The 144,179-nt window shown below is 44.2% G+C and overlaps 1 protein-coding gene across 3 annotated transcripts; it reads left to right on the top strand.

Moving 5' to 3' along the window:
• Window positions 1-44,843: 44,843 nt before the first annotated feature.
• On the top strand, window positions 44,844-133,289 carry LOC147444268 (glycosyltransferase BC10-like). Of its 3 annotated transcripts, XM_086526949.1 has the most exons (11): window positions 44,846-45,267; window positions 75,194-75,310; window positions 75,378-75,478; window positions 76,083-76,154; window positions 76,409-76,490; window positions 122,553-122,633; window positions 122,794-122,832; window positions 122,947-123,012; window positions 124,193-124,339; window positions 132,524-132,652; window positions 132,784-133,289. In XM_086526949.1, exons 1-11 carry the CDS (start codon window positions 45,034-45,036, stop codon window positions 132,796-132,798), a joined length of 1,083 nt encoding a protein of 360 aa, XP_086383075.1. In that variant the 5' UTR covers window positions 44,846-45,033; the 3' UTR covers window positions 132,799-133,289. The 3 variants fall into 3 exon arrangements, with proteins under 3 accessions (XP_086383077.1, XP_086383076.1, XP_086383075.1); XM_086526951.1 differs by lacking the exons at window positions 132,524-132,652; window positions 132,784-133,289 and adding an exon at window positions 132,186-132,514 and having other exon boundaries at window positions 44,844-45,267; XM_086526950.1 differs by lacking the exon at window positions 132,784-133,289 and having other exon boundaries at window positions 44,845-45,267; window positions 132,524-132,664.
• Window positions 133,290-144,179: the final 10,890 nt, after the last annotated feature.

Here is a 144,179-nt window from a genome sequence, read left to right as displayed (position 1 = left end):
TCTCCTCCGCAAGCCGTCTCGTGACTACATTAGCTCCACCATTTGTCCCGTAGACACAAAGCCACGAACAACGCAAAAAAGAAATCTCTCTCTCTCTCTCTGTCTCTCTCTCTCTCATACATTTATAGCTGTGAATAAAAATCTCGTACTCTCTTCTGCTCCCTACTCCACTTTCTCTCTCCACGTGGAAAGATGATAGAGAGAGACTTTTCTTTCTTTTCAAAAAGCGTATCTTCTTAGCTACCTTCTATTAAACCCCCAAAACCAAAATTGGCAGGGCCTACTAACATCTACTAACATAATATGGCGGAAGGGGGAGCCCTTTACACGTGTCGCAATCTGCAACTTGAAGGCTAAAGTACAAAACAAAAACAAGCCCCTTTGCACTCGATAAAGAGGGAAAGAGGGGGAGAGAGAGAGGCCGCCAAAAGCGGCCGGCCGTAGTAGTGATTATCTAAAGTGCTATGAACTCACAATCAATATGAGGCAAAAGAATATAGGATTCATTGACATACTCAATAGGATACAAGTCTCGCAACACACTAACGAAGACACTTCATTCCTTAATAGAAACCACCTACATTCTATTCACCATCCAACTTTAACATGACACCTTTTCTATGCAAACAAAGATAAAGACTTCCACAACCAACATATTCAACACAACAATTGGCATGCCAATATTTCTCTCTCTCAAAGCACGAGATACAAGGGCAGAAAGTTCTAGAAAAACCACTCAAGTAGGCGTCCCCAATTTTAGTTTGGGGTGAATCAAAGGGAATGTGAGTAGATGTTGTTGAGGCTTTGAGGGAAAAGAGGGGGGGGGGGCACGTGGTGGAGGGAGAGAGAGAGAGAGAGAGAGAGAAGAAGAAGAGAATTTTAACGTCGTGGGAAATATCTGACGAGGAGAGTTACTCAAGGCTTGTTATGAGAGAGAGAGAAAGACAGAGAGCTTGGCGGTGACAGTGGCGATGTAGATGAGGAGCGCAGGGAGTGGAGCACGATGGGGAGGAGTGAACGTGGGCGCGCACGTGTGTATGTGTATGTGTGAGAGAGAGACAAAGAGAGAGCTTGTTTGAGGGAGAGCGCCGCAAGGCGAGTGCAGGCCATTGCGTTCAAGCAGGAGATGTCGTCGCATGTGCAGAGCTGAAGGAAACTCGCGATGGAGCTGTTATTGATGGCTGCACAAGCAGCACGCAGAGGGCAACAACACGAAGAGTGCGCGGGAAGAGGGAGGAAAGATGGAAGAGAGAGGAGAGAGAGGGACGGGCACTGGGAGATTCCGCTTAATGAGGGCGTAGACCCAATACTGCCAACATATGCTAAATCATCGATAGGAAACATTGATATTCTAGATGGCTTGGTTAATGGTGCATTTTAAACAATCACGAGCACCTAGGCCTATACAAAAAAAAAACCATATGGATTCACTTTCAAACCCCTGAAGTAGACCAAAAAACTCGATATGAAAATCAACACCTCTACAAACCTTCAATACATAAAGACTATCTACAAAATAGCCCGTGAATTCCAAATAGGGAAAAATCTTAACACTATCACTCGAACACAATCTCCCATCCAACCTACAATGGCTAGAACTATACATCTTGCACAAGGCCTCACATTCGACACATTCGATTTCGACCTTGACAAAATTTAAATGCATGGCTTAAGATTAAGTTATAATACCTTAATGGCTTCGCACATACTGTGCCTTCAAGAAACAAAACTACACCCTACCTGTGAGGTCCCTACCCCTTTTTGAGAGGAGCGGAGTACCTTTGATAGGTCTCCAATCGTGAAAAAGAAAAACCAACGGACATTGCCTTAGCTACTACGTAGCCACGGCCATGAACCGTTGGTGAAGGATTGGTCCTATCTCGCTATGGCGGAGCCTGACCACCATAACCCTATCTAAAAACTATCTATAATCAATTATACCTAAAAGTATAAATCTTAGAGTGACCAATCTGTGCGCTTTTTTTCCCATGTTTCAGAAGCACAGCCGCCAAGGTTTGTCTCTTTTAAGATTTATGACTTTAAAAAATAATTTCTAGCGTTGGAAAGTTACCCGACTCATCGGGTCCACCCGTCCATAGAATGATACCGTCGGGGTATCATTCTCCCACTTTCCACACCACACTCACCCTTCTTTTGTTATCTAATTACTACCACACTGTTCAAACATACATGTTCCTTTACTTTATTAATGATACTGGTTCGTTAAAACAGCCCTTCAAACAGTATAACAAACAATAGTCAAACAAGAAGTCGTCCAATTTTAAACCAACAACCCTTGGATTAGGTTCACTCAAGAATCTCTACTGACGCTATTATGTCCGATCAGTATATACATTATTTATAAAAACCCTTGTCCTCATGAGCGTCCCATACCGCTCGACAAGTATTCGTTGTGCTAATCTGGACGTACTCCCATCACAGCAACAACAGTGCCAATCTGGGCGTCATCCTCACGCCACGGCAAAACAAAACCATAGTATCCAGCTGGGCTAATCTGGGTGTACTCCCACCACAGCATCAGCGGTGCCATCCTGGGTGTCATCTCACGCCTCGGCAACTGCCACATAATACCAGCGCTAATAAGTAGAGAGACTTGAGAGAAACCATACCGAAGGTTTTGGACAAACATTCTTTCCTATAGCAACCAGTTTAACCAGACAATCTTTCCTACTTGTCAAACATATGACGAGTTTCTTGGGGTTAAGCCCTGTGGTTTCGGTCCGTGTTTTCTTTTCATAAGGTAAATAATATATTCTTATGGTCTCGCATATGCAATGATGCATAACTTGAAACTGCAATACTAACCTGTACCATAGCTCCGATTGGTCCGATTGGTGGAGACATAGCATTTTCCGCAGTGATTCCACCGTTACTTGTACCAGCTTCATGATCATTAGCGCCTTGGGTTCGAGCACGCTTTGGAGCCATTTTTTTGTACTACACTTATATTATACACTTAGAACTTTAAATTGGTCAATTTTCCTAGTAATCTCCTTGTTTCCAAAGAGAGTCTGTAATTTGAACCCTCGCCAACTCGGATTCACACTTAGTGTTGTTGTTTTACATCAAATATTTGCTAATCGTAATTAATTAAAAATTAAATGTATAAACTATGAGTGAAAGTTTAGGAATGCATTACTTTTATGCTTCACATTTCTAATCCACTTCTAACTTCAATTTCTATACTTTAACTAAATCAAATTTTTAGTATTATTCAAAATTCTACTTAATTTAATTGACAATAAAATTGGTGAATGAGAATTTCATCATGTATAATAAGAATATGATGAGTTCTCTTATGTATTAACTTTCAATTAACAATGTATAAGTTAATAGTGAAGATGTTCTAACTAGAAAGAGTAGGTATACTTAGAGAGATTAGAGTAAGAGAAAACATACACACACATCTTTTCTAAAGTTAATTGAATCTTACTATCCATTAGAAAGATTAGAGTAAAAGAGAACACACACACATACTTTTCTAAAGCTAATTGAATCTCACCAATCTATTAGAGAGATTAGAGTAAAAGATAACACACACACACACACATATCCTTCTTAAAGCTAATTGAATCTTACTAATCTATTAGAAGATTAGAGTAATAGATAACACACACACACACACACATAACTAATTGAATCTTACTAATCTATTAGAAGATTAGAGTAATAGATAGCACACACACACACACACATAACTAATTGAATCTTACTAATCTATTAGAGAGATTAGAGTAATAGATAGCACACACACACACATAACTAATTGAATCTTACTAATCCATTAGAGATTAGAGTAAGAGATAGCACACATACACATAGCTAATCCAATCTTACTAATCTATTAAAGAGATTAGAGTAAGAGATAGCATACATACATCATTCCTAAAGTTAATTGAATGCTTAATTAATACGCACCTTATTAGTCCACTAGAGTTTTTGCTCTCTTAGTGGTTTGTGGACACCTTCTCTCTAAGAGAAGTGGCAGCACTTCGTGAGCACTATAGAGGCAATCTCTATGTCTAAAGTGTGAGCATGGATGCTCTATTTATAGCAAAAAAAAAAACGTTCAACCTTTTTTTCAAAAAAAAAATTAATTTTTTTAAAAAATAAAAAAATATTTTTTTTATTTTTTTCCAAAAATCATACCCGCATTTTTGGTACCCTTGTGGTACCCATGAGCTTGACCACTTTGTCATTATCATCAAAAGATAAAGCCACACAAGCCCCCACTCATTAAGATTAGTCAAGAGTAGCCTCTCCTTTTTCATGTGACAGTGTGTCCCACTTTGTCCCCTCCTATGTGATCCATGTGCCTTCATTTGTCATCCCTCTGTATTCTTTTGTTTTTATAATTATTTTATTTATTTTCTTAATGATAATTTACTTTACATTTTTAAGTTAAACTTTACAGTCTTATATTAACTTTACAGTAGTAAAAGAAAATTCTACAATCAGTAAATAAGTCTTGCAATAAGTTAGTTAGTGATTCATATAGCTAAACATGTCAGAATTTTGTAGCGTAAATTTTAATTTCTAGGTTTTCTCAACCTGCGATTCATAATTTGAACTCGAATATCTTAAATAAGGAGTGATGGTTCAAAAAAATACAAATGCGTAATAGAACTTGTGTGAAATTCAAAAGTAGAGACCTTACAATCTCCCCAACTTAGAATTTGAAATGTCCTCATCTCAAGAACAGTGAAGGATAATCCTTAAGAAGGGATGTCTCATCTTCGCAAGTAGCATTTTCTATAGGGAAATCCTTCCATAAGATAAGATGTTATATTCCTAAGCTTTCTCTCCCGAGTTTCTAGGATAGTATCAGGTTGGAGTTGTAGAACATCTTGAGCAGGTAAAATGATTTGCTCATCATCAAGGACATGGTCAGGGTTATATACATAAGGTTTTAACAGAGTTACATGAAATACATCATGCACTTTGAGATGAGAAGGGAGTTTTAGTCTATAAGATTGATCACTTACAACCTTGATTATTTCGTAAGGTCCACAATATCGGTAGCTAAGCTTCTTATACCTTCTGAGGGATAGATTGCTCTTTTTGGGTTTTACTCGTAAGAAAACTTTGTCACCTTCTTTGAAAATCCGATCAGATCTTTTTAAGTCGGCGTACTTCTTTTGTCGATCTTGAGCCGCTTGAATATCCCTTCGAATAGCTTTGGTTTGAGCTTCCATTTCTTCAAGCATTTTCTTTGAGGCTTCTACCCTTATAGTGGGGTCAGAAAAGTTAAGAGGTGATAAACATTCTTGACCATAAAGAGCATTAAGGTGTCATTCCAATACTTCTATGAGTAGAGGAATTGTATGCATACTCTACCAAGGGTAGGTATTGAATCCACTTGCTAGTTTCATTCCCGAAATCGCGTCCGCGCGCGCGCACTTTCAAGAGTGCAAACAGAGTTTCGACTTCGGCATCGGCAAATTCAGCTTTTTGAGAGCGTTTCCAGCAGGTGCTCTAGCGTTTTACCCCCCTTTCGAAGCCATTCGAGCCATCAGCAACCTCATTCGAGCTACGGTTGAGGAGCTGCATTTTTCAGCCCTCTTTTGGCAGTTTATGCTGCGTTTTTGGGTCGAAACGGAGGTTTTTGGCATAGCTTTCACACCCGGACTCAGATCTACATGATCCAGGAGTCTAGGTCAGGGTTTTGGTACGCTCCGGACACGATGGTGATGTCTATTTGCTGAAATTCTGATTTGAATTACAGCAGGTATGGCAGCAGGTTTATTTGTGCACTTTCGGGTCCCAAAAACACTGTTTTTGGTATATCTCACACACACGGAGTATTTACTGCAGCAACCAGCAAATTCATAGGTGTACACAGGTTTTTAGATATGCATTTGTCCAGAGAGCCACTCATGCGAGAGTGAGCTATGTTTCCATGGTCTTGGCGGTTTATGTATGCCATATATGGATTTGTGTATTTGTTTGTGGCTGAGATTATTTGAGATTTGGCTCAATTTATAGAAGAAACTCTCTTGGATTTTATCCAGGTTCTCGCCATAGCTTCTACGTATCCGTAGGTTGCTCTTTGACAGTTTAGTGGTTGAGTTTACTCCCACTTTGACAGGTGATTTTCAGTCATCATTTGGTTGGAGTTTGGAGTCACTTGTGTATGCCCTTGTGTGTCGTATTTCGCATTGCGCATAGCGACAGAGCTTACAAAGTTTTGCGAAATGTTGCTATAGTTATCTGGCAGACATTTGGTCATCGATTGAAAGGCATTTTGGCAGCAATCATCACTCACATGTATGTCATTTGAGGTGCCGTTGAGTGGTACTCCGGCAAGAGCAGGTATGCTCATATGTATGACTTTGTGAGGTGATTCCGGTCGAGTTTATTCTCGGATTGGCCATTGTGGCATATATTATTGTCTCTTTGAGGTTTACTGTTGAGATTTTGCTCCAGCTACAAAGGAGACTCTGCCAAAATTTTGTCAGATATTTATACGCGATTGAGTCATATTGACTTGTGATTTTGTGCAAGGTTTTGCACGGTTATTGGTGCAACTTTGCATCAGGTTTTGAGCCATATTTGCAGACTTTTGTTGATGCGATTCGAGACAGTTTAGGGCTGATTTGGTTGACATTTGCTACTCATTGTTGGTTGCTCTTTTGCGAGCATTATGGCTGATTTTTCATTTGACTTCCAGCGTTATGGTCTGACACAGTTTGATGGTGCAGATTTTGTTGCTTGGAAGGAGCATATGCTTGTTGCATTGGCGGATTTGGGGCAGGATAAACCCTTGTGTGGTTTATCGGCGAAGCCCAAGTCTATGCGTGATGATGATTGGCAGGATCTTGATGAGTTAGCAATGTCTATGATTCGTTTGCATCTGGTTGAGTCTGTTGACTGGCAGGTCTCGAGGGAGACTACAACTCATGCTTTATGGCAGAGTTTACATGCTATGTACGCGACATCCATGTCTACAGGGGAGTCTAGTCCCACTTCTATGTCATGGGAGAGATTGGTCCCACACGCAAGTCTCGACGCCATAGAGACTTGACATGTTGGCATTGTGGACATAGAGGGCACATTAGGCGTCGATGTTTCAGGCGTTTGAGACAACGGAGGCGACAGATGCGTGATGCAAATTTGGGCATGACAGATGCTAGTGAGATCAGTACGGTGGTTACTGAGTATGCTTGTGACGGCGATGTCACATTTACATCTAGCTTGTCTTCAGACAATCTTATGTCTACGGATTGCATATCGGATTGCACATTGTCTTCACATTGGTTACTAGATTCAGATGCTACTTTCCATGTCACGTCGCATCGTGAGTGGTTTAGCACGTTTTCTAGTGGGAGACTTGGTTGTGTGCACATGGCTGATGGTTTTTTGTATGACATTGAGGGTGTAGGAGACGTATGTTTGTCCTTGCCCAGTGGTATGAGATTTACCCTGCGTCATGTGCGTTATGTGCCAGATCTGAGACGGGATTTGATCTCAGTCAGACAGTTACGAGATAGTGGATGTCGGGTATCGTTGCTTGAGCGATCTTTTGCGTTGCATTTGGGTTCGCTAGTGATTGCGAGAGGTGCCAGGAGTGGTACAGGTTACCCATTTCATGTGGATCACGCGAGAGACGGTGTTGTCTCTGTGATCACGCAGCCAGATAGAGAGCGAGAGAGCAGGCGAGTCTCTTTTGCTTGTGGGTTGCAGGATGCTTTGCATGGAGTGCAGAGTAGTGAGCTCGTTGTGCACACAGTTGGGGCACGACTTGAGCAGTCACACAGAGAGGTGACAGAGTCAGACATGCATGCTTTGCTAGTGACTGAGCAAAGCAGAGAGTCAGTTGTGCGAGATACTTCTATGCAGGATAGACAGGTGAGCGGTCTTGCTCTAGTGAGTCACGATAGGAGGACGTTGTGCAAGAGTCTATGCATACGGAGTTAGAGCATGAGAGCTCTAGTGAGTCACAGCAGATTGAGTGGTCATGTTTGCAGTGGATGATTGCAAAGGAGGCTGAGACGTCATCGATTATGCAATCATTCCTTTCTATGCTCGACAGTGAGCATGGGGATATAGTTGTGCAGGATATGTCTTCCAGCAGACACCTAGAGCAGCTGGTTTTCTCTGAGGTTGCACGACAGGTTGATGCATCTTTTGTGGACAGTCAGGAGATGCATGTGGCTGACACGCCTTGTCAGTCAGAGATGCCTATTGCCAGGGCTATATATGTTGATGCATGCTCCGTAGAGCTAGAAAGGTCCGCTAGCATTGCATCGGCATTCGGTGGTCTCATGTATGAGATGTTGATCTTGAGACCGGATATCGCAGCTGCAGTGGGAGCATTTGCAGTTGGGGTTGTCAGTCGTTTGTTGACTGATGATGGCATAGTGCACGAGGGAGATATGCAAGTATTGCGTACATACTTGCAATACGTGTGTGGTACGTCTGGTGGTGTATGGACTTACATGGGAGCAGGACAGCCAGATGCACACAATCACAGCCAGCCAGTGGGCATCGGTTGAGAGCAGTTTTCTCTCGCCTTTCGTAGTCTTTAGACTAGGTTCTCTTGCTTAAAGGCACAGTCGCCTTTAAGTGGGAGGTTGTTGGGGTATAGGCGCCTGTGCCTTGCCCGGCCGCCCAGAGTCTGGGCGCCCACTGACTTGTATACCTTATACATAGCATAAGTGTATAGGGGGCTGCTCACTCTTTGGAGTCTCCCCACCCATATCTATGTCGTGTGTCTCCTTCTCTCTCTCACTCTCCGTCTGTGGTGCTCCCCGATCCCCTTCATCCCCCCCCCCCCCCCCCCCTTGCCACTCCTCGACCACAGAGCCCCATACATGAAGCTACCACAAACAACCCACCTTCAGCTACATTAGCAAACCCTCATGAAACTTCACCTTATTTAGTTCATCAATGGGTATTTTCATTTCATAGCCTTAGGTGACTTTATTTATCTGTACTAATAGATAAAGGGGGAGGGAATTCCGATTCCCCCCCTGACACGCATCAACAGGAGATCAATCCAACAGTGTCGCCTGTAAGTTCGGAAAACACAGTGACGTAGAGAGAGAGAGAGAGAGAGAGGCGACGAAGCCACCGGTTACACTAGTATCCTATAGAATGTCAATGTGAACAACCTTCACTTTGATTTTGATTGTTTATAACAAGCCTTAGAGAAAAAGAGAGCTAGGCATACATTTGATATTTTATTATTTTCAATTTTGATTAGACCTATCATTTGACATGAAGCATTGAAATTTTCTTTTGTATTTGGCCTGGGTTGTGAGCTTGTCTTTTTGGCTTTCTAAAAGAAAACCTTAGTATTATGTTGGGTTAAGGAGACTTTCATAGTTTTCAGTGCATGATGGAGACTTACCTTTCATTTCACATCGTGACATGTCTTTACTTTTCATGTATTCTATTGTTTTAGAATGCTAAAGTGAAGCTTCACCTTGCATAATTTTAGTAAGTTCTACACACACACATACACTTTTCTTTTTTTTTGCATTCTATTGTTTTAGAATGCTAAAGTGAAGCTTCACCTTGCATAATTATAATAAATTCTATACACATATATTAATTAGTTCTTTTTATTTCACCTTTCATTTCACAACTTCGCATGGCTTTACATTTCTTGCATTTTATAGCTTGATTCCAGACAGCGTTACCATTCGAGAAAGTCTCTTTTATTAAGAGACTACTGATCGAGTTTTCTCCTCACAAAGAAGAAAACCTGAACTAGCAAAAATTTTGAGATTTGCAAAACTTTTGGAGGACTTTCTCATGTATTTCATCGGTGTTTCTTCCGTTTACCATGGTTTGCAGCTAGCTAGTTTCGATTTTCAATCAGCTCAAGACTAAGCTGAGGCAATCCTTTGCCAAACATTGATACCAATTTAATTCAATCTAACAATGTTATCACTTTCTTATTGTTTTTGAAAGTCGTCGTGACCCTTTCACTTGTTGGCTTTCTCAAAGAAACCTTTAGTGTTGTGTTGGGTTATGGAGACTTTCATAGTTTTCAGTGCATGATGGAGATTTACCTTTCATTTCACATCCTGACATTTTCTTGCATTGTATTGTTTTAGAATGCTAAAGTGAAGCTTCACCTTGCATAATTTTAGTAAATTTTACACACACCTTTTTTTTCTTTTGCATTCTATTGTTTTAGAATGCTAAAGTGAAGCTTCACTTTGCATAATTATAATAAATTCTATACACATACACACACATATATTACTTAGTTCTTTTTATTTCACCTTTCATTTCACAACTTCACATGGCTTTACATTTCTTGCATTTTATAGCTTGATTCCAGTCAGTGTTAACGGTTGAGAAAGTCTCTTTTATTAAGCGGTTGCTGATCTAGTTTTCTCCTCACAAAGAAGAAAACCGAAACCAGCAAAAATTTTGAGATTTACAAAATTTTTGGACGACTTTCTCACATATTTCATCGGTGTTTCTTCCATTTACCATGGTTTGCAGCTAGCTAGTCTCGATTTTCAATCGGCTCAAGACTTAGCTAAGGCAATCCTTTTCCAAACATCGATACCAGTTTAATTCAACCTAACAATTTTATCACTTCCTTATTGTTTTTGAAAGCCGTCGTGACCCTTTCACTTGTTCTTATTGTCAAGATGTTGCCTTCTAGGCTTTTGCCCTTTCAAGAGGCCAGCCATCAACTTCCAAGAGTCACAAGAAGTTTTGGACAAATTCTACAATAATTCCAATTTCCCACATTTTGACTTACCTCAGCATCATGAATTTTTGTGAGGGAGGCACCGCATACCTAGCTAGGTACGACTGGGGACAGGGGACCACCAGCCCCCGTGGCCGTGGCCGTGGTCCCCTGTCCCCAATCATATCTAGCTAGGTATGCGGTGCCTCTCGAGCAGAAGCTCATGATGTTATGCACTGTATGAAAAACATTGAAAAAGACTCCGTTTTCCTACATGAGAATATTTCTAAGTCTTGTTGTGAGTCTTCCCGCTACCATATCAAAAAAAAAAGGTATTCTTGCTCATTATCCAATCTCTACAATTACCTTGAGAGAGAGAGAGAGAGAGAGAGAGAGAGAGAGAGAGAGAGAGAGAGAGAGTTAATGCACTCCTCAAAGCAAACTATAGAGGCATAAAGAAAAACTGATGCTCTTTATTCCTCCACTTCTGTTGTTAGCCTAGCTTCATGTGCATGAAATGCATGCCCTTTCCTCACCTGCCCTTCTCTACACAAGAAGTCTTTCATTTTCATGTGCATAGAATGCATGCCCTTTTCTCACCTGCCCTTCTCTACACAAGAAGTCTTTCATTTTCATGTGCATGGAATGCATGCCCTTTGGTCACCCGCCCTTCTCTACACAAGAAGTCCTTCATTTTCATGTGCATGGAATGCATGCCCTTTTCTCACCACACCCAACATAGTCTCCAAGGGTTTCTCATGTCATGCCAGCATTGTAGTGTTGCAAAAGAGTTGGATGTTTCTAAGGTTTTCCCTTAGGATGATATAAACAGATTAGAGGATCTTCCTAAGTAATAAGTATTAGAAAAGAAGCATCATGTGTAACTGAGGGCCAAAAGGTTTTCTTTGCAGACTTGCATGTTGTGACCTTTGGAACCAATGAAAGGCTTTCTATTTGCAAGCATGGAAATATTTTGGGCTTTGTGGAGTGATAAGTCACCATTTCATATTCTTTATTTTAAATGCTTAAGAAACCTGCACATGGAAGATATTTGAGGTAGATTGTCTATATTTGAAGCTTTTACCCCAAATTTTGTAGTCTTATCTTTTAAATTGAAATTAAGAGGTTAATTTTTTAATTTGTAGGAACATTACAATAAACCAAGCATTGATAGGATTACACACATGGGTTGAAAATGAATACTTTATCATCAATACATGGAGGATACATTTACTCCATATTGTGTCATTCAGAGCTTGTCACTTGCTCCACATTTCATATATGATGGCCATACATACTATCCAATTATACCCTTAGCACGTGCATTTATCAAAGATGTCAGGGGATTTTGTGTTCGCTCATAGGTAAGCAGGGAAGTTTGAGGTCAATTTTTTGCCTTTTAGCATCTAGAGAGAGAGAGAGAGAGAGAGAGAGAGAGAGAGAGAGCTTTCAACCAATGGGAGGAAAGATTTTGTTTACGAAATATTTGGAATAATTCCATTTAAACATTAGTTTTAAATTTAGAAAATGGAAAAACTCTTTGAGTAAGTGTCACTTTCCACTCGTTGAAGTGCTATTTGTACAAGAAAGCTATCTTTTTAACCTTTCCTTTTATCTTTTTTTAAAACCTTTTCATTTACCTCTTATTCTTCATTACAGGATGTCCTTCTAAAAGAAATGACACATGGAACTAGCATTCATAATTTGGATTTCCCTCTCGAAGTCTACACCTCCTTTTGCACCTCCTTAAGGTTTCCCTCCTTTTGGACAGAAGACATGGCTTCCCGATCCAAAAGACCAAGCACGTCCATTGATTCAATAGTCACCTACAACATATTCAACAAATGAAATCAATGGATTCCAATAATTATAACCAAAGGTAGCTAGATTCCTATGCAACATAGTAGAAGGAAGAAACCATCCTCCAAGAATTTGTTCTTGCCTTGCTGGAAGGGAAGAGTGAAAGATTTTAGACAAGAAAGTAGCAAGAAGAGAATTTATGAAATTCTATTACAGCATGTGTGCATGCACAAAGAGATGTATGTGGATCCAGAGAATTGCAATCTTCCTCTGCATAGACCAAATTATAAGTGCAACTATCTTTGAATGTTATTGATTATAACTATTGCTTGCACAAAAAAATGTTATTGAGTATAACTATTGCTTGCACAGACTTATATCCCTCCAATATTGAGGAGTGGCAACCTGTGGAGTGTGCCATTGACGTCTTGGATGTCTTTCATGGGTCTATTGGTGAAGAGATTTACAAAGGGAAAACCAAGGGATCCCTTGCTAAAAATGGTGTGTTCTTTTAATGATCATTCTTATATTCAAAAGATAACGGGGAATGGGGGTTTTCATTGAAAGTAGATAATTTTGGATTCAACAGTGGAGATTGGCCACTTCCAAGCTCCATGACAAGTGAGAGCTGTAGGTGGAAAATCTTCAATGAAATCTAGAGATGCTTGAAGCCGAATATCACAAGTAAACAATGCAAAATAACACTTTTCATACCAATAAATATATTTGTGAGCTTTTTCTCAATTATTGAAGTCAGAGATTCCGGAACATTGTTCTCAATCAAATGCTTAGGCAATGGAAAAGCTCTCCAATTTTTGGATAAGGGATGGAACACAAAAATAGTCAACGGAGTCATATGCAATGTCCAACTCGACTCCGTTACTTGCAAATATATGATCTCTATTGAGAATTTTATCTTGATCTTCTTTTATACCAAATGGCATTATGTTGGCGGGAAACTCTTTCCCTTGATCAAGACATGGAGAGTTTTGGTGACAATCGAGTCCAAGGTATAGAAATCTGGCTCAATGATGACAACTTGCCAATTCTAAAAATAAGGTCATTGTGCACACTTCAACAAGTGAGGATAGACCTACAAAATGAAGACATCGAACTACCTACCTCATTTATCTTTCAACTAGATGGAAGAAAGGCATATAAATGTTACTTGTTTTGCATAATTGCTTAAAACTAGGTATACTCATTATTTTTCCTGATCATTGTAGGTCCCAAGAAGGAACAAGAAGAAAGTCACTTGCAAAGATGTGCTAGATGGTGCTTGATTTTGATACCATGTTGAATTTGAGATTCTCTCCACATAGCCATATTGTAAATTTTGTATCTTTGACTATGAATGAAATATGAAGTTTTGCCACTCTTGGATTCTTGTGCCTTGAAATTTTGTGCCTCAAAAGATGGAATGAATTTCTAATTTTGTAGCATTGTTCTTGAATATGATTGATAAAACCTCCAAGTCATTTATGAGGATGTTGGCTTGGGTTTCTATTACATGCAAGTAGATGTCCATTGGTGTATTGATTTTGATACCTAATATGCAAAGGCCATAGAATTTGTAAATTGCCTATAATAAGATATGGAGTTTTAACTTGAAATGCTTGTCCTTTGAAATTATGTGTCTCAAACTTGAAGATATATTTAATTGGAATGAATTTTTAATTCTGCCCCTCAAAATAATTGTTGGCATTCAAGAACTGTTGCTGAATATGATTGATCAAAAAACAGTATTGGCACTATTTCCTTGCATTTTGTGCCACGTTAAGAAACTTGTAGAGGTTTTTTTTTATAAATGGACAATACCATATCTCCAAGCGCATGTGCGGTGATAAACCTTTGAAGAAGGGAGAAAAGAAACAAGAAGAAAAGAAGAAAGTTTTACCATATATGTGGTAGTGATATGTGTGAAGACGCTTAGGATCACTGGGGCATTTTTCCCCTCACTAGGAAGTTTTTCCCCCGTGCATTGTATATACGCCCATCATTCTAGGGCTAACTAATCTTTCTATTGTGTACTAAGCAATAATCTTTCTATTGTGTACTAAGCAATATACTCTCTGTTGTGTGCCTTGAGCTCCATCATCTTCTCCAAGTTGTGTGTGCATCCCTCCAACCCTAATTCCAACAATCGGTGCAGAGCAGGCTGCATCCTCTTGTGCATAGTCATTAGTGTCGCTAACACTTTCCTGCTCACCTTTTCCAATTTGGGTGAGCGTCACTTGGTCAATTAATACTTTGGGACAGCTCGTAGAATTGGTTTGCTCAAAATTTTTATCCGAGCTCATTTTGGCCTCCATTTTCACTACAAGTAGTACTGTGCAAGCTTTTTGGTCCTTTTGTGCAAAGTTTTTGTTAGTGCATTTTTTTGCAAAATAGGTCCCTTACAGTCTTCTTTGGCTCATGCTATATAGCACGTGTCAGTTTTTCTTTGTTTTCCTCTTTTTGGGAAGTCTTTACCTCAAGTGCAGTCACTCGCCATGGCTGACAAAAACATAGATGTTTTTAAGATGACCACTACTAAGGATAAAATGGATGGGGAGAACTACCCAATGTGGACTTACATCATGACACATGTTCTTGTGTCAAAGGCCCTTTGTAATGTTGTATAGGGCATTGATGTATGCCCGCCTTCTGTGGATACAGAATCTGTTGAGGATGTTGCATGTTTGTTGTTGCTGCTAGAGTTGTTTTGTCTATGGATGAGTAGGCTCATTGGGATGTTAGAAATTTGCATGCTCATGAATTTATTGCATTATCTATGAAGCACACAATTACTCATCACATTCGCTCAACAAAACAAACTTGGGATTCTTTGGTTGATCTTTATGCAAGTCGCAATGAGGCTAAAATTACATTGCTGTGTAGAGAGTTGGAGTCAAAGATTATGAAAGAGGAGGATGACATTAAAAAAAATCTTACTAGTATCATGGCTATTACTGAGAAACTCATTTTTGCAGGCAAAGTCATTTCTGACAATTCACTTGTGCAAACTGTTCTCAATGCATTGCCAAATTCTTACTAGACTTTTTCTAGTACTTGGAGACTTATGACCCAATGTAACCCTCAAGCTATCAAGTTTGATGTAATATACACATTGTTATTGCAAGAACCAATTTCAAGAAATAACATGGCTAAATAGCATGCAATCGAATAGGTCTTTGTTGCTACTTGTCGGCCGGCTACCAAGCCTCACCATATCGATGCTAGCAAAGCGAGAACCACAGACATAAAATGTAAATCCGTGGGACGTGGTTGACTCGAGTAGTGCATGGAGGCTACAACAGATAGCTAATCTCTCAAAAGACCCCAACTCCTATGTGCTCTTGCCTAAATCAATCTCAGTAGATGTGTGTCAAACATCAAAAGCAACTTTCCTTATCGTAAGCTTTACCCAATGATTTTGTATAGCTACGATGCTCTGAATGCAGTCAAACTTTCTATCTAGAATGTGCAAAGTATCCTCAATATCCTCATATGCTCAAATGTCATTTTTGACACTCGAACAAAATCGTGCCTAAGATAAAAAACCTATTTTTGGTAACACTCTATAGCTTCCTTAGGACGTGCTCTATCTATCCCTATGGTTAAAAATCATTTCAGATGCATCTATTGTGCGTAGGGAATGAAAATAGCTCGTAGATGGTCATGTCTAAAAGCGCAACCTCATCGGGAGAAACTTATGTAAAAAGAGAGAGCTTTCACCTACAAGCACATTGGTATGCTCAGATTCACAATGCAACACCACACGAGGGAGAGACGAGCAATCGAAAGAAACATAGAACACATAGGACTCACCCAAAACTTAGGTTCAAATTTACAAAAGTTGGCTTTTATACCTTAGCCAACATATAAATAATGGATTCCTAGCTATTTGGGCTCAGTAACAAGGCTTAGGAACTGAATTTAGTTACAAATTTTGAAGCCCTCGACCCCTTTACACTTGATAATACAATGGATTTGGACTTTTACGGGATTTCTCATTAATACATGAAGTTGCAATACAATCAATGAGGATAAAAATAAGAAGGATGTCCTTTTATTAGCTAAACAACTAACATTCCCCCCTCCTTCTACTTAGGGTGCTAAGGTGGTTGGGCTTTCTGGCTTCAGACCTCTTTGCATGACGTTCGAGGACTTGTTGATACTTCAGGCAAAGCTCTTTATCTTTGGTGGACATGAATTGCATGGTAATTTTGTTCCTCTGTTCCACTTGTGAATAGCTTACAACCCTTGTTCGGAGAATAATGACGATTGGGCCAAGAATCTTTAATCTATAAGTGAAAAATCTTGTATGGAATGCCTCTTCAAAGATCTGCATATAGTAGGATGGCAAGAACATCACTCAAGCATAAAGGCCATGGAGCACTTCCTTTGAAGGTTGGCCTGATAGATCATAGCACAATCCTTGTTACCTTCGAGGAAGGACATCCATCCTGCATCTATTAGCTTCGCTGAATGGAAAGTCTGGAGATAGATAAGGAGCATCTTGGAGATCTTGACCAGCATGATGCATGCCAAATTTAGTGTTCCATGGAACAACTAAATTGTGGATCAGAGATTGTCCACCATATAATCTTCAGTAGGGATGCCATTTAGTGGTGGTGGAAACCTTGGATGATTTAGCTAGGTTGGACGCTTCTGCTGAATGATGAGGTGCTATTGCCAACTATAGACTCTTGGTACCGGACACTCCACATGATCTTGCTTTACACTTGGATGTGCATTTGCATACAGGATGAGATACTTGGGGAGTCGGTTTAACCAAATCTCTCGCCATTTTGGATGTACCATTGCAAGGTTAGCCTCAATGTCCTTCCTTGGTTTGTAGCACTTCAAACTTGGTAAGTGGGAAGGGGAGATCTTGCTAATGCCATGCTTCATTGATATTGGTTGGTGTGAGAAGATTGACATTGATTGAATGCAAGATGCGCTCTTCCCACTGCATCGCCTCTTTCCATATGTGTTATGTCTCCTCTTCCACTTGCTTCTTTAGTGTAGCTTATTCCTCTGCAGTAAGGCTTTTGAGTTGAGTCAAGGGTCCAAATTCCTCTTGGGGAATCACTAGCTCTAGGAGATTGCCTTCTTGAGTGGTCTCTGCTTCAAACTCAATGAATTGCAAGGCATCTGTATCTTCCATTGCCGTGTCTGTTTTCTTGTTTGCTGAAGTGAATGCATGTGACCTAGCTGCCTCATGAGCTTTGCTAAATTCTTCTTTGACTTGTGCACTCTCTTTTTGATATTCTTCCACTCGTTGCATAAATCCAAGGGAAATTTCTCAGCGTTGCATCTGCTCGAGCCTTATCTCCATCTCAAGGTCTTTTACCTTCTTCTCTAGAGCATTATAGGCCTCATCCGTACCTTGTAGTGTGGCCATGGTGGGGTTATCTTTGAGCTCATTAAGTAGTGTGTTCTGCTCTTGGAAACGAGATTCTGATTGTGCTAGTTTAGTATTGGAAATGTTTAACTGGATATGCAACCTTTAAACTGTTGAGGTTGAGTCTTGTAAACAATTGTTGCCTTCTAAAGTTGTAGCTCTTACTGTTGGTTCTTTGCTTTTAGGGCTTCCAAGTATGCTTTAGACTTTCAGTTAGTTCTTCCATTTGGTTATTTTTTCTTTTCCATGGCTTCTTTGTATGCTTCATTAAAAGAGTTTTCCATGTCAAGCCTTTCATTTGAGTACTCCAATCGCTGCTGATAAAAGTTGTGAAGTTGCTGATGGCAAGCATAAGCCTGTTCTTTCATTCGATCCAGTGGTTTCATGGCATACTCGTGGCGTACTCATCAATGTCATCTAAACTTATTAACTTTTTGGAATGGCTCACTTTAGGCTGATCCAATTGTGTATCCTGAGCCTCTGTTGGGAGTGCTTCATCTAGCTTATCAACTTGTTCTTATGTAGGATGCTCAAGAGGTTCTGTCTATGCTTCTAAATTCTCTACATTTGGAGCACTTTTATCTTGTTGGGGTTGCTCACTTGGTGGAGTAGAGTGTGGAGCTTCTTCAATGTGTACTAGTTCCTGTTCTGGTGGTTCCTCTTTGGGTGGTGTTGACTCTTCTTCTTGTGCCTTTGCCTGTTCTCTTTGTCTCTCTTCTCTTTGATAGACGTATTCCAATATGTCCATAGGATCATCATGCAAATTACTTTGAGGGATTTATAGTAGTTGATGCAAAGCTTCTTATCCACTTTTACTAGAAACTGCAAGTCAACGAGGGTGTTAGCTCTATGGTGGTGTAGCCAACAAAACTTGCACAAAGATTTTATGCCACTCGACCAAAGATTCTTGATTTGAAAGTGAAGAACCCCGTGTAAAAGGCCTCCTCAAATGTCTGCATGTAATAGGATGGCATAAACATCAGCCTAGCAAAGATACCATATAAAACTTCATCAAGAGGTTGACCTGACCAGTCATAGCTAGGCCCCTAGTTACCTTCAAGGAAAGCCATCCATGGAGCATCAATATTCTTTGCTTGGTGGAATGTCTATAAACATGTGAGGATCATCTTGGAAATCTTTATGAACATGATGCAGGCAATATCGGGAATCTTATTGAAGATGTCAATAGACTCTGTCAGAGTATTCATCATATAATCTTCATTAGCTTTGCCTTTGGGTGGACTCAAACTGGCGTAGTTGAGCCATGTAGGGTCTTTCTTAATCATTTGGCGGCTTCCCCAACTTTAGACTGTGGGCACTGGGCAGAAAGTAGGGTCTCTTCAAATTTCTTGAGGATCTTGGGTACATAGTATGAGATATCTTTGATGCTTCTTTAGCCAAAATTTTCTCAAGCATGCTAGGTGTGGATTTGCATTGTCCATAGCCTGATCTTTAACTAGTCTTTTCTTGACTTTAAGTATCTCATACTTGAATAGAGGATATGGAAGTGATTGTTGATGCCATGTGTTGATGATTTGTTGGGAAGTCAGCTGGGCAATATTGGCAGTCTATTATTTTGTGTTCCCAAGCCAGTGCTTCCTTCCATATATCCTTTGTTTCTTACTCAATGTTGACCTTCAAAGATTTTTTTGATTTGGTAGTGAAGTTGTCTAGGGATCCTTGCTCACCTTCAAGTTTGGTTGGAGTTGATTCTAGGAATGTAGTCATGGAATCAATCTCCTCTTCACAATATAGGAGTTGCAGAGCTTCTGTCTCTATTGGAACTGACTCAAGAACATCCTCTTGTTGTAGTTTTTTTTTGCCCTTTAACTACTCTTGATCGGCCATCAAAGCCGCTTGCAAATCAGAAATCCGCTTTTGATATGTATCTTCTTTGTGCATGAAAGAGAGTGATAAATCTCATCTTTGCATTTGTTCCAACTTTAGCTTGGTTTTTCTAGGTCCTTACTTCTCTTTTCCATGTCCTGATAAGCTAAAGTTGACCCCTGGAGGGTGAGGAGTGTGGGGTTGGACTACAATTTCTTGAGCAACTCACTTTGATCCTTATGTCCTGCCTCTGATTGTGCCACCTAGAGATTAACCACTTCAAGTTGTGTTTGTAGCCACCGAGCATGTGCATTAGTGTCAAGTACCATGGAGTTAAGTAGTCAAAGTTTCTTTTCATGGCTTTCACTTGCAGTGGTCAACTGCTCCACCAATGTTGTCATCTCCTTGAGTTCAACCAATTGTTTTGTGTTAGCTTCTTGTAGGCTGGAGATTTTTTGCTTGTGAATTCTTGCAAAGATAGCTATACTCCTCCACAAAGACATCAACAACATATATTTTGGCGGTGAAATATAGATTGGCTGCCTCTGCTTGCTTGATTCTGTTCTCTCTGTGTTCCATGCAATCTTCATCTTTTCCACAATTGCAAAAATGACACTAGATGATAAGCGTGCTTATTATCTCTAGAGTCAAAATATGCGAATCTTGTCACCATCAGGTTTAGCATGTCATTAAAAACCCACACATCAATTTGGGCACCAACATTGAGTCATTTTCAGAAGCCTTCTAGCCAAAAAATGACCCTAACCTAGCATTCATGCATCCAAATTTCCCAAAATCCAAATCCTACATATTTTCAATGCCTATAACACATATGCATAACCAAAGGTCAAATATGGAGCCAAAATGAAGCCCTAGATAATAAGTGTGCTTATTATCTCATATGTAATTTTTTGTCAAATTGTGTTTTCAATCATTGCATCTTATTTTTATGAGTTAATGTATTGATTAATTGGCTTCTTATTTGAATTTGATATGTTGTAGCTCATTTGGAGCTCCATAAGAAAATTTCAGCTTTGAAATGTACCTAATGACAGGTTATGGTGTACTGGCTCTAGGTTCAATGCAAAACCTACCAGCAACTCCAAAGAAGAAGACTCAAAAGCAAAAGATTCTAGAACTGCCTGAGTATTAGCTTGGGGCTCCATAAGAAAATTTCAGCTTTGAAATGTACCTAATGACAGGGTATGGTGTATTGGCTCCAGGTTCAAAGAAAAACCTACCAACAACTCCAACAAAGAAGGCTCAAAAGCAAAAGCTTCTAGAACTACCTGAGTATTATCTTGAAGAGGAGTCCATCTAAAAGGCAAAGAAGACAATTTTTGGGAAAATACTCCTAGAAAGACACCATGTTGCTATATTTCACGGCTAATTCAGGAGTGCAGATAGCCAGCCGGTGGAGTTGCAGATGCTGCCTAAAGAGATTTATGATGTGGCACAAACCCAAGAACTTCAAGAATTCTACCACAAACTTAGCCTACTACTTTTTACTTGATGGAGCCTTGCAGAGTGGACCTACAAAGGGCTTATGAGATATTGAGCAGGATCCAAGAGGATGGGAGTTTAAGGATCTCAGATTCAATCTACCAAGCCATTAAAGTTAACCGAAGGAAAATCAATGAGGTCAAAGGAGAAGAAGTGGAAGGTTATCTTTATTCACGAAAACTTTGTCTACTACCTTCTAGGACATGATCCACAAGCGTGAAAAAGAGCCCACTTGAATTTCTCACCAACATTTCTATTTCACCTAAAATATACCACCCCGATACACATGCCCCAACCATGTCATGGCCTCAGCCTTTCCTATAGCTCTGAAGACTAAAATACCCATGCCAATAGATCATATGTCCTATGTGCTAAATACCCTCAAGAGCACAAAGAAACCCACAACAGAATTAGCTACTTGGGAGCTCTGGAGGTTTTAACCAGAATAGCATATTATGCAATGGGTATGATTGATAACTTGCCATCGGCCCCGCATCAAAATACTTGTCTCATGGCGGGCATAAAAAGTGAGGAGCAGGGAGAAGAAGAGGAGAAGGTAGTACCTCTTATCAAAAGGTCCAAAAGAAATATTGTTCAACAAACTGCAAAAAAATGATGAAGAGAGCGACGAAAGACCAATGGAGGAACCAAAGGACCAAACCTCTGCAAAAAGTGCTCTCAAGACATGGATTTTGAAGAAGAAAAGTGAAGAGAAGCAAAAGGTAGAAGAGAGACCAATCAAAAGAGCCCAAGCACCCCCACCAATCATAATTGAAGAACCTACACAAAGGATAGCTCAGCTCCAACAAGAGAAGGAAGCATGTGAAAGAGAAAGGGCACTCAAAGGAAATTTTGAAGAGTATGGGTAGCCTAACCCTTGCAAGTTATGAACAAAGAACCCATTGTATATAGAAGAATTGGACTCTTTGGCTTACTTGGAGTAGATCTATGGGCAAGAGGAGCAAGAAAGGAAAAAAGAGGAAACAAAAAAAGGAACTGACAAACACGAGGAGGTGGGCACATCTGGGGAGGCAGAAGCTCCTCAAACCTCTCACAAGCCGCTCTCTCCCATCCATGAGGAAACACTAGAGGCTATGCCTAAAGCAGTATCATTAAGACCTCAAATTGAAGCCACCAGGGCAGAGGACTCTCAACAAGAAGATAAGAAAGAAGAATCAGTGCCAATGGAGCAAAGCAATGTTAAAGCACAACCGAAACAAGAGACAAAAGCACTTAAAAAGGATGAAGCCCGATCGGATGATCAATAAGACCACAATTAGCAAGAAGATGACCAAGAAGATCAACGTTATTGACTCCACAATGAGACACACCAGTTGAAATTGAACAACAAGAGGAACAATAGGTTGACCATCATGTCCTCTAGCCCTGAATGTGGTTTTGCAAATTTTTGGGTTTGAAGTTGTACCCTTCAGCTAAATTTTGGAAACTGGAAGCTTAAATGCATTTTTTGATGGTGAGAACAATGTGGAAGTGACTTTTGTGATGTGAGGGGTTTTAGGGATGTAAGGCAACATGTAGAAGGGGTTTGTGATGAAAAGTGTAAAATGAGATGCAATCTAGGCCTGGATTTTGAACCAAATTGATTTATAGTGGTACAGACTTGTCCTATAGGCCTAACTAGTAACTCTTAGTCCTTCTTTGAACTTGTTTTGATCCCTTGGGGTGATTCTCTCCACTTGGTCCTCCAACTTTGGTGGTTCTATCCCCAACACCTGGTAGTGATCCTTTTCTCGACTCTAGGTCTACAAACATGTTTCATAGGTTGTATGGATCGACCTTGTCAATTTTTATCCTATTCAAAGTAGATTTGTGGCCATGGATAAAAAATGATGCTTTGTAGCCCTACAAGTCAATTTCTTGTTGGCATAGGCCCCAAATTTCTTTTTTTCTTGATTCTATGGGAGAGCCTTCTATGAAGTCAAAACATGATTTTGACACATGGCCAAATTTGAGCTTGTTATCTATAGACCTCCCTAGCCCCTGATGAAATGGTCATTTGAGCTTGTGCAAAGGTTCTATATGTCCATGCTATGGCTCCCTTTACGTTTGGTTGGATTTGGTGCACTGGGTCAGTTGTTACATTCAATTTTGCTTTCGTTCTCTCCCGAGAAAATTCTACTAGCCTAGGGTTTTTATGGAGTACCTCGACCCTGAAAGTATAATCAAAACTGCTGAGTAGTAGGTTAGAAACTACCCCTCATGTATCATGTGGGACAGTGTATTGTAGCGGTCCCTAGAGATTGTAGAAAGCGTGTGCAAAGTGGCCTCTGAAAGCTCTCTCCAGAGGAAGGAAGTATGAATAAGATTATTTCTGGCCAACTAGGACTACACATACTTGGGCTTCCTATCTCATTTTTTTAAAAAGCCTTGAGTTATTCCCACTAGATCGTGAAATATACTTCCGTTTCAAAAAATTCTCCATTTGGACTTTGATTGCCCAGCTTTTTGAAAACAAATCATGCTTCGTGGACCCAATTTAGGCCTCCCATCACCGCTGCCAGAATTGGAAAATTTGACATGCTTGTTTGTCTTCCTCGTGATCAACAAGGTATCTTTCATTTCTCCATCTAAACCTGTTTACCACTTTTTTTTATCCTTTTTATTAGAAAAATCAAAAGAAAATTATAAGGCTAGTCTAAAAAATAGAAAACCAATCCAATTTTTTTCTAAACACAGAAGCACTATGCTTGGCCATATTTTTGTGGATTTCTCCATTTTGATCATTGTTTGCTGAAAACACACAAAAAGAGTAAAAATTGCAATAATTTTAGCTTTTTTGATCAACTTCACACTATTTACACACACCTAGGGGTTATAATAGTACACTATCCCCATTCTCCTTACTTATAAGGGCATTCCTTGTGGAGTTAGCAAAAATATCACACGTTAACATACGATTACTTCAAACATTGCGCTTTTTCTAGCTAATTTCATCCTTTTGGGTCCGCGTTCAGAATGCCTCCTCCCTATTAAGTGGATTCCTCCAAGATGACAGTGTGTTTCTTGAGTAATATGGTGCATGGGTAGAGAAGTTATGCTTATGCATAGCTATGGTTGGATCTACCATGCTGGTGAGGTTGAAGCTTCCAAACTGGTTCTCTCTCTTGAAGAGTATATCTTGAAGCAATTGTGCTCATTCTTTGATAGCCTTGGAGAACAACCTACCGTTTCTACTTGATCATTTTGTAGAGGTGTTGGTTATTGTTTTTGTGATTGTTGAAGATTTGGCACCTAATGATAAGTCAGTTTGCTTGGTTTCGATGGCATATGTTGAGCCTTTGAGAGCCAATTATATATTAGTTTGATTGGTTGTTGTGCTTCAAGCTTCTTCTTTGGCATCCACACCCACTTGGTTTTTGGTGCGAAGATTCTTTCTTGCTTGGTTGGGGTTGTGAGCTAGTCGTGGTGATTTCTTGTACTTGTTTGTTTGTTGCTTGGGCACCCAAATCTGTTTAGGATTTTCCTGTAGTTTCACTTTTGCTACCCATTATTTCCTGGTTCCTTGCATGTTGTTTCTATGATGATAGATCTTGTGGTGAGTCGGTGATATAGGTGTTGAACTTAAGCTGCCTTTTGTCGACTTTGAAGCTTGTAGATCTGCTTTCAATTCTTCCTTGCTATAAGCAAATGGTACCCTCAAATGTTGACCTTTGAGTGTCAACTCAAGAACTTGGTTATCCCAATCCTAGACAGCTTTGTATGTATGTATCCACGGAATTCCCAACACCATATCTTCATTCATATGCTTATCTGGAATGCTAATAAACGTGTGTGGGCACAAAAATCCATGCACAAATATATTCAAGTTGATCATTCCCAATGTTGGAGTGAACTCTTTATGGCATGCCTTGACCTTAGCTTTATAGTACTCCAAGAGTTGGGTAGTCTCCTTCTTGTAGGTTGAATAACTTACCGTGTTTATCCTAGAACATGTATTTGTGAGTGCTTTGACTTTGACTCCTTCTTGTGGTCCCCTTATTGTAGGTTGAATAACTTACTGTGTTAATCCTGGCACCTGTATTAGTGAGTGCTTTGATTTTGAATCCTTCTTTCAACATTCCTATTATCCTTATATCTAGTCCATCTATCAATTCATCATCTCTCTCTACTTCATCTTCTACTAAAGCCTGAGTGAAATGTAGAGTTTGCACTTGAAGCATATTGATTTTGACAACTTCAAGGGTTGGTCGCATTGTTGCTTTCCTCTTGAAATTGAATACATGCCTCCTTTTGATCTTATTCTATGACCTATTGTTCCAATCCATCTAGCCATTCATCATCTCTCTCTACTTCATCTTCTACTAAAGCCTGAGGGAAATGTAGAGTTTGCACTTGAAGCATATTGATTAGCACAACTTTAGGGGTTGTTCGCATTGCTGATTCCTCTTGAAAATTTGAATGTGTGCCACCTCATCTAGAGCTTCTTCTATGACCTGTTGTTGTTTGATCTTGTGTTATTTTGCTACTCATCTAAGGTGGTCAACTTAACTACCTTGCTTGGTGAAACAACCTTGATTACAATAGGGCCGCATCCCTTCTTCTTGAAAATAGGGATGTTGCTTTACCGAGTAGATTAATACAAGGTCTCCTTGATTGAATATTTTTGTTAATAGATATGATCCAAAGAATTCTTTTTGAAATTTTTTTTAGCATAGATGTGTGTGATAGTCTTTGTTCATGTGATTGCAGATTGTAATGAGTTGGGATTTTAGAGCTATTAGACACTTTAGCGACACGATTGGCAGTAAAACCTCCATTGGTAGGATAGCATCAAGTCCATAGATCAAATTAATGGAGTGAAATTCAGAGCAATTTTGAATGAAACCATATAAGCCCATAGAGCTAAATGGAGATTCATCTCTCAGTTTGTTCTTCCCAAGCTCACAATCGTAGTTAGCACCAAACTTATGATTTTATTCATATGCTCTACTTGGCCATTTGCTTGAGGATGATAGGGTGAAAATTTGTTATGGACAACCATAAACTCATTAGGCAAATTCTCAATCACCTCATTAGAAAATGTGTCCCTCGATCACTCACGAGCTCAATAGGAAGTCCTTATCGTGTGAATATGTACAAGAATGCAGCCATGGTTCATGCATCATTCTTTCTATTGGCTCTACCTCAACCTACTTGGTTAGGTAATTGGTGGCTACAATAATACATTGTGCCTGGTTTTTGTAAGCAGGTGGTTGTATTGGACCAACAAAGTCTATACCCCACTTAGCAAATGCTCTTGCTCCCATTATTGGTTGCAAAGGCATGCTATCCATTCTAGTTGGCTTTAGAGTCCAATCTTGCAAAAAATTCCCTTGCATTGGCAAAAGAGTTTGCCACCATATGCCAACCATCAGTATTGCTCTAGCCGTAGTTTTGTGAGAGAAGTGACCCCTTGCCTATCCTATGTGTGCTTGTTCCAAGATCAAAATATACTCATCTTCATTGGCACATAGTTGAAGCTATTGGTTTTTTCCTCATCTATATAGCTATTAGCCGATCATGATATGATTTTTTGTCTCTGTTTTGATTTCTTTCTGTCTTTGCTTGCTCATGTCTTCATGAAATCTTCTATTTGTTAAATACTCCACCAGAATATCTACTTCACTTAGGTGGAACGAATACCTGGAACAAAGTTTCATGTGGAATTGCAACTCTCTCCTTGCATTGGGAATAGTTGTTCACTTAGGCATGAACATCTCTCTTCATATTTGACCAATAGACCCCTAACCATGTAAGGTATCTCAAGGTTTGGTCTTCTACAAAATGGATTCCCAACACTGCTGTGTGAGCTTGATTCAAGTAGTCAGCTAGCTCTTTTGGACTTATGTACAAAAGTAGAGGCCCATTGTTGTCTTTCCAATACAGCCCCTCAACCAACAACTAATGCATAGCCAATTGCTTGATCAAGTGTGGGTATGATTGGAAGTGGAATATGTGAGTCTACTTAAGCTATAATCATCAAAGGGACAAGATCTTTTGACCACCTCAGAATCATATCAATAGAGAACAAATAGGCATCCGGAAAATCATTATCAGCTCCTTTTAAAGGTTCTCTTGAAGTGATTCTTGATAGGTGATATGTCCTTTGATGTGTAGTGCCCTTCTTCACTACCATCGTAAAATCAAACTTCAGCAGGATGATAAATCACCTTACAATCATAGTAGTGTTACATGGTTTGTTGACTAGATATAGTAGAGCTTGGTGGTCCACCAAGAAGACACATTTATTATCTAATAAGTAATGTTTGAATTTATTTACCCCATAGACCATGCCAAGCCCTTCCCTTTCCATCATGGTATAATTATGTTTTTCTATGTTCAATTTTTTGCTTGCATAAGAGATAGAAAAATCCATTGTTACCTCTCCCAACTGAGCTAATGTGCTACCAATAGCAAAGTTTGAAGCATCAACATGCACATGCAAAATTTTATTCCAATTTGAAGTCTTCAAAATTGGTTATGAAGATAAACCTTGTTTAAGCTTTTGAAATGACTCTCCACAATCATCGGTCCATACGAATTGGGTGATAAGGCTATGAATGGGTTTAGCAATGATTGTATACATGTAGATAAACCTATAATAATACCCACAATGTCCCATGAATACCTGAACTTTGCTATTAACATTCGTGGGTCTAGGAATTTCAGCAATTACTGCCACCTTTTCCATATTACTTGCAAAGCCCTTTTGTAGACTATATGTCCGAGAATCTTACCCTGTCTAACCATGAACACACATTTTCAAGATTTAGACAAATTTTATATAGATGGAATTTCTTAAAGGCACACTTAAGGTGCTCAAAATGTTCTTCTCTTTTGAATGAACAAACACAAATATTGTCCATGTAAACTTATAAGAAGTTTCTTAGATATTCTTTGAGGTGCTCGAAATGGTCTTCTCTTTTGAATGAACAAACACAAATATTGTCCATGTAAACTTATAAGAAGTTTCTTAGATATTCTTTGAATGGATGGCTCAATAGACTTTCGAATGTTTTTTGTGCATTGGTCAGCCCAAAATACATGTTTTTGGTGCATTGATCAGCCCAAAATACATGTCTCTACAAGTGAATACTCTCCATTCCATGGCAAAAGCCATTTTGTGTTGATCCTTAGGATTGATGGTTAATTGATTGTAACCAAAGAACCCATCCAAGAAGTTGTAGGCTTCTTTTCTAGCTACTCTTTCTAAAATATGATCAGTGATGGAAAGAGGATAGTTATCTTATACGGTTGTAGCATTCACCTTCTTGAGGTTGAGACACGCTTTGAGTTTCCCATTTTTCTTTATGCCACTACAATTGGCAACACCTAGTCAGTGTGTTCAATAGATGAACTTATCTTCCTTGAGCTTTTCTATCTCCTCCTTGATCTTTTTGGCAAATGTCTTATTATAGGTATAGGATCTCTATCTGAATGGTTTGACATCATCTCGCATAAAAATAGTGTACTTACATATTTCAGGATCTACTCCCTTGAGATCTTTGTATGACCATGCAAAGACGTTCCTATACTCCTTCAACGTTTTGATGAGGATTTCTTCCTCTTTTTGAGACAATCTGTAGCTACGTAAGTTGGTTTTGGCTCTTCCTCAGGACCTAGTAGGTCAATCTTCTTGGCTTTCTCAGGGCCTTTGTAGGATTTTCTCAGTTCCTTAGGTTGTCTCATAATTTGTTCCACAATGATCCTTCGATTATGCAGAGTATGCTTTTTGCAATGTAATGGAACACTGATAGCCCCTTGTTTGTCGCTACTATCAGACTCTATTTTAGTGGTCCATACCTCTTTCAAGGTTCTCCTCAACTCTTTGTACTTAGCTTTTTTCTCCGTTTTTGTCATTAAGGGTTCTTTTTCTCTTGTTATGCTAATTTTTTGCAGTTTTAATTTCATTTTGGGTATTTGTTTTACATTCTTTTCCTTTTTTAAGATGGGGTATTTGCCAGCAATCTTATCCTTGATACACCCTTCAACATCAACCCCACCATCAAAAATTGTGTTTTATCTTCTATTGTTGGCATATTTTGGTTCTTTCTCAATTTATTCTCTCATTTCTTGTGATATCTATGTTGTCGTCTTTATGTTAATTAGAGAATTCAAAACTTTTTTTTCCTCCTCTATACAACAATAGCTTTGCTTTGATGTGTTCCTTTTTCAACTCATATTCCTCTATGGTCAGAGTTTCCTCCTCTAACTCATCTGTAGCATCACAGTAGTGATCAGAAAAAATTTGTTGCTCATTGATTAGTACAATAGTTACCATCTAAATGGAAACAATGTCATCACAAAATAAGGTTGGCATGTACTCATTGATCCATACATCCATGGTAGACGATATATGAGATCCACTCAAATGGCTCGAGCAAATGTTGAAGAAAGGATTTTGGTATGTAATCGGCATCATTTACATCTCGATCCAAGATGCAATCCTCCCATCGTAAGCTACCATTTTCTCTTTTGTGGACTTGCATGCTTTGAAGGAGCACATGAGGAACGTAGAGCATGACCATGTATTGAAAGAGGAGAAATTTGACACCATGAGCCGAGATATATGCGACATGAAAAATGTATGCACAAACAAGTCTTGGGTTGATGTATGTGGTAACAATGTGGTTCCTAATTTCTCACTCATGCAAGCTATGGCTCAAACAAAGAATGTTGGGAATGTGGATGTGGAGGAGTTGAGGAACGAGAGAGACGTTCCAAGAACATTGTTATTCGTGAAATTCTTGAAGAGAAGTTAGAGACTCCTCCTTCTCTTGCCATTGTTATCAAAGATTTCTTCAAAACCCACTTTGTCATGTCTGGAGTTATGGTCTATGGAGCACATAGAGTAGGTAAGCAAGGAGCTCCTTGCTCGGGAGAATGGCCAATTGTATGCACCATGCCGGATGAAACCAAATGAAAGATTATCCTTGACAATAGTTGGATCTATTTGAGGAATACAAAATGTTTTGTATGTGAAGATCGCACTATTAAGCAACAAAATATGCATCGCAAGGCATATGAGGAAAAGAATAAGAAAAACAAGGAGATATCTCACGAAGAAAATGTGCCCGAGGAGGAGACAAGTCCCTCGAGAAAATAGGGATGTGCGACCTATGAGGCCGAGCTACAATTGGAAATATGGTTTTGGGATTGCAATGGATACCCATGGAATGAGGAGGTTGGCATTGATGAACTAACACAAGCAAAGCTCTCACAAAAACATTGCAACATGATACTCAACAATTCGATATGCCATACATTTCAAGGGATTTGGAGAAATTTCACTTGTATGATCGTACTTCAATGGATGAGAAAGAGCCAGATCACTATGGAAAGTTACTTGTATACATGTGTAATAGCACGGGTATGCTCATTGTCGATGGTGTATCTTTGTGGAGTGGAACCAATGGATTTACATGTAGAAAACATAACGGGGATAGTGTGATTGACTATATGCTACTATCCAAAGAAACCATGTATCACATAAAGAGTTTTATGTTTGGCCAATGGACCCTTGAATCAGACCATCGGACCTTATGTATTGACCTTGCATGTGGAGAAGCAACTAAGCATGATAATCTAAGACAAAGGAAAGAGAAGTTATCACTATGTATGGATTTCAAACGGGCACCAATGTACATTGAAATGGTTGTGCAAAAGTAATGGATCACAAAGCTTCAATATGACGCACCATTGGAAACTAAATGGGAAGCTTTCAAGAAAGTTATTTGCTCTTGTGTCGAAGAATGCTTTGCCATAAAGCATCTCCATGGTATCAACAAAGATAGATCACACAAAAGATGGTTTGATAAGAATGTAAAAATGCTTGAAAGTCTTTGATTTAGCTTGATGCAACTATGGACAAAGACAACTATCAAAGTCATTTGCATACATACAAGGCATCGATTCAAAAGAAGAGAAGAAGATGAGAAGTAAAGCAATAACTTTCTCAAGTCCAAGAAAAGGCACGTGCATGTGGAAGATTTTTGAGAAACTTGAGGGGCAAGCAAGTTGACAATTTTGGTAACTTGAGTCTTGTGGATATGTACACACATTGTAGGCAATTATATGAGAAACCAAATGTTGAAAAGGATGCCATTTTATGGTTCACTCCCATGTATGTCCTTTTTTTTTACTATTGAGCATGTATGCGATGGGCTTAAAAAATTGGCCACTTGCAAAGCGGGAGATCTTCAAGGTATCAAGCCGAAGATGATCAAATGGATGGGAGATTTTACCCATGAGTAGATGTGTGATATGTTCAACCTTGCACTTCAACATGGTTTGCCTTATGATTGGAGTACTGATTGGATTAAGCATTTGCATGAAGGAGGGGATGTAAAAAATGTAAACAACTACTGGACTATAATGATTGGCTCTCTTAGTTAAAAGTTGTTTGGGTGCATAATGGAGATTAAATTGAGTGATTGGGCTGAAGAGAATGACAAGCGTGCAAAAGGACAAGCGGGTTTTCATTGATGCCATAGCATCATTGATCATCTTGTCACTCTTCATGTTCTCATGGAGGAAAGTTGGTTGAAAGGCAAGAAATTGTATTGTTCTTTTGTGGACTTTAAGAAAGCCTTTGATATGATTTCATGTAACAATTTGTGGACAAAGATGGAAGAACTCCAAGTACCAAGTGAGTTTATGCTTACGGTTTCTCGAATCTATGAGAAGGTGATGTGTCGATTGCACATGAGAAGAGGAATTTCAAAAAAAATTGTAAGCACTATTGGGTTAAACAAGGATGTCCGTTGTCACCAAGTCTCTTTGGTCTATGCATTGATAAATTGGAACAAATGGTACTTGACTTTATGCAAGAAGAAGTCATTGAAGAGGTCATTATTTGTTGCAATATGGTAAGCATGCTTTTGTTGTATGCGGATGATGTAGTATTCTAGCACACACTTTAGAACATGCACAAAAGCTTATGGTTGTCCTTGAGAACTTTTGCTCGGATAGTGGGTTAATTGTGAATGAATCCAAACATAGGTTATGCTTGTGAAAACCAACCTTAAGAAGAAGCCATGCATTGTGTACAACAATGAGACACTTGAAGTTTTAGAGAGCTTTAAGTACCTTGGCCTTGAGGTTCCATCCAATAACAAGTGGCATGAATGTGATATGCGTCATTTAGAAGCAGGAAAAAGGGCATATTATGCATTTGACAACATGTGTAATGCGGGAAACATCAAGTGTTGGGTTCTCAAGAAGTATCTTTTTGATGCATTGGTGACACCGGTTCTTCTTTATGGAGTGGAAGTGTGGGGTAGGAGCATCTCAAAGTCTACTTGGAAAGACTTTGAGAATGTCCAAAAGCATTTTCTTACAAACTTGCTTCAAGTTCAACACAAACACCATATATGCTCCTACTTCTTGAGTCGATATCTCTTCCAATTGAGGTTATCGGCATGGAAAGGGTTGTGGAGTACATGATAAAGATGCGTCAAAACCCCTCACATCGACTTTCTACAATTGCATGGGAAGCAAGCAAAAAAGTTCAAAAGACGCATAAAAGCAAGATCTTGAGCACGGGATGGATGCAAGACATAAAGAAGTGGTTTGGGAGATGGGATGCATTACACTTGCTACATGATGCTTCAATTGACTCCCAAGTAAATGAAGCTTTTCTACAACGCCAATGTATTACGGATTGGGAGAAATTTGGTGGGTCACGCTTCATACATTACACCACTCATATTGCCCACAACTACAAAACCATGTTCTTCACTAAAAGAAAAAACCATACTCACACTTATAGGCTTGAGCCTATTCCCTTGTCGTCGGCGATACGCACTATCGTAGCCATTCGGCTTAGCTCCCATTCCCTTCGATGTGAGACAGGGCATTGGGGCAATGGAGAAGAGTCAAATGGACTATGCACACTATGCTCACTGCAAGTTCAAGAGTGAGTATCATACACTACTAGAGTGCTCAGCTTTTGGTCACATCCGAACTTGCTTCTCTCACATTTTCAGCCATGACTTAGACCTACACACTTTCCTCTCCGAGCACAGTGTGGGCTCTCCATTGTGACTCTCATCACCACAATTTTGGAGCATCGAGAGTCACTCATTAGCCGTACACATACTACATCACATGTAACTTTGGTCCCATAGGTCATATTTGACCTCCAAGGACGATAATAAAATCTCTCTCTCTCTCTCTCTCTCTCTCTCTCTCTCTCTCTCTCTCAAACACACACACTCATATAATACATATATACATACACACACACACACACACATATATATATAGATATATAAATACACACACACACACACACACACATATATATATACATATATACATATACATATATAGATACATATATACATATATATATATATATATATATATATATATATATATATATATATATATATATATATGTGTGTGTGTGTGTGTGTGTGTGCGTGCATGTATGTATGTATTTATATATACATACATAGACACATGCACACACACATGTCTCTCTCTCTCTCTCTCTCTCTCTCTCTCTCTCTCTCTCTCTCTCTCTCTCAACTCACTACTTGGCAGACTAGTTTTGTGGTTTCTCATATTAGCATACAAGTAGGAGAGATTATAGCTTTCAACGTGATGGCCCCTCGCTTAATATGTTAAATCATGGAACAATAGAGAGATCTATTCACTTTTGTGGGTGTGACCTTCGTTGCATGTGTGCGTGTGTGAATAAGCTCTACCTATGGGAGGCTTAAGTAGACATAGCCATTGCGTGAACTTCCTCTTACATGTGTAAAGCATAGCATTTTGACTAATGCTGAGCAGCCACATGCATGCCTAAGCTTGGTGTATGCTAAAGTGTCAAAAGATTTCCACCTTCTATATACCTATATATAGGTACATTACATATCTCTTTGCTTAATAATCTGGTCTATATTTACAACCATATGCTCTTCCCATATTGTTGGTGCATTGATCATGGATTAAGTATAAATCTAAGTCCAATTTAATAATGCTTAAACTATGCATAGATCTTTCACCGATCCACGATAAGCATCATCAACTGGTATCAAGGCTCGTGGTGTAGATTAGTATCTCCTGATCTAAGTAAGTTTCATGCACAATTCCTCTATGCTAGATCAAAATTGGTGCTCTCTCTATTGGCCATTGTGGTTGTTAATCAATTTATCTTGCAATGCATTTAGGATTTGGCACTAATCAATAGTCTAAGTCCTCACTTTTGAAGCCAATTTGGTGATGGGATATGTACTAGTTGATGCCACTACCCAACGGCTAAGAACATGAATTTTTGTGATAAGCGTCTCTTCCATTGTAAATTAGTCCGATTTCTAATTTTTGTGAAACCCCGCTTGACTGTTTCTCTAAACTCAAAATTCTATTCCAATTGCATGGTTCTATGTACTCACAACCATTTGTGTAGGTTTTCATTCCAATCATTAACCTTTGATTTTTTTAATAAACAAAGCCTCTTAATCACTTTCATAAATCAGTGTGTGTGGCTTCATGCTTTTCAATACTTCTGTCACTTCTTTAAGGTCCAAGGATGGTAACAAATCTGTGTCAACGAAGATGCTATCCTCGTGGACATGCTCTTCTACTGAGACTGGACTGGAGAAATTATAGTAGTGCCGTTGGCAAAAAATGGTGCTCTTTCCATGGTTTGATGAGCCATTATGAGATCTCTTAATTTAATAACATTCTCATTTAATGCAGCTATTTGGTGCTCAATGCATCTATATGTGCTTCTACAGCCTTCAACACTTTATGTTTGACCAAATCATAATCTACATATTAAGCATATCCTCATCTATATCTGTCATGTGGACATCACACGTAAGATTCACACAGTCAGAGCCATAAAATTAACTATGAGATATCTTAATTTAATAACATTCTCATTTAAAGTAGCTATTTTGTTCTCAATACATCTATGTGTGCTTCTACGGCCTTCAACACTTTATGTTTGACCAAATCATAATCTACATATTAACCGTATTCTCATCTATATCCATCATGTGGACATTACATGTAGGATTTACACGGTTAGAGCCATGCTCGAAGTCAAAGTCATGGGTATCTAGCATATCTAAATCCATGGTGTAGCACTTGTTGTGGAAAGAAAAGAATTGCCTCAACTTTGTAATCCAAGAACTAGCATAGATGCCCTCAATTTGCTTGCAAGGAGGTATTGTCTTCTATTGTGTCAAATATATGAAATTTGTTTTTGAAACATGACGCACCTTGTTGATTGTAGAAGCTTGGTGGAATGTGAACTATGCAAGCATGAGCATGTATCTTGTTGATTGCGGAAGCTGGGTGGAATGTGAGCTATGCAGGCATGTGCATGCAAGTAATAACGTGAAGGAATCAAAATGAAAATCTCAATTACAAGCAGAAAAAAACTTGGTTGAAGATGATCACATTGATCACCTTGCTATATACTCCGAACATGTTGTAATTTGTTTCTATAGATCCTCACTTTTGAAAATCTTGTGCCAAACGCAACCTCAAAAACTTGTCAAAGCACAACCTTGCCAAACTGATGCCTTCTTGAGCTCCCCTTAGTGGGAGTGGCCCCTTAGGGTAAAGGGTACCCAATTTTGAAAACAAACGTGAATTTGCATTTGGCAACAATAGTGGTGGCCACTTGCACACACACACACACACACACACACACACACACACACACACAGATGTGTGCCTCCTCGCGAGTAGCTCCAATGGAACTGGGTCTAAAATGTCTTCTCCTCTCTCCTCAAGGCACCCCCATAGAGCTGAAGAATGCCATCTTTTGTTCAGGTCAATTAGCTCCATTTTTCTTATGAATCTTGCAAATGCTCTCCTTGAAACGAGAGAGAGAGAGAGAGAGAGAGAGAGAGAGAGAGAGAGAGAGAGAGAGAGAGAGAGAGAGAGAGAGAGAGAGAGAGAGAGAGAGAGAGAGAGAGCCATCTTAGCTTTGCATGCATGCAAAGCTGTGCTCGCCTTTCCCCTCCCTTTGTTGTGAAATCACTGAGAGGCATGAGGTAATTAAGGGTGAGCACTCTTCCCATCCAGCCCCCTACTTATACTTAAATAGAGGCCTGCATGCCACTAGTTAGTAGGACTACCCTTGTCCACATAGCAAGTAGAGAAGAAATTAGGACCCGTCATCTCTCTCACACATACACACAGACAAAAATAGCCTGAGAAAGCACACACACACACACACAGAGAGAGAGAGAGAGAGAGAGAGAGAGAGAGAGAGAGAGAGAGAGAGAGAGAGAGAGAGAGAGAGAGAGAGAGAGAGAGAGAGAGAGAGAGAGACCTCTTAGCTTTGCATGCATGCGAAGCTGTGCTCGCCTTTCCCCTCCCTTTGTTGTGAAATCACTGAGAGGCATGAGGTAATTAAGGGTGAGCACTCTTCCCATCCAACCCCCTACTTATACTTAAATAGAGGCCCGCATGCCACTAGTTAGTAGGACTACCCTTGTCCACATAGCAAGTAGAGAAGAAATTAGGACCCGTCATCTCTCTCTCACACACACACAGACAAAAATAGCTTGAGAAAGCAGAGAGAGAGAGAGAGAGAGAGAGAGAGAGAGAGAGAGAGAGAGAGAGAGAGAGAGAGAGAGAGAGAGAGAGAGAGAGAGAGAGATCTTAGCTTTGCATGCATGCGAAGCTGTGCCCTCCTTTCCCTTCCCTTTGTTGTGATATCACTGAGAGGCATGAGGTAACTAAGGGTGAGCACTCCTCCTATCCAACCCCCTACTTATACTTAAATAGGGGCATGCCTGCCATTGGTTAGTAGGACTACCCTTGTCCACATAGCAAGTAGAGAAGAGATTAGGACCGGTCATCTCAGACACACACACACACACACACACACATAACCTGGAGAGCCTCATGGAAATGGGCATCGGGGCCGGATATCATACATGGGCCTAAGCTCTGGCAGCAGGTCAGTAATCTTGAAAGCCCAAAGAAAGAAAATGAGCGCAGTGCTAGCACTTTTTACTTCGTTAGCATAGTGGGCAAAATCACAAATCTAAAAGTATGTTCATCCACGTGGCTGATTCCCGAGCTTTTTTTAACGCAGGCAAAAAAAAGCTCTCCCACAATAACGTTGCCCTCGTGCAGCCTCCGATCAACCTCCCACCCCCGTTCCTGCAAACCTCAGCCCTCCACCTTTTCTGCACGCAGTGTGCCCTAGGGGCTGACCAATACCATCCACACTGGGCACAAAGCATGTTCGTCCACATGGCTGATTCCCAAGCTTTTTTTAACACAGGCAAAAAAAATCTCTCCCAAAATAACGTTGCCCTCGTGCAGCTTCCGATCAACCTCCCGCCCCCGTTCCTGCACACCTCAGCCCTCCACCTTTTCTGCACGCAGTGTGCCTTGGGGGCTGACCAACACCATGCACGCTGGGCAGAAAGAAGCCATGCGCGCATTTGTTTTGTCTGCCAATCTGGTTGGTTCTCATGCCCTTTGCTGGTGCAGATTGGAGCCTACTGCTGCAGAGTGCCGCACTTCCCGTCCAAGATGTCATCTCTCTCTCTCTCTCTCTCTCTCTCTCTCTCTCTCTCTCTCTCTCTCTCTCTCTCTCTCTCTCTCCATATGCAATCACCTATGTAGGCATCTTGAAGGCATGCGGCTCTGTCGCGCTTTATTAATTGTCGCAGGGAGAATCCAGATGGGAAGTGAAGGCCTCTCTCTAGATGCAATCACCTATACAGGCATAGATGCAATCACCTATCCAAGCATCACATGTCACAAGCTTTTTTAATTTCACGTCGATCGCAAGCGTTGACGAATTTCAAAACTATCATGCTCCCTGTTAGGTGTTATGTTTGGAATGTCATGGTCGATATGTATGCTAATTTGTGGTGCGGATGAGAAAGCACAAAAAGTGCTTGAGGAGCTTCTTGTCTCAAATGTCTCCTCTTGGAATTGTCTTGGAATGTCCCTCTCAGTTGCAATTGTCCGGTGTTCTATTCAGAATGTCAGTAGATGTGAAGCGAGGGCCTCTCTCCGGACATGCACAAAGAGTAGAGCTGGAGTGTGGACTCTTGGAATGCACTGATTAAAGCAGGGCAAAAAGCACGCTGCCGAGAGTGTGGACTCTTGGAATGCATTGATCGCAAGATTTTCCCAATAGGGACAAGGGCAAAAAGCTGTAGTCTGTTTTTAGCAGATGCAAAGTGAGGGCCTCTCTCCAAATGTAATCACCTATGTAGGCATCTTGAAGGCATGCGGCTCTGTGGCGCTTTTTTAATTGTCGCAGGTAGAATCCATATGGGAAATGAAGGCCTCTCTCTAGATGCAATCACCTACATAGGCATAGATGCAATCACCTATCCAAGCATCACATGTCACAAGCTTTTTTAATTGCACGTCGATCGCAAGCATTGAAGAATTTCAAAACTATCCTGCTCCATGTTAGGTGTTATGTTCGGAATGTCATGGTTGATATGTATGCTAACTGTGGTGCGCATGAGATAGCCCAAGACAATTTGGAAAAAGACTCTGTGCTTGGAACTGCTTTGGTCGACATGCCTGTCGCATTTGGTGCAGTCGCGAAAGCCCGACACATTCTTGGTGAGCTTCCTCCAGGATCGGGATCGGATGCGGTCTCTTGGTATGCACTTATTGTTGCAGGACATGTGCCAAATGGGGTGTATTCATGGGAGAGCCTATGCAATCACCTATGCATGCATCTTGAAGGCATGTGGCACAAGATGTTGATATGGACACAAAAAGATGTTATGTTGATATGGACACAAAAATCAATTATGTTGTTTGCAGAGTCTGTTGGAAAAAGTTGTCATGCTTGGCACTATCTTGGTTGATATGTATGTCAAATTTTGTACGCTTGAGAAAGATGGCGTGCTTGGCATTGTCGTGGTCGATATGTATGCCAAATGTGGTGCACGTCAAAAAGCACAAAAAGTGCTTGAGGAGCTTCTTGTCTGGAATTTCACCTCTCGGAATGCACTGATTGGGGATGTGCACAACAATAGTAGCGCCAAAGTCCGGAGTGTGGACTCTTGGAATGTAGTGATTTCAGGATGCTCTAGATTGTTCTCAGCAGATGCAATCACCTGCGCATGCATCTTGAAGGCATGTGGCCCTACACACAACAAGAGCAGGGCTAGAAAGATTTCGTGCTTGGTACTACCTTGGTCAATATGTATGCCCAATGTGGTGCACTTGAGAAAGCACAAAAAACTTCTTGAGGAGCTTCCTGTCTCAAATGTCACCTCTTGGAATGCATTGAATGTGGGATGTGCATAAGAAGAGCAGAGCCATAAAGCTCTAGGCTGTTTTCAGCGCATGCAAATGCTTGGAATGCACTGGTCGTGGGATACACACTACAGAAGCAGGGCGAGAAAGCTTGTTCTTGAGAGTGTGGACTCTTGGAATGCACTGATCGCAAGATTTTCCCAATAGGGACAAGGGCAAAAAGCTCTAGTTTGTTTTCAGCAGATGCGAAGCAAGGGCCTCTCTCCAGATGCAATCACCTATGTAGGCATCTTGAAGGCATGCGGCTCTGTCGCACTTTATTAATTGTCGCAGGCAGAATGCAGATGGGAAGTGAAGGCCTCTCTCTAGATGCAATCACCTATGCAGGCATAGATGCAATCACCTATCCGAGCATCACATGTCACAAGCTTTTTTAATTGCACGTCGATCGCAAGCGTTGATGAATTTCAAAACTATCATGCTCCCTGTTAGGTGTTATGTTCAGAATGTCATGGTCGATATGTATGCTAACTATGGTGCGGATGAGAAAGCACAAAAAGTGCTTGAGGAGCTTCTTGTCTCGAATGTCTCCTCCTGGAATCGTCTTGGAATGTCCCTCTCGACTGCAATTGTCCGGTGTTCTATTCGGAATGCCAGTAGATGTGAAACGAGGGCCTCTCTTCGGACACACACAACAGGGAGCAGGGCCGGAGCGTGGACTCTTGGAATGCACTGATTGTAGTAGGGAAAAAAGCACGTTGTCGAGAGTGTGGACTCTTGGAATGCATTGATCGCAAGATTTTCCCAATAGGGAAAAGGGCAAAAAGTTGTAGTCTGTTTTCAGCAGATGCGAAGCGAGGGCCTCTCTCCAAATGTAATCACCTATGTAGGCATCTTGAAGGCATGTGGCTCTGTCGCGCTTTTTTAATTGTCGCAGAATCCAGATGGGAAGTGAAGGCCTCTCTCTAGATGCAATCACCTACACAAGCATAGATGCAATCACCTATCCAAGCATCACATGTCACAAGCTTTTTTAATTGCACGTTGATCGCAAGTATTGACGAATTTCAAAACTATCATGCTCCCTGTTAGGTGTTATGTTCGGAATGTCATGATCGATATGTATGCTAGCTGTGGTGCACATGCGAAAGCACAAAAAGTGCTTGAGGAGCTTCCTATCTCGAATGTCTCCTCTTGGAATCTTGGAATGTCCCTCTCAGTTGCAATTGTCCGGTGTTCTATTCTGAATGTCAATAGATGTGAAGCGAGGGCCTCTCTCCGGATGCAATCACCTACGCATGCATCTTGAAGGTGTGTAGCTCTACGCAAGAAAAGTGCTTCGCACTGTCTTGGTTGGCTCTATGCAAGATGTTGATATAGGCACAAAAACTCAGAAGTATATTATGAGTCAAAGGCTCTTGAAGAAAGATGTCGTGCTTGGTAGCATTGTCTTGGTCGATATGTATGTCAAATGTGGTACGCTTGAGAAAGCACAAAAAGTGCTTGAGGAGCTTCAGTCCATAATGTTGTCTCTTGGAATGCATCGATTGTGGGATACGCACTGATGCCCTAGGTTGTTTCTAGCGGATGCAAGGCTAGCTCTCCCTATATCCTCATGCAAAGATCACTTGGAACGGTGTCTCTTGGAATGCACTGGTCATGGGATACATACAACAGGAGCAAGGCCAAAAAGCTCTGGGATGTTTTTAGCTGATGCAAGGCAATTGTATTTCTCCAAATTCAGACACCTATACTTTCGTCTTGAAGGCATGTGGCTCTACGCAAGTGCTTGAGGAGCGTCTTGTCTGGAGTGTGGACTCTTGGAATGCACTGATTGTAAGATTTGTCCCACGGGGGCAGAGCCAGAAAGCTCTAGTTTGTTTTCAGCAGATGCGAAGCGAGGGCGTCTCTCCAGATGCAATCACCTACGCATGCACCTTGAAGGCATGTGGCTCTGCACAAGATGCTGATATGGGCACAAAAATTCACAATTGGTATTGTTAGTGAGAGGCTGTTGAAAAAAGATGTCGTGCTTTGTAGTGTCTTGTATGCCAAATGTGGTGCACTTGAGAAAGCACAAAAAGTGCTTGAGGAGCTTCCTGTCCAGTCTCGTGGAATGCACTGATTGTTGCAGGATGTGAGCAAGAAGAGTAGTGCCAAAAAGCTCTAGGCTATTTTCAGCGGATGCAAAGCATTGGAATGCATTGGCTGCGGGATACACACAATAGGAGCAGGGCCAGAAAGCTCTAGCTGTTTTCAAATTCCTATTGGGAGTGTGGGCTCTTGGAATGCATTGATTGCAGGATTTGCGACAGGAGAAAGATTTAGTTTGTTTTCAGCGGATGCAAAGCATTGGAATGCATTGATTGTAAGATTTTCCCCACAAGAGAAGGCTCTAGTCTGTTTTCAGCAGATGCAATCACCTATGCATGCATCTTGAAGGCATGTGGCTCTCTGCGAAATATTGATATGGGCACAAAAATTCACAATTATATTGTTAGTCAAGGCAGCTGAAAAGAAAAAATATGCCGTACTTGGCAATGCCGTGGTTGATATATATTCCAAATGTGATGCGCTTGAGAAAGCACAAAAGCGCTTGAGGAGCTTTTTGTCCGGAAACTTGCCTCTTGGAATGCATTGATTGCGCGATGTGCCGAACATCAGAGGAATAAGCAAGCTCTAGAATATTTTGAGGTGATGCAAAGTGAGCGTAAGTCTCTACATGAAACGAGCACATCTCTCTAGATTCAATCACCTAGGCTTGCATCTTGAAGGCATGTCGCTATTTGGAAGATGCAAAGATGGACAAAAGTCATGGGCTGTTTTGAACAGATGCAAAGGGAGGCCATCTCTCCACTCGATGAGCACTGCCTTGGTCAATATATATGCTAGATGCAGTACGCTTGAGAAAGCACAAGAAGTGCTTACGGATCTTCCTGTCCGGAATGTTGTCCCTTGGAATGCACCAAAATGTGGGATGTCCGCAATAAGAGCAGGGCCACAAAGCTGTATCAATGAGAAGATACCTGGTACGGCACCATTGGTGAAGGATGTTATGCTTGGCCATCCTTGGTTGATATGTGTGGTACTGTCACGAAAGCATAAAAAGATGAAAAGTTCTTGATTAGCATTCTCTTTGGAATGTCATCACCTGCAACGTATTGGGCGCTAATATGCCTGTCGCAAGAAATCTCTTGATTGTTTTTACGGAACCTCTTTCTCCAAATACATTCACCTATGCTTGCATCTTGAAGGCTTGTGGCCTTATGGAAGACTTTCACATGGGTATTAGAATTCACGATGTGATTGCTAGTCAGGGGTTGTTGTGAGTACTATGTCATGTTTAGCGGTGGTTTGATCAATATGTATAGCAAATTTGGTGTCCTCACAATATCACAAAAACTTCTTGAAGGACATCCTCCCTGGGATGTAGCAGGTTAAGCAAAAGATGTCCAACATTGTTGATGTAAGGAAGTGCATCAATGATAAACATTCAATCATCCGGTGAGTAAGCAATATCATTTTTTTATTCTTGACACTGAGAACGCAGTTAACGCACTGAAAATTGCCCGCTGTCGTGGGAATGGCATGTTCCCTCGTATTATAAAAATTGGGGAGGACTGTGCAAACTCCCCCATGCAAGGAGACTTGCATGTTTTCTTTTCTTTGAAACATAAAGATGAAACAACAAACAATTAATAACATTGACATCTTGTATGATTGCAAACATTGAGCTTGACAAGACTCTAACCCTCCTTGTGGTTTTTTGCGAGGTACCCCTCTGAAGCACTACGATCAGTATCCGATTTTTATGAGGTTCACCTCTGAACCACGACGATCAGTATCCCAAACACGCTTTCAGGTAAAAGAATCTAACATGCTTTGATGAAATCTCTCTCTCTCTCTCTCTCTCTCTCTCTCTCTCTCTCTATTTTCTCTAAAACATTGTAACACTCTTTGATCAAAATTTTCTCTCTTTAATTGCACTCACTTACGCTTCCACCTTGAAGGCTTGTGGCCTTATATGAGATCTTCAAACATAATTCATTTTCTCAATTTTTGAATAACAACATCTCGGCAACAAGCAATATTTGGAGCACAAGTCAAGTAAATGAATTGTGTCAATGAAGCATTGAGATGTTTTAGCAGAAGCGAAGGAAAGGCCTCCCTTCAAATGCAATCACCTATACAATTAGGGACTATTGTGGGGTTGTTGTTGCAGAAACATTTCGTGCTTGGCAATGTGGCAAGCTCGATGAGTCCAAAACACTACTTGACACACATGGACTATGGTGTTAGCAGGTTATGCACATGAAGGGCGAGATTGATTCATTCTAAATTGTCTTGAGTAGATGTAATGTGAGGGTGTTTCGCTAAATGCACTGACGTACGTTTGCACATTGAAAGCTTGTCCCACAAGCAAAGCTATTGATAGGGGTAAGTACAATCATGATGAGATTCTAAGGCAGGGGTTTTTGAAAAACCATATCATGTTGGGTGGGGTGGTGTGCTCCTGGACATGTAAATTTGAAACGTAGTCTCTTGGAACAGGTTGATTGTAGGATGCCTCTTATGGTTGTGGCAAGGAAACACTCTACTGCTTTTACTAGTGGATGCGAAAGGAAGAGCTCTCTTCAAATTCAAATCAGCTATGCTTACACCTTTTAACCTTGTGGCCTTACTTACGCAAGATGTCATCATGGGTGACAGAATTTACGACGAGATCCAGTCAAGGTCTGTTGGAGAAAGATGGCATGCTTAGTAGTGCTTTAGTTGATATGTATGCCAAATGTGGTGCCATCATGGAAACATGAAAAATTCTTGATTGGCATCCTCTCCGTATTGTCACTTGGAGCGTGTTGATGCGGGATATTGGATGCAAAGGGAAGGCTCCCTCAAGAAATCACTAAGCTTACGCAAGATCTTTAATTGGGGCTGAAAATCCACGATGAGATTGCTAGTCAAGGGCTATCAAAGAAACACGTTGTGCTTGGCAATGCAAATGTGGTGCGCTTATAAAAGCACATAAATTTCTTGATGAGCAAGGAAACTTTGTGTTGCTTTCATTGGTGGATGCGATAAAGGGAAGAGCTCTCTCCAAATGCAAATCACCTATGCTTGCACCTTTCAACCTTGTGACCTTAATTACACATGACATCAACATGGGTGAGAAAATTCATCGACGAGATCTCCAATCAAGGTCTATTGGAGAAAGATGGCAAGCTTGATAGTGCTTTAGTTTATATGTATGCCACATGTGGTGCCATCAGAGAATCATGAAAAAGACTTGATTGGCATCCTCTCGATAGTATCACTTAATTCGTGGAGCTGTCAAAATAGAACTATGTCAACTCAAGGTAATAGGATTTGTGGACCAACTCTCTCTAATTTTCTCGTCTAGGTTCTTGTTTTCTCTTACCCTTCAATTCAATACAAATGCGGCTAACGAAGCACTCTAGTTTGAGGACGGCTTCTCCACGAACAACAACTGCCACCCTCGAAAAAAAGAAAAACCCAGACAACGCGCCCAGACGTAGAAGCACACGGTACGACTTCCGGATTCGCTTCTCAACCAGTTTGTTAGGACAACTGGTATCATCGCCCAGTAACCTCAAGTGCTTCCATGACGACAAAGAAGAAGAGTATTGGGCATCACAGGTGGAGATGGAAATTAGGGATTAGCTTCACATCTTGCATCCTCTTGCTCATTGTTCTCAAGCTGCAGCAAAACTTCTCGATCTGGCCCTACCATGCTGCCTTCCCGCAAGCTCTTCCTTTGGTACCAAACAAAATTGCATTTCTCTTTCTCGCGCGGAATCGGATGCCTCTTGACATCGTGTGGGCTCCCTTCTTCCAGGTCTCTTTTGCTCATCATACTATTTGCCTGCATTGTTAAGTTAACCATTGTGCTTAGCTTGCTGAATCATTGATCAAGTTTGTCATCAATTGTGGGCTATTTTTCCCCTCTTGACACCTCCTCCAAATGCCTTATTTAGGACTCCTGTGGTTGATTTTGCCTTCTTAGCGTTCCCTCAGGATCTGTAACTAATGGCAACATGGCTCACACCCAACTCAAAGCTGTTGCTGATGGAAACCCCGCCAGACCTAGCTCTCTCGAGTTGCTTTCATTAATATACCACGTGAAACTAGTTGGAGGCTGGAGGATCTACGGCTCGCAACCTTGACTTTCGGATCATCCCTGCCTGGCAGAGCTTATAAAGGGCTCTATGACTCATTGCTTAGCTTTGCAAAGCCCGGAAATCTCACAAGGTAGATCTTAGAAGCTTCAAGACTGCTTGAATAGGTAGCCCTTCACCCAAACGCTTTACAGAGGCTTTCAAATCCCTACTGCTTAGTTTGACCAACCCAACCTTGCCCATAAGAGTTGATTAGGGCGAGTTAGCTTGCTCAATCTCACCATTGAACACCTAACACCTAAAGATGTCAGCAAAATATCTCTACGGAAGTATCAAGCACCGGATGATTGCAACTCTCCTCAACCACCCACATTTTTTCAATATGGTGTACGTAAGAGTCCTGTGATATAATGGAGAAAGCAACATCACAATGGTCTACTATTGCTTTTTTATCTTTTATAAGGGAGCACTGAGGTGCAGACACAATAATTCAAAGTTGTAAGCTCCTCATTCGATACAAGATGATACACAGATACAAGTGTTGAAATTAGGGTTGCAGGGATGCACACACAACTTGGAGAAGATGAAGAAGCTTAAGACACACAACAAAGAGTGTATTGTTTAGTGTGCAAATAGAAAGAAAAGTTAGTCCTAGAGTGATGGGCGTATATACAATGCACGGGGAAAAAACCTCCTAGTGAGGGAAAAAGTGCTAGACAGTTCTAAGTGTGTTCACACACATCACTAATCCACGAAGGAAAGCAAGCCCAAAGCTTTGCGGAACGCTTCGAACTTCTCATGAGGGAATGCCTTTGTGAATAGATATGTAAGGTTGTCCTGTGTCGGCACATAAGCCAAGCTGATCTCTCCTACTGAGAGTCTCTCCTTGACATAGTGATAATGCACCTCAATGTGCCTTGTGCAAGCATGGAAAAATGGGTTGCCACAATTGCCAATGCGCTTTGACTGTTATTGTAGATAATGTTGGCAGTGTCGTGTCCAACACCCAAATTAGCCATAAGACGTTGTCAGGAGTTTTTTGGAGCAAGAGATTGCGCATATGTACATACACATGCATGGTGCATCAAATAAAGAATTGCCCATTTTCCAGAGCCAGGTGGTTATGTGGGGCCCACATGTGTAGAGGTAGGACAGCATGTACATAGTGCATCTATTTTCACTATCACCAGTACCAGTGTGTTTTTTCTACAATAATGAGGAGTTGGTAGCGCGTAAAACTTCTCGAGGAAGCTATCCGGGGGCCGACGACATGCGTCAGATGGCATCTAGTGGCATCAGGAGGTCGAATGGGGCCAATACTTGCACGTGGAGAAGTACGGGCACAACGTGGATGTTTTCTTGTGATAATTATGCAGAAAGTTCATCATGAGGACCGTATTTTGGGGCCACTTCACGTGGTGGCGAGAGGCATTATTGAAAAAAGTTGAGTGCCAGGTGTGCGTATGGATGCAGCAGGGTGACTACTATGCACTGCGAGGTCAGTTTTGGCCTGTTCGGGGTCCGTTTGAGGTCATCTAAAAGGCCAAGGGTGCCAAAATAATAAAGCTAAGTGTGGGAACTGAAAAAACAGAGAGAAGACTAGAAAAAACGTGGAGAGAAGAGGAGGAACATCCGTAGGTGTGTTTTTGGGATTTTTGGAGCCTGTTTTGCCGTAAACTGCTCATCCGAGGTCGGATTTGAGCACTTTGACATTGTAGACTGGGGTTTTGGGCCGTTCCACACGCGATGACGCTGTCCATTTTGCCAAATTCTTCACTGTTTTTCTGCTGTTTTGACTGTGTAAGTTTCTCCTATGAGCGAAGCTTCTGCTCCAGTTTGTGATTGTATCTGGCTTATTTTACCCATATTGTGTGAGCTATTTGTCCCATTGGTGTTGGCCCAAGCTCAATTGTATCTAAACATCAGAAATTCTTCTCTTTTGAGCTGAGTTTTTTGAGTGTGTGTGTGTGTGTCTCTCTCTCTGTGTGGAGTGGGTAAACAGACAGTCTCTCTCCTCTCACTCCATCGGTGTGTTCCCTGTCTTAGTCAGGTGGCTGTGTAAGCCGAGTGGTGCCCCATAGTGTGTGTGTATCTTCCCAAGAGTGTGTCGGGTTGTTATAGAAGCGTTTTGTGTGTTTCCATCCCGCCTACATTCTTTTGGTGCCCCCATTGAGGATCTTCTTCGAGTACCTTCTGCTTCGAGCTTCAAGCTTCGAGATTCGGGATTACAGGTTGTAGACTATAGGTTACAGGTTACAGGGACAGGTACAGATACAGGTGATTCACATAGGTACAGGTAGCTGGAGTAGAGTGATACACTGACAATGGGAGTTACTTGCAGTTGTTGTGGATATACATCAGTTGGCGCCTGTTTGAGCGCATTGTCTGCTGGATTGTACATTACTTGTGGAAACTGCCATTGTACGTCTTTGTGGAGCCATACTTGGTTTTATTTGGCAGTCCCGTCCATTTCTGAGACTTGGTCTGGAAGATAGTCATTTCTGAGACTTGACTATACCCGATTTGCATAAGCCTTCGTGTAAGGGTCGATAGCGTTAGGTTTTATTGAGCTGGGGGATTCTCAAATGTGGAGATTCTTTCGGTGATACAGGTAGCTGGAGCACCCTTTTCGTGACCTCGCCATAGGCTATGTACTAGTGATTCCTATTTGATGCTCGGGTTCTATTGTTGGTAGTTTATGCATACATATATAGTCTATATTTTGGGTTCACACTGCTCTACTTCTGGGGAAACTTTGCCAAAAATTTTCCAAATTGTGATGGCTGGTTTTTTGGTCTTTTGAGCCATTTATGTTGTTATGTTGCTGAAATTTTGGCAAAATCAGAGGATAAGATAGGTGTGTTTTCTTGGGAGTTGCATGGTGTGGGGTAGGTCAAACTGCTAGAGTGAATGGCAAAGCCCCGCTTCGCATGACTCATCAACTCCTAAATAGAAGGTGACTTCTATTCCAAGCAGTGATCTCGGATCTCTGTAGGTAGACCCAAGGTAAACCACTCAATCTGTTCTCTGAACGAGATCTTCTTGAATGAAGAGGCGGGTAGAAAAGAGTTCCAGAATCTTTCACAATAAGAATTCACTGTATCGCTCTTGGTCATCCGGAGATGGTTCCAAGCAGCTCGTATATCTCGCTCAAACTCTTGAGTCAACGAAGAAGAAATAAAAAGCCTCTTGAATTTCAGCCATGTAACTGGCACAGTCTTGCTTAATAGAAGCGTGGACCACCAAGTGCGAGCATTCCCCTTAAAATAAGAGGCAGCTCTCCGAATCTTGGAGTGCTCTGAATAGCGTCCTCCCGCGAAAGCGATGTCAAACTGCTGTATAAAAGACAAAGCCTTCGAAGCATCTGAGTATCCTGAAAATGTATCAAACTTGATCGAGTGGCCACCTTCCTTAAACTCTCGGAATTTCTAGCTTTTATCTTTGAGAAAGTCATACTGGTTGGCTTTGTAAAAATTCTTCTTGTTGGCATAAAACTTTCCGTCATCGGAATCTGAGCTGTCTGTAGACAAGTCCTCAGTAGAAGTGTCAGTCTCGAGGCGAGATGTAGCCTTCTTTGCCTTTTTCTTGCCCTTTCCGAAGCTTTGTTTCTTGCTTCGCTTTTTACGTTTTCTGTCTTCTTCGCTCGAATCTGAAGAGCTAGAAGAACTGTAAGAAGAAGAAGAAGAAGAACTGGGTAAGCCTTCAAACTTGACGTGCTTCTTCAGTTTCTTTGCCTTGTCGAATGTCGACCGACGACCCAAATGTCCCGGGAAGTCAGTGCCTTTCTTCTGCTTTTTGCCGTGCGTTTTGTCCTTCTTTTGCACGTCGAAAAGCTGAGCAATCCGTGCATCAACCACGTTCTTCAGTTCCTTCTCCGTATATTTCTTGGAGGCAGAAGGTTTCTTGAGAGCGGGTTTCGGGAGTGGTGTTGTGGTTCTTTGCCACCCATCTGTACCTCTTCCAAAGAGGTCTGGTTCATATATTTTGCCATCTTCGGGTCCTTGGCAAAATTGAGCATCATCTTTGTTGCATCACCAATCAATTGACGACACTCCATCTCTCTTTGCTCCGCCTGAGTAGGCCAAGGCGGGCCATACTCTCTGCCGGAATCTTCGTTGTGATCCCAGCCCGCATCTCCAGATGCAGAGGGAGTCGACTGATCATTGCCTGAAGCCATAGGTGCCGCGGAAAAAAAAATTGGGGATCGGATTTCCCGTAGAAGAGAAATCGGCCGTGCTCTGATACCACTGTAACAGACTCGGACACTCCAAGTCAAATATCAATCACGACAGCACCAAATAACCACTTCAAAACAATTCACAGATCACAGTAGATTTGCACTGGCCTGGCAGAGTTCCGTGCCTAGAGATATTGGCCCCAAAGACTGGCGCCCCTTTCGGTATTTCTTTTTGTATTAATCAATCATCAAAGTACAAGAGAGCGGTTAGGGTTTCACTCTCAGACTCTGCGTCCAGATGCTCTGAGAAGTGAGGCCCTCACCACTAATTTAAAGATTACAAGGGATGCCCAAAAGCAGAGCCCCAAAAGCTTTTAAAATAAAAAGCATCAGTTCTCTCTCTCTTATAGAGTCTAAAAAAGCAAAATTCGCATCGCTCATCATTTTTCCAATTTTTTGTAAAAAAATTTATTTTATTTTATAAGCCTCCGCGATTTTCGGAAATTAGGGGTTCTGGCAGAAATTAGGGTTTGCAGGAATTTTAGGGTTTCTGGCAGAAATTAGGGTTTCTGTTGTCCGCCACGTCATCACTTTGTGACAGCTTCCTTAAAATCTTTATCAGAAAACTGTCCTTTGTACTTGTGCTGAAGAGAACATATCCACAACTAAATTGTGCAATCAATATCCAATACACAACATAACTCCAATACTCAAACGGAGAGTGAAGGAACCGGCTCGGGGAACTAGCCCGTGAAGAATGCTGGGGCTGATTTGTAACATGCCAAAAAATTGAGCAAAAAACTGCAAGGGAAAAACCTGCTATACTAGCCAACCCTGGCCAAATCTGCACACCTGAAGAAGGGCTGCCCCCAAGGTTGGAGCTCTCCAAAGGGATGTATGGAAGAAGCATCCAGTTGTTGCTGATCGCGGGAGTAGGAACTAGATGTCCCCACTAATTGCCGACACTACGTGCAAACCTGTCAACCAAAGGATCCCGACAAATCTACCGTCGATCATCAAGAAAAACTGCCCATAAAGGGTCATAAACCTGTCCCAAAACTGGTGTAGGCTAGCTGACAAGGATCGTAAAGTGTCCCACAATTGATACTGACAAGCTCACAAGAGGGCAAGGAAGTGACCAAACCTGTAGGGCCACACTACCACTGGGGAAAGGAGAACATATGGAGAAGGAAGGGTCCATACTCCAACATAACCTCCTCGTACTGTTGTCATTGTTGGCTAAGGGTTTGGCACCATATTCTCCACCGCTGAACCTCATCCAAGGAAGTCAGATGATGTCAGATGATCAAACAAGAAGTGGTTCTGGAGGTAGAAGTATCCTCCTCTGCCTGTCAAAGCCAATTCCAACACATGCAATGGAACATGTACGTGAACTGCTGCATACCGGATAAACAAAAATCTAATGAAGCCGGATCTGTAACTTCCATCCATAGATGGAAAATGAAAAATCATGGAACATCCTCTGCTTCAAGTCGAGAAGAAATCCCCCTCTTGTCATCCATAGTCCACAATTTGGAACAAGCGTGCAACTGAATCATCAACCTGCTACCTATCGGATAGGTAGCTTCGTCGACAATTCTAAGAAAGACGTGCATTTGCAAAAGGCAAAGCAAATCTGCCAGTCCATCTTCTTGAAGAAAACACAGCCATAGAAAGCTCCTCAAAAAGGGATGAAGAAGATCCTACTGCTGTCCAAACACTTCTCTCTGAAGAAGAAGCTGGAAATGAGTAGCTCCCTCTCTGGATCCACCAACCGCATGCTTGCTCTCCTTGCAGGAAAGCACGATAACATGACTCCATTTGGGATAACTAATGCAATCCAGCACTGCTACACATCTTGGAGTCTCCATCGGGTTCCCCTCGGTGACGAGAGGTCGGGGTAATCAAGGGTAATGGCGGAGAAGTCGTAGACGAAGATCCAACGCCTCCACATACCCAAAACTGCCCCAAACTTGGAGAAAACCAGAAAAAAACCAGCATGCTTCTTCTCTCTCAATCATGTCCAAGACCGCACCAGATCAGCCATATCCGAGCACTCAAATGGTCGTAACACCATAGAGCTCTAATACCATGTCAAAGGTGGTAGCGGAAGATGCAATGAGGACAAGACTTGGCTCGTGATCCGGTGGGTACCTCGACTCCAATCTAGAACACATGCAATGCCAAACACATGAACAAGGCACACCTGTGGAGAAGAGAGATCACATAGGTAGAATGAGAGGACATTTGAGAAAGAGAGAGAGAGAGAGAGATTTGGGAAAGGCTCTCCATGCTGATAACAATCTGCTCATACAAGTGACCAAGGGTGGTCCGGCATAGGACTGACATGCCAATGGATGGACCCGAGGACACACAGAACTGCGACTACTACTGACACTGCCAACTGCTCTTGCATGCGAGACCACTAACACGGCCATAGCATGGGCTGGGCTCTCCACCATTGATCTATCTCTTGGCAAAGGGAAGGACTCAGATGCCCACGGGATGGGCTGCCCTGAGATGATCACAAGGAGAAGAGGATCTTCTGCCCATGTCTTTCCTAACAAGGGATCGCCACCAAAAGGCTACTGTCATCATCTCTAAACATCTCTTGGGCTACCCACCAGAAACGCTGAGGGCTGCCAAGGAAAACACTGGTGTAAGCTGATGAAAACGCGGGGCTACCTGATGGTGAAAACGCTAGGCTGCCTCCTCCTCTGCGGGCTGTCGGCTGCACCAAAATGTTAGGTGCACCGGAATGAATGTTGAACTTTGCTCAAGATGAGTGCTCCGAACTGTGCTCAAGGTTCGTTTTGTTCTTATGGAAGGGAGAGCCTTTCGTTCTTAATGAGAGAGTGCAATGGACACAAACAAAGTGGTGAACACTATGAATGAAGGTACTGAGACTGAGAGATAGAGAGAGAAGAATACAACACCATAAGTTGTCAACCCCTCCTCCGAAGGCCCCACTCTCTATGGCGAGAGCGGTCTACTATTGGTTGCACAAACTGGTACAAAGTGAATGCATGTGACTGATGCAAGTCTAGGCTAGATCGATGACGGCGATGGGAATGGCGAGACCGATTTAAGGGCTGAAATCTGATGTTCTTGTACTGCTGTCCCAAAGCGTTGCTGGGTGAATTCTGCTACTGCTGAAAACGCTTATGTTAGGTGCAGCAAAATGATTGTTTGCGCTTTGCTCAAGATGAGTGCTCCGAACTGTGCTCAAGGTTCCTTTTGTTCTTATGTAAGGTAGAGCCTTCCGTTCTTAGTGAGAGAATGCTATGATCACAAACAAAGTGAATGGACACTGTGCGTGCAAGTGTATGAGACTAAGAGATAGAGAGAGAAGAGAGATACGACACCACAGACGTTGTAAAACCCTCCTCCGAAGGCCCCACTCTCGTCGGCGAGAGTGGTCTACTTATGATTGCACAATCTGGTACAAATGGAATGCATGGGACTGATGCAAGTCTAGGCTATGTCGACGATGACGACGGTGATGACGAAGTCGACCTACGGGCTGAAATCTGCAATCTTTCTATTGCTGTCCAAAAATGCTATGGGCTGAAATCTGCGACTAGTCCAAAAACGCTGATTTTGGGGCTGTTTTCAGTGGGTCTTTGACGCTGAAAATCTGCAGGTTTAGGGCTGAAAACTGAGGTTTCTCTAGGCTGAAAACTGATGGTCTTTCTGGGCTGAATCTACTACTTCTTTATGGCTGATCTTGCTGCTTCTTTAGGGGGTTGAATCCTCATGAAAACGCCAGGCTGCATCTGTCAAAAACGCTAGGCTGTTGGAAATCAAAAACGCTAGCTCGTCTGCTTTCCGGCGATGGATGATGATGCTGATGCAAGCGCTAGTGGCTGGGAGGTATGGCGATGATTGCTTATGCAAAAACGCCAAGGCTGAGGCTTGCTTTCCAAAAACGCTGGAATGAGGGAAAATCTGCTGCATGGAGGGAATCCACCAAGGCTTGCTCTTGCTGAGAAGTTGCTTGCTGAGCTTGGCTCTTGTTGCCTCTTCTGCAAATAGTGCTAGCTCTAGTTTGCTTATATACAAACTTAGCAAAATTGCCCTATCTACTTTTGTTGGAAAGTCACTTAAATTAATAAGTGAAAAATGCCAAAAATAGGTAAAATAGGCTAAATGCACTAGAAAATTCCCCTAACTGATTCTGATGGGAATGCTTATGATCATGCTGTGTGCAACCAGAGGATATGCATCTACACTAAGTGACTGGGCATGCACTGTCTACGAATAGACTCACAAAAGTGCCAGATTACTTCTAAATCTAGAAGGACTGGATTGACTGAACCTTGATCATGTTGTAGCTTGTCCACGGACACATAGGGTTGGATGTGTCATGTGACAGCTTATGGAAAACGCAGGTTTGCTGGTCCTTACTGCTGAAAATCTGCTGGTTCTTATTGTCATGCAAAAGGGGGCAACTTGTGGCGATGATACAGGGAATAGAAAACGCTAGGGCTGTGGGTCTTCGGCGATGATGCCTTGATGAAAAACGGCAGCCAAGGCAATGCGATGCTGATGAAAAATGCTAGGGGATCTGAGTTCTTGCTTGGAGGGGAAAACGCCACCAACGGAGGTTCTTGCTGAGAAGTTGCCTGTTGAGCGATGGTGCTCATGCTGCCTCTTCTGCCAATTAGTACTAGTCTAGGTTTGCTTATATACAAACTTACTCAATTTGCCCTACCTAAAAATCACTTAAAAATAATAAGTGAAAAATGTCAAAAATAGGGAAAATAGGCTAAATGCACTGGAAAATTCCCCTGAAGGATTCTGATGGGAATGCTTATGGTCATACTGAGTGCAACCAGAGGATATGCATCTATACTAAGTGCCTGGGCATGCACGGTCTGCGAACAGACTCACAAAAGTGCCAGAACACTTGCTAATCTAGACTGACTGGATTGATTGAACCCTTGTCGTGCTGTAGCTTGTCCACGGACACATAGGGTTGGATGTGTCATGTGACATCCCCTCCTTTTCGAAGTGAGGTACTGGTACCGAATTGTATGGCGTCGAGGGAGATCGCCAATGGCATCTGGAATCCTGGAAGGGACTCTTCGCCGGTCCACTCTGATGAGTGGGTGTGCGGTGCTTGAACTTCATAAAGGTCTGCAACGCTTGCTTCTTTGGGCCACGCCGAAAGCGACACAAAGTCTTCTGTGGCTCCTTCGATGCTTCAACTTCGTCGAGAGTCATCCTTCTTTCTTCTTCAAGAATCTCCATGGCTGACAATTCCTGAAACCACTTTTAACACAAAAACATGAACATACCCATTTCATGTAAAGTGACTGGAAAAAATCTTGTCTTCCTCAAAGACTGTGCATGCAATGTAGATGAACAAATAGACGGAGTGCCAAACCGTTCATCAAACACACGCAAACAATGGGGTTGAATCTTGACTTTTTGATCTAATTCAATCAACTGTGGCAATTCACAACGGAAATGTCCATGCTTGGTGCTCGTACTTTCATGTGCTCTTTCTACAACTGTGTCATGCCAAGGAAGAGACATGGAATGTGAATTCCTTGAATGCAAACATTTCATCTTTTCATAAATGATCCGCATACATCCGTGCTCATTCATGAGTGAATCGTGCTCAACGTACAATATGTCATGCCTAGGAAAAGGGATCACATAACGACGCTGACTAAAATACAGGAAACGATCATGAATGAAACACTCGAGCGTGGTGACTAATCATGTGAACACATAATACTTCCTGTGAGGGTTCTTGAGACATAGACTCGAGAGCCAAGATCGGTTCTTCCTGAGGGGGTTCTTTAGACCTAGACTCGAGAGCCAAGATCGATCCTTCGTGATTGATCGAATCTGCAACGAGGTTAGCTTCGCTAGAAAAAGCATCAACTAACTCATCATCCTTGTGAACAATCACGTCATCTTTATGCAAATCATCATGCTTGTGAGAAATCACATCTTGATCATGCAAATCATCATGCTCGTGAGAAATCACATCTTGATCATGCAAATCATCATGCTTGTCATTGTCATCCAAATCATCATGCAAATCATTGGCATTCAAATCATCATGCTTGGGAGAAGAAGAGACTGAGAGAGTCTCCGTCTCCTGAATCTCTTGCATCTGTGCCTGCACTTGAGAAAAGAGTTGCAAGAACTATTTCATGTGTTGGTCGCTCTTTTCTTTTCTTGCTTGGTTCTCGGGATCAAATTTGGCTTGACTTTCTTTTTCTTCCAAGTCGTACTTACGCTCTATGGCTGCCATTTCTTCTTCGTAGGCTGCTTCTCTTTCTGCTTTTCATGCTTCGCGGTCTAACTTCATGTCCATCACCATCTTGTCAAAAGCCTCCATAGGAGTTAGTGCAATCCTTGACGTAGATGGGGAAGGGGGAGGCTCGAAAAAACTTCCTGGTGGGGAAAATTCTTCTTCGTCTCTCTGATGCTCATCACCTCTAAGCGAAGTATCCATTCCGCTTCGAGTGATGACCATCCACTGAAGTCTTGGGTTCTTGTTGGTTCTTGTGGTCTTGGGTTCTTAAGTTCACGAGGAACTTGGGTTCTTGTGGGTCTTGAGTTCTTGAGTTTCTTGGGTTCTTGAGGTTCTTCTTTCGCTTGCAATCTGTGTTCTAGAAGGATCTTCTCCCCGAGTTCTGCTCTTTTCCGCGGGCGCACCCCTTGGCGGCCTTGCGCTCACACCAAGGTTGCTTTTTCCCACCTCACGTTGATTGGCTGGCCGCGAAGTGCACGGTCCACTCTCATTGAGTGAAAAGAGGCACAAGGGGAGGCTGGACAAGCCCTTCTTTCCTGGGATTCCTGTCACTCTACAAAAAAACGATTAGGAATTGACATGCCCAAGCGAACTTGGGTTCGTGCGACCTCAACAAGCAAAAAACAATTCTGTGGTTCTTTCCTTGAGTGATACAGAACACTGCCAAAGCTTTAATACCAATGTTTGGTGCAGAGGAATGAATGTTGAACTTTGCTCAAGATGAGTGCTCCGAACTGTGCTCAAGGTTCCTTTTGTTCTTATGGAAGGGAGAGCCTTCCGTTCTTAATGAGAGAGTGCAATGGACACAAACAAAGTGGTGAACACTCTGAATGAAGGTACTTAGACTGAGAGGTAGAGAGATAGAGAGAGAAGAATACGATACTAGTAAGTTGTCAAACCCTCCTTCGAAGGTCCCACTCTCTATGGCGAGAGCGGTCTACTATTGATTGCACAAATTGGTACAAAGTGAATGCATGTGACTGATGCAAGTTTAGGCTAGATCGATGACGATGACGGGAATGGCGAGACCGATCTAAGGGCTGAAATCTGATGTTCTTGTACTGTTGTCCAAAAACGTCGCTGGCTGAATTCTGCTACTGCTGAAAACGCTTATGGAAAACGCAGGTTTGCTGGTCCTTACTGCTGAAAATCTGCCGGTTTTTATTGCTGAAAATCGCCATGCAAAAGGGGGCAACCTGTGGCGATGATGCAGGGAATAGAAAACGCTAGGGCTGTGGGTCTTCGGTGATGATGTTGATAGCCGATTTTCGGAAATCAAAGAAGAAAAAGAAAAAAAATTATTTTCTCCTCTGCCGAAGCCTTGGCGACACCATCGGAAGGCTCGGCAATGCCCTGGTCCACCTCACGGCCCTAGCTCGTCCATACCCCAGCCTAGCAGGCCGCCATTTTCCCTATGCACCTCCCTCTTCCCCACTCTCCCTTCTCGGCACACTCTCTCTCCCTCATCCACTCCTCTCTCATCTCTTGCTAACACTCGCTCTCTCGCTCTCTTGTCGGCAGCCACATGGCGCATTGCTCGGCCATCCTCCCTCTCTATCTCCCTCGTTGCCTACAAGAAGCCGAAGTCTCTCTCTCTTCTTCACCATATCTCTCTCTCTCTCTCTCTCTCTCTCTCTCTCTCTCTCTTATCTACACACACACACAAACTCAGCCTTACCTTCCCATTCGCTACTCCCTCTCTCTCTCCCCCACCCCATTGACTCTCTCCCCTCCTCTCGTCCTTGAGATACCATGCAAAACAGAGGGATAATATTCTCTCTCTCTCTCTCTCTCACCCACACACCCCTCCCTTACCCCACTTCGTTGCAAACCCCCCCCCCCCCCCCCCCCCCCCCCCCCCCCCCTTCCCTCACTCTCTGTCGGCCGTAGGCTGGCCCACCATCTCATCTCTCTCTCACTCTCGCTCTTTCGCTCTCAGCCCGAAGGCGTAGATAAGAAACTCTCTCTCTCTCTCTTATCCACACACACACACCTCCACTCCCTCAGCTACTCCCCCCCTCGCCACCTCACACCATCCCCCCCTCTCTCTCTCTCTCTCTCTCTCTCTCTCGCGCTGTGCTCACAGAACATCTAGGCCTTCTACTGCGACCAAAGGATATTTGCAATGACCAGTGGGTAAGGACCACCTCTCAAACCTATATAAAGAGGTCTCCGCTTAGCACAAAGAGGCACAATACACCGGGGAGAGGAGACACCCAAGAGAGAACACCCGAGTGAAGGAGGGGCATACTAGCTCCATGCACTCTACATCGTAAGCACCACTAAGCACGTAGTGCACCCATGCTTGAGAGCTAATGGCATCATGCTTGGTTGCAAGCTTTGGGCACTTAGCATTGGCAACATCACCATTCTCCCCATGATTCACCAAACCACGTTGAGTTACTAATCAGGACCACTCTATGCACGTGAGTAGTCGCTACTCTCCCACCAAGCAACATGAGCACGCTTGGATTGAAGGTATCAACGCCATGCCACCTTGGTTCGCTCTCAATGTTGGTGATTGAGGTCGTCGATGGCTGCATCGTCTTGCTGTTCTCCCTCAACTAACCCTCCCGCTAACTCCAACCTCGCCGTGCACCATATGGCGCTCGTATCTCATGTTGCATCTCAAATGCCAAGAGCCAGGTTTTGTAGTCGTCAAGACCACCACTTGTAAGTATCTTCATCACCAATAAAGGGGTGTAATTTTGTCTTGATCTTTGGGGTCCATCCTCTATTCTGAATTCCCATGGTTACGGGATGTTTCGTCTCTTGTATATCACCCTACTCGTGCTCCATCATGTGCAATCTCTTCTGCCAGTTAGTGTGCCTTGTTACATCTCTCTCTCGTGCACATACTAATGACTTGTGATGAGGCATTTCTCTACATGTGAACGGTTGTTACACCACCATTTTGTGTTGACTTCCTAGAGAGCATTTCATGTTTGCTACCCTAGGTCATGTATGTTTGCGTCCTAGCCGCATTTATGCTAGGTGGTGCCCCTTCCTATCCATAGGATCACTCCTACCTCGACATGATGCTTGGGGATGTTAAGTCTATGTGTGGTGTAGAGGCCACCTCATATGGCATGTCATTTCCGGCCATCATTTTCTTGGCGCCCCCACCGAGGATCCGTTCATGAAACCCTCCAGTTTACAAGACTGAAACCCCTGAACTTTTGTGGATGGATGAATGGCTAGCAGGGTTCGTTAATTGGACGACAGAAGAAGAAGAGCTCCAAGCACAAACTAGACGAACTGCGCATCTCCATCAAAGCTCGAGTGCCAGGCGTAACGGTAATCGATTTGCAGTGGGAGAGTCAACCAACACGCCAAACTCAGTGGATATACATAGGCCGGGCGCCAAGAAGAAGGAGAAGGTCGAAACCATGTCCGCAACCCACAACCAACCCGCAACAACAAGATGGAAGGAGCTCTGCACAATAGAGAATCAACACTATTCTACTTCGAGAATCGGGTAACTCAAGTCACAGAGATAATTATCACAGTCAGTTTCCAAGTCGCGCATGATGCTGCAGGACAGATAATGGAAGCATTTGCTCACACTCTCACTAGAGAGACCAGGGATCTACAGAGTTTGTTTCAGGAAAGAACACCACCCTCTCCCACAAGCTTGGACAATGACTAAGCACCTCTAAGCTTCATATGAATCAGTACAACCTACCTCAAGACAGATCACACATACCAACACGTGTACGCTCAATTAAGGTAATACTGGACTTGAAGGCTCACTACCAGCACGTCATTGACACCATGCTGGGTGGGGAGCGGTTTTTTGAGGTTCTAGCATCAGATTATCCATTTGTCTTACCTTTGGTACAAGGCAATGTACCGTTTGAAGTTTTAATCTATATCCTAGTATAAGAGCGCATACACGCCTCCTTATAAAGAAGGGAAAAAAAAAAACTTTTTGCAAGCTAAGCAGGGTGTCTTTCTAGCTCTCTCTCAGTAATCATGGCAAGTGTAGCATTTCCAACATTTAAAGGAAAGAAGGGGGAGGATTTAGTAACAGACTTCCTAGATGACTTTGAAGTAGCATGTGTAGTGAGCAACAAAGATACAGATGAATCCCGGGTTAGAATCTTTAAACATCTCATGAAGCTAGAAGCTAGATCATGGTACAATGCACTTCCAGAAGCAACCAAGGATGACTGGGAGCCCTTAAAAACCGCTTTTAAGAGGCGCTTTGGGGGACGTACCACTTCAGAGAAGTTGTGGGACAAGTTGAGAGACTTGAAGCAGGAGGGTCTTTTAGAATATGCCACCTATGAGTCCAAATTTGTGGATTTGTGGGAACGGTGGGTTGAGTCACTGGCAAGGGGGCGGGCAAGCTGCACCCGATTTCCTAAAGAAAGAACGGTTCACGCATGGCTTATGGCCGCTTCTCAAGGAGAAGGTGAAGGGTAGATTCCCGGCTACGTACGAGTTAGCCGTTGAGATTGCTCGCCTTAAGGACAAGAAGCTGCGAATGGAAGCCAAAGAAACCGAGTCAACAGAAGCAGGAACATCGCGCCGACCAACTGTCACAAGCATGTGACTACTATCTATCCTTTTTGTTGATTTCTTTCTTATTATTTATTTATTTTCACTTTTTGGAAACGCCCCTCTAGAAATCTAACTGCCTTGCATTGCATAGCTAGTGTGGAACTGTTCAAAGGGAGTCCAGGCCTGAGGGCAAGAGAGCACTAAGGTTGGACAAGGACTATGGTTAGCCAAAGTGGGGTCATTGACTAACCAAAGTGGAATCCTTTTGCTACATAGGCTACATTTCAGTTCTTGGTGTGGTTGCAGTGTACAAAGAGGGTCAGATGACCTAGAAAGATATAATGGCAGCATCTCCTAAAATTTAGGGAACTGCTATTTTGGACTTGAAAATGTGTTCGCGTCATTAGCTCTGGAATGACAAGAGGAACATTTTATTGCTTTGCTGCCAAGTCAACTGACGCACCAGTTGAGATATTTTTAGCCAAGTTGGCCAAAATCGGAAACTGGGCGAGGTGTCACTCTGTGAGCACTTCTGCCACTTTGAGGGGAGTCTACAAGAGAAGGGGGCGCCATTTTCAGCTGTAGGTGGATTGCAATAGGTCAAGAGCTATGGAGTGCTTCCTTTCCCTCTTATTACATTGCGGCCAGGCGGTGCCCTGCCACGCACGCTACGCACTCTCTCTCTCTCCCCTATGAGCAGTATGTTATGCCCCTCTAGGGCTTTTCATTTGACCAATGTAGTTATGTGGGTTCATGCGCAATTGCCAAGGCAAGAGCCTCTTGCACAGGGATTAGCTAGCTAGCTGCTAATCCCCTGCAGGTACAGGTGAATGATTCGGAGAGGTTTCACGGGCGAAATCCCGTCCGATTCAAAGGGCAAGTAGCCCTACAGGTGTGGGAGCTCGAGGACTTGCTACGGATGCTACCGGCACGCAAAACGGAGCCCGAAACAAATTACAGCCTCTGTATTTTTTGTGCAGGTTTCGGGTTTCGGTCCTAAACGGAGGTTCCCCTAGGAGTTCGAGGGGGCGCAGGGATCCATTGCACATGGGCTGGCGCATTTTTCGGCAGAAAACAGAGAATTCAGTGTGCTGCAGATTCTCGTCAGGTTTTGCAAAGTGTCCGTATGCGTCGAGAAAGTAATCTAATGCGTGGGGATACTAACTGTGAAGGGTCCTAGTACAATTATGCTATCAAAATTGGGCCAGAACAGATGAAATACATGTGCAATCTAGCAACCTGTATCCCTTTCCCCTTTGTTGTGTCTTGAAAGTAATAGGCGAGATTAAATGGGAAAGAAAAATAAGGTTAAGTCTAAGGTCTACTGCCCTTTTTGGATTAAACAGGCCGGTTTCATGGTTCCATCGCCGGGACAATGGTGGACGACTTTATTGCTTCAAGGGCAAGTTCTGTCCACATGGATTTACTTCAAGCAGATTTTTGCATCAGCATGGTTATTTGATGACTTTGAGCAGATGTCATGACAGAATGGCACCAGAATGGCACCAGCTAATGCTGCAACTATCTCAGGAAGTTGGTAAACTTAGAAGTTTTGGAAAGCTCTACTTCCAGTAACTTCCTATAGGTTTGTGCATTGAACAAACAGATTGAAAACTGTTGTGTCTACCCAAAGGATTGAGAAAGTACTACACGAAGACCAAAGTCACTAGTTGACGCAGCTCATCGAGGTAGCAAACATTGCAATGGTTTGCTCAAAGGAAGAAGATTGTGAATTCAATACAGGCGTCAAGGAAGGATGAGCCAAGAAAAATTCAGCAAAGAAGTACAATGATGTTCCTAGAGCGACTCAGGAGCCAGCCAAAGCATGGAAAGCAAAGCCACGGCTGACCAGCAAAGGGACCAGCAAAGAAAATGAAAGAAAAGACCTTTTCCAAGAAGATCCAAAGGTCAGGTTCCTAAGGCAGAGAGTAGATGGCCACATTGCATTAGCCAATTGCCCCTCAAGAAAAGGCCAGCTGATGCTGAAGACAAGGGGACAGGAAAGGAAAGAGGCCCATGGCTGGTCTAGTGCCAGATATGGTGGGCGACAAGCCAAATTCAGATGCAACTGAGCTTTGCAGAGCATGGGGAAAGGTCAGGGATCAAACAGTGCTTATCTTCTTTGATCCAGGTACCAAAGCCAACTTCATTTCCCCAGAATTGGCTTTAAAGTTGGGAATCAGACCTGAAGAGATGGGGTATACAGCAGAGGCAGGTTTGGCATGTCCTGGCCATACAGAGGCTGTGACACCCATCATCGGAAAGTTGCGCCTACATATCTAGTCCTATGTAGATGTTGAAGAATTTTACATCATGCCACTGGATGGATGTGATGTGTTGCTAGGCATTCCTTGGTTGTTTCGTGTACAGGGAATCATGGATGCCTACAACAAAAAGATCACTGTACAGAGCTGGGGAAAGACTCACATTCTGGATGTAAAGCTTTAAGGGGAGTCTATTCCCACTGTATCAGCTTCTGCTATTACTTCTGTAATGAAAAAGCATCTTTCTGCGTACTTGGTTTTTGCACGTGAAGTGTCAGATTGTGATGAATCAAATTTATCTGTGTTAGATAAAGAAAGATCAATGTTTTTACAACAGTATAGCGACTGTTTTTCCGATTCATTACCGTCTCAATTACTGCCAGAGAGACCCGAGGACCATGCGATAAATTTGGTGCGAGGCAGTAGCCCACCAAATAGGCCTCCATACAGGGTTAGTGCGGCTCAACAGAAAGAGATAATGAGCCAAGTACATGAGTTGTTAGAAAAGGGGCTGATTCAGCCCAGTTCATCTCCATTCTGTTCTCCCGTGCTGTTGGTGCAGAAAAAGGATGGCTCATGGCGTATGTGCATCGACTACCGTGCACTGAACAAGAATACCATCAAGAATAGGTTCCCTATACCTAGAATTGATGATATTCTTGACAAATTAGGAGCAGCTATGTTTAGCAGGATAGATCTAAAGAGTGGGTACCATCAGATCCGTATTAGATCAGAGGATGTACACAAGACTGCTTTTAGAACGACGTTTGGCCTTTACGAATTTTTAGTGATGCCTTTTGGTCTCACAAATGCTCCTGCTACGTTCAATAGGATGATGGACATAATTTTCCGTCCACACTAGCAGTTTGTTGGGACATTCTTTGACGACATGATAGTCTACTCAAAGAATGAAGAGGAGCATAGGCATCACTTGGCCATTGTGTTCAAAGAGCTACGCAGCCATAGGTTTCTCATCAATGCAAAGAAAAGTGAATTTTTTCTGGAAGAGATTCACTTTCTGGGACACATTGTCTCAAAGGACGGTGTCAGAATGGATCCTGCTAAAGTTGAAGCGATCAAGTCATGGCCAGATTTGAAGACGGTGCACGATGTCCGAAGCTTTTTGGGACTATGCTCCTATTACAAAAGGTTTATCCGAAATTTCGCTGAGATTGCTTCACCTTTACATGCTCTTCAAAAGAAGACAATCACCTTCAGATAGACACAAAAAGAGATTTCAGCTTTGAATCTCTTAAAGGAAAAGATGACTTCAGATCCAGTCATTGTGTTGCTAGATCTTAAGAAGTGATTTGTGGTCCAGTGTGACGCCTGCGGTAGTAGCATTGGTGCAGTGCTAATGCAAGATGGCAGGGTAGTAGCCTATGAGAGTAGAATCTTGCAAGGGCCAGAAAAGACTATGCAAGTCTATGAAAAAGAAATGCAGGCCGTGATTCATGCGCTCTTAAGTTGGAAACACTACCTGCTAGGTGCAGATTTCGTTGTCCAAACGGATCATCAGACCTTGCGATACTTCTTGACACAGCCAAAGTTATCTGAGAAGCATATGCGATGGGCAAATATCTTGTCCATGTTCCATTTTCAGATTGTGCATGTGGAAGGCAAGAAGAACGTTGTGGTTGATGCCTTGTCAAGGAAGCCACAAATTTCAGCTGTGTCAATTCCTTATCATCATGAGCTTGATGATATGAGGGAACAGTATGCAAATGATGAAGATTTTGCAAGGGTTTTCGAGCAGCTAATGGATGGACAACGTCATGAACACTATCTTCTCAAAGATGGCTTTATGATGATGCATGGCAGATTGTGTGTCACAAAGCCATTGCGACGCAAAGTTATGGAAGAGAGTCATGTCCCACCGTATGCCGGGCATCGTGGTATCGATGCTACAGTTAAAGCGGTTGAGACATTCTTCTATTGGCCTACATTGAGAAGAGATGTGGATGCCTTTGTGCGAGAATGCCCAGAAGGTCAAGTTTGACAGGCAAAAGGCACCAGGGTTATTGCAACCACTGTCTATTCCAGATAAACCATGGGAAAGTATTGCTATGGATTTTATCTTTGATCTTCCGAGAACGCAGACAGGAAATGATGGTATTTGGACTATCATTTGCAGATTCAACAAGCAGGCTCATTTTATTCCTGTCAGGAAGAAGATAAAGCCAGATCAGATGGCACGCTTGTTTATTTTCAAGTATCATGGCATGCCACAGTCGATTGTTAGCGACCGTGATCCACGCATGACAAGTTTGTTCTGGAGAGGCTTGTTTGAGAATATGGGCACAACGCTCAAAATTCTGTTCGTCATTTCATCCTCAAACAGATGGGCAGTCAGAAGAGGCAAATTCTACTGTCCTAGATTTGTTGAAGTGCTATGTGTCAGAGCATAAAGGAAAGTGGGAGCAATATTTTCCATTGGTGGAGTATGCATACAATAATACAGTGCATTCATCAACTGGCAAGGCACCTTTTGAGATAGTTGAAGGTGGCAAGAAAGTTCCTCCCATACTGCATACAAAGGACAAGATATTTGAAGCAAATAAGTATGTTTAGGACATGGATGAATGTACAAGAAGGTCAAAGTGGCCTTAGAAAAGACTCAGGCAAAGCAAAAGAAAGCAACTGATTGTCACTGTCGTGAAGTGGTATTTTTACTTGGTTATTGGGTGCTTCTGCGCTTTGAAAAGGCAAGGTTAAAGAAGATGAAGGGCAAGGAAAGACTGTTTCCAAAGCTCAGCATGCGTTACTATGGGCCTTTTCAAGTATGCGACATAATCAGTGATGTTACATATAGGCTGAAATTGCCTGAGAGTTGGAAGATTCACAATGCGTTTCATGTGAGTCTTCTCAGACCCTATGTGGGTGATGTGCCAGAAGATATGCTAGCTAAAGATCAGCCGGAAGTTGAGGAACTTGACGAGATCTTATCCCGGAACAGATTTTGGCACATAAAGAAAGAAAAGTGAAAGGCAAGGTTGCTAGGCGTTACTTGGTGAAGTTCAGAAACTATCCACCAATGGATGCTAAGTGGATGGAAGAAGGTGAACTTGCAGAGGCACCAACTGTGTTATCACTTTACCTTGAAGCTTTCGATTTGCAACCTACCTTGACCCCTTGAGAGCTATACGGATTGTCAGTGTGACAATGGCTTCTGAAAGAAATGATGTACATGTTATTTAAAGTGAGCTCAAATGAAGTACATGTTACATGAATGCTAGAGCTGTACAGATTGTAAGTTTGGCAATTGCTCTTATGGAATGTACAAAAGTCTAGTTAGTGCTATAGAAGTGAGTATTTCTTGTCAGTTTGTCAAGGATACAGTAATTGCTTCTATTAAAGAGTACATGTGTAACTGCATTCTTCAACTGTCGGTTTGGGTATGCTCGAAAGTGTTACTGGATCCAACGTGTACTAAAAGACAGTGCCAAAATGCGTAGCTACCATTTTGTCATTGGAAAGTTATTGACTCAAAGCAATGGCAGAGTGCGAAGCTACCACTATGTCATTGGGACAGGGTTCACACGCAGGCAATGCATGTGTCAACGAGGTGTTGAATACACTAGGGTTGACAATGAGCATGTATGTGTCGTACATGTGTCGACAGGTGCGCGCACACCCGAGTGTTGACTGTGATATAGATGCAAACGAGGATGTTTGAGATTTCAAGAGGGGGGTATGTCACCAGCATGTGACTACTATCTATCCTTTTTGTTGATTTCTTTCTTATTATTTATTTATTTTCACTTTTAGGAAACGCCCCTCTAGAAATCTAACTGCCTTGCATTGCATAGCTAGTGTGGAACTGTTCAGAGGGAGTCCAGGCCTGAGGGCAAGAGAGCACTAAGGTTGGACAAGGACTATGGTTAGCCAAAGTGGGGTCATTGACTAGCCAAAGTGGAATCCTTTGCTACATAGGCTACACATTTCAGTTCTTGGTGTGGCTGTAGTGTACAAAGAGGGTCAGATGACCTAGAAAAATACAATGGTAACATCTCCTAAAATTTAGCGAACTGCTATTTTGGACCTGAAAATGTGTTCGCGTCATTAGCTCTGGAATGACAAGAGGAACATTTTATTGCTTTGCTGCCAAGTCAACTGACGCACCAATTGAGATATTTTTAGCCAAGTTTGCCAAAATCGGAAACTGGGCGAGGTGTCACTCTATGAGCACTTCTGCCACTTTGAGGGGAGTCTACAAGAGGAAGGGGGCACCATTTTCAGCTGTAGGTGGATTGCAACCTGTTGCAAGAGCTATGGAGTGCTTCCTTGCCCTCTTATGTACAGTCCGGTGCCAAGAGTGATGCCCTGCACGCTACGCACTGCTCTCTCTCTCCCCTATGAGCAGTATGTTATGCCCCTCTAGTGGGCTTTTCATTTGACCAATGTACAGTTATGTGGGTTCATGCGCGATTGCCAAGGCAAGAGCCTCTTGCACAGGTACTGGATTAGCTAGCGGCTAATCCCCTGCAGGTACATGTGAATTCGGAGAGGTTTCACGGGCGAAATCCCGTCGGATTCAAAGGGCAAGTAGCTCTACAGGTGCGGGAGCTCGAGGACTTGCTACGGATGTGACCGGCACGCGAAATGGAGCCCGAAACAGTGAATTACAGCCTGCTGTGTATTTTTGCAGGTTTAGGGTTTCGGTCCTAAATGGACCCTAATACCCCCAAGAGGTTCGAGGACGCGAGGGGACCGCTGTACAAGTGATGTGGTGCATTTTCGGGGCAGAAAACAGAGAATTCAACGTGCTGCAGATTCTCGCCAGGTTTTGCAAAGTGTGTGTATGCGTCAGGAAAGACATCTAATGCGTGGAGATACTGACTGTGAAGGGTCCTAGTACAGTTATGCTGCCGAAATCGGGCCAGAACAGATGAAATTCAGCCCAGATTGTGCGGGGCAGCTTGTAGGGAACCACAGCTTTTATTCCCTCTTTTAAAGAATAAAGAAATACCGAAAGGGGCGCCTATTTAGGGGCCAATTTGGTGTCGGTCTTCTCATACATGTGCAATCTAGCAACCTGTATCCCTTTCCCCTTTGTTGTGTCTTGAAAGTACAGGTAAAGTGGACGACAGATTAAATGGGTGAAAGCAAATAAAGTTTAAGTCTAAGGTCTACCGCCCTTTTTGGATTAAACAGGCCGGTTTCACCAACAACCACGACAACCACCATTCCACCACCACCACCGCCTCTTGGGGTAAGAGATGACCAACAAGATATGTTGGCCCATATTACTGACCAACTGCAGAATTTGTCTGTCCACTTAATACAACAAGGAAGGAGTCAAGAAAGAGATCAAGACCCAGGAAGAGCACGACGACAAAACAAGGAGTATCACTGCTACAACTACGGAGAAGATTGTCACGGTATGTACTGCTGTCCCAAACCACGACAAAACTATAACAGAGGAGGTAGGAGGAACCAACTGTCACCCCCTAGAGAAAGAACACCCCCACCCCGAGCACCAGTCCCACCAACACAAATTCTACGTCCACCCCAGACACCACCACAAGCATCCATCCCACCTCTTCCACGAACACCACCACCTGATCGCCCTGTAAACATCATAAGGCTAGAAGAGAGAGGAAAAGCCGTAGTAGTGGATCCACCCAGAGCAAAGGAGAGGGACAAGGGTAAGGAGAAGGTAACCTTTTTAAAACCACTTGAAGCCATGACTGTGAAAAGGGATAGGAGGGAGAAAGCTACACAATCAGATGATGAGAGAAGCATGAAAGGAGAGACTAGCAAGAGGCCATCCAGGCCACGACGGAAATTGGGCATCACCGACTTCCAGTTAGGGGAAAGTTCTAAGCCCTATGATCTAACATTGGATGTGGCAGAGCAAGGACCAAAGATTACATAGCCAGAGCTGCTACATCTCGCACCAAAAGTAAGGCGGCAATGGTCCAAAATGGTAAGTACAAAATGCTCCAAAGCAAAGGTAGCCGGAGCAATTTCGGGTTGCAACATGGACGACATCCTTCCAATTGTCGACGTCAACATAAAAGGAAAGAGGGTTGGAAACACCTACATTGATGGAGGTGCACAAATCTGTGTGATGAGCGAAGCTATGATGCTTCAGTTAGGGCTCGAGGTTGATAGGCCTTCTCCATGCAAGGCAAAGATGGCAAACAACGCAAAAGTAAAGTGTGTAGGTGTAGTAAGTGCCGTGAAGATAAAAGCTTTCAACACTGAGGTAGAGGTAGATGTTTTTGTAATGCCTACGAAGGGGGAGGGCTATCCACTAATCTTGGGAAGGCCATGGTTGATGGCCATGAAGGCAAAACAGGATTGGGGCATTGGCCTTCTACGCATGACCGGTAAGAAAGGGGAGACAATCTACTACGACATGAAGAATGACAAGCAGAAGCAAATGAATTTGGAAACATCGGCAGATGCCACTAGCGAGGCTTCCACTTCTGAGGAGGAGACCACATCCACCGACGAAAGTGACAGTTCCATCGATGTGATGGATATCATTATGAAGGCTTCACAAAGGGTAAGCACAACTGGTGATCCATCACCAGAAGGGCAACACAATGGAAAGGAGAGCAAATCACCTGGCCTAGGAGAAGGTTAAAGGGTATGTTGTCCACGGAATTAACACTCGAGGAGAAAGATAGTTTTTTGCAAATGTTGATGGGATTTCCTGACCTGTTCATTGACAACTATGAAAGAATCATAGGCATTACAGTGGTGGAACATCATATTAAGCTTAAGGAAGGGGTAAACCAGTTGTGCAAAAGCTACGACGACTGGGGGTCATACAAGAAAAGGCACTCTTGGCCGAGGTAAGGAAACTGCTAGAGGCAGGATTCATCTATCCTATAGAAAACTCAGAATGGGTGTCACCCGTAGTAGTGACGCCTAAAAAAAAAATGGTAAGTGGAGGGTCTGCGTTGACTACAAACCACTAAATGCAGCTACAAAGAGAGATCACTTTCCTCTCCCTTTCTTGGATGAAATTTTGAATGAAGTAGAAGGTTTTGAATGCTACATCGTGTGTGATGGTTATTCTGGATATTTTCAGATACGCATAGCCTTGGAAGATCAACTAAAAACCACTTTTATCACGCCATGGGGTTGTTTTGCATACAGAGTTATGCCATTTGGTCTCACAAATGCACCTGCGACATTCCAAAGATATGTCACATATGTTTTTCAACCGTTCTTTGGAACATCCATAAGAGTGTTCATTGATGATTTTTGTATATATAGCTCTCGCATTTCACACTTAGAAAAGGTAACTGAAGGTTTGGCAAGGTTGCAAAGCCTAGGCGGGCAATTAAATGTGGACAAATGCCACATTGGGGAAAGTAAAGTCATTCTACTAGGCCATGAAATTTCAGCAAAAGGTATCAACGCCGATCCAAGTAAAGTATCTGAACTCATAGCCCTACCTTCACCAACGACCGCACGTCAACTGGTCTCTTTTTACAAAAAGTGAGGTACTTGATAGATTCATACATCTACTATCACAACTTGTTCTACCACTGCAACAGCTCACTCAAAAATCAACTTTCACCTGGGACGAGGAAAGCGAACATCACTACAACAAGGTAAAGGAGGTCTTAGCCACCCTGCCAACTATCTCACCACCTAAATGGGATGAAAAATTCTATGTCACCTCAAGTGTGGGTAATGACTCATTGGGGGTTGTGCTACTCCAAAAGGATACGACATCTTTCATGAGGCCAATCTACTTCTCTAGTCAAATGATGACAACAGTAGAGAAAGGTTTCACCCATGTGGAACACTTAGTCCTAGCTCTTAGATTTGCAACTACAAAGTTTAGGTCATATTTGCTGCCTAAGCAATTTGTGATTCTAACCACGGATGAGATATTTCCCTATGTCGTACAACACATGGATGTGTCTGCTAGGATTACTAAATGGCTAGTTCGTCTGCAAGAATTTGACTACACGGTAAAGGTGGAAAGCAGGACAAGGGCAAGCTTGGGGAAACTCATGACCTACTAAGTCTTTGAAAGGAAGGAGAAGCAATCTAAAGGGGAAGAAGTTCGATTACTTCCAATACCACCGACGATAGAAGGAGCACACTCTCTCTACTTTGATGGAGCTTACAAGCGAGCATCCGACAAAGCAGTTGTTGCAGGCATAGTGGTCTTTGATGACAAAGGGGTAAAGGTATTTTCGCTGGGCCAATTGTTAGATTCACATTCTAACAATAAAGCTGAGTACGCAGCAGTAATCAAGGGTCTACAATGGTGCGTCTCGCAAGGGGTGCAACGCCTTAATGTATTTGGGGATGCTCTACTTCTGGTAAGGCAAGTAAATGGAGTATGGACATGCAAGAATCCTAGCTTGGGGACTCACTTAAGCGGTGTAAAAACCTTGTTGGATAAGTTTGAAGAAGTTCAAATACACCATATCCCAAGGACTCAAAACCATGAAGCAGATGCCCTAGCAAGTGAGAGACTGCAGGAAGTGGTGGTTGGGGCTATAAAGCTAAAGCTCCCTCTATTTCAAGGTAGTGATGCCTTACCTGATATCATGCATTTTTTGGAAACAGGGGAATGCCCGTCAGATTTAACAAAGGGACAGAAGCAATGGCTGACGCGGAAGGCCACGAGGTATCGGCTCATCAATGACAGTTTGTACTGTAGGGTAAGGACCAAATACTCAGGAAGGTCCCTCTCTCTCATTAAATCACGGGAGTAATGGCTAGCTGTCATGACGGGGTTTGTGGTGGTCACTTTGCCCTTGACATAATAAGTAGGAAAATCTTGCAAGCTGGCTTCATATGGCCTAGCCTCAACCGTGATGTACACCACTGGTGCAAAACGTGTAAGTTGTGTCAAAAGGCCGGCACTAGGTCACTTATGCATGAACCACAGACACCTATTCTTTCATATGGACCATTTGAAAAGTGGGGTATTGATGCCATAGGACCATTACCTAGGGTCAACTCAGGAAAATTCTACATCATCATGGGGGTCGACTACATGACTAGATGGATAGAAGCTACAGCCACTACTAGAATCACAGTGATAGAGGTAGCTAAGTTCATCTACGAGCACATATGCTGTAGGTTTGGCACCATTAGAGATCATCTCTGATAGAGAGCCAGGTTTCAGAGCAGACTTGGTAGGAGAATTAATGCACAAACTAGGCATTACAAAGAGGCACTCTTCACCATATTACCCTCAATGTAATGGCCTAGTTGAAAAGGTGAATGGAATGGTTTCTAAAATTATTACCAAGCAGGTAAACAATCATCCTGGAGACTGGGATAAGTACCTACTACCAGCTTTATGGGCCTACAGAACCTCATTCCGTACATCCTTGGGATTCACACTGTATCATCTCGTATTTGGTAAGGAAGCAATCTTGCCCATTGAAGTGCAACTACAAAGTCTCAGAGTAATGGCAAGCCAACTTCAACGGCCCAACATGCATTTGAGAGATCACATCATCGACTTGGAAAGACTACAACAGGATAGAGAAGAAGCAATAAATTATTATGCGGCACAAGCACAGCACAGACGGCTTAGCTTTAAGCAGCATCTTCGGCAAAAAAAATTGAAAAAAGGAATGTCGGTGCTCCGCTACGACAATCGCTTCGACACCGCTTCATCAGGAAAAAGGATGCCAATGGAAGCTACCAGCTTATGGAAGCTGATGGAAAACTTCATAAAACCAGGGTAAATGGTTGGCGGCTCAAACCTTATTTTCTTCTATTTGACCAGGCTCCACCTATCGACATTCCAGATGAGGGTGCACCATCAACCGCCACCTCCGACGACAATGATCAAGCAGATGAGTTAGAGACATGAATGCCTCTAACCAAAAGGGGAGAGCTAATGATAGCCGATTTTCGGAAATCAAAGAAGAAAAAGAAAAAAAATTATTTTCTCCTCTGCCTAAGCCTTAGCGACACTGTCGGAAGGCTCGGCAATGCCCCGGTCCACCTCACGGCCCTAGCTCGTCCATACCCAAGCCTAGCAGGCCGCCATTTTTCCTATGCACCTCCCTCTTCCCCTCTCCCCCTTCTCGGCACACACTCTGTCTCCCTCATCCACTCCTCTCTCTCATCTCTTGCTAACACTCGCTCTCTCGCTCTCTTGTCGGCAGCCACATGGCGCAGTGCTCGGCCATCCTCCCTCTCTATCTCCCTCGTTGCCTACAAGAAGCCGAAGTCTCTCTCTCTTCTTCACCATATCTCTCTTATCTACACACACACACACACACACACACACACACACACACACACACACACACACACACACACACACACACACACACACACACTCAGCCTTACCTTCCCATTCCCCTAGCCCGCTACTCCCTCTCCCTCTCCCCCACCCCATTGACTCTCTCCTCCTCTCGTCCTTGAGATACCATGCAAAACAGGGGGATAATATTCTCTCTCTCTCTCTCTCTCTCACCCACACACCCCTCCCTTATCCCACTTCGTTGCCAAACCCCCCCCCCCCCCCCCCCCCCCCCCCCCACCTTCCCTCGCTCTCTGTCGGCTGTAGGCTGGCCTGCCATCTCATCTCTCTCTCACTCTCGCTCTCAGCCCCACGGCGCAGATAAGAAACTCTCTCTCTCTCTCTTATCCACACACACACCCCCACTCCCTCACCTACTCCCCCCCTCGCCACCTCACCCCATCCCCCTCTCTCTCTCGCGCTGTGCTCATAGCCCGCAGACGGCCCAGCCATCTCTCTCTCTCTCTCTCTCTCTCTCTCTCTCTCTCTCTCTCTCTCAGCCCGAAGGCGCCGCATCTCTTGCGCTCTCTTTTCAAAACACACACACACACACACACACACACACACACTCCCTTTCCCACACACACAACGCCTCTCTCCATCTCTCTCCCCATCTCTCATCCTTGAGTTCCCTGCAGCAGTAAACCACCGAAAATAAAAAATATATATATTTATATATATATATATATATATATACATAATATATTGCCCCTCCCCCCGTTCCCACGCACATTGGCCGACACACATATACACACACACACTCACGCTCACTCACCTACACAGTACACGCACACATATACGCACACTCACAACACAAAGAAGGAAAAAAAACCCGAATGACATCGACATCGACAAAAGAAAGAAGGCGGTCCAGTCACGCGTCGCCAACACCAAAACAAGAAAAGGCGTCGAAGGCACGCCCCAACCAGCACCGAAAGGAGGTAACTCAAAAATCTCGGCTTCTCACGACAAAAACCGACTCCAGCAGCACTAAAACCTCACACCGACCACCCGAACCATCGACAAAACCCGTGTAAATACCCTAAAACCCCACTCTTCCCTAATAACCTAGCCATGGCTAGTGGATTGTAAAAAAACTCTCCCCAACCCCACTCTTTCTCTCTCTATCTCCTGATCCTATGGATTCCATGATGCGGATGATGTTGGAGATGATGTTGCGGCAAGATGAGGCATGACGACAAGAGCTTGTGGAAGCGACGAAGTGAGAGAAACGTCGATTGGCGGCCGAAGCCAAGGCTCGTAGACAGGTTCGTGAGGCAGATGCGGAGGCTAGACGGCAGGAGAGGGCAGTCATGCGTGACCTCATCACCTCTCTTGTGATTCGATCTGATTCCTCATCATCACAGAGGGATTATGACAAGCTTGCAAAGACCATCGTGCTGGCAACCAATGCTACACGAATCGTCAATGGACCAATTCGTGAGAAGGTTACGTTCATTAAGTATGATGGTAAGGTGGATGCGGTTGTCATCTATTCTAATTTACATCTTACTTTGCTGCTGTTAGAAAGTCTGATAATAACAAAGTGCTCTTGGCTTCCATGCATTTCACAGGTGATGCTATCACGTAGCACGATGAGTGGATGGAGAAAAAGGAGGATGTCCACAAGTAGGCCCATGCCGAGTCTCTCCTCATTCCCTCTCTGAAGCTTAGTTGGGAGGAGTTCGAGGAGCTAATCCTCTATGAAGGGGAACTCCGTCACTCTCGCGTCCCTTGTTGGTGTTCTTTAAAGATTTCAAGTTCGGGTTTGCAGCTTACACTATGATTCGAGTTTTCTATGGTTTCCTACTGCTTGTCGACTATCAGTGGCCTCTCATTTATGATGCCCGAGTACCAATTCCTCTGTTGTTAACTTTAATTGAAGTCACAGTGCCATAAGAGTCCTGATGGGTGGGCATAGCCATGTTTGTGAGAGAAAGAGGAGATATGTACTTGTATGTGTAGTTCTCAAGGAGGTGATTAGCTGATTTTTGGGGCCAATTAAGTGTACTTACACTTTCCTTTGCACATTTTTGTTTGTGTATCTAGTGCTTGGAGGGCTTTTATGAACACCGTATTTTAATAAGCTTGGATTTGGCTGAACCTTGGTAGCCGCATGGTCAATCCCATGAAGGGTGACAAATGGTTTTTGGATTTTTCTTTATCTATTTTGTAGGACGCAAAAGAAGATTTATTTTCAATCTACATTCACTCTAGACCCGGCTTTGTCTACAATAAAAGAACTACGGCCTGCCAATATTTTTTGGATCGCCAGCTGTCGAATAGTATTCAGGTGGCCAGATATCTTTCTATCGCCTTTTTAATTTTGTAGGGCATGCCTCACTGAAGTATATTTACAGGTCAATTGGGGAGAAGCAAGTATGGTAGAAGCAGAACGATTGCTTCTGCGTGAGGCTCTAAAAGACATTAGAAACGATCGGTTTCTTCTACTCTCTGACAGGTACTCACTGTTTTCTGTATGCAAAAAAACTAGACTGAGATAGACTCTGTAATATTGTATAGATAGTGATCCTAGTGTACAATGTTTACCCCACTAATTTTCTGTTTTACACAAGAATTATGCGGTTGATAAAATGGCTGCCCCATAGTTTTATTTGAAAGGTTGCTTGTGCATTGTTTTTTTTTTTGGGGGGGGGGGGGGGGTTCAGATTTGTGTCACATAGATGTAACAGATTCTTTGGATAGCCTGCAAGCACAAGTGTGCATACTGTGGGTATACCATGTGATATTTCATGTTCCTTGGAATGTAAATGCATTCATGGACTCTTTTGCAGTGATTTTTCTACTGTCATTCTCATTGATGTTATTTGGTCAATTTATGCATGATGAAGCTGTTATATTGTCTTGTGGATGACAACCGTGAGTCTATACCTTGCACTTTCCTTAAAAGGTGAATCTGGCTTGGATTCATCCAAGTATATATATGTTGGTCATTCAATTTTTCTTGAACATTAACTTCAACTAGTTCTGGTTATATGCCCATGTCAAAATATTGCAAATACTTCTTGGATCTGAGGACTGTCAGGGGTTGTTTGTGTTTACAGTTGTGTTCCTCTTTACAACTTCAGCTTCGTATACAGCTACATCATGACTACACGGAGGAGTTTTGTAGATAGGTACCAGTTCGGCTTGCTGCAAGTTTCTTCAGTCATTATCCTGCATATCATAATGATGGCTCACTTGTTGAAAGAACTTCCATTGTTGTGTTTTGAACTTCCAAGTAGAATACATTTGACATGTCTAACGTGATGAGTGAGACATTGTTCTGTTGAAAAGCACAACGCAGTGGGTTTAGCTGGAAGTTGAACTTGTGAGATTTTGCTCAACCATGGGACTTAGTTTCCTGAAAATTCTTTTCATAATGAATCAGTTTTTTGGATGCTAAGGAAAGACGTTACAACCCAAGAATGGCACCTTCGATTCAAAGAGCTGAGTGGAGGAAAGGATCGCAGGTCTAAATTTTTCTTCCAAGACCGTTTTTAACTTGGATAATTTAGTATTAAAGTCAAAGCAATTGTGGCTGTGTCAGTCATGTAACATAACCATGAAATTGATACTTCCTTCAAAGCTTGAAATACAAGCAATGATCTACGCACCAAAAAGTCTTGAGAAATTGCTTGTGTGTTTCATGCTGCCTTGGGTATCTTATTGGTGTTGCGTTAAGGGGGGAGTTCAAACTTTGGATATGATGGACCTGAATGCAGGTGAACCTTCTCCAGTGAAGCACTATGGTTAACCATTGAGATGGAAGTGAGGATTTAAACCTCAAGGTTATTGTCGCTTTACAGAAAGTACACCATCCAAGGTTTCAAAATAGTGTCTCAACAACTGGTGTGAGATACGATAGAGGCTGTGAAATGATATGATGGACAGTCATGGACCTAAGATGCTAACAAACTGCATTTTAGCTTTAGTCTTGTTGCAGCTGGTGTGGATTGAGAGCCATAGAAGTAAAATGATCTCTCCCATTCAATATAATATGCTGGAAAAAAGTTATCATTTTTCTCTGAGCAATGATGCCGTCTCAAGGCATTCCTCATGTCTTTCTTTGAGACTTTTGGACCAAGTTGCTAAGCATGAATCTGCACATCTCTACCATTTACTGCCTAATGATGATAACTGTAGCACTCTGGAGTTTGACCAAGTTATTGGAGAATATGCTTGTGAACCACTAGAATCTGCAACACCTAGATCACGTCCTTGTATTACGTCAGCACTACCCTAATGGAGTTAATGCTATATTATCTTGACGACTACCATGAATCTATAATGTGCACTACCTTTATTGGTGAGTGTAGCCTTTTCGTAGATTGATTTAGGTGAATATTGTATAGATGAAGTCTCAAAAACGCATCAAGAAGAGGGGTGGTGTACATGGGGTGTTAACAGTCACATTGATAAATGCAGAGGACATTGCACTCATATCTGAATCACCCTGGCTATTTGAATGCATGCAGGCCTTTTACATCAGGGGAGACAGAGAGGAGGTAGGAGCCAGTGTAGCTTGAGTTTTGATACACATATTGCTATATGCGGATGACATTTCACTCATATCAGACTCATTGGGCCATAGTTTTTTTGCCTAATCGTCAAACGACCAAAGTTATGGTTTTCAACATCTCAGCTGCGTGGGTGTGACATGCATGTCATGTCGCTTTCAATGGGAGCCAGTGGGTTGTAGCATAGTTACCCGGAACGGGAACGGGGAACGGGAACAGTAGGGTGCGGAACGGGACGGGAACGGGAGGGAGGCGAGGGGCCGGAACGGGAACGGGGCCGGAACGGTAGACCAAAGAAACTATATATATTATATGTATTATAGGCTCATATGTTAGTGAAAAACTATAAGCTAAGCTTTTGAATTCGACCATCCTAATTAGAGCCATATTTACACATGTTGTACTGCTTATGAACTTTTTAGGACTTAGGTAGGACAAACTTGGAAGACAAAATTCAAAAATAAATCATTTGAATGATTTATTAATAAACTTGACTTAGGCAAGTTTTTGGGTGAACCTGTCACAAACCTGCCATCCTAGGAATCCGATTGACATGGGGAATGGATTCCTCTAACCTAAAACTACATGCATGTCATGCTAGATGCCCACCGTAGTGTAACAACATCTGTCAAAATGCTTGTACAAACCATTTGTGTAAGAGGGTTCCAAAACTGGAAAACCTAATCTAATGGACTCGTTTGAACATGCAAGTCTTGCGAATAGGCTCACAAAATGGCCGGTACTAATCCTCCTAGGATTCTAGATGCTGCTGTCTAGAGATAGGTGCAAAATTGGCTCTAGAAGTCAATGAAGCATGTCCAGATGACACACAGAGCCATGTGCACATGACATCCCCTCCTGCTTAAGGTGAGGTACAGGTAGCAAAATCCATGCAGGCAATAAGATGGTCTTGAATGAATGGCCTTCTAGATGATGTCCTCCACGGCTACTTTTGAGAGAGAGGCTCCCCCAAGTGATGTGGAAATGTCCATAAGATGGGGATGGTGATGATTCATCTACTCACAACCAATGGACTACCTCTTCGATCAACAATTCCCTTGTTGGTTACAGCGAGCCTTTGCTGCCCCAACTCGGATGGTGTGAACCAAACTGCAAATTGGAGGGATGCTCGTAGAGTGATGGCTAGATACTCAAATGCTGATGCCGATGAAGGTTACCAGCCTATGTTGCCCCTACATGGAAAAGCAATGCCGAATGGGAGATTAAGATGGATATATCCTTTGGAATGCCCACGAACCATGGCAAGTCCTTTGTATGATGTCTCATGAAAGTGCCAAATAACTTCTCAAAGATAGAGGCTCCTCTTGAGGCTTCGACTAGATTGTCGTATGATGGAAGAACTAGATGAATCCTTGTCTTTGCAATGGATGCAAATGTAGGCTCACGATGTCTGCAAACTCCCGTGGTGGTTGCCTCATATTGCAACCCTTTGGCTCCGGATCGATTTCTACCTATTGCTCAGATGGTGTGGACCCAATGTGCTACCAAAGATGTGTATAGTCCAATGACGATGCAATGCCTCTTCCTCTGTCAGAGCAGGAGAATCTTGCATGTCTAAGCTCTCTGTCCAAAGAGCCTCCACTCGCTCTCTGAGCGTAGACTCCAGCAAGACCCTCTCAGGGATGCGTAGCATTGTGCTCCCCCTCCTTTGCCTACCTGTCACTCTGAGGATCGCTGGTGCATGGTCCGAAAAGGAAGTCCCTGCCAGAATGTCAACTGTCCCACCCAAGTCACAGAAGTGGTCACTAGTGTAGAAGCGATCTATCCGCAATAGATTCACCTCTCCCACTCTGCGGTCCGCACGAGAGAAGGCCAGGCTGTCTGGGGGTCTCACAAAGCTAGAATGTTGCCACACATCCGAAACCCTCAGTCATACAAAACCTCTCCCAAGCTGCCAGCTCAACTCCATGCACAGTAGCATGGCTACCACCAATCCTGTCAAAGGGGTCCTCCAACATGTTGAAGTCACCCCCTATGCACCATTGCTCTGCCTGTGGCAGAGACTCAACAATCTGTGACCAAAAATCTGCTCGTGCACTCGCCACATTGGGCGCATAGATGTTCAGGAAGCCTACAAGACAACCCTAAACCTGCATAGTGATCCACTGAGCCTTGCCTGGCACAATAATCCCTCTGCCCACAATGGCTTGCTGTAAAGAATCCGCAATAGTCATACATACCACGCCCTGGATGCCTCCAGGTCCAAAAGCAGCTGACAAAAAAGTATCATATCATCCACGCAAAAGCTGACCACAATGTCTAATGCGACTCTCACATAATGCTCCTGTAGCATAAGAATGTCAATCTCTCTGTAAGATGCAGCGGAATGATTGTTGTTCTTTCTCAAGATGAGTGATCCGAATTGTGCGCAAGGTTCCTTTTGTTCTTATGGAAGGTAGAGCCTTCCGTTCTTAATGAGAAAATGCTATGATCACAAACAAAGTGAATGGACTCCTCCGAAGGCCTCACTCGGCGAGAGTGGTCTACTTATGATTGAACAAACTGGTACAAACTGTATGCATGAGACTAATGCAAGTCTAGGCTATGTCGACGATGACGACGGTGATGACGAGGCCGACACTAGGGCTGAAATCTACAATCTTTCTACTGCTGTCCAAAAACGCTATGGGCTGAAATCTGCGACTAGTCCGAAAACGCTGTTTTGGGGGGCTGTTTCGGTGGTTCCTTAACGCTGAAAATCTGCAGTTGAATGGCTGAAAACTGAGGTCTTTCAGGGGCTGAATCTGCTACTTTTAGGGGCTGGTCTTGATGGCCCTTTAGGGCTGCAATCACTGCATGTACCGGGTCTGCAAGGCTGAGGCTGAAATCCAAAAACGCCAGGGTGTTATGTCCAAAAACGCTAGATCTGCTGGTTTTCAAAACACTAGGGAGCTTGTCAAAAAACGCAAGATCTAATGCTTGCTAGGGCGATGACCTTCTTGCTAGAAAATGCTAGGCTGAATTGTTGTTGGCGATGGGTATCTGGTGCAGAAACGCTAGGGAAGGGGGGTCCTTTGCTTGGGGAAGGAAACTGCCACCAAGGTCTTGCTTGAGAAGATGCCTGCTGAGCTTGGTTCCTGTTGCCTCTTCTGCCATTTAGTGCTAACTTTGGTTTGCTTATATATTTTCTTAGCAAAATTGCCCTACCTACTTTTGTTGGAAAATCACTTAAATTACTAAGTGAAAAATGTCAAAAATAGGTAAAATAGGCTAAGTCACTGGAAAAATCCCGTAATTGATTCTAATGGATTCTGATGGGAATACTGATGATCATGTTGTGTGCAACCAGAGGATATGCATCTATGCTAAGTGACTGGGCATGCACGGTCTACGAATAGACTCACAAAAAGTGCCAGATCACTTCCAATCTAGACTGACTGGATTGACTGAACCCTGTTATGCTGTAGCTTGTCCACGGACACATAGGGTTGGATGTGTCACGTGACATGCCCTCCTTTTCAAAGCGAGGTACTGGTACCGAACTGTATGGCGTCGAGGGAGATTGCCAATAACATCCGGAATCCTGGAAGGGACTCTTCGCCGGCCCACTCTGATGTGTGGGTCATGCGGTACTTGAACTTCATAAAGGTCTGCAACGCTTGATTCTCTGGGCTGCGCCGAAAGCGACACAAAGTTTCCTGTGGCTCCTTCGATGCTTCAACTTTGTCTAGAGTCGTGCTTCTTTCTTCTTCAAGAATCTCCTTGGCTGAAAATTCCTGAAACCATTTCCAACACAAAACCATGAACATACCCATTCCATGTAAAGTGAGTAGAAAAAATCTTGTCTTTTCTAAAGACTGTGCATGTAATGTAAATGAGCCAATAGACGGAATGCCAAACCATTCACCACATACATGCAAACAATGAGATCGAATCTTTCTCTTATGATCTAGAGCAATCAACTGTGGCAATTCACAACGGAAATGCCCATGCTTGGAATGTGTCATGCCAAGGAAGAGACATAGAATGTGACTTCCTTACATACATAATTTTCAGCTTTTCATGAGAAATCCGCATACATTCATGCTCATCCATGAGAGAAATGTGCTCAACATACAATATGTCATGCCTAGGAAAAGGGATCACATAAAGATGCTGACTAAAATACAGGAAACGATCACGAATGAAACACTCGAACAATGCGTGCGTACTAATCATGCGAACACAATGCTTCCTGTGAGGGTTCTTTGGACCTAGGCTCGAGAGCCAAGATCGATCCTTCGTGATTGATCGACTCTGCAACGAGGCTAGCTTCGCTAGAAAAAGCATCAACTAACACATCATCCTTGTGAACAATCACATCATCTTCATGCAACTCATCATGCTTGTGAGAAATCACATCTTGATCGTGCAAATCATCATGCGGATCATTGTCAATCAAATCATCATGCTGCTCACAATCATGCAAATCCTGGGTGTCATGATTTGGAGAAAAAGAGACTGAGAGAGTCTCCTTCTCATGAATCCGTTCAATCTTGTCCTGCATATTAGCAATGAGAGATGGAGAATGAACAATGTCCTCTCCATGAATGACAATGGGAGAATCACTTCTGGCATTGAGAGTGAAAGTGTTAGCCTCCCAATCAATGAGAGGGTTAGCATCACGAAACCATCGAATGCCCAAAATCATATCACATCCTGAGAGAGGAGAGACAACAAATCTTCTAGTGAAGGCAGCTTTTTGAATTGCAAACAACACATCAAGGCACTCCTCCATGATGAGAGCGTCCATACCGGGAACAAAGCCAGAGACCTCGATAGGAGATCTCTGACTAACTTCTAGGCGGGCTCTCTCAACAAGCGAGGGACTGATCACATCATGCATACTACCTGGGTCAAACAATATAACAAAACGCTGCCCCGTCATATAACCATAACATTTAATGATATAATCATCAATGGGAGGGTCATGAGAAACTTGGGGCACACTCGTGTTATCATTAATTGCATTGACAGAGGAAGTGGGTTCTGTGGATTCTTTAGATTCATTTGATTCAAGCTTAGGACATGTTCTTTTTATGTGACCCTTAATGTAACAATGAAAACAACGCCCTTCCTTAGAATAAGTGCGTTGCTCTTCCGACGTGATGTATCCTCCTACAATTCCTTGTGCTACCTTTTCATATGGAGTAAGCTTAGATTTAGCAATTGTGTTAGCCTTACCCTTAGATTCATTGGAAGAATTCTTTTCTTAGAGACTGTTGGAAGATTGGTTAGAAGAGTTGCCATTCTTACCGTTCTTACTGTTCTGAGAAGTCTGCGAGGTACTTATGGAAGTCTTGTTCTCCTTAGGCTTTCCCTTGTTGTGCTTCATCTCCTGTGCGAGAGCAATCGCTACCGCTTTGTTGAGATCGATTGGATCGAGCACCTCGACATCGTACTTGATATACTCGTCCAATCCATAAAGGAATGCCTCTTTGCGTTCATCATCCGACTTGCATAATTGGGTACCTAGTTGCAGAACACGATCAGAAAAAGACATAACCGGCATACCATTTTGCTTGAGAGCGCGCCAATCGTCCTTCAATCGTGCGAGGTACTGAGGTGGCATAAACCGCGCCTTGAGCTCGTCTTGGAAATCAGCCCAATTGAAGGAAAGGGGCGTGAGTTCGTCGGCTTCCTCTAGGTGCGCGGCTAAATGTGCCTCTTGCCATGCGTGGTACCAATTAATGGCATCACCGGCAAGGTACATAGCTGCCGTCAAAACTTTGCTATTTCCTGTCTTCTTAGTTGTCACAAAATAAGCATTAAATTGATGCAACCAAGAATGAATAACCGTAGCATCCATCTTACCATCATACTTACTGAAAGTCAACTTCTTCGTGACTGGGTTGTTGGAATTCGAATCATGGCTTGCGCCACTTGAGGAACTCCCACGGTCTTTGGGTGGTTCGGATTTCGAGGCAAGTACTTATCGAATCAATTCTTGAGTGCGTAGGTCTCGTTGAGCCTTACGCTTGATCTCCAAGGCCACTCTTTGAGCTTTACACTCGGCCTCCCAGGCCACTCTTTGAGCTGCACGCTCGGCCTCCAAGGCCGCGCTTTGTGCTGCCGCTTCCTCCTTTCTTTGTTCTTTTCTTTTTTTTTCGTTTGTCGCGCTCGCGTTCTAAAGCAAGGCGATTTGCTTCTTGTTTGGCCATCATGTCCATCATCTGCTTGACCATTGCCTCTATAGGGTTTGGTACACTTGGTGGCGTAGATGGCGAAGGGGGAGGGTCGAAAAAATCTCCTGGTGGGGAAAATTCTTTGTCGCCTCTCTCATGCTCATCACCTGTATGCGAAGTATCCATTCCGCTTCGGGTGACGACCATGCACTATGATCTTTGGTTCTTAAGTCCATGAGGAACTTGGGTTCTTGAGGGTCTTGAGGTTCTTGAGGTTTTCTTTCGCTTGCACCGTGTTTGAGAAGGATCTTCTCTTCACGCGAGTTCTACTCCTTTCCGTGGGGTTCTTGAGGTTTTCTTTCGCTTGCACCGTGTTTGAGAAGGATCTTCTCTTCACCCGAGTTCTACTCCTTTCCGTGGGCGCACCTCTTGACGGCCTTGCGCTCACACCAAGGTTGCTTTTTCCCACCTCACGTCGATTGGCCGGCCGCAAAGTGCACGGTCCGCTCTCAATGAGTGAAAAGACACACAAGGGGAGGCTGGACAAGCCCTTCTTTCCTGGGATTCCTGTTACTCTTCAAAAACACGATTAGGAATCGACACGCCCAAGCGAACTTGGGTTCCTGCGACCGCAACAAGCAAAAGAATTCTTGTGATTCTTGTGGTTCTTTCCTTGAGTGATACAAAACACTGCCAAAGCTCTGATACCAATGTAAGATGCAGCGGAATGAATGTTGTTCTTTTTCAAGATGAGTGATCCGAACTGTGCTGAAGGTTCCTTTTGTTCTTATGGAAGGTAGAGCCTTCCTTTCTTAATGAGAAAATGCTATGATCACAAACAAAGTGAATGGACTCCTCCGAAGGCCCCACTCTCGTCGGCGAGAGTGGTCTACTTATGATTGCACAAACTGGTACAAACTGTATGCATGAAACTGATGCAAGTCTAGGCTATGTCGACGATGACAACGGTGATGACGAGGCCGACACTAGGGCTGAAATCTGCAATCTTTCTATTGCTGTCCAAAAACGGTATGGGCTGAAATCTGCGACTAGTCCGAAAACGCTGTTTTGGGGGGCTGTTTCGGTGGTTCCTTAACGCTGAAAATCTGCAATTGAATGGCTGAAAACTGAGGTCTTTCAGGGGCTGAATCTGCTACTTTTAGGGGCTGGTCTTGATGGCCCTTTAGGGCTGCAATCACTGCATGTACCGGGTCTGCAAGAGTGAGGCTGAAATCCAAAAATGCCAGGCTGTTATGTCCAAAAACGCTAGATCTGCTGGTTTCCAAAATGCTAGGGAGCTTGTCAAAAAGTGCCAGATCTGATGCTTGCTAGGGCGATGACCTTCTTGCTAGAAAACGCTGGACTGAACTGTTGTTGGCGATGGGTATCTGATGCAGAAACGCTAGGGAAGGGGGGTCCTTTGCTTGGGGAAGGAAACTGCCACCAAGGTCTTGCTTGAGAAGATGCCTGCTGAGCTTGTCTCCTGTTGCCTCTTCTGCCATTTAGTGCTAACTTTGGTTTGCTTATATATTTTCTTAGCAATATTGCCCTACCTACTTTTGTTGGAAAGTCACTTAAATTAATAAGTGAAAAATGTCAAAAATAGGTAAAATAGGCTAAATCACTGGAAAAATCCCCTAACTGATTCTAATGGATTCCGATGGGAATACTAATGATCATGCTGTGTGCAACCAGAGGATAGGCATCTATGCTAAGTGACTGGGCATGCACAGTCTACGAATAAACTCACATAAAGTGCCAGATCACTTCTAATCTAGACTGACTGGACTAACTGAACCTTGTTATGCTGTAGCTTGTCCACGGACACATAGGGTTGGATGTGTCATGTTACACTCTCCTCCCACAAGGCATCGTTGAAGCTCTTGACGCAGTCGGCCGCTCTGACGCTGAAACTGGGGCCCACCTAATCCCTTTACGTTCCATGAGACGATCCTCATAGGGAGCGAGAGAGAACAGCTGTTGCCGCAGCAGCTAAACGTGCTATCTTCGGGTCTGGCTTGGATGGGGAATAATCCACCTCCGAGCGTCCTCGAGATAAGCAGTGGCTACAAAGAGTGCCCAGCCAAAGCCCAAGTAGACCGAGCCGTGCGTAAAGCAACCTCCTCTATCCAGGAGTCCTCATGTATGTGTACATAGCATGGCGGACACTCCGTATCAACAAAAAAGTGAACCACAATGTGTCTACATCCTGCTGCGTCTGGAGGTGTCACAACAAACTTGGCCAATGGCCAAAGAGTCTGAAGCATATCTGTAACCCCTAGGTCTCCCATGTGATGAGAGAACTCTAGGGCCTGTGTCTGTAGCCACTCCAACACTGAGTCAAAAGTCTACTCAGTCTGGTCCTTGCCGCAAAGGAAAAAAGAGAAGCCAACCGCTGAGTCCAAGGCCTCTATCCCCCTAGCTGCAAGGAACAGAACATGAACCCTGAAGCAAGCTGCCTCAAGGTCGATTGAGGAGTCATCGAGATACCGTGTAAAGTCGTAGGCAAAGAAGTTCCACCGACTCCGAATGTCGAAGCTCGTCAGACCACGAGGGACGGCTGCAAAGAGAGACGTCTGTACCAGAAGAGGGGGCCGCAAGAAAGGCTGTCCCTCTCTCGCCAAGCGACTCGTGGCAAAGGCGCTGCCAAAAGATCTCGTAGCAGCTGAGGATGGCCCTGCCCCTTGGGTCGACTGTGGGACTGGAGTTTGAGGAGGGGGTGCGAGAGCAGGGGGCGAGGGGGGGCGAGGGGGATCGGCAAAGGTAGGAGGGTGAGGTGGAGAGGCGGCGGGAGCAGGAGGCGAGGGGGCTCAAGAGGAGGGGGGGAACTCGGGGGGGCTGGTGAGGTGGAGGCGGGAGTAGGGACCTCGTCCTGCTAAAGAGGGCCGAATCGGTTCCCCGTGGGAAACCACTGCTGCTGGGCAGACGCCTGAGGACTACTCTGGGTGCCAGGCTGTCGTTGAGGCCCCTGCCGTCGTCGACCACGAACCTGCTGCCAGCCCTTCTCCGCTTGAGCCCTAGGCTTGGAGGGTGGCTTTGCATGTGTGCTATGTGTCTCTGCCTGCTCTGCTGCTGGCCAGTCCTTGAAGGCTAAGGCTGGGCCTGTGGTGAAGGTCGGGGCCTCCTCCGTGGACAGGCCTTTGCAAGATGGCCTATCTGTCGACAAATGAAGCACTGATTCGGGAGGCCCGAATACTCCACGTTCTGTCTAAACCAACCCCCACTCACCCAAGGAAGGAGGATGACCTTCAAGAGAGTGTGGGTGTCCCTAACCAGAACGCGAACTGAGGGAATGCCGGCCGCCTTGGCAGCTACTTGAGGCTGCCGTGCGAGGTGTCTCCAGGACAGTCCCAATCGCTGAGCCTATCCTGGACAAAAGTGGTAAGTACTCCCTCCTCAAACCAGGAAAGCAAATGGAGATGGGAGGTCTGCCTCCTCTACCAGAACATCTAAAGCAGGGTCAAAACCATGTCTCCACTGTCGAAAGTGGGCTCGAGCTGCTTGGATGGTCAAGGGGCTCATGCGATGACCTTGGACGCCATCTCGGAGTCTCAAACTCGATCTGATAGTAGCCACGTCCGAGGAACTGAACATCCAACATCTTGCCCACCTCTGCGAGAAGGCGGGCCTGGAGAAGATCACGCAGCTCTTCTTTGTTGGGTATGGTGCCGAGAATCTTGCAGATGACGGAGGTCGCCTAGAGGCGCTCCACCTCTGCTGCGAGGCATGCTTGCTCTGTCGGTGGAAGAGCAAGTCAGATGGTGGGCTCTGCAGGGTCGGACGAGGGGGCTTGTGAGGAGTCCCTTTGGGGCGGAGCATGAGCCTCCATCTGTGTCTGTTGCTGTGAAGGAAAGGGGGGGGACATGAAGACTAACACCTGCAGAACCCAACGAGTAAAGTCCCAGCTAGAAACTCCATTGCAGGGTTGAACAAAGCGAGGCCTTCAGGGGGGGAGGGGTTTGCACAAAGGGGGAGGTGTGTGGTGATGGAGGGTTGCGGCAGGCGGGCTAAAGGTGCACAAAGGGATGGTGGGTGGCAATTGAGGGCTACGGCAAGCTGGCTGAGGGGGCTTCGGGTTGAACCGGCTGAGGGGAGGCAGGCTGAGGCGGAAGCGGGCTGAGGAAGTGGGAAGGGAGGGAAGGCGGGCTGGCGCAGGTGGGCAAAGGGCGAGGGGGGGAGGCTGGCGCTAGGGGACGCAGTGTAGGGTAGGGGCGCGAAAAGCTAAGCGGAGGGGGGGGGGGGGGGGGGGGGGGGGGGGGGGGTGGACAACGATGGCGAGGAGGGGAGCGCACAGCAGCAACGAGCGTTTTTTTCACGCTGTCTCTCTAGGTTAGTAGTTTGTAGTTAGTAGGATGGGGTAAAATTACATTGCATATGTACTCGAGGTGCATTATATGATTTATACAATGATAAAAAGTAAGAGAAGGATTAGAATATACACAATTTGATGGAAACCACAAGATGGAAAGGGAAATTTTCACCTATCTCCTCGAGTGAATGAAGCGGTTGTAGAACTCTGTCGGTGTAGTTCTTGTGATCATGGAAAAAGTTGAATTTTTCATGATCAAACTCCTCCTTTTGTAGATCTTGAGCTTGGTTATTTGTTGATTTTTTCTCTTTTTGTGAAAGCATGAAGAGGTTATGGTAATATGAGTTTGATTCTAAAAAGAGAAATTGAGCTATATGTGTGTAGAGACAATAATTTTTGAGCTATAGAGTAGGGAGAGATTGAAATGGTGAAGAAGATGAAGTGAGCCATGAAAGTTGCAGCTTTGAGTGAGGGATTGAGAGGAATGAGTATGTGTGTGTAGAAGTGTGAAAAGAAGTGAGAGAAGACTAGGGGTGACTTGTGAGAAAAAGTGGGCAGACTGGGTTCCACCATAAAATTCATATCTCACCGATGGTAGCTCCAAAAATTATGCAAAAAATTGAGATGATTAGTCAGCTCATTGGCTACATTTTGTTTGTTGGTCACTTCTTCAAATTCAGAGCAAAAATAGGCGCCAAAAATCTCATCAAAAAGCCTATTTTTAATGCTTGCAAAGGTCTTTTAGTGGCCCCTTTCTTTGTTGAATTTGCACAATGCTTCCAAGAGTGAGCCCCTTCTTTGTCATATCATGATACAAAGCATCCATGTGTCTTTACACATGCATGGAGGAGGATTATTGGTGAATCAAGAAGTATATATACGGTGGGACTAGTGTATGGACTATTCATGGATTTTAGCTCAAATGAGCACATGGTGTTAGAATAATGAGTACATAATAAAATAATATATAGAAGAATTATGGATATGGAAAAAGATATTGGAATCATATGATATGGTCCCTCTTTTGTATTATTTTGGGTGAAAGAGGAAAAGTATGCAAGTAAATGAGAATTATATAATAAAAGTGATTAAGAGAGTAGGAGCCGGTTTTTTTGTTTTCACAAGGGTGAAGATAAAAATGTGGAGGTGATTTGTATAAAAGAAAAATATGAGATTGAGGATATACATTGCCAAAAAATATACTTGTGGTGTAAGAGGATGAAAGAAGGCGTACATAGGTTTAATAAAACACACACGTTGGTATAAATATTTAAGTAATATACCATAATAATTATAATAAAAAATCCCTATATTTAGGCTCTATATACAATGAAATATTTACACACAAAAAGACCATAATATACTTTTCTTTTTTATATTATTGGACACATCCGGAGCGCCTAGAGGAGATCATCAGTGAGCATGACTTTGTATGTTTTACGGAGACACATGAGAGCTCAGAGAGAGGACTACCTGTAGTCACAGGATTCCAGTGGGAGTCGACTTACAGGACCATCACCAGACAGAGTACAGCTCGGGGGTCAGGAGGGGTGGCCATACTATTCAAACAGAGCTTACACAACCGGATACAGGTGATGAGTAGAGACGAGGAGGCATGCTATATGTGGGTACGGCTAGAGCTCACCCACGAGAGAGGGCTATACATTGCCATATGCTACTTTTCACCACATGGATCACGATATGCTATCCAGGACCCCTACTCCCGACTGTCGGAGGACATTTCTCACTACACATCACTCGGGGAAGTCCTCCTCATGGGGGACTTCAACGGGAGGACACAGAGCCGACAGTGTGAGATCTATGATATGGAGCAGCCGGAGATCATGAGGGCACTTGATGCAGAGGACATGGGGGTGAGTAGAGTGTCTGCAGATGGGGGACAGGACAACACTGGATATGGCAGACACCTTCTTGAGCTTGGCAGCAGGCACCATCTCGTTATTTATAATGGGATGGCGAGGTTGCCAGATTCTGGGGGATTCACTTGCTTCCCACACAGTGGCGGAGAGAGCACAGTAGACTATTTGTTGGGCTCTACCCAGACAGTAGAGCTTATACACTCCTTCAGCGTTGCACGCACACCGATAGGGGTGGATCATACTTATCTCACATTCTCCCTTTTTGCTACACAGCTTGCTGACCCCCCCGCCTCCCCCCCTCACACTTACACTACCATTTCTTTCACTCATGAGCTCACTCCTGTTTATATACATCACCTGCATGAGCACCTTATACACTTAGACCCCACAGCCCCTCTGGACACACTCACCACACACATTACATCCATCCTACACGAGTCAGCCACTCAAAGTTTCCCACATCGCATACACACACACCCTCCACGCACTGGCACTATGCCACAAAACAGGTGGTACGACGACGAATGTCGAGATCTACACAGACACCTACATATACTGGAGATCAGAGGGGAGATTACACATCGCCAGGCTCAGCGCAAGATGCAGACACTTACCCGTCGTAAAAGACGGGAGTGGGAGGAGCACCAGTATTGGGACATCTATCATTTACTCATGAGCAAGAATAGTGTTGAGGCATGGCGTCGGATCAGACCTCCCAGGCCATCCACTCCTATTCAGGACCCAGCGGCATGGCACAGATATGCCGAGAGCTTATACGAGATCCCAGGACAGCCACCCATACCTACGCCATCGGCTACCCGACCCACATCATCTACTTTCTTCACCACCCACATGGTGAAGAAAGCTATATCCCACCTACAGCATGGGAGGGCTAGAGATCAGGCAGGCCTACAGGCAGAGCATCTTATATATGGCTGTGATGCATTGGCACCACTCATTGCCCACCTCTTCAACCGCGCGCTTTCAGAGGGATTCCCAGAGTCGTGGACAGCGCACACCATCGTGCCTATCCACAAATCTGGGGATGCCATGGATCCTAGCACATATCGCACTATCATGATTGGTCCTATACTGGCCAAACTATATGGCGCGGTTTTAGAGGAGGAGCTCAGTTCTCTAGCAGAGGGAGAGGGCATGAGGACACCAGGACAGGCAGGCTTCCGCCGAGCTTTCTCTACTATTGATCATATCTTCACCCTTCGTTGTCTGATCGACCAGACACGGGTGAGGAAGAGGAGATTATATTGCTGCTTCGTTGACTTCCGCAAAGCATTTGACACAGTACCTAGAGAGAGACTTTTCCGATGTCTGGCTGCGCTTGGGATTGGAGAGGAGATGGCATGGGGGATCTATGCATTGTATGAGCATGTATCTGGCAGAGTGAGATGCCCGGGTGGATTATCTGACACCCTTGTGAGCACCATTGGTGTGAAACAAGGTTGCCCCCTATCACCTACACTCTTTGGTCTATACATTGACGAGATTGTAGACTTCATCTTGCACAAGGGTGGAGAGGGTGTGGATATTGCAGGGACTACTGTACACATACTCTTATATGCAGATGATATTGTCCTGATGTCAGAGACGGCAGAGGGACTACAACTACATTTGCAGGCCCTGGATGATTTCTGCTCACAGAGAGGACTCACGGTGAACCTTGGCAAGACCAAGGTTCTCATATTTCATACATCGGCTCAGATTCGCCGACATAGTAGATTTACAGTAGCTGGAGGGGATATAGAAGTGACAGGCTCATATGTATATCTGGGGGTTACATTCACCGCAGCATCAGGGACCTTCTCCATGACACAGGCAGCCAGAGATAGACTTACCAGAGGATACGCATCACTAGCTCTGATGGAGAGACAGTGCCACCAGGCCCACTTCCAGGAGCCCCGGACGAAGGGGTGGCTCTTTGACACACTGGTCACACCTGCACTCATGTATGCCTCGGCCATTTGGGGACCGGGACTGGCAGACTCAGTATGGACATAGATAGAGAGGCCACAGATTATTATGATCTCCAGGATGATTCGCAGCAAGCCATCAGTTCCACACGACATTATTAGAGCTGAGCTGGTTGCACCACCGATGTTGGTAGAGGCACTCTTTCAGATTGTTTGCCTTCTTCGCAGATTCAAAGATATGGATCCAGATAGGATCTCTCATAGAGACTTCATTGCATCTAGAGAGATGGCACAGGCAGGGGACACTAGCTCATGGTATGCCCAGACAAGAGATTGGCTAGCTCAGCACGGTTTTGATATTGATAGACTACCACCACTCCAGTATCACACCCAGGCCCCGACCTATACCCTCTCACGCTCTGAGTGGAATAGGGTCATCAGACAGGAGATATGGCATACATATATTCAGAGGACATGGCGCAGGCCCACAGACACCCTACCTCCTAAAATGCTATATTACTATGAGCATTTTCTGAGGCTCTCAGAGCAGGGATTCATTGAGATTCCATCATACATGCAAGAGTACATGCCACACCGACTTCGGGTCAACATTGGCCAGCTACGAGTGTCATCACATCAGCTAGAGATTGAGAGTGGCAGAGCCAGAGGCATACCACGAGAGGAGCGTACATGCCGGATTTGCCAGACGGAGGTGGAGAGTGAGGAGCATTTTGTCATGAGATGCCCAGCATATACAGAGCTGAGAGAGAGATATGGCATTGGAGACTCATTACAGCAGCATATGATAGGCCGAGAGCAGAGGAGGTTTGGCCAGTTCCTGGTTGCGGCTTTAGAGGTTCGAGAGCAGTTGTTACAGCCATGCCAGAGTCAAGATAGCAGGACACAGACTACCATCACACAGTTTTTCCGACGAGCAGGACCAGACCCCCCCACACTACCTACACAGAGTAGAGGGCTTACCCTTCTGCAGGCAGAGTCTCAGAGGGCACGTCGGAGACCGAGGCTCCCAGGATACAGGACACATGGGTGTCACCAGAGGGAGATCTCGAGGATACTAACCTTACACCATCAGTATCTAGAGCAGAGTCATGTACCAGCACCAGGAGATCCAGCATTCCAGAGATACCTGAGCAGGCCACCACCGATGTACCACATTCTCTACCCTACATATGTTGCTTGTTTTTAGATACCCTCCCTATCATCTCATGGTGGTATCACCTTGCAGCCCCTAGTTGAGCCTGATGATGCGTGAGCACACCTCGACACGAGGACCCACACTATACATTGTACACCACATGCACCACCCTACCACACCCTCTTGCATAGTATAGGCTCATTTCAGTTTGTACCCTTTTTTTATTTTCCGATGCCTAGAGCATCAACACATGTATATGATATTGTCTCATAGGTCGAGTTCGGCCTTTCGAAGACGTTAATAAAGCTTTCTTTCTTTCTTTCTTTCTCTCTCTCTCTCTCTCTCTCTCTAACTGAGGTGCCCCTATCTACTCTATTCAAGCGGGGGAAAAGCGACCAGAGGCCCTATTCTTGCTAGGCTGCCCAGGAGCTATAAAAACAATCTTTCTCTCACTCTCTGGAGGAAGAAAAGCCAACGCTAAAGAAAAGAGGAGACTGCCGCAGATTTTAACCACGAAGATGACGCTGCCGGTGAGTCCCACGGCTGCCCCAAGTGTATCGATCGCCAAGACCATGTAGGCGGGTCCCATCACGAAGGAGTGCCTACGGAGATCATTTCCATCGCGACAAGTTTCTGGTTTTCTCTGTTTTCAGCCCATAAATGTGGTAGACGGGGCTGATTTACAAGAAGGAACCTGAGAAAAGATCTCTTTTGTGTGTAGGATTGGAAGAGAGGGTTCTCTGCGAAGGATCTCTTCTGGGAAGTTGGTCTTTGAGAACGGAGTTGCGTTCCAAGTGTCGAGACTTTGAAGGTAATGCTTTTCATGTTATGAACTCTGAGTGTTTGTTTGCAAGAGCACTTCTTCTTCAGGAGCGAGTAGGAGCAATCTTCTTCACGAGGGAGTAGGAGCAGAGGAAGGCACGAGCCTCTGCAGTAGAAAAGCGCTCTCAAGAACTGGAGCCAGAACAGCCCGAGGGTTTCCTACCCTGAGGTTGGGACTAGATCCATGGATCTTAGAGTGGTAGGCTCTCGAGTTGGGATCAGGGAGTTGAGATTTCCAAGGCCTTCGCGAAAGCAAAGTGGATCCTAAGATCTTTGCGGGAAAGGGACTGTGGGAACAATGTCCGAAAAAGAGTTGGAGGGATGCCTTGTCCCAAGAGACGAGAACCTTGGTTCTCGAGGATTCTGAGAGAGGAACGGTGGTTCCTTGGAATAAGGTTTTTTCCCTGAGAACAGGATGTCGAGACTTCTGAGTATCCATCGAGTCTGATTCTAGAACAAACGTGGTAATACGTTCGGTTCTAGTGCATGTATAGACTTCTCCCCAGTAATAAAGATACTACTACGGGGGGGACCAACCCATCTTTTGGTCCCTAGTATTGTGTGGATCTTCTCCCTCTTTCTCTCTATATCACTTGGCTTCAATATTGAGTGATAAATTTTATTTACCCTAGTATATTTTATATTGTTATGCGCTCGGGTTTGTGAGAGGCTTCCTCCAACAAGTGAGGCTATTCATACACATGCAACTTGAGCGCTACCCTAAAGGTGCTTCTCAAGGTGGTCTCATTGGCACGCTTCTCTCAGGTATGGCCCTCTCTTGGTTTGCACCCCTACTTGAAAGGGACTCTCCTCTACCTTTGCAAGAGAGTTTTCAGCAACCATTGGGGAAGTAGATAGGGCAAGAGTTGTTGAAACCAAGCTTCGCAAGTTACAACAATGTCCTCGCCTTGCATCTGTCTATGCATCTAAACTTAGGCATCTCACATGTGATTTAACATGGCGTGAGGATTACTTTATCAGTCAATTCTAGTGGGATCTAAGAGATGATGTAAAAGATCTCTTGCTTACTATGCCAAAGGTTCAAACCATAAGTGAATTCATGTCTAAAGCCACAGAGTGTGATAATAGGCTATGTGAAAGACGGTAAGAGAAGAGATAGGAGGCAGCCCCGCCCACTGCCTTTACAATATTCTTTTTTCCGAGAAGAAGATCCTTCTATTAGTTAATGAAACTGCCCATAGGGCTACAACCACCTCTTCAAGAGAGGGCTACAACAACCATGATGGGGAGACTCTCCCAATGAAAAAACAGCATATGTACAATGAGGCTAAATCAAGAAATGGGAGGAGGGAAAAGCCACACAGGTGGTCGGTAAGGCCCAGGACGCCAGAGTCGAAGGAAAGCCTCTCTGCGCTCCCGCATGCGGTTGGAGCTGCACTGTAGTCTCTCGAGCTGTTCTTTGAGAGTGTGGATCAGCTCTAGCCAAAGATCGCGAACAGTCTCTGCTGGTGGCACAGGGCGAGCCTCAAAGATGCGGAAGCAACGGGCCCGCCAAATGAACCAGAGTGTCAGGCCACTGATGAGCTCCCAACACTCCTCTCTCTCACTGCACCACTCCTGTGGAGTAAGCTCTGTGGCAGGCTGGAGTGTAGGTCGCCTCCCCTGCATCACTATCATCCTGCTGGTGGAAGATAGCTCAAACTGAAGTGCCGGGCCCGTGAGGGTGGACCAAGCCGCTGCTCCCCAAGTGTACTCTCGAGCCGTGGAAAGAGCAGGCATCAGCCAAAGAACATGAAGCCACACCTGCTGTGCCAAAGCACAGTCCCAAAGACAGTGACGCTGACTCTCCACAAGATGGTCACAAGCTGCACATGCGGCCGAGAGACCACTATGCACTAGCCAGCTCCCAACTGTTGTAGCTCTGTGTGTGACCAGCCACTGAAACAAGGTGACTTGTTTCAGCTGTCTAGAGTCCCACAACCTCTCCCAGAAGGCTGCCAAGAACTCAACTGTGAGACCCTCCTCACCTGGAAGAAGTCCTCCTGCCAATGAGGTGCTGCAGCGGGGCGGGCCTCTCTCTGTGCTTCTAGTATGTGACATCCTAGTCGAACAGTGTACTGAAAGAACGGGACACCTGGGTGGTCTGTAGAAGAGAAAGGGTCCCTCCAAAGCCACTCTCCAGGATCCCACTGTACTCGTGCCAGTGGACAGCACTCCCAAGCCCACAGTCTCCAGTGTCCAGTCTCAAGAGCTGCTGGGTCAGGATCGATGACACAAGTCCTCCCAAGCCCACAGTCTCCAGTGTCCAGTCTCAAGAGCTGCTTGCTCAGGATCAATGACACAAGTCCGCCCACAGATGCCCACCACTCGGATCCTCTAAAAACAACACTATGCCACCTGCGGAGCCTCTACTGCAACTCGTTGTAAGCGTCCCTCACCTTGTAACTCGAAAAAATGGGATGGAACAGTCTCTGAGCATGCCCGGACTGAGATGAGAACCTCCAGTCGTGTGAAGCCTCCCATCCACCTGGGTGCTACTGGCTCGAGAGGTGTGAGCCACTCAGCTGGAACAGCCTTTGAGATGTCCTGGCACATGCTCTGCACCCCTCTCATGCCCTGTAGTTGGAAACCCTACGCTGGACCCGCTGCCATGGGACCCCAGGAAACATGAGGCCGACTACCAACCAAGTGGCCTCTCTGAGTGCTAACCATGGGGCTCCACAGAAGGGACTGTCGTAGGCGCTCCTCCGTGCAAGTAGGCTATCGTTGCTCCAGGCCTCGCCGCAAGTGCTCCCAAGATCGAAGCAAACTCACAGCGAAACGGTCCTCCAGTCTCCTGCTCAAACCAACTCTGCGCATCTCTATGAAGATCCATCTGATCGAAGGTCTCTAGGGGCCTCCAGCCTGAGGCACCCTAGCACGAAGCCGTTGTAGCAAGAACTCCTTCCAGGTCTCCTCACCTGGAAGAAGTCCTCTGACTATGAACTTCCCAAGAAGGGCTCTGCTCTGCTCTGCTGGGTCAATGATCCCAAGCCCTCCCTGTGAACAAGGAAGAGTGATAACCTGCCAAGCCACTTTGGCTCGGGCTATCTGAGTGTCACGTCCTGACCAAAGGAAGTTCCTGATCAGCCTCTCTACCTGGCTGATACAAGAACTCGAGCAGATCCAGCAAGAAGTGATGTACCACGGGCTATCTGAGTGTAACGTCCTGACCAAAGGAAGTTCCTGATCAGCCCTGGCTGATACAAGAACTCGAGAAGATCCAGCAAGAAGTGATGTACCACATAGTCGCCAACAACACCCGATTGGCCACTACTACTCTGCCAGCCAAAGAAAGTCGTGCTGAGCTCCAATGTAACAACTTTCCCCTGATAGACAGGAGGAGGGGAGCAATCTGCTGCTCGGGAGACAAGTCCAAACCAACCTGACAACCCAAGTACCGAACTGCAGTCCCTGGGGGAATCCACCTAAAACCCTCTCCTGGCACCCAACCGGGCACAGGAGCACTAACAACCGAGAAAGCCACTGCCTTTCTCCAGTTGATCAGTGCGCCAGATGCACAACAGAAGGTCTCCAGAGCCTGCTCACACCTGTGAAGGTTGGCCTCCTGGCCATCTAAGTACAAGGCTGAGTCATCAGCAAACTCAACGTCCAGTAGCTCATCTCCGCGAATAGGGAGTGCTAAGCCCCGTAGACCAACCTGCTGCGACACCAAAAACCTGCTCATCGCCTCCGCATAGAACAGAAAGAGAAAGGGGGCAAGAGGACAGCCCTGTCTAACCGAACGTGTGAACATGAAGCGATCACCTCTACCTCCTGCCAAAAGGACCTGACTGTGTGCCTGTCTGTACAAAGCTGACACCCCTCTGATCCAAGCATCTGAGAAGCCCATCCTGCGTAGAGTGCCCTCTAGAAAGTCCCAGTCAACTCTGTCGTATGCCTTCTCAAAATCGAGAAGAAGAATCACCAGGTCCTCACCACGGAGCCGCGCTAGGGCAAAAGCCTCCCAAAAAGTAAAGATGTTGTCAAGGATACTCCGTTCCTTGACAAAACCTGTTTGAGTCCCATGTGTAAGGCTCTCTAGAAGTGGCTGGATCCTCAAACTCAGAGCCTTGACAAGAATTTTGTAGGCTGAGTTGAGGATGGTGATGGGGCGCCACTGTCGAATCTCATCCAAGGAGCCACCCTCCTTAGGAATGAGGTAAATTAGACCCTCACTCATGCTGTTAGGCATCACTCCTGTGTGCAAGATGTATTGAAAAGCACTACAGAGATCTGGGCCAAGCAAGTCCCAATACTCCAAGAAAAAACTGGGAGTCAACCCATCCTCACCTGGACAGCTACCACAGGGGAGGGCACTAAGAGCCGTGTGCAGCTTCTCAAGCTGAAGCGGCAGCTCAAGCCTGTGACGCATCTCCTCAGTCACAAGGCAAGGCATCCTTGCCCACACCTGCTCCTTGCATGCATCCTGACGCTCTGAGTGAGGCTCTGCAGGTAGTAACTCACGATAAAAGTCAGTAGCAACTGCACGCATATCCTCGGGCTCAGAAGCAACTGACCTGTCGGACCTCCTCAACTGACTGACCTTGGCATGCGAATGCCGAGGTCCCACTGCCTCGAAGAAAGTACCAGTCACTCTGTCGCCGACCTGTGTCCACTGAGATGCTTGTCGATGGAAAGCAAACTCATGTCGCCGCTCCTCTGTGCTAACAAGCTCCTAGCGAGCCTGCTGTAGTTGCTCCTCGAACTAAGGATTGTCTCGATGCTGCTCCTCCATCCTCTGCAACGAAGCAATGCCCCGTCTGAGACACTGCTCCTCCTCTCGCTACAGCCCGGCGAGCCAAAGACTCGTGGAGAAAGAAACGACTAATCTAAGCTAGTCTTGAAGCCACTCTGTCAGCAGGAGAATCTCGCCTGTCCAAGCTCTCTGTCCAGAGAGCCTCTACTCGCTCTCTGAGTGCAGAGTCCAACAAGACCCTCTCTGGGATGCGAAGCATCGTGCTCCTTCTCCTCTGCCTGTCTGCCACTGTAAGGATCACTGGTGCATGGTCCGAGAAGGAAGTCCCTACCAGAATGCCAACTGTCCCTCCCAAGTCACTGAAATGGTCACTAGTGTAGAAGCAATCTATCCGCGATAGATTCACTCCTCCCACTCCGCGGTCCGAACGATAGAAGGCAAGGCTGTCTGGGAGCCTCACAAAACTAGACTGCTGCCATACATCCGAGACCCTGAGAGTCATACAAAACCTCTCCCAAGCTGCCAGCTCAACTCCATGCACAGTAGCATGGCTACCACCAATCCTGTCAGAAGGGTCCTCCAACATGTTGAAGTCCCCCCCTATGCACCAGTGTTCTGCCTGCGGGCAGGGACTCAACTATTTGTGACCAAAACTCTGCTCGTGCACTCACCACATTGGGCGCATAGATGTTCAGGAAGCCCACAAGGCAACCCTGAACCTGCATAGTAATCCACTGAGCCCTGCCTGGCATAATAATCCCTCTGCCCACAATGGCCTGTCGCAGAGAATCCGCAATGGTCATACATACCCCACTCTGGATGCCTCCAGGTCCAAAAGCAGTTGACCAAAAAGTATCATATTGTCCACGCAAGAGCTGACCACGTCTAATGCGGCTCTCACACAGATGGTGCTCCTAAATCATAAGGAGCTCAATCTCTCCTCCCACAAGGCAGCGCTGAAGCTCCTGACGCAGTCGGCCCCGCTGACGCTGAAACTGGGGCCCACCAAGTCCCTACACATTCCATGAGACAATCCTCATGGGGAGCGAGAGAGAACAGATGCTGCCGTAGTAGCTAAACGTGCTATCTTCAAGGCTGGCTTAAATGGGGATTAATCCGCATCCAAGCGTCCTCTAGATAGGCGTGATTGCAACGAGTGCCTGGCCCAAGCCCAAGTAGAGCGAGCCGTCCGTAAAGCAACCTCCTCTGTCCAGGAGTCCTCATGAATGTGTACATAGCATGGCAAGCACTGCGTATCGGCAAAGAAGTAGACCACAATGTGTATACATCCTGCTGTGTCTGGAGGGGTCACCGCAAACTTGGCCAGTGGCCACAAAGTCTGAAGCATGTCTGTAAGTCCTAGTTCTCCCATGTGTTGAGAGAACTCTAGGACCTGTGTGTAGAACCACCCCAACACTGAGTCGAGAGTCCACTCAGTCTGGTCCCTGCCGCAAAGGGGAAAAGAGAAGCCAACCGCCGAGTCCAAGGCCTCTATCCCCTTAGCTGCAAGGAACAGAACATGGACCCTGAAGCAGGCTACCTCATGGTCTGCTGATGGGTCGCCGAGAAAACGAGGGAAGTCGTAGTCGAAGAAGTCCCATCGGCGCCGCATGTCGATGCTCGTTAGACCACGAGGGATAGCTGCAAAAGGAGACGTCTATACCTGTAGAGGGGGTCGCAAGAAAGGCTGTCCCTCTCTCGCCAAGCGACTCGTGGCAAAGGCGCTGCCAAGAGATCTCCTAGCAGCCGGAGATGGCCCTGCCCCCTAGGTCGGCTGTGGAACTGGAGCGGGAGGGGGGGGGAGTAGGAGCAGGGGTAAGAGGTGGAGAAGAGGGGCGGCAGAGGGAGAGGGACGGGGGGAGGAGGCTGCGGGAGCAGAAGGGGGGGAGGATGATGAGGAGGGGGGAAACTCTGGGGGGGGGGAGGGGCTGTCGAGGGTGAAGCTAAGGTTGGGGCTGGAGCAGGGACCTCATCCCGCTCAAGAGGACCGAAACGGTTCCCCGTGGGAACCCACCGCTGTTGGGCAAGCGCTTGAGGACCACTCTGAGTGCCACAGGCTGTCGTTGTGGCCCTTGCCGTCGTCGACCACGGACCTGCTGCCATCCCTCCTCCGCTGGAGCCCCAGGCTCGGAGGGAGGCTCTGCATGTGTGCGTTGTGTCTTGGCCTGTGGCCAGCCCTTGCAGGCTGGGGCTGAGTCTGTGGTGTAGGTCGAGGCCTCCTCCGTGCCTTCGCAAGATGGCCCATCTGTCGACAAATGAAGCACTGGTTCGAGAGACCCGAATACTCCACGCTCTGTCTGAACCAACCCTCACTCACCCGAGGCAGAAGAATGACCTTCGGGAGCGTGTGAGTGTCCCTAACCAGAACGTGAACTGAGGGAACGCCGGCCGCCTTGGCAGCTACTGAGGCTGCCGTGCGAGGTGTCTCCAAGACAGTCCCAATCGCTGAGCCTATCCTGGACAAAAGTGGTAAGTAATCCCTCCGCAAACCAGGAAAGCAGACGAAGATGGGGATGTCTGCCTCCTCTACCAGAACATCCGAAGCAGGGTCAAAACCATGTCTCCACTGTTGAAAGTGGGCTCGAGCTGCTCGGATGGTCAATGGACTCATGGCGATGACCTTGGACGCCATCTCAGAGGTCTCAAAGTGGATCTGATAGTAGCCTCGTCCGCTTTCATCACAAGAGGAGTGAAGAAGAGTAAGTAGGCTATGCATGTATGGTGGGTCGCTTGAACATATTGCTCAAATTTGTCCAAACAAAAGAAAACCTAAGATACAAAGCATTACAACTCCATCAAGTTCGGGACACATATATGTCCCACCTTCGTAGAGACCGTGGGGTTGGACCATGTGCAAACTAAGACTCAACAAGGTCTCTTTCCTATCTACTGTTGCAACATCCAGTTTCACCAAACCAATAAGGATTCGTGTAACAAAATATCAAGTGGAGGTGAAAGCTCTATTGGATAGGGGCGCTACTGCTTGTTTCATCGATAAAGAATTTGCTAAGTAGCAAGGATTAATGCTTGTGAAAAAACTGACTCTAGTATTTGCGGAGGTGATTGATGGCTGCCCACTTGCTTTTGGAGGGATCACGTATGAAACCCAACCTTTGGAGGTGACAGATCTCTAAAATAGCTCTCAATGTCATACGTTGCCTATCAAATTTAATCATTATTGGCCTATTTTGGCTCGAGTTACACAATCCAATTATTGATTGGAGGTCTGTAAGGGTTGAGAGAAGACAACCACAACATGACAAAACCAAGCATGTTGAACCACTCTATGTTGGAGCCAGGGACTCCATGCGTGTAGCCGAAAGAAACCCGTCATTCTTAATTTATGCAATACCAATTGACTCTTCCATAGAAAGGAGCATGGAAGCATCGCCAGCTCATTTTTATGATTACAAGGATGTATTTGAAAAGAAGAACGCGGATATGCTTCGCGATCATCGACCTTATGATTGTGACATTGAACTACAGGAAGGGACTTCACCACCCTTTGGTCCAATATACAAGCTATCCCAAGATGAGCTTGTAGAGCTTTGGAAGTACATTGATGAAAACCTAGCCAAGGGGTTTATAAGGCATTCAAAGTCACCAACAAGGGCTTTTAACAAAATTACGAGATGTTCAATGCTTCTTAGGTTTTGCCAATTTTTATCAACGGATCTTTATCAAAGATTACTCCAAAACTGTTGCTCTAACAAGCTTCTAATGTTTTTTTTGCTCCAATAAAACTGTTCTTGGAGACAAATGCCTCGGATTTTGCACTTGAAGCTATATTATCCCAGATTGGTGAAGATGGTCGAGAGCATCCTGTTGCTTTTTACTCTTGAAAATTCTCAGCAGCTGAAATTCACTATGAAATTCATCACAAGGAGCTTTTGGCTATTGTTGACACTTTTTGGATGTGGCAACATCTTCTTGAAGGAGCACCCCACAAAGTCACGGTATATACAAATCACAAGAACTTGGAGTGTTTCATAACCTCTCCAGTCCTTAATCGCCGTCAAGCTAGATGGAGTATTTTCTTGTCCATATTTGACTTTGTCATTTGCTATCGGCGTGGAAATAAACAAGGGAAATCAGATGCTTTATCGCGAAGATTCTATCTTGCACCTAAGAAGGGAGATCCCGCCTATGATCAACAAGAGTCAGTACTTTTGAGGCCAGAACAACTCAAGCTCTTTGCAGTGACTAGCATGGCCCCAAATGACTATGCCTTCCTTGACAAGGTGAAGGGAAAAATTTTCAATAACCCACTTGCTCGCGATATCAATCTCAAACTCCAACAAGGGGAAGAAGCACTTTACAGAACTTTGAAGAAGTCGATGGATTGTTGTACTATAGGGGACTTTTATATGTACCATCACAAGAGCTAAAATTTCAAATGCTTCAACAGAGACATGATTCCCCAATAGCAAGCCATTTTGTAATAAATGAGATGATTGAGCTTCACATGGAATTTTTGGTGGCCTCAAATGGGGAAGCTTGTCAAAAATGTATACACATGTGACACTAGCAATAGAGCCAAGGTTTCACGTCATCACTTGGAACAGGCTTGGACACTCCAAGGAAAAAATCAGTAGCAACACACGAACAAAAACTTCAAAATCACTGAACTTTAATATATATATATATATATATATATATATATAGAGAGAGAGAGAGAGAGAGAGAGAGAGAGAGAGAGAGAGATAGATTTCATTATCGTCCTCGGAGGTCAAATATGACCCATGGGACCAAGAAAACGTACACGGTTGTGCCTCTTTACTAGAGGAGTACATGGAGAATTATGACTAAAGTGGATACAACAAAATTGTGACACATGTCACTTAGGAGAGGGAAAAGGAAAAGGTGGCTTGGGAGTTTTTGGAGCTCGAAATTCCTCAATGATGGCCTTGCCGCCTCGGTAGACGGCCCATTTTCCGATTGCTCGTGCTTCACGAACCTTTTGGAGTTCTTGTTTCTTAACTTTGAGTTGGGCGGGTGTCAATGCCTCGCTTATCCAAATTTTTGTGCCCTTGAGAAGTCGTGCTTGTTGTAGAAGTGCTCTACGTGCCTCTTTAGCCTTGAAGACCAAGATGCCTTGGTTGGTGCGCTTGTCGTGGTGAACCTTGTCAATTGTGTTGGGGTCGAACTCCGTTGGGTGGATGGCTTGGTTAAGCTTCACTAGAGTTGATGTGTAGTCATCACTCTCCCCCCACCAAGTAGATGGCAAGCCACCGATTCGAACGGATAGTGCTAGTCCTTCCCGTCGGCGACGTTCTTGCATGCACTCTTCTACTTTGGAGGAGACCGTGATGGTTGCTTCTTGAACTTGGGTGACAAGGTTGGCCATGGTTGCGGTTAGGGTGTGTTCGACCTCCTTTGCTTTGGCGAGAAGGTGCTCACTATCGTCTTGCTTTTGGGACTCCAAGGAGGAGAGACGTGTCTCAAGGGCTGCAAGACGCACCTTGAGTTCTGCATTCTCGTCCTTGAGCTCTCGAATTTGAGATTGGAGACGGTCCATTGGATCCACCCGTGGGGTGGGCACAAAAAGACGGGTCCGTTTGATTGGGGAGAGAGAACCCTCGCGTTGCATCGCAGATTTGCAGGTGGGAGAAGTTTCTTCTTACTCAAGTCTCTTCCGGTTTCCTCCCACTTGAGGCTCTGAGTTTCTCGTGGGAAGGGTCAGATTTGCTTATTTGAGTCTCTTTCGGTTTCCTCGCAGTCGAGGCTCTGCGGGGGAAGGGTCGCCTGTAGTAAGGGCTCAATATTGATTGTGTTGACAGAGTTCAGTCGGACAGGGGCACTCATTAGTCGGGCAGGACGAACTCGGGTTGAGTCGGAGCAGGAGCCGCGGGTTGAGGCCTGTCGAGCAGGTATTCTGTTGGACGTGGGAGGCGGGGCGGAGCTATGGCTGTGAAAGGCTCTCCCGCAGGGCTGCCCCTCGCCCTAGGGAGGCCTGCGACAGAGAGAGAGAGAGAGAGAGAGAGAGAGAGAGAGAGAGAGAGAGAGAGAGAGAGAGAGAGAGAGAGAGAGAAATGAAATGAAATGAAATGTTATATTAACGTCTTCAAAAGGCCAAAATGACCTATGAGACCAAAAAGTTACAATTGGTGAAAATCTGATACCATGTCTGAGTACGGAAATTACAAAGTTACAAAGTTGCCAAGTTAACAAAGAACTAACACTAAAACACTAAGGAGAAAGGAAATAAGGGGGAGAAGGGGGGGTGGGGAGGGGGGGGGGGGGGGACTCGTGGGTTCATATGAAATCTCTCATCGGTCGCTGTCGGATCTCATTGGCCTCCTCCATGGTCAGAACTCTGGTTGGGCGTCTTGCATGTCGAGCTAGAGTGATCTGTATCTTCTGTTGCAACCTTCGTCAGTAATGGGCGACCCCCCGAGGTCGTGGACGTCTGGATCTGCCAAGTTCAGTGGCTCTGTCAAGCAGTGTACCTCTAGTATGAGTAGGCTCTGAGATCTGCTGTAATGACTGCTCCGTTGGCCCTCCTCCGTCTGTTGTAAAGAACTCTATGATTCGTCTCTGAGATTGTCTTTCCCCTGATGTCCTCAACAAGTTCTCCCTAAGTCTGCGCAGCTCTAGCAAGAACAATCCGAGACACTTCTGATCCTTGTATCTCATGACTCTAGAAAAAGGTCCGAACCCTTCTCTGAACAGGCAGTGGAAGCGGCCGCGTATCTCATAGTATGCCGGGCAGTGACATGTGTAGTGCAGCTCTATCTCTGGCTCTAAGTTACATAAGTGACATATCTTGGCTCTTGCCGGCACCCCTCGAAATCGGCCAGTCTCGATCTGGAGCTGATGTGTGTGCGTATCTGTCCAATGTGTATCTTATCCCATGAGATAAGTGTGTATCCATGTATGCTGGCCTAGTCACAAAGTCGTCCTCCGTCAGTTGGAGAAGATGCTCTCTATAGAAGGCCATCTTTGTGCCCAACTCCTGTGTCGGTTGTATCCATGTGCTCCTGGTATTTAGCGGAATCAGATCCTGACATATGAGCCTGGTGATCTCTGTCCGTGTGAGAGACAAGGAGGGTGCATCCAAGGAGTATTGAAGCGGAGGTAATCTATCCATTTTGAGACCATGCGACTGAAACCATGATGTCATCTGTCCATACCAACATGCTGTATTGCCTTGTAGAGCTAGTTGTCGAGATGACTCCAGGGCAAGCCTAGCGTATCTGTCTCTGGGGAGATCCCATAGACCGTGTATAAAGGAAACTCATCTCGTCAGTGCCTCTACCACGAGGGGGGGGAGCGGCTAGCTCGGCTCGAATAATCTCATGTGGTACTGAGGCCTTAGCCCAAATTATCCGAGCGATCATAGAGACCAGAGGCCTCTCCATACATCTCCATCCATCGTGTTGCCAGATCTCCCATGGTGGTCTACTGAGGGTCCCCATACCTGAACTCCATAGAGCATAGCTGGAGTTACTAGCGTGTCAAAAAGCCAAAGCTTTGTTCGCGGTTCCTGAAACTGAACCTGCGAACACATCCTCTCCAGTCCTCCCAAAGCTGCATATGCTCTCGTCAGTCTAGTCTCTGATGCTCTTCTTAGTGAAAACACCGGTCCATTGAATACTACCCCAAGATAGGTATATGCATCTGTGTACTCCACAGTCTCCTGGCCATACATAAGTGTGGGTGTTGACCTCATGACCCACTGTGGTGTGGTGTTGAACACCATAACCTTGGTTTTCCCCAGATTGACCGACAGTCCACTATCACGAGCAAATGTATGCAGAGCATCCAAATGACGTTGCATCCCCTCTGGGGAGTTTGAAATCAGCACAATATGATCAGCATATAGTAACAGCGGAATCCATGTCCCTGCTAGCTGAGCCCCCCTGTCCCCCTGCCGCTCTACATAGTCTGAAAACTCATCCACATACATCCCAAAAAGAGTCGGGGATAGGGGGCATCCCTGCTTTACTCCAATAGTGGAGTGAACCATGTCAGACATTCCCTCAGTGGAGCGTACCCGCCCTATCACTGTCCTGTATAGAGCCAGAATACCCCATATCAGCTCTGTAGGCACACCCATGTCCTGTAGTCTGTGTATAAGTCTGGCTCTCGGCACTGTGTCAAAAGCTTTGCGGAAATCCACAAAGCTACAATAGATTCTCTTGCCATGGTGTCTACCCTCCTCAATAATAGCTCTAAGTGTCAGAATTTGGTCAAGAGTGGAGAAACCTCTCTTGAAACCTGCTTGCCCTGGTGCTCTTATTCCCTCTCGCTCTGCCCATCTACTCAGCTCCTACTCAAGAACGGATGCATACAACCTAGCTAATGTGTGGCCAACCATGATGGTGCGATAATTCGCGGGAATCATGGGATCTCCTGACTTGAAAATAGGCACATTCGTAGACATACTCCAAGTCTCCGGGAAGCCTTCATACATGGCTCGATTAAACATCATAGCCAGGAGCTCTGCAAGCATATCCCTGGCATGGATGAAGTGCTCTGCTACCAGACCATCAGGATCATGTGCCCTCCTTGTATTCATCTTGTCAATGGCTTTCCTTACCCTCTCGGCAGTAAAGAAAGAACATGTCTCTGGGCATGTCTCTAGTGGGTCCGGCAGGGGTGGTTGCCCTGATGCTGTGTAGAGAGATGTGGCATATTCCCCCCATGTCTCAGTGGAGGTGACCGTGGGCGGTGGTGAATGCTCGTGGAATAGCCTCCATGCTTCGCTCGAGTCCTGACTTATGAATAGCTGATATAGATCCCGCTCTAGCTGAGATAGATAGGCCCTTTTCTTTCGTCGCACTAGGCCGCGAAAGATAATCCGTGATAGTCTATGTGTGGTAATACACGTGAGCACTTCCCTCTGTAGTTTGATCCTCGTCTCTCTGCACTCCTCGTCATACCAACTAATTTGGGGCATGTTCCCAGATCGTCTCCGTGTTGGCTGGCTGTGGGGGTATGCCTCTGATGCTGCATCATGGAGCGTCTCTGTCAATATCTGAGTGAGTTCATCTAGTGGCCGTCCCGGCTCCTGGGTGCATAGCTGCCTGTATATCTCATCCATATACACAGAATCCGTCTCCCTCATGAAGGTATACCGAGTGTGTGTGGGGACCTCTCCTAATGGAGTTGTGCTGAACTGAAAGGTCAGGGTGAAAGACACGATAGCATGATCAACTGCTACTCCAACTGGCCTAGTGCCCACCATGAAATCCTGAAAGAAAGGAATGAGACCCGGCTGGGCCATGACATAATCCACTGTGCTGGCACCATGTCGGTGTGGAAAGCAAGTAAAACCTCCAGCTGTCGAAAATCTTTGTAAGCCATTCACAATGGCCAATCTGTGTGCAGTTCCCATATCTATCAAGTATCTGCCATATTCAGTGTATTCCTCATCTTGTGATAGTCTGGATAGACCCATCTCTGTGACGTCCAGCTCCCTAAGAATCTCTTCGGAAGTATCATAAAATATTGTCTGGTGGTGGGCAGACCTAGCATTGAAATCCCCTAGTATGATAATGTCACGATCCTTGGAAAACTCCCATATGTCATTATCCAAAATAGCAAAGGGGGATTGTCCTCTAGGTGATGCATATACTGACGTACTAGGAGGAAAGTAACAAATAGCAATGTAGAGGTATCTGCCCGTCTCTGCCCTGAGCCTCACCCACATGTACCTAGCCTGTTCATCCTTGCGTGCTATATATATCATTGGCTGCAGTTCCTCCCTGAATAGAACTGCCACTCCCCTTGAGCCCCGTCCTCGATGCTCCGATCTGGTCTCCTGTCTGCAGGCTGTCTCCCACCTATATCCGCTCACCTGTGGCATGGATTGTCCCGGTGCTTGATGCGTCTCAGAGTAGAAAATGATGTCTCTCCCCGTGAAGCTATCCTCAAAGGCCCCTACATCAAGACGGAGTGACCCATTACAATTCCAGGTTGCCATCTTTAGTGTGGTCCCATAGGTCTCGCACCGTCATGCGGGGGGTCGCTCCAATATCACCACCTTTCCATCCCTGTAAAAAGCGATCTTCCCCTTTTCCCTTGCTGCTCTTATTTCCGGCATTACTTCTTGCATATGAGCAATCTGCGAGAGGGTGAGGTCATCTCCAAGAAAGATGCCAGTCTTCTTTAGAGTTGGTCTCTTCTTCAAGAAGTCTTTCTTTGCTTCCATGGAGGGGAAGCGGAGAATGAGTGCCCTTTCCTTTGAGGTTTCTCCGTTGCTCCCACTTTTCTTAGTGCCCACTCTCCAAGCCCTCGTATGCGTCTGCTCGTTGACTCCCACCAGAGTCATGAGTTGCTTCACCTCTTTATCCACATTGTCTTGGTCTCTGAGGCCACATACCCTTACGTGTAAGGCCCGTACACGTCTCCTTTGCTCCTCTTCTAGTGTCAAGTTGATGATGGTTGGTGTGGGAGTGGGGGTTATTTCCTTGCCTTTCCCTTTCTTGACAATCTCGATCCATTTTTCGGCCTTTTCTGCTTTTTGTTGGGTCTTTGTGATGACATCTACCCACGAGGACATCATTTCTTTTTGTTGCTCCCCACCTTCTTTGATGGCTCGCACTTGTTCCTTAATCGTGTTAAGCTCTTCGATGATAGAGGGTTGAAGCTCTCCTTCTTCGAGGGCATTCTACGATCGCACCTCTGCAAGCTCTTTCTTGAGTATTGCGATTTCCTCATCTTGGGCCTTCACGTGATCCTCGAGAGTCTGTATCGTGCTTTCCTGTACTGCCACTCTTGCATCGAGTTCGTTAATAGTGCCTAAGAGGTGGCGGTTGATCTGGTTGATGGACTCCCTCAATTCTTCTTTGCACTTTTGGATGGCATCCTCCACCGGGTCATCCTTGCTATTTTGCTTTCTCATGATTGAGAGGCCGCAGCAAGAGAGGGGGGGGGAGGGGGGGGGGGGGGGAAAGGGACAGAGGTGAAGCAGTTTTTTTTTCCCCCCCCCTCTCTCTCTCTCTACACGTGCAGGCTCTTTCTCTCTCTACGCTTGCAGTTTTCTCTCTCTCTCTCTCTCTCTCTCTCTCTCTCTCTCTCTCTCTCTCTCTCTCTCTCTCTCTCTCTACGCTTGGAAAAACGTCCTCTTTCTCTCTCTATGCCTAGAAAACGCCTCTCTTTCTCTCTCTACGCCTAAAAAAACGCCTCTTTCTCTCTCTACGCTCTGGGACCACTCTCTCTCTCTCTCTACACTCTTGGACCAAATTCTCTCTCTATGCTGGGAAAGAGTGCTCATTCTCTCTCTATGCAAGGGCTGCGGGAAAGGGGGAGGGGGGGCAGTGAGCAGTGGGTTGGGGGGGGGGGGGGGGGGGGGGGGGGGGGGGCGCTGGCCGTCGCGAGCCGGGGCAGGGGGTGCAGTGCGCACGGGCATGGGGCAGGGCGGGCGCGCGAGCGAGCAGTGGGCGGGGGGGGGGGGTGCAGCGCACGCGGGTAGGGATGCGGGTGCAGAGTAGGGGCAGGGCAGCGAGAGCAGGGGAATGAAAGCAGCGGGGGGCAAAGCAACGGGAGCAGGGGGGGTGTAGCGTGCGCAGGTAGGGATGCGGGTGCAGAGCAGGGGCAGGGCAGCGGGAGCAGGGAGAGAGAGAGAGTCGACACGGCACAACGGAGTTCTGCACAACGGTAGGGCAGCGGGAGCAGAGAGAGAGAGAGAGAGAGAGAGAGAGAGAGAGAGAGAGAGAGAGAGAGAGAGAGAGAGAGACGTAGTTCCGTGCCCAAAGGATTGGCCCTTAAGTCTGACGCCCCTCTCGGTATTTCTTTTTATATTAATCAGGTCTCTTGAGTACTTCATCAATCTTTTTACACACGTCAACTTGGAGTCAACGTTTGTACTCCTCATGGGCTAACTTTCTTGCCGAAAATTTGCCCATTTCTTCATTCTTTTCTTCAGCTCCCACGCCCATTTTCAACTTTTCTTTGCCTTCCCACTGAGAGGTGTTATCTCTGTCAGATTTTCCACGAGAACCGGTGTGGAATCTAGGGTTCTTTATGGATTACGCCCTTTACGACAGAGCGATGAAGACGGGAGCGTGCCCGATGCACGATGGACGGAAGGTGGCTAATAAGTCCAGGGTTAGGACAGGAAGATTCTTGCACAAAGACCTGCGTGCTGCAAAAAGAATCGGATCCTCTGTAGAAGAAGAATCTTTCTGAGCTCTGATACCACTGTAACAGGCTTGGACACTCAAAGCCAGAAATCAATAGCAGAGGTTATTGCCTAAAGCGAAAGGTTACAAGCATTCAACGTATGATGGCCCATGCTCAGGACGCGTACAATATGCTTGGGTGAACACACAAACAGAAACTTCAAATCACTGAATTCTGAGAGAGAGAGAGAGAGAGAGAGAGAGAGAGAGAGAGAGAGAGAGAGAGAGAGAGAGAGAGAGAGAGAGAGAGAGAGAGAGTTCCATGCCTAGAGAGATTGGCCCTAGAGTCTGGCGCCCCTTTCGGTATTAATATTAATCTTGGCAATGTACAATGTCTGAAAGTCCTCTCTTTGCTCAGTGCTACCAAGCCAATCTGAGGGAGGGAGACCCTGGCAATTCTTATATAGGCTCTCAGAGCCTTCCAAACGCAATTACATGAAAAGCTACAAGTTCCAAAAGCAACTGATCTTTCAAACTAGCATTGAAAGTGACCAGCAAAAAACCTGTCGTAAATCGCGGGCGTCCGTATATAACCGGCGTGTACAACGTAGAGGGCGGTACTATTTCAATTACCTGTTAACTTTACACAGAGCACTGAGAAGGGAAGAGAACACAGTTGCGTCCAGCGACTAGAATGTCGCTGCACACACGAGACCGACACCCTGTAGGCCCCAAAGACTGGCGCCCCTTTCGGTATTTCTTTAATTTAGAGAGAGAGAATTACAAAGAGAGAGTCCCTGGAAGATAACACCTGCATCCAGCTAGTACGCTCCAGATTCGGCAAAATTTCGGCAACATAATGGTACCGAAATTAATCCGAATCAGTTTCCAAGCTTAGGACTCTATCCCACTGGCGTTATCCCTCAGTCGGGAGCACAAAACAGTAAATTTCAGGTCGCTGTAATTTTTGGTTCAGTCCTGTTTTTTATCTGATTTGGGCACACGACGGTCCCTACACTGTTCCGTGCACCTTGGGCTTGGTGCCCCTTGATTCTGGAAACATTCCGGGCACAAAACAGTCTCAAAACAGAGTAAAAACAGCAAGTAGACAATGCTGAATTTACTGCGCAATCGAGAGGTTATCACCCTCTCGTGGACCTGCTTTGGTGCAGCAGCTAGCTACACCGGTTCCTGTGCAAAGAGGCTCTTGCCTCGGCATGAAAGCATATTTCCCCACAGCTGTACATAGGTCAAATGAGAAGCCCACTAGTGGGGCATAACATACTGTACGTAGGGGAGAAAGAGAGCAGTATGTAGCGTGCGGGGCATCACTCCCATCACCATACTATGCATAGAGCGCAAGGTAAGCATTCCATAGCTTCTGTACCTGCTACAATCCACCTGAGGCTGAAAATGGCGCCCCCTTTGTTGATATGCAGCTCGTTTTTGCCTCCCAGAGTGGCAGAATCGCTCACAGGTTGACACGTCGCCCAGTTTCCGAGTTTGGGCTTTCCCTGCTAAAAATATCTCAACTGGTGCGTCAGTTGACTTGGCAGCAGAGCAATAAAATGTTCCCCTTGTCATTCCAGAGCTAATGACGCGAACACATTTTCCGGTCAAAAATAGCAGTTCCCTAAATTTTAGGAGATGCTTCCATGGCGTCCCTATCGGTCTCCTGACCATCATTGAAGACTACCATTTGACCAACATCTACAATGTGGGTTAATTTACTGGCCCCTTTCAACTTATAAAGTTTCAGTGACTTGACGAGTGGCCCAAATTCCAGTTTGGCGCACAAGAGCTTCCATACTCATCAGAATTCAGTGCTAACTGGCTCGGGCAGTCCCTGTCTGACCGACCTAGATCCCCGATGTGAGAAACCCATTTGGCTGCAGCCGTTTCACACTGGCCATGCAATGTCCACTTGCACCTTTTCAAGGGTTCCGGGACAAACAAGTAAAAATAAAATAAATATATCTAATACTTATTTACGGAAGGCAACAGGAAAAATACACCTCCTGGTGACACACCCCACACTTGAAATACTGCAAGCGACCTCGCTTGCATGCCAATAATACATCCGGATATCTCCTGATATCACATATATTCTATGATGGGAATCCAAGATATACATGCTTCCGGAAATGTAGCGTTGGACGATTAAACAATCCCACCAACCTGGCTACGACACATATATCAAGCATAGAAGTCTTCTAGTGTACTCTTGAGCACAAACTTCTCTAGCTAAATTCTGTATGGAAAGAGTAGATACAATTGCTTAACTACTCTCTTGAGCATCATGAACCATGCTCTTGCCTTGCTCCAAAAAGGTTGCATTAAGTCACTGTGGGTTCCATCTGAAAGGCTTCAAGATACAATTGCAATAGCTGAGGTGAATCAACCAATTCAAAGTCTTCCATCCATTTGGCATCTAACGATGGGTAGTTTTTGAACTTCACCAAATAGCGTCTTGCAACTTTTCCTCTAACCTTTCTTTCTTTATGTGCCAATATCTGTTCAGGAACAAGGATTTCATCCAATTCTTCCACTTCGGGTTGTTCCTCATCAAGTATATTCTCTGGCACATCACCAACAAAGGGCCTTAGAAGGCTGACATGAAAAGCATTATGTATTTTCCAGCCTTCTGGTAGCTTTAACCTGTAAGCTACATCGATGATCTTTTCTGAAATCTGGAAAGGACCACAATATCGCATACTGAGCTTAGGAAACAAGCGTTCCTTGCCTTTCCTTTTCCTTAACCTGGCCTTTTCAAAGCACAAAAGTACCCAATCACCAAGTGAAAATACAAGTTCACGACGGTGACGATCAGCAGCTTTCTTTTGCTTAGCCTGAGTCTTCTCAAGAGCAATCTTTATCTTCCTGTATGTTTCATCCATATCTTGCACATACTTGTCTGCCTCAAATATCTTGTCCTTAGTCTGCAAAATGGGCGGGACTTTCTTTCCTCCTTCCACTATCTCAAATGGTGCCTTACCTGTTGACGTATGCACAGTGTTATTGTAAGCATATTCAACCAATGGGAGATGGTGTTCCCAAGTTGCCTTGTGCTTTGAGACATAACATTTGAGCAGGTCCAAGAGAGTAGAATTTGCCTCTTCTGACTGTCCATCAGTTTGCAGATGAAACGAAGAAGAGAACTTGAGCGTAGTGTCCATGTTCTCAAACAATGCCTTCCAGAAAAGACTCGTCATACGTGGATCCCTGTCACTGACAATTGACTGAGGCATCCCATGATATTTAAAGATATTGCTCATGAATATCTTGACCATGTGTTCTGGCTTTATCTTCTTCCTAACAGGAATGAAATGGGCGTGCTTACTGAACCTACAAATGATAGTCCAAATCCCATCATTTCCTGTTTGCGTCCTTGGAAGATCAAAGATAAAGTCCATTGCTATACTTTCCCATGGCCTATCAGGGATCGGCAATGGCTGCAACAATCCCGGTTGCTTTTGTCTGTCAAATTTGACTTTTTGGCATACTAAGCATGATCTTACAAATGTGTCAACATCTTGACGCAAAGCTGGCCAATAGAAGAATGCCTCAACCCCTTTCACTGTCGCATCAATTCCACGATGCCCAGCATAAGGTGGAGCATGACTTTCCATCAAAATCTTTGGCCGTAACTGTTTAGTAACGCATAACTTTCCATGCATCATGAGAAAGTCATTCTTAAGCATATAGTGCTCATGATGTTGCCCATCAACAAGTTGGTCATAGATCCTTGCAAAATATGAATCTTCAGCATATTGTGTCTTCATTTCGTCTAGTTCACAATGGTACGGAATTGACACTGCTGAAATTTGGGGCTTTCGTGACAACGCATCAGCCACCACATTCTTTTTCCCTTGCACATGCACAATCTGAAAATGGAACATTGACAAGATGTTTGCCCATCGCATGTGCTTCTCAGACAACTTCGTCTGTGTGAGAAAATATCGCAAGGTTTGATGATCCGTTTGGACAACAAAATCAGCCCCTAGCAGATAGTGTTTCCAACTAGTGAGAGCATGAATTAGTGCCAGCAATTCTTTCTCATAGACTTGCAATTTTCTTTCAGTCTTCAAAAGAATTCTGCTCTCATATGCGACTACTCGACCATTCTGCATTAGAACTGCACCAAGACTATGGCCACACGCATCACATTGAACCACAAAAGGTTTAGAAAGATCTGGCAAAATAATTACCGGATCTGAAGTCAGCTTCTCTTTCAAGTGTTTGAACGCTAAAATTTCCTTGGCTGTCCACTTGAAAGTAACTCCTTTTCCTTGCAGTGCATGGAGTGGAGAAGCAATCTCAACAAAATTTCGGATGAACCTCCTGTAATAGGAACATAAGCCTAGAAAGCTTCGAATGTCATGTACGGACTTCAAGTCTGGCCATGACCTAATTGCTTCCACTTTAGCAGGATCCATGCGTACCCCATCCTTTGAAACAATGTGCCCAAGGAAGTGAATCTCTTGCAAAAAGAACTCACTTTTCTTCGCATTAATGAGTAGCCTATTCTTGCGTAGCTCATTGAAAACTGCAGTCAAGTGATCCCTATGCTCCTCTTCAGACTTTGAGTAGACAATCATGTCATCAAAGAAGGTACCCACGAAGTTTCTATGTGGTCTAAAAATTCTGTCCATCATTCTATTAAATGTGGCAGGAGCATTTGTGAGACCAAATGGCATGACAAGAAACTCATAGAGACCAAATGTTGTCCTGAATGCAGTCTTATGGACATCTTCTGGTCTAATGCGTATCTGATGATACCCACTCTTTAGGTCTATTCTTGTAAACAATGACGCTCCCTCAAGCCGATCAAGAATGTCATCTATCCTCGGTATGGGGAACCTGTTCTTGATGGTATTCTTATTCAAGGCGCGATAGTCAATGCACATGCGCCATGAACCATCCTTCTTCTGCACTAAGAGTACAGGCGAACAAAAAGGGGATGAACTGGGCTGAATCAGCCCCTTCTCTAAAAGCTCGTTGACCTAACCCATAATCTCTTTCTACTGGGCTGCACTAACCCTGTATGGTGGTCTATTCGGTGGACTAGAACCTGGCACAAGATCTATAGTATGATCCTTAGGTCTCTCAGGAGGTAACTCCCCTGGCAAAGAGTCCGAAAAACAATCACTGAAACCACTCAAAAAAGTTGACCTGTCTTTATCTAAGGTAGACAAATTAGATACAACTTGAGGTACTTCTTTTGCAAAGATCAAGTACACAGAAAGATGATTCTTTATTACAGATGAAATAGCAGAAGCAGAAACAACTGGAACAGACTCGCCTTTAAGCTTTACATCAAGGACATGAGTCTTTCCTCTATGTACAAGGGTAATCTTTTTGTTGTAAGTATCCACCATAGCATGCAACCTGTAACACCATGGGATACCCAATAACACATCACAGCCCTCAAGCGGCATAATATGAAATTCTTCCGCATCCACATAGCTCTGAATGTGCAGACGAAGCTTTCCCAGAATGGGAGTAACAGGCTCTAAATGTCCTGGGCATGCCAAACCTGCTTCGCCTGTCATACCCATCTCCTCTGCACGAATGCCCAACTTTGATGCCAATTCTGGTGATATGAAATTTGCACGGGCTCCTGGATCAAAGAAAACCAGCACTGTCTGGTCTCTAACTTTGCCCCAAGCTCTGCACAGCTCCGTGGCATCTGTGTTTGGCTGATCTCCAACCAAATCTGGAACAAGTCTTGCACTCGGCTTTGGCTTCTTCCCTTTATGGTCTGACTTGTCATCCTTATCCTGTGACTTCTTCTGTGGGCACTCATTTGCAAAGTGTCCTTCCTGTTCACAAATGTAGCATTTCTTGGCCTCCCTAAGAGCTTTCCTTTCTTGAAAAGTTTTGCCAGAAAAATGCCTTTTTTGTCCTTGTCCTCGTTCCGAAGAAGATTTAGATTGCTTCTTGGACGTATCAGCTTCTTCAGTGGAGGGCTTCTTTGCAGGAGACTCAGAAGGCTTTGCTGCAACATTGCCCTTGGCTGAAAACTGTTTGCCCTGGGCCCCTTTCTTGTGGCTATTAAATCCATCGGAATCTCCCTTCGACAGATTGTTGGCCACTCTTGCATTCTCTATCAATTGAAACATATTCATGACAGTAGTCTTTGTGCAGTAGTCCCTGATTTTCTTGGGCAATCCGCAACAGTACTTCTCAATTTGTTCTGACAAAGGCACAAACCTGTAAGAGGTGACTAGCAACAGTGCGGCCCAAAATCGTTTATTGTACTCTTCCAGATTCGCACACTGTTTAGCATTCAACTCGTGCCATTCCGTCATCACATCCACTTCAAAAGTGTTTGTCAACCATGCAGGCGCAAAAAGTTGTTTGAATTGGACCCACGTTGTTGGGGCTTGACCTCTGTTCAACAATGCGGTCCACCATTGAAGTGCATTCCCTTTCAAGAAAGTGGCAGCCTTGCGTATCTTTGAAGATTCCGTGAAGTTGCCTCCAGCATAAGCTGCATCGAACTGCTGTATGAAGGTCAAAGCCTTTAATTGGTCCTCAGTTCCTCTGAAAGTTTCAAACTTCACTCCCTGCCCACCTTCCTTGTAATCCTTAGGCTGACTCAAAGGAGCCACATTATCATAAACAGGTGCCTGTAACAGTGGTGCTCCATGAGTGTTCATTCCAGCACTCGCATCAACTGTTTTCCCTGTCATATCTGCATTTTGTACGTATGGCTGCGAAAAACCAGCCATACCAAATTGTGTTCCAGGCACTCGAAACTGGCCATAGGCACCCTGAACACCTGGTTGGACACCCATGTTCGCGTACATAGGGTTACCCATGCCTGTTTGCATTGTCCCAAACACATTGCCTGGCATATAAACTGTGGAAGGTCCAGCCATAGCTTGAAACACTAAACCACCTCCAAAATAACCAGGATAAGTATTAGGTAATGGAAGGGTTTGATGCATAGCGTGTTCATTGCTCCCTTGACCATTCACAAACGGTTCCTGTCCAGCTAAAGCAAGTTGCTTTGGATCATTGGACACCGCTAGTTGCTCAACCACATGGGCTTTCCCTCGAGCATCATGAGTCCTCTGCGCATTGGAAATCTCCTTTTCCTGCAACGGCTCAGTCATGCCCTGTGTAGGAGGCTGAAAACCCTGTGTCGGAGCCTGTAAGAATTCCTGCATCCTTGGGTTGTTAGCCAACTGCTGAAACATGTCCATGCAACAACGCAGTTGAGTTCTAAACAACCTGTCCTCTTCTTGAAGAGTTGAAGGAATTTTCTCTGTGCCATGTGAGGAAGATCCCTCTTCAGGTACTTGGTCTCTCTTCTCTGCCATATCGACAAGCTCTGTGTTGCTTTCACCCACAACAATCCACGCTGCCCTTTTTGAAGAAAAAGTGACTATCCCGTCGATGGAACCATATAACCGGCCTGTACAACATAGAGGGCGGTACTATTTCAATTACCTGTTAACTTTACACAGAGAACTGAGAAGGGAAGAGAACACAGTTGCGTCCAGCGACTAGAATGTCGCTGCGCACACGAGACCGACACCCTGTAGGCCCCAAAGACTGGCGCCCCTTTCGGTATTTCTTTAATTTAGAGAGAGAGAATTACAAAAAGAGAGTCCCTGGAAGATAACACGTGCATCCAGCTAGTACGCTCCAGATTCGGCAAAATTTCGGCAACATAACGGTACCGAAATTAATCCGAATCAGTTTCCAAGCTTAGGACTCTATCCCACTGGCGTTATCCCTCAGTCGGGAGCACAAAACAGTAAATTTCAGGTCGCTGTAATTTCTGGTTCAGTCCTGTTTTTTATCTGATTTGGGCACACGACGGTCCCTACACTGTTCCCTGCACCTTGGGCTTGGTGCCCCTTGATTCTGGAAACATTCTGGGCACAAAACAGTCTCAAAACAGAGTAAAAACAGCAAGTAGACAGTGCTGAATTTACTGCGCAATCGAGAGGTTATCACCCTCTCGTGGATCTGCTTTGGTGCAGCAGCTAGCTACACCGGTTCCTGTGCAAAGAGGCTCTTGCCTCGGCGGCATGAAAGCATATTTCCCCACCGCTGTACATAGGTCAAATGAGAAGCCCACTAGTGGGGCATAACATACTGTACGTAGGGGAGAAAGAGAGCAGTATGTAGCGTGCGGGGCATCACTCCCATCACCATACTATGCATAGAGCGCAAGGTAAGCATTCCATAGCTTCTGTACCTGCTACAATCCACCTAAGGCTGAAAATGGCGCCCCCTTTGTTGATATGCAGCTCGTTTTTGCCTCCCAGAGTGGCAGAATCGCTCACAGGCTGACACGTCGCCCAGTTTCCGAGTTTGGGCTTTCCCTGCTAAAAATATCTCAACTGGTGCGTCAGTTGACTTGGCAGCAGAGCAATAAAATGTTCCCCTTGTCATTCCAGAGCTAATGACGCGAACACATTTTCCGGTCAAAAATAGCAGTTCCCTAAATTTTAGGAGATGCTTCCATGGCGTCCCTATCGGTCTCCTGACCATCATTGAAGACTACCATTTGACCAACATCTACAATGTGGGTTAATTTACTGGCCCCTTTCAACTTATAAAGTTTCAGTGACTTGACAAGTGGCCCAAATTCCAGTTTGGCGCACACGAGCTTCCATACTCATCAGAATTCAGTGCTAACTGGCCCGGGCAGTCCCTATCTGACCGACCTAGATCCCCGATGTGAGAAACCCATTTGGCTGCAGCCGTTTCACACTGGCCATGCAATGTCCACTTGCACCTTTTCAAGGGTTCCGGGACAAACAAGTAAAAATAAAATAAATATATCTAATACTTATTTACGGAAGGCAACAAGAAAAATACACATCCTGGTGACACCGTACAACCTGCCACATCAGCAATCAATGCACTTTGCGAGTGTCCGTACGGCTTGCCACAGCAACAATCAGTGCTAGAATTGGTTTTTGCTTTATTTTTAAATCCTTCTGTCCCTTGGGCCCCATCAGACGGGACCCCACAAGTTGGAACAATTTAAAACTGATAATTTTGTCAGTTTCCATTACTGCTTGTCTGGGTGGGCTTGCCACGTCATCATTTTGTGACATCACCACATGGATTACTTCAGCCCTTGTCCATCCCTAGTAAATCATGGTCATCTATTTCCATGGATTTCATTACAGATCTACCCTCCTCTAAGGGCTATGATTCAATTTTGGTGGTTATTGATAGGCTGACAAAGATGGCACATTTCATCCTAGCAACCAAATCAATCACTGAAGAAGGAACGGCAAAGGTCTTGCTCAATAATATCTATTGCTATCATGGGCTTCGAGAATGACATTGTCTCAGATTGAGGGCCACAATGCATATCAATATTTGGAGAGGACTGTTCAAGCTTCTAAGAGTAAAGATTAACCTCTCTTCAACCAATCATCCATGCACAATCAACTACCACCAAGACAATTGGGTAGAATCGCTAGCCCTGGCTGAGTTTGTCTACAACAACACTATTCATATTTCTTCTACTCGACATACCCCATCCTTTCCAGTTATGGTCAGCACCCAAGGATGGATGTCCACATGAATCATCGAATGAAAAATCCGACTGCCACAAATTTAGCCATACATGTACAGAGCATTCATAAAGAATTGACAATGAATATTAGAAAATCTCAACAGAGGTACAAAAATAGCGCAGATGAACACTAAATGCAACATCCATCATACGAGATTGGGGATCGAGTGTGGCTTCTCCACCACGATCTACGTTCATTTCGCCCTTCCCAAAAGCTGGACTATCTAAGACTATTCAAGATAATTTGGCCAAGTGAATCCAGTCACATATTGTCTCTAGTTACCACATTTTATGAAGATCCATCCAGTCTTCCATGTTTCACTTTTTTGGAGCCTTGTTATCAGTGCTAGATTCCTGTGAGATAATCGCAACCACCACCGCCCATAGAGATCAATGGTCGTAAAGAATATGAAATAGCAAATCCTTGACTCCAAAATCTCTCATGAAAGACTTTAGTACCTTGTACATTGGAAAGGTTATGATGGAAGCGAATGAACATGGGAGCCCGCATCTAACCTCCATTGCGCAGCAGCCAAAGTTCGTGAGTTTCATCAACAATATCCATCGAAGCTTGCCCCTACATCAAAAGGGACAACCGCTCCTCGTGGAACTCGTCACTAGAGGAGGGGGTATTGTCACGGATGTGAGCTCTTAGAAGAGTTCTTGAAAGTCCTAGAAGAATCTAGAAGGTTCTAGAAGCATCGAGTAGATTTTAGAAGGTTCTAGAAGTATCAAGAAGATTCTAGAAGTAGCTAGAAAGTTCTAGAAGCTTGAGGAAGAACCTAGAAGGTTCTAGAAGAGCTAGAAGGTTCTAGAAGGAAGAACCTAGAAGGTTCTTAGGCTTTAGTATAAATAGAGGTCTTGGGCTACAAGCCCCTTAGTCTTGCAAACACCAGTTGTGAGGCTTCTGCGAGGTAAGCCCTCTTCGAGTTCTTGTCTCGTGTTCGAGTCTTGTTCTTGTACTCTAGCAGTGTAATGCGAGTTTTGTAATCAAGCTCTCAAGTATTAAGTCTTGTAATCAAGATTAAAGTTGTGATCAAGTTTCAAGCTCTCGTGCGTCTCCTCTTGTACTCTTCTAGCTCGAGACTTGTCTCAACACATCAGCTGAGCATAGAGAGTCAAATGAGAGGGTACTGAGACAGAGAATCAGATCTGCAAGTTCTGTGAGAGGGAGCTGGAGACAGAGGAGCATTACATCTCCAGATTGATGGCCTATGATCATATACCAGGGTTTGGGGCCACTATTACACACATAGTTTGAGGGCCAGATGTTTGGGGTCCTTCAAACCAAGAGATGTGGGAGAGCCATTTGCGAGAGAGGAGACCTCATCAGCCAGGCCCATCAGGCATAGGAGGATTACTCATTTCTTAATCGTCACATGCCCGAGTACGAGTACATCTACTGACAGCACCTGAGATTCACCAGCATCAGAAAAGATAGATCATAAAGGGGCTCCATCTTCTAAATGTGTCACACTAGATGGACCAAGGGTAAGGGTACACCAGATGTCTGAATCTATTATTTGATGGAATTATTTTACCTGCTCATAATCTTTTGCATGTAGAGGCAAGTGTTCACATATCTGAAGGTTGACCTTCGATCCTGCAGCCAAGCCAGTTAATTCCACGGAAAAATTCATTGTTGCACGTTCAGATTGCTGATTACAAGGCCAAATTATGTTTCCATGGACGTAAGCCTGTCCCATAAAATGCTGACATAATGGTAGAACCAATCCATGCAATAAAGCCCAAAGTTTTCAATGGGCCAAAAAGGGCATGAGCTACACATATGTAGCTATGACATAGAGCAAAGGACTCCAAGGACATTAGTACTGACTGCTATAGGATTGGCTGTGCTCATAAAGCAAGGACATATATATTATAAATCTCATAAAATTCATTTTTTGAGAATAACTTTTAATGCATTTCATCCAATGCTTTCTCAATATCCCCTTGGATATTCAAAACATCTTGCTCAGTTTGCATAGTCCAGCCAACTTATCAGTATTTTGTGTATGATAGGCTCATAATTTGCCTCCTGCAATCTTGATTGGAAGATGTAATGAACCTTTATGGTGTAAAATACTTACACAATACTTATCAGCAAACGTTGCTTAACAGAATGCCAAAATTGCCCAAATAAGAGACCATCTCACCTGGGGGGCTTCCATCAAAGGCATTGCTGCAATGCAGCCACAGTAAATCACACACAAAGCCTTAGTGCCGGACAAGATGGGCTTCACAAAAGATGGTAGCACATGTTGAGCGTATCAAATGGAGTTTACATATGCATGTGCATGTGTGTGTGCATGACGTATGGACACGCTCGTGCACACACAAATTGCAGGTGGCCACAAACATTAGTGTGGCTGTTCTGGTGCAAACAAAATTCCAAAGTTTTTTGTATGAGGGTTCTTGAAATTTGTAATGCGTATGGGATTTGGTTTCTCTAACAACTTTTTTCTATTTATCCAGTGGTTTGCACTAAGGCGGGATCATGCAGTAATTGTTGCGTCTGATACTGATGTCTTTCCATTGTTCCAAAAGCTTTGCAGAGTAAGCCATGTTAAAGCTATGGCAGCTCATAGAGAAATTTCAGTTGTTCTGTGCATGAGGTCCACACAGTAGAGTGATTGGTTATTTATGCAGTTGAAATGAATTATTCTATCTTTTATTTTGGAGTTGGGTGCTGAAATTTGTTCTCCTGATTATGCAGAGACGTCTGTCACCAGAATTCTGGAGGCAAAAACACTTGGTAAGTAGTTCACTTATCCAATGTGAATTCAAATTTTGGTTGCGTTTAACATTCTTAAATATGTTTTTGCGACACCTGTCTGGCATTTATTCAATCTTCTTTCTGACACTCCAGACTGGTGATCCATCAAAACAGCACAATTGCATACCGGATGAGCATTATGTTCAGACATTGCTTGCAGTAAGTATCATCCCTTTCTCCTGTTTGGTGTTTTGGTTCGATTAGTGTCGTTAAGCAATGTCTATCACCGACAGCCTTATTTCTTTCTAAAGTGAATTGATTACCACCTTCTACGATACTAAAAATCAAAGGATAGCAATTAGTAAATGTTGCCTCTAGAACTCAAGTCTCGGAGACATAAGAGTTCTCGGCACAATGATGGGGGATGTAGTGTGAGGCTTTAGCCACTTAGTTAAGCCAGAATCAGTTTCGCATAGATTAGGCTGCAGTTAGTCAGGTAGTGTAAGGGAGCTATGTCGAAAATGATTGTTTGCTACATAATTAGCCATTTTGCTTCTCTCCAAGCTAGTGTGATCTTCGTGAGAATAGTTTGTGGGTCGTAATTGTTAGAATATTTCTGTAAACCCTTATTAACATTTCGAGGGGTTGGAACCAATGCAACATTACCTTGCCAAACCACGAGCATAAGCAGAATTCTGATTTTTTCCCATTCTCCAAGATTTGAAATTCGAACACAAATTACACTAACAAAGCATTAATGTTACTGGGATATTAGTTTAGATATGGTATCACTCGTACAAGTGATTCTGGGCATGGCGATGCATAGGGTCATATTTTTGGGAAAGGAGCACAACATATGATGCATCATAACAAGCATCGGTCAATACTTTTCACTGGTAGTTAAGCAAGATGGCTGTTTCAACAGCCACGGATGAAGTTAGTTGGAATGATATAAAATTTACTCAATGCTTTAAGTGACAGAGCTCATAGCTATATTCTGTGGCGATGTTAGTGGGAAAGGCGCAATATGAAGCAGGATGCATCTGATATTCATATTGCTTTTTATATGACGACCATTGCATAATGGGGCTGAGTTATTGTCTTGTGGATTACTCTTTAGCCTTGTTGATGATTCCTATGAGTTTGTAACTTGCACTTTCCTCTAAAGGTGGGTCTGAGATCTACATCCAGGCGTATATGTTTATACGCCTGGATAAACATATAAAGGTGTATATGTTTATACGCCTGGATATTCCTATGAGTTTGTAACTTGCACTTTCCTCTAAAGGTGGGTCTGAGATCTACATCCAGGCGTATATGTTTATACATGCACATATCTAGAATCAACTTCTTCACCTGACATAAAGCTTGGGTTGATGTCTCTTGCTGAAAAGACCAGATGAAAGGACTTGAAAGTGGGATAGAGCGCAGGACCCTCACATACACTCTTTGGAATCAAACAGGCAAGGACCGTGTAAGAAAAGGATGGCATCCTGTTACATTTAGCTCTACAGATATGAACCGAGAGCTACTAAGTGGAATCAAGGTATGCACTTCACAATCCTTCTTTTCTTCATGGTCATATCTTTGTCACTTTTTCTTTCATCTCTGTATACTCTAATCGGTTGACTAATGGACTATTCCTGGATCAAAGGAAACCCCAATCTCTGTAAATGACTTCGAATTGAGAGAGAGAGAGAGAGAGAGATGAGAGAGATGAAATATTATATTAAACGTCTTCAAAAGGCCAAAATGGCCTGTGAGACCAAACTGATACAATCCTTGTGGATCTAATCCAATGTCTGGGTACAAAAATAAAATGAAGTAAAGTGATAGACTAAAACTAAAAGACTCAAATCGTCAGCCTGAAAATCATCATCATCCATGCCCGAGGATGCTCGGCATTGGGCATTGTCCGAGAAAGTATTGCATCGGTCGTTGAAGAGCTTTGTCAATGTCCGCTTCTGTAAATAATCGTACTGGGCATCTCCCATGTCGTGCTAGAATAGTCCTGATTCGCTAGTGGAGCCTCCGTCGATGTCGTGGTCGCCCTCGTAGATGTGGGTGTCTAGCTCTCCCAAGCTCAGTGGCTCTGGCCACTAATATACCTCTGGTAGAAGTGGGCTCTGAAGTCTGCTGCAAAGCATGCTCATTCGGCTGCTGAGTCCGTGCTCTAAAGAAGTCGGTGATCTCCCTCTGTGAATGTCTCCCACTACCTGGTCTCCTCAAGGGACTTTCCCTGTGTTTGCGCAGCTCTAGCAAAAACAACCTGAGGCATTTCTGATCCTGATATCTCACGACTCTAGCTAACAGTCCAAAGCCCTCTTTGAATAGACAATGAAAGCGGCCTCGTATCTGCCCATACCAACATGCTGTGTCCCCTTGTAGCGCTAGCTGTCGGGATGACTCAAGTGCTAGCCGAGCATATCTGTCTCTAGGAAGGTCCCATGAATTATGAATGAAGGAGACTAATTTAGCAAGGTCCTCAACTACGAGAGGAAGGGCAGCTAGCTCAGCGCGAATAATCTCGTGTGGCACTGAGGCCTTGGCCCGAATCATCCGAGAGATCATAGAGACTAGAGGCCTCTCCATACATCTCCATCCATCAATGCTACCAGATCTGCCCTGGTGGTCCACTGAGGGCCCCCAAATTTGAACCCATAGAGCATAGTTGAAGCCACTAGAGTGTCAAAAAGCCACAGCTTTTTTCGAGGTTCCTGAAACTGAACCTGTGAATACATCTTCTCGAAACCTCCCAAGGCTGCATAAGCTCTCGTCAATCTAGTCTCTGCTGCTCTCCTCAATGAAAATGCCGGTCCACTGAAGACTACTCCAAGATAGGTGTATGCATCTGTATACTCCACGGTCTCCTGGCCATATGTAAAAGTTGGTGCTGACCTCCCGACCCACTGTGGTGTGGTGTTAAACACCATAACTTCGGTTTTTCCCAGGTTAATAGACAATCCACTATCGTGGGCAAATGTGTACAAAGCACCTAAATGACGCTGCATTCCCTCCGGGGAGTGGGAAATCACCACAATATCAGCAACATATAACAGTAGTGGGATCCATATCCCTCCCAACTGTGCTCCTCTATCACCATCCCTCTCAATGTAGTCAGTAACCTCATCCACATACATGCCAAATAGTGTAGGAGATAGCGGGCAGCCCTGTTTCACCCTAATAGTGGAGTGAACCAAATTAGAAATCCCCTCTGGAGTGCGTACATGCCCCACTATTCACTTGTATAGAGCCATGATCCCCCAATCAACTCTTTTGGAACCCCCGTCTCTTGCAATCTACGCATCAATCTAGCTATGGGCACTGTATTGAAGGCTTTGCGGAAGTCCACAAAGCAACAATAGAGCCGTCTTCCACATGAGCTCCCCTCCTCAATAATGGCTCTGAGCGTCAGGATATGATCAAGAGTAGTCCATGTGCAGTCCCCAAATTTGTCAGATATCCCCTATATCCAGTGTGCTCTTCATCCCGCAAACACCTGGCCAGTCCCATATCACTGACATCCAATTCTCTCAACATTTCCTCTAAGGTATCATAGAAAGTTGTTTGAGACTGGCCCGTCCTGGCATTGAAATCTCCCAAAAGAATGACATCTCCATCCCTAGAGAACTCCCATATGTCCTCATCCAATATCATGTAGGGTGACTCCCCCTTGGGCGATGCATAATGAGATGTGCTGGGGGCAAAATAGCATATTGCAATGTAGAGTGGCCTCCCTGTCTCTGCTCTCACTCTGACCCACATATATCTGGCCTGCTTATCCCTCCGAACAATATGAATGAGGGGTTGCAGCTCCTCCCTAAATAGGAGTGCCACACCTCCTGATCCCCATCCTCTATGCGTTGATCTCGCTTCTTGCCTACAAGTAGTCTCCCAATGGTATCCCGTCACTCTAGGTAATGTGCCGCAAGAGTTTGATGCGTTTCCGAGTAAAAAATAATGTCTCTTCCCTTAAAGCTATCCTCAAATGCGCCTATATCTAGCTTCATTGATCCGTTACAATTCCATGCTGCATTTTAAGGTTGGTCCCCATAGGTCTCGCATTGTCATGCGGTGCGTTTTTCCAACACCACTACTCTCCCTCCCTTGTTGAAAGCTATTTTCCTGCTCTCCCTTGCCGCCTTAATCTGTGGCATCAGTTCTTGCATGTGTGCTACCTGTGTTAGAGTGAGGTCATCACCCAAAAATATCCCAGTTTGCTTGAGTGTTGGTCTCTTCTTCAAGAATTCCTTCCTAGCTTCTAGTGTAGGGAAACGTATAATGAGTGCTCTGTCCTTGGGCCCTCCTTTCTCATCACTTCCCTTCTTGCCAACTCTCTAAGCACCTGTGTGTGTGGTTTCAGAAATACCCATGCGCTTCAAGAGCTCTTGCACTTCTTCTACTTTTTAAATGTCTTTGAGACCTGTAACATGCACATGAAGGGCTCTAGTCTTTCTCTTTTGCTCCTCCTCAATTGTCATATTGATGATAGTCGATGTCGGTGTGGCTTCATGCATCGTATCTTTTCCTTTCTTTGCGTCCTCGATCCACTTTCAGCTTTATCAACCTTCTCTTGTGTTTTGAATAGGTGCTCCGTCCACGAAGAGGTTGTTCGTGTCTTTTGCTTTTCCTCTTCTCGTAGAGTTCACCTGCTCCTTAATGCTTTCGAGCTCCTTTATCATTGAGGGTTGATTTTCTGCCTCCTTTGCGGGGGTATTTTTGCAAGCTGCAAGGCCTCCCTTAAGTGCTTCGATCAAAGCATCCTTTTCATTCATGCGTTCTTCTGTTTTTTATTTCCAGGATTCAAACATAGCGAGTGCATGCTCTAATATTTTCTGTCTCATACATTCCATTACATTCACTTCTGCCCTCACAATCGTCTGCATTTCGGCCTTCAATGATGCGTACATCTCGTCATGCTTTTTAAGCATCTCTTTGTCCAATTCTTTCCTCATATTCGCATACATAGCTTTTTTGTAAGTTTCTGCATTTGCATACATCTCTTTTTCAATGTCACCCCTGAAGAGGTTCAGCTCTGCCTTAATCATCACTTGTATCTTTCATACATTAAGTCATCTTTGACTCTAGAGAGATTCTCTGCTCTCGCAGAACTTGGCGATAGTGTGCTCTCTCAAAACCTCCGCCTAAATGTCGCTTTTGATTTAGGGGTTTCATAAATGCTGTCATCCGCGACATCGACTAGTTGGTCCATCCCCAAGCACCCGAACAAATCCTTGCGATGTGGATCGCCTGGTCTGTGAAGAGAGAGTGGCGACCTGTTGCTGTGTGCCGCCTTTGACGGTGCGCAAAAAATCTCTATTCGGGAGGAAAAGAGATTCAACAAGATGTGGGCTTCACCCGGGTCCACTTGCTTGCGTATGCGCACGCTTGTGTGATCTGTGTGTGTGAGTTCGTGTGAACCATCCCTTAGAGGGAGAGATTTTCACTATAGAAAACTTCTTTAACGATAGAAGACTTCTATAACGATAGAAAGGGCTGCTTACGAGAGTTGCGATAGAAGGGGCCTGCGAGAGAGAGAGAGAGAGAGAGAGAGAGAGAGAGAGAGAGAGAGAGAGAGAGAGAGAGAGAGAGAGAGAGAGAGAGAAATGAAATGAAATGATATATTAACGTCTTCAAAAGGCCAAAATGACCTATGAGACCATCAGATACAAAGTGGTGAATCTAATACAATGTCTGAAGTACAAGTACAAAAAGTACTGAAAGTAAAAATGAAAACTGAAATGAAGTGTGAAATGTGAAATGTGAAATGTGAAAATGGAGAATAGGCCCTCAATGACAATCTGGGTGTCGTGCTAGAATGCCTCTGATCCTCTGCTGGAGTCTCCGTCGATGTAGTGTGCTCCTGTGTCTCGGTCGTGGTCGTCTCGATCTCCCGAGCTCAATCGCCCTGTCAATGAGGGTGCCTCTGGTATGAATGCGGGTACAACCCTGTGCTGGTGGTTGGTCTCTTGGCTCCCTCGATCCAAAGAAGTCTGTGATCTGTCTCTGCGACTGTTGTACTCCATGTCTCCCCAACATACTGTCTCTATGTCGGTGTAGCTCAAGTAGATATAAGCCAAGGCATCTCTGGTCCTCATACCTCATGACTCTATCTAGGGGTCCAAAACCCTCCCTGAATAAACAATGGAAGGGCCCTCGTATCTCATAATACACAGTGCAGTGGCATATGTAGTGTAGCTCTGTCTCTGGCTCTCTACCGCATAGTTGACATATCCTAGACTCTGGTGGTATCCCTCTGAATCTACCCGTCTCAATCTCCAGCTGGTGTGAGGATGTGCGAATCTGACCAATAGCACATCGCAGACCATGAGATAAATGAGTGTCCATGTAGTTCGGACTAGTCACAAACCCATCCCCTGAAAGTTGGAGAAGGTGCTCTTTGTAGAAAGCCATCTTCGTGCCCAACTCCTGTATCGGCTCTACCCATGTCCTCCTGGTGTCCAACTGTATAAGATCCTGACAAATGAGTCTAGTGATCTCCGTCCGTGTGACTGGCAGGGAGGGTGCATCCATGGAATACTGAAAGGGAGGCAATCTATCCATGCTGAGACCATGCCTCTGAAACCATGAGGTCATCTGTGCATACCAACATGATGCATCTCCCTGCATCGCTAACTGTCCAAAGGACTCAAGAGCCAGTCTAGTATATCTGCCTCTATGTGTATCCCATAGACTGTGCATAAAGGACACTGATCTGGTGAGAGCCTCAATCTCTATAGGAGGGGTGGCTACCTCCGCTCGAATAATCGCATGTGGTACAGAGGCCTTGGCTCTAATCATCCGGGATATCATAAATACCAAGGGTCTCTCCATGTTCCTCCAACTGTCATGATTCACAGATGGTCCCCAAACTTGGACCCCATAAAGCATAGCTGAAGCAACCAAAGTATCAAAGAGCCATAGTTTTGTTCGTGGTTCTTGAAACTGAACCTGCGAACACATCCTCTCTAGCCCTCCTACTGCCGCATAGGCTCTGGATAGTCTAGTCTCTGCTGCTCTCCTCAGGGTAAACCTCGGTCCCGTGAATACCACCCCCAGATATGTATATTCGTCTATGTACTCCACAGTGTCCTGGCCATATACGAGTGTAGGTGCCGATCTCTTGACCCACTGTGGTGTGGTGTTAAACACCATAACCTTGGTTTTACCAAGGTTCACAGACAGTCCACTATCCTCTGCAAAGTTGTGCAATGCATCCAAATGTCTTTGCATGGCCTCTGGCGACTCTGACATTAACACAATATCATCAGCATATAATAATAAAGGGATCCATGTCCCTGCCAGCTGAGCGCCTCTGTCACCCTCTCTGTCAATGTAGTCAGAGACCTCATCTACATACATACCAAAAAGTGTAGGGGACAAAGGACACCCCTGTTTCACTCCAATAGTGGAATGAACAATGTCAGAAATCCCCTCAGGAGTGCGTACCTGGCCAGTCACTGAGCCGTATAAAGCCATGATCCCCCATATGATCTCTGTGGGTACTCCCAACTTCAGTAGCCTGTGCATCAATCTGGCCCTCGGCACTGTGTCAAATGCCTTGCGGAAGTCCACAAAGCAACAATACATCCGTCTCCCATGTGCCCGACCCTCCTCAATAATGGCTCTGAGTGTAAGAATATGGTCCAAAGTGGAGAAACCCCTCCTGAATCCAGCCTGACCTGTTGCTCGTATGCCCTCATTTTCTGCCCATTTACTCAGTTGCTATTCAAGAATGGATGCATACAACCGTGCCAATGTGTGCCCTATAATAATAGTACGGTAGTTCCCTGGTACCGTGGGGTCCCCTACCTTGAAAAGAGGTACAATAGTAGATAATCTCCAGGACTCGGGTAGTCCCTCACACATGACACGGTTAAACAACCGCGCAAGAACCTCTGACAGTAAATCTCTAGCATGTATCAAGTGCTCTGCCACCAAACCATCATGATCATATGCTCTCCTAGTCCTCATCCTGTCAATGGCGTTCTTCACCATCTCAATGGTTAAAAAGGTACTAGTGGCTGGACATGGCTCTAGAGGGTCTGGTAATGGTGGTTGCCCAGGTACAGTATATAATGATGCTGCATATATATATATATATATATATATATATATATATATATATATATATATATATATATATATATATATATATATATATATATATATATATATATATATATATATATATATATATATATATAGAGAGAGAGAGAGAGAGATGCGTGCGAAACCTAATCTCTGTGCCCCTGCTGCGAGCTGTCAGCCTACGCAACCTGCTGCCAGTGCGTGTCGCCCATCTGCGTGACCTGTTGCCTGCACGCAAGCTGCCCAACTACGCGACCTGTTGCAGGGCACCTGGTGCGAACTGTTGTCTGTGCGCGCCTTAGACACCTGCGCGACCTGCTGCACTTGCCTTGGCCACCTGCGTGAGCTCCCTCTCTAGAGAGAGAGAGAGAGAGAGAGAGAGAGAGAGAGAGAGAGAGAGAAGACTAATGGACTATTCCTGTATCAAAGGAAACCCCAATCTCTGTAAATGACTGCGAATTGAGAGAGAGAGAAATGAAATGAAATAAAATGTTATAGTAACGTCTTCAAAAGCCCAAAATGACTGATGAGACCAATCCGTTTCAAATGGGCTGCCCATGGGACACATTGAATATGCCAGATACTATGCATGCTTTTGAGGGGCGAGCTGATTTTAGCTAGTGTAGTCGTGTATATTTTAGCGTCTGCCTTCGGTTTCTGGGTGCATAGTCCTGGTCGTTCTTGTATACTTTTTTGGTGTATGAGGGGAGCGGCCGGGCGTGCCCTAACCGACTCCGAAAACAAAATAAAAATTTTAGCTAGTGTAGTCGTATATGTTTTGGAAGGCTAGATATTGGTGCTCAAGCCTCATGAGGCCTTCCACATCGGCCGATACACTTAGTGGTATCTGGATTGAGTTAGCTCACACCGTTTGTAGTCAGTGGGATACTTCAGCTGGCGTGGAGGAGCACTGCCTTGCTTTCTGGAGATGATGGGCGGCGTGCAACGCTTCTATGTTCCTTACAGTGTCACAGGGCCAGATTGCTTCGCATTATTCTCCATTGCCATGGTTCATGCTCTGACTCCTACAGGCGACCCTGAGCTTGGAGTCCTTGTACATATGTTTTGATTTCTTCGGTTCCTTGAGGATAGGCTGACCCAAGCATCCTCAAGGACCCATAGTACTCAGTTATACAGACATCAACAAAAACAAAAGTGCACATTTGCTTGAGTCTGCAACAATTAATATACAAGTCTTGCAGTTGTCTTCTCTATTTGTCGCATAGGCTTCGATGTGTCTGTGCATTGACCGTGGCCTTTGCACACAAAACCTTTACACATGGTTTAAATTATTTGATTAGGTGCCAGTTGATTGCTGAAGAGTACGACGTTAGAACATTCAAAAGCAGGGCTTACCAAAGGCACTGGAAATCACTTGGCAACTAAGATCAGAAGCTCATGGGTTTTAGTGTTTCTCTCAAAATTGCTTTTGATCAGTTTTTTATACTTGGGCAAGGCTGCACTTAGTTTCTATTGAGTGTAGTAAACAAAACTTGGTAGCAATTTTGGTAATGCACCTTTTATGTTCGATTGCATATGTTGTAGTGCAATCCAAGTGCGATTAAAGCCGTTAGCTGCAATTGGCAAATAGCAGTAAAGTCTTATACCTAACAAGTAGTCATTTCCTCTTGGCCTGCAGGGCATCACATCTGTATACTATGAGACCGAGTATCGAACAGAGTGGTGCAGTCAAGATGGAACTCTTCGATCTTGTTTTCTATTTGCAAGGAAGTTCACAAGGGGTGCTGCTTTCAAGCTCCTGAATCAGGTAAAAAATTGATTCTCATGTATCTTATCTCTTTAGTGCAATCTTGTTTGGCAACTTGTCGCAATATAAATCTCTTAAGATAATCTTGTTTTCTTTTTTAACATTATTGTGTATTGTCTTTGTTTTTTCAGACAATCTGGAATTGATGGGATATTGGTTGGTTGGGATTGTCATACACAAATTTCTGGGAAAAAAGGGACTACTTTCTTTGTTTCTTTCTGGGACACAACTCTTCTTTCCTCAGTTGTAACCATATTTGTTTTTGTGCACCATATAAAAGAACCAGACAGCACTTCAATATCAGAAAAACTACTTTTATTGTGGGGTCAAGTCGCCTTTACCAGTCCAAGGAGGAGCATCCCTTATCAGTATATCTGAGCAGATTGAGCATCAGGAAGCCATTTTAAGAGGAAATGAGCTGATAGTCCAATGGCCAATGTTCAATCCAAATCCAAGACAATCAATGAGTGTATTAAAGCATTGAACTTCGTAGGTAATTATTACATATGATGTGCATTAGTGTGCTACTATGTATGCATGCATTTTCGCACGTGGACATCGTGATATTTTGTGAATAATATTTGCATAGAGACAAGTTTTTGTGAATAATATTATTCACAAATAGCATATGCTTTCATATGAGGCGTTTCCACATGGGAAGATGTAGGTCTGTGTGACTAAGTGTCATGGCATCTGCCTCTAAAGGTGGTATAATCACTATGATGCATTTGTGTTGTGGGCATCCGAGTCCCCTCTTATGGGACAAACATGGTCATCTTGCATGTGTGAGTGCTATACCATCCAAGGTAAAATCTTTAAAATATCAAGGCCCCCAATGATGTGTATGTATCTAGTCAATGAAGAAGAAATTATGTCAGCATCACTATATGTACTCAGTCGTGTGACAAAAAAGAACTCGGCAATTATATCTTGCTTTGATGGGAATGGTTAGCGGGGTCTTGTTTCTTGCAAGAGTGTTTCTTGTCATTTCTAGAGCTCCAATCAAAAGAACCCCAAAGATCTTTGGTCCTCAATGCATCACTATTTGTAGGGGGGCCCAAAGTCCTCCAAAAATGAGCAATGGTATCACCCGTGAATATCATAATATATTATACATCTTCAGACTTTGTGAAGGATTTGGAGATGGCCTTTATAAAACCTCCATATTCACAAGATAGACGAGAAAAAGAGAAGTGAGTCTCATAGAGAGATGTGATCCAATCTCCACTTATAAATTTTATCACCTTTGTACACACAAAAATCTGCTTACACTGGACTAGCTTCCCTCTACAGTGTCATAGCCCTAGCTATGAGCAATTGTAGTCGGTGAAACAAAAACCACTAAATTTTGGAAAAAAACAAAAAAATACTAAGAAAGATATGATGATAAAAAGTTGATGATCACACCATCTCAACAACCCTTATCCATGCAAGATGGAGCTCCATAGTTGCTCCCAACCATCACATATACAAACACTCATGATGTTGAAGAGAAAAACCTAGAAAGAACATGAGAAAATGCTCTCCCCTTCATACGTAAAACAAAAGGCTCTTATTGCCAAACTTGAGTCACACACACATGCGTACAAGAAAGCTCCATTTTCATAGCTTCCATCACCATCACCCATGTTTATGGTCCTCTATATAAGAAACACATTTTTCAATCAAAGCTTTAGGCTCACGCACAAGTGCAGAAGCGCCTATACTACACAACCATCATCCACCACCGTAGTCTGCAGTAACCAAGGTCTCCTTGCTCATGCATGTGTGGTGCCTAGAAACCACTATAGGTAATGTATACATAAATGGATCATTTGGGATGTCTATTTATGCATAAGTGGCTAGGAAAAGGTTGCATATGGAGTTGAGAAATATGTCACACCCCCTACAAACCTCTCCTTGTGTATCATGTGTAGCACCATACAAAGGTCAAATATCCTCTCCTAGAGAGTTTGCAACAAGTAGAGTATAGGATCTAGTGCCTTACCGTAAAGAATTTTACAATAGGATATATTTCAACAAATTGTCTCCTATCCCATCAAGGTGGTAGGCTACAAAAAAACTTCAGTGCTTTCCTCCAATGTCGGAAGCCAAAGGTGAATGACGCCTTTTTCAAATCTTCAACTATGCCTTTATTGTCAATGCCGACTTCTTGTTCTCCTTGTAGTTGTCGCCTTTTCTCTTTGTCTTTCTCTTTAATTGCTATTCATTTTCTTTTTCTTCATTGCTTGTGATTGATGCTCCTTCTTGTTTTTGTTGATGACTTCGTTCGTATTGTTGTCATTGATGTTTTTGGGTGATGCCTCACCGCACTTGACGATTAACATACACATTAAATCCCCTCGCATTGAGCTAGTAGCTTTATGTGTCATTGGCTGAAAATTCCATAAAAGATGGAATTTCACAGCTCGTACACAAGATGGTTGTGCACAAGGGTGTCTTACCAAGGAGTTCTTGGTAGTGTCTTGCCCTTTTGACAGTAATGACAACATCTTTTCAAGTAAAGATTACATATATTGAGTGAAAGCATAGGTTGGTGGTACAAAAAATAGTGTCCTTGACACTTCTTGTGAGGCACTTGTGGATGGTGTTTTGGCACACTTTAAAGGAACTTCTTACAATGAAATATCTTACTAACATTGAAAACAAATCTCTAATTTCTTTAACGGGTTCTTGATTTAGTCTCTCGACAACTCTTTGTCTGTCTTTCACCATCTCATATCGACTGCACTGTAGCTAGGCTATGTGTGTGTGTGTGTGTGCGTGCGCGCGTGCGCATGCGTGCGTGTTGTGCAAGTTTCTAACTCTCTCTCAAGCCTTGGCATTGAGGGCATTGCTAGGAAGAATATGCAATAGGGCATTGTTATGGAGAAGTTACAACGTGAATTTGGGCACCAACGACAGTCTCCTCATCACTTTGAGCATGTATGGAAGCCCATAAACGCAAGCATCAGGTGGTTGGGAAGAGAGGAACTTTTCACCATTGGGAGCCTCCACATGATCCTCACATTGGATACTAGTCCATGAGCGGAGGTGTCAGTGATCTAGAAACAAGGGTTGTGCACCAGGGGGATTATCTACACAATTTTCCACAACCAATGACTATGGAACCAAAAATTGGGTAGCAACCTCCAAACATTTTGCACTTGCATGTTGGAGAGGGTATTGTACACCATCATCCACATTCCAATTTTTTGGAAGGGAAATTGTTCACCAGCAGCAACCCCCTCATGGCCACACAAAGCACCCAATCACGATTCGCCAGGAAGCAACACACATGATGTGACAATATTGGGCTATGATGAAACGAGAGAGTTGTAGAAGGAAAAGAGAACATAACCCATCATGTTTGTTATTAAAGAAGATATGGATAAGGTCTGCACAACAATGGTGAAGTGTTGGCAAGAAGCTACAAAGGGCATGAATTGTGAAGCAAAGAAAGCGAACTACTTTTGAAATAGCTAGCTTTTGGATGATTGCACCATGGATATGAGAAGTCTATACTATCCAACATTTAGGGCACAATTATTAAAGTCAAAGCATCTTTGTCTGGAAGTTTACAAGAGATTTATGGATGATGTTGGTCAATAGAAAAGGGAATCCATCAAGATCTATAAGAAATTCTGAGATGGCGAGGCTCACAAGGTTGCATCGAAGAAACTTTGCAACATCCAATTCATGATCAAAAGAAGCTAAGACTGGAGAATTTCAATTGCAATTATGCGGGTTTCAACAACCTCAAAGCCATTTCATCACACTTAAGATAAAAGACACTTCTTTTTCCTTTCATAGGTACTATACATAGGTATTGTACAACCAAAAATCTCTTGAGGTGCTTGGAAGCAGGAAAAGTACCTTGACACTAGGAAAATCTAGCACGGTACCAAACATGTACTTCCATACAATACAAACTCTAGGTCTATAGGTACTTTATAGGTAGGTTCGCAAATACTCCTAAAGTACCAATCCAAAATCAAAATATCCTCCTCAAAGAATCGTCAACTAGGTGTAGGATCAAAATGCCTATCCCTTGAGCATTTGACAGAAAAGTTTAGAGACTGGTAGGCCACTAGGTGGTAGGTCAAATACAAATGGGGCTTTCTTTGATGGCGAAGATCGAAGGTGAAGTCCTGCTGCAAATCATCAAAGAGTTTGTATTGTGTTGCCAATGTGGATTGGAAAGTTTCGTCGTGTTTGTCAATGCTTCTTCTCCCCTCCAAAAGTATCGTCAAAATGCTCAAAGTGAATGCTGATGTCGACATGACACGTGTGGTGCAAATGTGTGTGTGGAGGATGGTCTTACCCGATGTCCGGCTATGTCTAATCCTTGTACAATTTTTTCGCTTTGTGAAACGAAAAGATTGTGCTTTGTGTCCGTGCAAGTGTGAATGCAGAGAGTTTGTGCAAAATTCAAGGATGGGGCTTTTACGATCTTGGGATTAGTTATTTCAAACATTGCTTTATTTGAACTTTGTGGAGATTTGGCTATAGCGGGAAGCCCCCTCTACTCTGAGCTCAAAAAGCATGTAGGCTTCAATGACTAAATTTAGATGAGTCCCACATGGGTGCCATTAGGCAATGGGTAGACGGGTTCTGCACAATCGCCAAACAGTGGGGCCACTTGTGGTGATGAAAGCAGCCAATCACGATGCAAATGATGCATCATGTCAATGCAGTAGAACACATAGGTGGGGGACTAGGGCCCACACTGGGGTAGCATAGCCTCGTCACTAATTGACACCTCCCTAGGGAGGTAGGATCAATGGCCCACAGTAGGCGTCACGAGACGGGTGCAATCCGGGCCGTCCGATCGCCATTTGATTTAGGTGTGAACTAAGAGTGAACTTGGAGGTATGTGCACCATACCAAATCTGGTATGAACACGATGTGAACTCAAAGTGAACACGGTGTGAACTAGGTGTGAACTGAGGAGGGTCTACACACCACACCAAATTTGGACTCGGTGTGAACTAGGTGTAAACTTGTCTGCGACGCCGTGATCTATAAACTTACCACACACACACCTTTCAACGAGCGCGCATTAGCCTAGTGGTTATAGTCAATTCTGTGGGGGAGAGGGTAGTGGGTTCAATTTTTGGATACGAGAAAGTGGGAATCTTTTGCATTCCATAGGCAATCCAATGGTCACAATCAACCGGTGATCGTGAGACATTGATCCCACCTCCCAAAAGGAGGTGTCATTTAGTAACGAGGGTAGCATCGCACAAATGGAGTCGGCTGTGAATAGCACTAGCTGAAGGGCTTGATTTAATTGTGCTAGTAGCTGGTGATCAACACCAGAGTTACCTGGTGTACCCTCGGTGAGTCGGTGCTGTCATCTGCTCATAGCTCAAGCCTCTTTTGTGAGTGGTATATTCACCCGCAAAACTAAAAAAAAAAGACCGTTTTGAGCCTTGAGCTCGAAATAATTGAGAGTCAAGCACCATAAGAGTAGAATATACCCACGACCACTCCACTCTCAAGTGTAGTAACTCCGAACATAGACAATGTGAATAAAAATCCATAGGTTTTTGAGAGGCTACACACACAAAAGCTCACACACACCCTAAAATAAAAAAATGGGCAAGATCAAGTTTCAAAAGTTCCCGGCATCAAACACAAGATTAATGCAAAGAAAACACGGCGATGGAGAGATTAATTTACGACGAAAATTATGCAAAAACACACTAAAGTCAAACCTAATTGACGATGAAGATTATGCAAGAAATAAACATTTAAGCGCTACTTCCTCCTCTTCTAATCACCAAAGGGTATTGGAGCATGCTTGTGCTCAAGTGGTGATTAGAGAGGGGTTATTTTGAAGGCAAATACAATAGGGATTAATAGGCCTAGGTGAGGAATTGTGGGCTCTTTTGGAAATGGGGTTGCATGGAAACACACATAGCGTGGAGGAAATAAAGAAGCTCAAGGCACACAACAGAGAGCATGTATTTCTTAATGCACAATGAAAGATAAGTTAACCATATATGGTAACAAACCCCCCTAGGAGTGATGCGGTGAACGAGAGCTGGCCCATAGAGTATAGGGAAACACACATAGTGTGGAGGAGATAAAGAAGCTCAAGGCACACAACAGAGATCATGTATTTCTTAATGCACAATGAAAGATAAGTTAACCATATATGGTAACAAACCCCCCTAGGAGTGATGCGGTGAACGAGAGCTAGCCCATAGAGTATAGGGAAGTGCCATGCCCTGAGGACATGATCAGTCCACAAAGGGGAGTAAGCCCAAAGCTTTGCGGAAAGCTTCAAACTTCTCACTAGATAATGCCTTTGTGAAAAGGTCTGCAAGGTTGTCATGTGTTGGCACATTAGCCAAGCTGATCTCTCCTGTTGAGAGTCTCTCTTTGACATAGTGGTAATGCACCTCAATGTGCTTTGTGCGAGCATGAAAAATTGGGTTCCTCGTAAACACCAATGTGCTCTGACTATTAATGTAGATGATGTTGGTAGTGTCTTGTCCAACACCCAAATCATCCATAAGGCGTCTGAGCCATACACTCTCAGTCGTAGCTATAAAAATTACCTTGTACTCAACCTCACAATTAAAAGTGGCCATAGTACGTTGCTTCTTGCTCAACCATGATATGCATAAACTGCCGATCATGAAACCAAAACCACTCGTGGACACTCTCATGTCATAACAACCAACCCATCTAAGTATGAAAAATCATGTAAATTTGGCGGCAATGATCCCCCCTTGGGATAAAACATTCCAAGATGTAAAGTGTCACTCAAGTAAAAAATATCCTCTTGACAACATGCCAATTCTTAGACCCTGGGCTATGCATGAATCTGCTAACCTATGAGACTGCAAATTGAATATCCGGCCTTGTATTGCATACATAAATAAGGCTTCCAACAACAGTTTGGTAAAGAGTGACATTGGCAAGATCACCAGCATCATGTAGACTCAATTTTAAACCTGTTTCCATGGGAGTAGCAATAGGTTTGTAGTCCTCAAGTCCAAATTTACATAGCAATGTCTCTATGTAACTTGTTTGACACAAGGAAATACCACCATCACACTGCTAAATTGTATGCTTAAGTAATGGTGCAACAACCCCAAGTCTCTCATCTTGAAAGTAGCATTCAAATCATTTTTAAATTTAGCAACATGTGCCTCATTGGTCCAGTGATAAACAAATCATCCGCATAGATAACAACGATGAGAAATACATCATTCTCACACTTTACATACAAAGTACTTTCTATTGGACTATTGTGAAAGCCTCATTTAACCAAATTACTGCCAGATTTTTCATAGCAAGTATGAGGAGACTGCTTCAATCCATACAAATCTTTCATACATTTGCACACTTTATCTTTGTGTCCTTTTATGATAAAAACATGAGGCTGCATTACATAAACTTCCTCAAATATATCACCATTCAAGAAAGCAGTAACAATGTCTGATTGATGTACATCCCATCCAAAATGAGTTGCCAATACACATAAAAAGTGCACAGTAGTCATACAGCAAGTGGGAGCAAAATTACCTTCATAATCTATGCCTTTTTGCTATGCAATACGTTTTTGAAACAAGTCGAGCCTTATAGCGATCAATCTCACCATCCATGTGTCATTATCTATAAGTGCATCATATTTTGAGAGCATGGCATCCATGCAATTTTCAAAATTATGTGCTTCATCAAAAGACAGAGCCTCAACATCACATAAACTAGAAACAACCAAAGCATAATAATCTGATGCATAAGATGTATGGCGAGAACCTAAATGAGTACGACTAGACAAAGGTGCATCCGATTTACTATCACGCAAAGTATGCACCAACCATTTTGACATACATCTAGCTTGCTCATTCTCAACACTTTTCACATCAAGTACATCATGTACATCTACATCAGTAATTGGGTGGTCTGTAGCATTTTTTGAAACCCCCTCATAAGCTGTACATTTGCCTCATTGGAATTGACATTCAGGTTTCTACCAGTGAAAAGAGACAACAAACTGTCATAAATGCCTTTTGTGAGCTTACAAAACTGTCTTTAGTACATTACAACAAGGGCTGAACTGAATCTTCCACAAACACATTTTATGAAACCAAGATACGTTTTGTTTGCAGCCTATATCCTTTGCTTTCAGTACTATAACCAACAAAAATGCATTTAATGGACTTATCATCCAATTTTGTGCCATGCATTGTGGCACCAAAGCATAAGCTAAACAACCAAAAATGCGCATGTGATCAATAGATGGCTTCCTATCATGCCATGATTCATATGGAGTCATAGATTGCAAAGCTTTGTGGGACACCTCCTGAGTACATAAGTAGCACACATGATGGCCTCCAACCAAAACAAATGTGGCAAATCTATATTGACTAAAATAATATCTAATTCAAGGACCGATTGAGATCAAAAGTTTCACTCCACATTGTGGGCTTATAGTATACCCTATAAGCCATCTATTGGAACGACACCGTATAGCATAATGTTTGGTCTTAATGATATCTTGCCCATGGAGTTTTTAGTCCCAACTCTAAAGGTATCTAAGAAACTAGAATGGACATTCCATGAATTGTCTTTGAGAATAGATGACCTTGAAAAGCTAGATGAGCTCCGCTTGAAAGCCGTAGCTTCTCTACGCTAAAAAAAGAATGCAAAAGGAGTTTTTTGATAAACATGTACGCTTGAAAGAAACCACTCTACAAGGTCCATTACTTTTCCAGTAATCAACTGTATCTTGTATCATGTAAAGTTTGGTCTCAAAGTCTAGCACTTGTCAAGCTAAGCTCTAAGGGAGAGTGGAGAGAAGCAAGAGCCACCACTTGTACATTTTAAGCCCTATTGAATCATAGAGAGACGCAAGGTCCACCTAATTTCCAAGCTATAAGGTCAACCACTTGAAACAAGGTCCAACTGTTGGAATTAGGGTTGTCGTGTGACGGTGACTGAAGTACTGCGAATGTCCTCAACCGTCATGTGAGGTTTCCTTGAGCTAAAGTCCATTGCTTCACCCAAGACATAATGCATGTATAACATCTTGGCAAACCACAATGGACAATCCATATGATGCATAGGATGACCCATAACATCGAGATATATGTTCTCTCCATTGTCTAGTATGCCTGCATTAATGCATTGTGATAGCTTGAGTCGGCCTTTCTTGATGTTGTCATCTGCAACGCCTAGCCATATGGATTTGACCATTTCTCGGTCAATCCTAGTGTTCACCTCTTTCCATTGTGTACCCACTGGGTTGGCCCACTGGGAGCAACGAGCTGCAATTCGAGCGGTGTCGTTCACTCTACCACCTTGACACATGAATCTGAAACGCTCAAAAGTGCGCTTAGCCCTTTGATTATCATTATCCATATCCTGATTAAACACTATACTTCAGTTATGGCATACAAACTTAATGATAATCAATTGCTATAAGAGTAACCACCATTTTACGACAATCAATTGCTATAATTTTAACCACCATTTTACGACAATCAATTGATATTAGAATAACCACCATCTTACAACAATCAATTGATATAAGAGTAACCACCATTTTTCAAATCAATGAATGACAATCAGTGACTCCACGTGGCTTATTGCTTGAAACTTAAGAGAAAAAACAAAACTCATAGAAAATTTGTTGTTTATTGAGATATAACAAAGTGTTTTTATTACTCATACATCATCCATGGCGCATAAAACCCAATTTTTAAAAGTGCTTTTATAAGTCAAAAGTCTCAAAAAACCCTGCTTCATAAAGTACATCATATATCCATCAAAAAAAGGCTACACTCATTTCAGAGGGAGGGCGTAAGCATCGTTCTGGCTGGGCTTCAAATCTTTCTAATTCTTTGTTCAAAAGTGCCAAGGTCTTTCTATCTGTGGATTTCTTCCTCACCCAACCTTCCACAACAATCCTAGATATGGCTTGTACCTCCACTGAAACCTTATGTTTGAACCAATCTGTGCGGTAGTAGTCAGAGAACTCGCCACAAAACTTACAAAATTGCCATATCACCCATCCTATGGCGTACACATCTGTGGCCTTGGTCCATGGGCATAAATTCTTGCCATATAGTAACTCAGGAGCTCGCCAAGGATGAAGCTTTTTCCAGTTTTCATCGGTATTGTTGGTCTTTTGTGTCTCTAAGCCAACACGCAGAGCCAATCCCCAATCAATTATTCCAATACGGGGAGTGAGATCCTTGGTAAAGTCCAACATGATGTTCCATGGATGGAGATCATTGTGGATCACTCCCTCGCCATGTGCGAATCGCAATGCCTTCACCAAGGCATGGATCAACGAGGGAGCATGATTGCACAGGCTCTTGATACGTGTTTTCTTGTCTTAAGAGGGCTGCTCCCATTTAAAGTCTTCAGGGATCTTTCCTTTCCTCTCTTGATGCGCTACAAGCGTCGTGAAAGAGCTATGTGGAAGGGGCACTGTCTCCATAAGATTACCTAAAGTTCCCCCATTGAAGTAGGGGAATATCAGAAACCATGGCAACGTTACAGAGTGGGAAATACTCCTCACAATCCCTCTATGGTTGAGATCTACCGCACTTTCTGATGCAAAGCTTTTCCATTGATTCTTGGCCTGTCCTTTGAACTCCTTTGCACAATAAGTATTCGTTGCAGGAAGGAAACTGATCCCTTTGATTTGAACTCGCCACCCTGTGCCATAAGCCCCTGACCCAAGTTTCTTGATCTTCTTAATGGACTTATTTGGAATGCCCAGAGTCATACTACATTCAGAATTGTATATACTGCTCTCCAGGTGACTGACAGAAGTAGTAGAACCCGATGGTTCCCTCAATGGCAGCCTCCTCAATAAACGGTTCTCCAACTTGGCTGCTCCCCATAACTCTGGTGATAGCCATTCGCATTTTCTTACTTAGGCCAAACTGTGTGTCTATGTGGGATGCTCGCCTTGACCTCTCCTTTTCAGCTCTCCATCTCGTGTTCCAATGCTCTAGCTTACCCTTGTCTACTTCTTGAGGGCATTCATCTTTCAAATCAGAGGCCACCTTGGGCAAATTGCCCACCCAACTGCTCAGTAATGAGATTATTGATTCGGTTGTTTTGTCTGGATATAACAACAACATTTTGCGGGAAATCTCACTGTATAATGATTGCAATCTAGACTCATCTGCAACAATCTGCGCTATATCGTCGAGATCTAGTGCACTGACGATTGTAATCAACAATTGTCTAATTTTCTTTTTGAACTCTATCATTGAAGTAGCAAAAGGATCCATTTTGTCTGCAATGGTATTATTGCAAACAACACATTGTGAAATATAATTATGTGCCACTGCATTTGGATCTTTTCTATGTGAAAGAAAAAGTGAACTCTATCATTGAAGTAGCAGAAGGATCCATTTTGCCTGCAATGGTATTATTACAAACAACACATTGTGAAATATAACTATGTGCCACTGCATTTGGATCTTTTCTACGTGAAAGAAAAAGTGCAGTATAGACCATAGATCTCCTACGATTTTGCAATGACACACCTAATCGCAATTGCAACCAT

This window comes from Adiantum capillus-veneris, chromosome 13 (assembly GCF_014529385.1).
Source record: "Adiantum capillus-veneris isolate H3 chromosome 13, ASM1452938v2, whole genome shotgun sequence".
NCBI classification, from domain to species: Eukaryota; Viridiplantae; Streptophyta; class Polypodiopsida; order Polypodiales; family Pteridaceae; genus Adiantum; species Adiantum capillus-veneris.
This window is presented reverse-complemented; position numbering and strand designations above follow the sequence as displayed.

Coding starts and splice junctions, on each gene's coding strand:
- LOC147444268 (XM_086526949.1), top strand. CDS start 45,034: ATGACGACAAAGAAGAAGAGTATTGGGCATCACAGGTGGAGATGGAAA. Junction 45,268..75,193: donor TGTGGGCTCCCTTCTTCCAG/GTCTCTTTTGCT, acceptor TCTATTTTGTAG/GACGCAAAAGAAGATTTATT. Junction 76,491..122,552: donor AGTGGAGGAAAGGATCGCAG/GTCTAAATTTTT, acceptor CTATTTATCCAG/TGGTTTGCACTAAGGCGGGA.